This window comes from Lygodium microphyllum, chromosome 30 (genome assembly GCF_053477565.2).
Source record: "Lygodium microphyllum isolate KBCC chromosome 30, Lygodium_microphyllum_v1.1.10, whole genome shotgun sequence".
Taxonomy (NCBI): domain Eukaryota; kingdom Viridiplantae; phylum Streptophyta; class Polypodiopsida; order Schizaeales; family Lygodiaceae; genus Lygodium; species Lygodium microphyllum.
The window spans coordinates 67,648,871-67,793,049 of record NC_141164.1 but is presented as its reverse complement, the minus strand read 5'-3'; the positions used below and the strand labels follow the sequence as shown (position 1 = coordinate 67,793,049).

At 41.6% G+C, this 144,179-nt stretch overlaps 2 protein-coding genes across 4 annotated transcripts; one reads left to right on the top strand and one right to left on the bottom strand.

Annotated features, from left to right (window-relative positions):
• The first annotated feature begins 44,863 nt into the window (after positions 1 to 44,863).
• On the top strand, positions 44,864 to 108,078 carry LOC148009959 (uncharacterized). The gene is made up of 5 exons (XM_087672500.1): positions 44,864 to 46,740; positions 46,928 to 47,766; positions 47,983 to 48,127; positions 82,857 to 83,120; positions 107,107 to 108,078. The coding sequence occupies exons 1-5, from the start codon at positions 46,443 to 46,445 to the stop codon at positions 107,712 to 107,714; spliced, it is 2,154 nt and encodes a 717-aa protein (XP_087528626.1). The 5' UTR covers positions 44,864 to 46,442; the 3' UTR covers positions 107,715 to 108,078.
• An 11,228-nt stretch (positions 108,079 to 119,306) lies between these two features.
• On the bottom strand, positions 119,307 to 127,503 carry LOC148009958 (tubby-like F-box protein 3). Of its 3 annotated transcripts, XM_087673374.1 has the most exons (8): positions 126,959 to 127,503; positions 126,653 to 126,827; positions 126,106 to 126,507; positions 123,158 to 123,245; positions 120,292 to 120,421; positions 120,109 to 120,197; positions 119,520 to 120,018; positions 119,307 to 119,432 (listed from the first exon to the last, which is right to left on the bottom strand). In XM_087673374.1, exons 3-8 carry the CDS (start codon positions 126,472 to 126,474, stop codon positions 119,426 to 119,428), a joined length of 1,182 nt encoding a protein of 393 aa, XP_087529500.1. In that variant the 5' UTR covers positions 126,475 to 126,507; positions 126,653 to 126,827; positions 126,959 to 127,503; the 3' UTR covers positions 119,307 to 119,425. The 3 variants fall into 3 exon arrangements, with proteins under 3 accessions (XP_087529500.1, XP_087529498.1, XP_087529499.1); XM_087673372.1 differs by having other exon boundaries at positions 119,520 to 120,197; positions 126,959 to 127,500; XM_087673373.1 differs by having other exon boundaries at positions 119,307 to 120,197; positions 126,959 to 127,500.
• Between the last annotated feature and the right edge of the window lie 16,676 nt (positions 127,504 to 144,179).

Genomic DNA, 144,179 nt, shown 5'->3' with positions numbered 1-144,179 from the left:
GCACTTTATCTTTCCCCTTATCCTTGCGCTTCTCATTGCGCAACTCATGACACTGTCGTCCAATATGGCCCTTTTTCCCACAATGATGACAAGTGACATTTGCATTGTGCCCACGCGACTTACTACGCGACTGCCACGAGATTTAGACCGACCCTTCTGCGAGTCACGGCCATGATTATTACCACGATCATTCCTGTCATTCCTGCCTCTAACTGTCAAAGCATGACTACCACGAGAGGCATCCAAGTTTTTGTGATTCACCTCTTCCTGAAGAAGAGCACTCTCAACATCTACCAATTTTAGAGTAGCACTAGAGGCACAAAGAGCAATGCGGAATACATCCCATGACTCATTCAGAGTCCCAAGCAGGAAAAGAGGAGTTACTTCCTCTCCAAAGGTGATATCCTGCGAAGTCAGGTTCTTCAGTATAGCATGAAACTGGCTCAAGTGAGCAGACATAGTCGCATTATCCTTCATGCGCAGATCCATAAGCTACTTCAACCAATACATCTGACTCGCCGGACTTTTCTTATCATAAAGATTCTTGATCTTATTCCATAGATCCCATACACTCTGTGCTTCCTCAAATACATTATAATGTACCTGTTCAGTGAGAGACAATACAATCGTGGACTTGCATAGCTCATCAAGTTCAAGCCAATCGTCATTGTCCATAGTTTCAGGCTGCTCCCCACTCAACCGAAGTGGCTTAATCTGAGATTTTTGCACCAAGACCTGCCAAATTTGACTCTTCCAATAAGAGTAGTTGGTACCATCCAACTTTGTAATGTTAAAGATGGCACTATCATGCGAAGATGACGCCATTATGCAGGCTGGAAATGCCCAAACAGTCCAAAATTGCTTGTTGTTTTACTGCAAAAACTACCCAAAAATGACCAAAACGGGGTCCAAAGGGCGAGCAAGTGTGCCAAAAGTTGCTGCCCACTTAGTACTAGGTGCGGTACACCAAATCAGGATATTTCAGCATGAAAAGTACACCTCAATCCACCAATAACTGCTTGCTGTAATAAATTGCAGGTATGCAGTCTAGAGAGCAAACTGTCCCAAAATAGGATCCAATGTCAAGCAAACAATGCTAGGTCCAAAGCCGGCATGAAACGGACATAAGCAAGGCCAATGATAGTGAAAAGAACATGAGCTCAACACCGAAGCATGTCAAAATAACATCTACCAGTGAAAGGCACACCCCTAAACACTCTATGCAAACTGTTCCTGTAACTGCCAAAACCTGACACAAATAGGTGTGTGCTCAAAGAGAAAGATCCAAATATGAGACTTAGCTCAAAAGCATCCTGTGAACCAAGAGTACATCAATGCATATCCATAAAGATCGGAGTATGATCCCAAAGTCTCAATGTGTATGTAGCTGCTCAAGACATAAACTGCTCCAAATACATGTAAGTGCTCCAATAGCATGCAACTGTCAAAGGTCAAGCAAGCATGTAAAATGCTCCCACTGGCACAAAAGGTATACAAAGCGAGCTCAGAAGCTCAAACAACCCAAGAGAAAGCACCAGTGATAAGTGACCCAGTTAATGCATCAAGCGCATCCAAGAGAGCATGACATACATGAAGCACCGGTCGTATTAACCATGAAGCAATACATAAGCCCAAATAAGCTCTCGGTCAACTCAATGACATCCAAATAGCAACCAAGATCAGTGATCAAGTAAGCCGGGAATGCTCAAATACATCCAAATCCAAGCTCCAAATGTCGGTATGGCATACACGAACCAAATAGCATATGTCACGAACCAAAGCATGTAATGCAAAAGCCTAACTATCAAGCAGAGACATGAGGCATAGGCGGTCCACGAGCATGCCAAATTGGTCCAAATGCCAGTGAAGACGGAGCTAATGCGAAGCTCAAAAGCATCCCATAATCTCATACATATGCTCCAACTCGTCCCCAAATGTCAGAGACATCATGCCAAAGCTCAAAGCATACATCCGGTATCGGTAGGTAAGTGCCAAAGCATGTAAAGTACCTTCAGCCCACTGTTATTCCAGCATGTATTTACTATTCTAAATAGTAGATTTCAGCCCTGAATTCAAGCCAAAATCATGGTCAAACCAAATGCATACATCCCCAATACATGCGGGTAGAAAGTAGACCGCATACGGGCATCAAATAGCTCCAATGGAATGAGGCATAAGCAACAAATGTCAGTGTAAGGGGTGCTGCCCTGTTTCCAGTAGTGTTATGCAGTGAATGACAGTTTCAAAACTGAGAATGATCAGCTCCCAACCTCAATATCAAGCCAAAGCATCAAAATGACATCCAAAAATGGCTCAAATGCCCTCCAAATAGGCCAATGATGAGTGCTCCATGAGCAACAAGGCATTCAGCTGTAAAACGTGGAGGTCAAAATCTGAAAATGGGCGCCATATTCAGCGTGTTGAGGCCTGGAGTGCTGCTGCCAATCACGTGGAGTTATGATGGTTGGGGGGGCTCAATGATGGCCCAAGGTAGGCACATACCAAGCCATGAAGGCCCAATGCAAAGGGGAGGGAAGATATGAGCTATGGAGCTCAAGAAGAGTGACTGCCCTTTGTTCTTGCCCTATTTCAAACTGAGAATACACTCAAATGCCTGCAAATGCTGAAGCAATACCTCAAGGGCAAGGCCCTGATGAAGCTCAAGAAGGCCGGGATGGAGCTCGGGAAGCCGAGGAGAGTCGGGAGCTCGAGAGGTCGGCTATGGCTGCCGGGATGGAGACCCAATGCGTGAAGCGAGTCAATGAGAAGGTCGGAAAGCACCGAGTCGAGCTCGAGCAAGAGAATGCCAAGCTCTAATACCAGTTGAAAGGTGAGAAGGATCGAAGCTTGCACGCGAGCTATGGCGGGAGAGCAAGAGCAAGAAAGAGAGAGACAAGAAATGGAAACTCCAACAGTCACAATGTGTGACCGGGCCTTCCTTTATTCAAACTGTCACTAAAAGAATAAAGAATAAAGTGACGTGACAGGCGCCTGCCACCTGCAATGTGCAGAGGCGGGTACTGTCAGTGTAGTAATACACGGGGCAGCATGGCGGAGGCGCCTTTACCCCCAACAGACACTAGAGATGATGTGGTGGACTGCATCAAACAGCTCGATGCCACCTTTCGTGTCACTAGCCCTCAGCTACGATCGCTTGGACTTGGGTCCATTAGAGGAACCCTTTGCAACGGAAGTGCGCAATATGCCTTACTCTTGGGAGACTTTTGAATTCGCCTTTGCACAGGCTTCTCGCTCTCTACTGAGTTGCTCAGTAGCGAGGTCTCCAAAGAGCAAGCCATTAAGCAACGTCTCATTACGTCATACGATCCACGGACCACTTCTGCTATCACTGACCAAGAGATCGCAAGGTTATCCCACCTTGCTGATACTGGATCACCCTTCTTGAGGCAGTGGTACGCTCTTAGGTTGCAATGGGAGGTTGACGGATGTCGCATAATGACCAACGCCGAGCCATCAAAACAGCCGAGTATGATCCCATTTACGTCGCGCCTACCTCGTATAGAGTGTTAACCACTCTCTGTGGGCAACCCATGGACGAGCACATCAAGGGGCACCCCTATCTTGACCGCCTCCTAACAGAGGAAGAGCTCCACATTGTAAATAGGGTCAATTCTGGCAATCTCCTAACTGATGTTCTGACATACATCACGCATGTCGGTATCCACCCATTCGAATTAGACAGGGAAGCTCAACTAGAGTATAACCCCAACTTCTACGCTTGGCTCCTGCACAAATAGACCAATGCCCTTTATGCTGAATGCCCTTGGCCTCTCAACCTTCAATCCTGGGACGGATTCTTCTCATTCCAAAGGGGGAAGGGGGTAATAAGGTGGAACGTAAAAAATAAACAAGGGAAATCTAAAAAGTAAACCAAGTATGAAATGTCAGTTCAATTTGAAATGCAAGGGTAAGATGTGATGATAAAAGTCTGAAAAGCAAAGTTAAGGCTATGCTCAATAAAATCTGACACGCTTTTATTTCTCCAGCAAATTAGTTGTCAAAAAGCACTAAAAGTGGAAATGGCTAAACTTGCATGTAGCGATCATGGCAAGCCAGGACAAAGAGAGCAAGCTCTCCTTCTTGGAGGAGGAGCAAGCGAAGTATGGCCTTATGGTGGAGACGAGAGCCTTCAACCAGTTGAAGTTCCGTCACATCTTCAACCTTGAAGACATGGCCATCGAAGAGCCGGCAATACGCCAAATCATAGATCAGTGCCACCTGCAGAAGTACCTGGACGCAGTGGGCCGGAGGGTGGACTACACCCAGTGCGCTGACTTCTTGCGCACCTTCAATAGGAACAGAGGCACCATCACGGTGCACGACAATGAAGCCACCAGACAGGCGCAGATCGAGCTGACCCCGAGTTGGTGGAAAGGGCACTAGGGCTGCCGAATAAGGTGGAAAGGAAGCCAAAAAGAGACATCTACGCATGTTGGGAATGGACAAGGTGAAGGTCCGTACCAATGATGGGATTAGCCTGGCGAACATCCCCAATCCAGAAATCCAGCTGCAGGCAAAGATGGTGCACGCCTTGTTCTAAAGCCAGAGGTACAACAGCATAATGAGCCGAATCAATGTACCTCTGCTCGACAGCATTGCGGTGCAATCGCTGGACGAGGTGAACCTTAATGGGTTTGTGAGGAAAACAATAGAGGCTTCGGCTAAGGCCCTGGCAACAGGAGGAAGAGCCATTGGAGGGGAGTCCCCGTCGTCCCGATCAACCCGCAAGGCATCATCCTCCAAAGCCACAACCATAGGGTTTGGAGGTGTCCTTACAGCCATCATCCAAGAAGCACTAGGGCAAGGACGAGAAGGAGGAAACAAGAAGGGAGGCGACGAAGGAAGTGACAAATCACCGTCACAATCCCCACCTCACATAGAAGAGCAGTGAAGGTCATCAGATGAAATGGAGACGGACGTAGACGAAGAGGGAGAATCCCAGAGCACCCCACAGAGGCACACGAAACAACGAACCAAAGCCCTGCATGGAAAAAGGGAAGAGGAGCGAAAGAAGAAAGAAAAGGAAGATTTGGAGAGGGCTCGAAGGGAGTCAGTCAAGGATGAGGAGGAGAGAAAAAAGAAAACCGAAGAGGAGCTGAGAAGGAAGGAAGAGGAAGAAATAGAGCTGGCCACCCGTCACTCCATCGAGGAGCAGCACAAAAGAGACAAGGAAGGCGCAGAGAGCCCGCACCGAACGGAGGCACCTGGTTCCAGTACCAGTGTGCCGGAAATCGCACCCCTGCCCCCAGCAGAAGGAAAAGGAAAAGATTCGATGATGCCAACTCTCCCCCTCTTCATACCTTCCATGCCAGCCACTCCTATCATGACGACACCCACTGCCACTGCCACCCAAGGTTCCACCCCAAAAGTCGATGAGAGCAACGTGGTCACTTGGCTACAATTCCTGGTGGAACGAGAGCTGGTGGCCACTAGATAAATAAACTCAGCTTCAAGGAGCTTCAATAACTCAGCTTTCACCAGGGTGGAGTAATTTGAATTCATTTGTCTCTATCTTTGCCTCACACGTTTGGCATCAGTCGATGTGATGTTGACACACCGTGGGATTAATCCCCTTTAGATCTTTATACGACCATTTAAATATGTCTAAGTTCTTCTTTAGAAGGTCATGCAAGATCGATAGCTCCTCTTTTGGAAGATTGGTACCCACCTTCAGGTGACATTTAGTACCATCTATATCCATGAAAGTTCATTGCTTTTCACCTTCCACTTTGTGGATGAAGGTCCTATGGACTGCTTTTGGGTATAGATCTGACTCCTTCAAGGGAGTGGCCTCCTCTTCTAATGCTCCTAGAACCGATTTCCTCCTTCAATGAGGACTGGGCTTGCCCCTTGGGATGCTGAAATGGTATCATGGATGTTTCGGGTTTGGCTTGGGAATTAGTTATCTCTTGGCTCGAGGGCTTATCTTTTGAGGACGCATCTAAGAATAGTCACATAATAGAAACCATCCGAGTTCTATTTGGACTGCAAGATTGGTGTTTGTTGGCAAGCTGCATCGTCATCGTCCTTTCTTGAGAAGGGTAGACTAGGGTGACAAGAGCCACTATTGAAGGAGGGCTTATTTTGCTTAAATCCATTTCTTATAAAGGTTTTGCATATGATAAGATCCATTTGCCAATCTAAAGGATACCATTGTCATTCTGTCCAAGAGCAGAGCATGGGATCTTTAGCTTTTGTAGCCTCTGGAACTTCCTCCTCATTTGTATCCTCTTCAGGCTGGATAGATTCTTCCAATTTACTTTCATAATCTTCATTTGCACTATCATCATTGTCCTCTTCAGGCTCTGTTTAGGGGCTCTGTAAGAGAAGAACACATTCTCTATTGTATACTTTGCTTCTGCTTCTATGTTTGGCTTTGCTCTTGTGTCTGTCTCTCTCTCTACTTTTATCTCTGGCTCTGCTATGGCCATGTAACAGGGAGAACAATACTTTCAGGTCTCTATCTTAGTGTCAGAGGTGATTTCAGAAGTCATTCCCGGTTTAGGCAGGAGGTATTCACCCATCAACAATGACTTTGCTTCTTTCAAAAGTTAGCTTAGAATGCCCAGTGTCAAGGATTGCACCTTTTTTTAATTGGGAAAGATCTGTTTGACGACTTCTTAATATGTTGATGTACCATCTGTACCTTTATTGGGGGAGTCGGTTAAGACTTTAATGGGGGTGGATCCATTACCTTCTTGCGAGCCATACAAATTCGGTACCACTTTGTTGGGTTCTCTACCTAGGGTTAGGGTTCCTTTGAACGAATACATCTGTGCTCTTACTTTAAAAGCCATGGTCTTCCCAATCTCTTACTTTAAAAGCCATGGTCTTCCCAATAACAAAGGATATGAGGTCTTGTAGGAATTTGGTTTTACCATCGAATAGGTCAGCCAATAATCTCTTCTTGCAAGTTGTCTTCACATATGGGAGAATGCCCAAATGCTTAATTCTACTTCAGTTTGCAAGTCTTATAAGCCAATGTGTAGGTTGCATATCTTGCAGGTCCAGATCCTTCATTGTCACACATTTGTCATTATGTTCATTGATGAGCCTTCATCAATCAATGCGTCTGCAATAAAGCAACCTTCAATCCACACACCAATCTCTAGGGTACCAAGATCTAGGAAGGTGCTAGCCACATCCACTTCTTTCATAGGCTCTTGGGTTTTATTGGACTTGGGGACAGTTGTAGGAGAAATACTTAGGCCTCTTTTCTTGTCAATATGGTTTTAAATTTCTTTCGACAACTACTGGACAACATCAATTGTCAGAATGTTAGGTTTGGTTTGAAGGTGTCTAGATCTTTGACCAAGTCATACTCTTTGATAGGATCCACAGGCTTCTCCAATCGGCTAGGGGATGGGGCAACACCCACTTTTATCTTTCCTCTTTCCTCTACCAGTGGTAACATTTGCACTTCTTCTATCCTTGGAGGTACTTCTGTGTCCTCTATATCTTAGACCTCTCGTCCTATCTCTGTAAATGTCTTTGTATCCTTCCATGGTACTGGACTACTTTGTACTCTATTGTTATGTCCTATATTGTTCAGTTTCTCTTTGGAAGATTAAACTTTATCGTTTTGATAGAAGGAACGTTCTCTTTTGGAACTGTGGGTTCTCTTTTCTTGGCACCCATTATTGTGGCAACTTCCAATTCCACCAAGTTGGAGGTAGATTCTTGGATCTTCTATTGGTTGGTTGTGGTGTTGGCTTTCGTAGGAGATGGCATGAGACAGTCTTTTGCAGTGTGGCCTTCTCCTTTGCATCAACTGCATAAGGGTTTGTGGTCCATGGACCTTCTAGGGTTTGGATAATTTGATGAGATATGTCTCTTTTCTCTGCATTTGTAACGCTCAACTTTTGATCTATGTCCACCATCAAATTGTCATCCTATGTAACTTGAGAGGAAAACCTCCTTCGTTGAAATTAGGACCAAACTCTCTAGGCTTTTGTCCGATATCTTGGGTGGTCATCTTGGATTTTAACAAGTTAAATATTGCTTCTTCATGTTTCTTTTTTCTTTCATACATCTATTTCAGAGAGCAGATATCCTTTGTATGGTTCTTCCTTAAACAATATGAATAGAAGGCTCCACGGATGGTTGGTTTTCGGATACATTCAGTGGCTAAATGTCCTATCTGATGGCACTTCTTGCACCATGTATTAGATCACATCACATCTCTTCCACCTTCTGCAGAATTGGATATGTTGGCAGTATTCACCTTTAGTGTTTGCAGCTATTCTATAATATTCACATCCATCAACTCTTTCTTGATGCTTGCAACTGAATTGGACAAATAGTCCTTCAAATTTGCTCCTCCTAGAGTACTCACAATAGGGTTTTGGGAAGCCTCTGTAATCACTGCATAGACTGGTTGGGTTGATCCAGAGGGTCCTTTATTCTGATTATGATTCAGAGCTCCTATTGAGACTAGTGGTTGTTGGCTCCAATTGGTAAGGTTCCACTATTGTTGTTGAGTTGCCATTGGGGGAATTGTTTAAGATCACTATTGTTGTGGTTGACCAATCATTTGAGGTACTATTGTTTGCAGCCACTGTGGATTCAGTGCAGAAACTGTTTGCATTTGAGGGTAGGGGTAGGGAACAATCCCTAGGACTACATTTGGTGGGTATACCATTTCTGGTATAGAAGGAGGTAAGACTCCTCTTCTTGAGGTCATCAACAGCCTTGCTTCAACTTCATCATACAATCTTGCACCTTCCAATGCAGCTTGCAGGTTGACTAGTCTTCTCAATTCCGCAAACTTGTGAACTTCTAGTTGTAGCGCTCTAAGAAAAACTCCCTTCTGGATGCCTTCATCCAAGTGATGGTTGGTCTATCTCTTCAAAATGGATTCCATTCTAGAGACATATGCTTCCACCCATTCACCAGAGAACTAACTTAAGTTCATGAACTCCTCTCGCATCCACTCTTCAAAACCTTCACACTTGAATTTAGCAAGGAAGGCCAACTTCAGGTCATCCCATGTACCAAAAGTTACTACTGCTTGTCTCTCATACCACTAAAACACTGTGTCTTTGAAGGTGGTGGGGAATATCTCCAACCAATGCTCGGGGGTTCTAACATTGTTGGCTATACATTCTATAGAGAACTTAGCTACATGAAGATTAGGGTCTTCATTGTACTCTCCCTTAAAGATGGGCAATGGGACTACATTCGCTAGCCTATCATCATCAATATATCCAAGATGGATCTAGCTAGGAAGGGGACCTTGAGTTGCCATGGAGGCTTCTGTAAAGAGTGCCGCAAGGGTGTCAAAGGAGGCTTCTGTTGCTAGGCTTTGATTTTTGCCTTCTCTCTTCTCACATATCTTTTGACTCGTTTTAGCGCTTGTCTCTTGATCACGTTATTTATCAGGGAGTTAGCTCCACCCAGTTTATATGTACTTAACATAATAGAATCAGAAGGGCTTCAGTCTGTGGAGGGCTCTCTTGCCAACATTTCTTTTATTACATTCTTTTCAACGTCTCTGAATTTAACTTTCATTCCACTATAGGGGGAAAGATATTTAGATCTGAAGGTATCAAAATTAATTCTTTTGAGGATTGCCATAGTGCCATTGTCTTGATAATACCAACTTCGGAGGGTTTCAATAGGATTGTGAAGAATACTTTGTCTGCTAGCTTCCAATGGGTTGCCAATTGGACAAACAGAAGGTTGTCAATGCACCAAGCATCCCACATATCTTGCTGTTGAGCATCTATCAACAAATTCCAACTCTTTTCATTCTTATTCTTGTGAACTTCAACTGACTATGACTCTTGAAGATTCTTCACAATCTCTCACTTAATGATATTTGAAAATTCTTCAATGAAGGCCAAATCTCCCATGGATTGTCATTCTCTCTATTTTCTTTGCTCTTCAGTTTTGTGGGAAGCAATTGGCTATTGTGATACAACTTTCTATAGCTTTAAAAGACATTGGGATCAGTATGTCACATTGAGCCCGAATCAAGATAGTGGCATGCTTTCACCATTGAGGGATGCACTTCTTGTAGAAAGTGGCTTTGACAATGAAGATATCCAATTCTTCAAAAATAGCAGGAATTTTACAATATTCCATTGCTTTTCTTCCTCTTCAACAGTGCCACTTTTTCCATTTTCAGCCTCTGTTGGTACTTGTTAATGGTAGTCTTCCCCAGCTACGCAAGAAAAACAACCCTAGGAGGAACACCAAGGAAATGGAGAAACTAGTGCAAGAAAATCTATCTTGTATCATCAACAATTATGGTCTTCATAGCTTAATCAACCACAAGAAGAAAAACAACACCAATCTTCTCAAATCTTCACTCAGTATCATATAACAATTCTCCCATGGATTTATCACAAAAGAATTTCAACACATTATTTATATTCTTTATAAAGAACAATAATAACATAAAAAATATCAAATTCAAATAAAAATCATCACATAGTATTTATCTTTCACCATTTTTCATAGCCTTCATAGTCTCTCTCATGTAGATACAACGTTTCTCATAGAAAATTGGCTATCTCTCACTCACTCACGCACTCTCTCTCACATATTCTCTCTCTCAATAGTACATTGGATTAATGAAGAATAATACTCCATAATATCTCTTTAGTCGTGGATACCTCTCCCAAGAGGTATGTTTGATATGAAGGGTCACCAATGTCCTTTCATAGCTCAACAGTATCACTGTCACTTCAGTCTTTACTTGAGTCTTTAGTAACTTTTTTTTTTGCTTCCTTGAGCTATTTTGAACTTGTATTAATCTTATCCCAAAACTAGAAAAATTTTCCAAGCTATATATTCATCTCACAGAACACTTATAACGGCATACAGAACATAAACAGAATAGAGATAGAGGCTCTACAGAAGGTCAACAGAAGGTCTACTGTATCATACAGAAGGTCATCAAAAAGCATTTAGCTCAACTAAAACCATTCAAAACCATCAAGAATCATTCAATAAGCTTCCAAACACCCTTAAGCTCCATCAATCATCATTCCAACCTCTCATATAGAAAGAAATCAAAATAAAATAGAAGCTAAATAGAACCAATCAGAACCTATCAGGCACTCATCAACAGAACCTTCTAGCACATCATATCTCTACTGAAAAGCATCATGAGCTTCTCGAACCTTTTCAACCTTATCCAAAACTCTCTCAAACACCAAACAACAATAATTCAAAGCATACCAAAAATCACCCAAAAATCCAACAAAAAAAAAGCAAAAAACACAGTCATATCAACCCTCAACATTGGGCTAAATGCACAACAGTCGGGACATTAGATGAACTTCTATTATTCAAAAGTTGCAACTCCCTTTGATGACAATATCTCACCTTGTTTATCACTTGACACTCCATTCTAAATAACCATGCATCCTTCTCTCTATTCCAAGAAAACAAGAACATAAGACTAGCTTTGGGTGTAGTAAACTCACCAACTTAGCTTTTTGAGCAATAGTTTGAAAGCTTGAAGGCTCAAAGTTGGTTCTATGAACCAAACAACAATATCCAATGTTGTCACTCCTTTGCATCCACCACCAAGCACACCAACAAGTCGAGTAGTTAGTAGAGAAGAAGAGGACAGCAAGAAGCCACAAAGAGCTTCACCTTCCCTCAATCCCTTGCTCTATACACTTCTCGCTCACTCTTAGCAATGGAGGAAAAATGATAGAATAGAAGAAGAGAATAAAAAGCTTCAATAGCTGCATTGATAGAGCTTCCATGGCATTGACACACCAAAGCAAAGCTTCCACAGCATGGATGTGCCAAAATGATAAATACAACTAAGACCTCCCACCCTTATATAGACAAGGATTGGGGTTAGAGTTAGGTCACTTCTTTAGGGTGGTGCCCTATTTGCATTTTAGGGTTTGCACCCTTGTTACATTTTAGAGTTTCGACAATTGTGAATTAGGGTTTGCACCCTCTCTTTGGCATCCTACCCACTTTGTAGGCTCTAGGTCGATCATTCCTTAAAACATGCTTTGTCCTTAACCTAAATAGACCTAGCCCATGCTATTCTAGTCACAAATCCATGTGCACAACCCACACAATAGTTGTGGGTGTGATAAATACAACTATGAGTGATGATACAATGTGCATGGGAGTAATCCCAACTCTCACAAAATAATATGACCATGATAATAATGTATCCATGAAGTGCAACAATAATATAAGTGCCTAGAAATACTTATTAAAGTGATCCAAAAATAATAATCCACCATCAAATAAATCAAGCACTTTAGCTTTCACTTTGCTTTGGGCTTCTTTGACTTTAGCCTTTGCAAAATATTGCTAACAAATTATATGATCAAATTGCCACAAGGATTATGAGGATGTGGGCTTAAAACTTGGGCATGTACAAGGAGGAGATGAATATTAGTAATTTTGGGTAGCAAGTAAGATGCCATGATTGATACTCAAAGTTCTAAGTTAGCCATACATTGGGTAAACTCAAAATAAAATGCAAGATAGTTGGTGAGAAGAGGAATCAAGGTGGGAAATTGAGTGACTTATGATAAAGCCATTGTAAAGGTATTTGTTAATGGCTATGGATCTAAGTTGAAGAAGGAGTATCAAAGCAATTTTTGGAGTGTAAGATGAGATCCATGCTAGGGAACTCAGAGGTATGAGAAATCCAAGTGGAGAATTGAATGGTGTATCGTAAGGCTATCCTTAAGTGCTCAACTGGACATGGTAAGAAGGTGAAGAAGGATTACCAAATCTTACTAAGATCCACAATTTATATACTTGAAAGCTCAGGAGAGAGCTTCTCATTGGGTACAACCTGTGTGTTTCATTTTTTGTTGGGATTGGTACTTGCCTTCTTTGGACTGCCTAGTAGAGTTGGTTATTTATGCAAGTTGTTCTTGATAATTGATGGAGAGAGAGAGAGAGAGAGAGAGAGAGAGAAGTCTACAAGTACCATATGATTTCATGTTTTCTTATATTATTACTAGGGTTTTGTTTAATGATATAAAACAAGGTATAAAGATATAAGGTTAAGTCTTTAATCAATTGTCATGCAAAAATTATTATTGCATTTTTGAAGTTATAAAGCACTAGTTTTGGTCTTGAATTCACCACTCATTGTATGTATAAGAAGGAAGTAAGTTTGTAAAGCAAATCATTCACACCTCCTATTATTACTTGGCAAAAACAAATGCCATAAAAAGGTTACCACATGACTGTAATAAGACTCTTAATGCTTAACGTATGGATTTAACAAGAGAATGTAATGAAAATCCTTATGGTAAAATAATCAAACATATGGATTAATATCAATTTTCTTGCTAGTTGAGACTAATAATCATATTAGATATTACTCATACTATGTAAAGTAAAGAGGGGGATCGTTGTTAAGTGTGTCAGTAGGTCTTAAGAGGGAAAGTTTATGTATGTGTGTGTGCACACACAAAGAGTATGTGTGTGCAAAGGGGAAGGAGGGGGAAGGTTAATGATACTTGATAGTTCTTATAAGCCTTGAGTGGATGGGATATAGAGTACGGTATATTTAGATTATGAAAAACTTTGGTACATCTATAAGTTTGGGTATTAATACTCATGGAAAGTAAGGTAGTTTTATGTGTGTGTAATATGCCTATCTAAAGCACCCTTGAGGTCATGATTTCAGTTTAGCCAATCAAGACAAACCTAGGCGATGCCATCCAAAATTCCCTTCCAATATCACCAACTTTGCTACCTAGGATTGGTTGGGTCTACCTTGCAGGGCTTTGAAGGTTTGGTCCATTTCCATGAGGATATTCCCTTACAATATCACCAACTTTGCTACCTAGGATTGGTTGGGTCTACCTTGCAGGGCTTTGAAGGTTTGGTCCATTTCCATGAGGATTCATGTGAAAAACAAGGTTCCTAGTTAATATTAAGGTCACCTAATAGTTTATCTAACATTGATCATAGGTAGTTGCTCGTGCAAATAAATTCAAAATAAGGAAAATATATGTCGCACTTGGTTCAAAGAGGGTGAAAAACGAGGGGAAGCTAACATGTAAACCCTCTTCCTATAAGGCAAAGTATTAGCTCGGCCTCCTAAAATGACATGAGGTCAACATCTACATTAATCTTGCCTATGAGGTCAACTTTCAACCCTTCCAAATTGCTCCTGATCTATCATTTAGAGGGAAACCTCTTAGCTCACCAAGACCACCCTACCATAGGATGGATCTATTAGGGATTTGGCCTTCCACTTCCTTTTTTGTAATAGGGCTGCTTAATTGTCTAACTACCTACATTTAATTCAACACATAAAAATAGGTTCATTAATTAACTCATTAGGTATAAGATTCATTCACCTAATTTTGTCACACAACATGAAAATAATTTGAAGCAATACTTTCAGAAAAGCAAATATTTGTTTCAATTGGATAGTTACATTAGTTCAACCATCCGCATAGAACTCCACCCAAAGGCGATACCACCAATTTGTCCTTAGCTAGCATTAGGGCCTTTTGGAAGAACCATCCTAGCTCACATGGGGTTAGGCTACTCCTAGAAACCCAAGGGATTTACGACCAGGGTCCCCTTGGCACCATCATCATCTATTAGCTAATATATAATTCCCTAGAAAGAGGTCTCTCACATTTGGAGCCAATCCTAGTATTTGAAGGGGACTGTAATACTTCCACGCAATAAAAAGTCATTTGGTTAGTTTCAAAGTTAGTTAGTCAATTAATAAGTTAGTAAGGATACTAACTAAATTAAAAACTAACTAATAACTAAAAATTTTTATTTAATTCAAAATATTTAAAAAATGAGAGTCATAACCTGACTTTTTTTTTTGGATTGACAGGGACCATAGCCACCCATCACGGAAGTTACCACATGAACGAGAGTTATGAGCCATATTAGTCACTACTGTTAATGTGTATAGTATGGATGGTTCAAAAATATTAGATTTTTGGGCAAAAATAGCATTTTTTAGATATTATTTATTGTAAATATCCTAAAAAGATATGGAAGATTTCTAGAATAGGATTTCATGTTTTTAAAAAAAGCAAGTGATTTTTTTTTCAACCAGTTTTGGAAATTTAATAACAAAGAAAGGATTGACGAAATCGCACGCATCGCGATCACAGTTTACATGCAGTAAACAACAATTCAAATAGGGAGAAGAAAAAAGAGTGATAAGGAAGATTTCTAAGTAAGTGTCTTGGAGGCTTACCCCCCTTTTGGAGCCAACAAAACTATCAGATTTGTGATTTGAGCATCAGACTGCACCTTAGAAGTTTCAGAATGCTAATTTTTCTAAGATCCCCTCCACAAAAAGCTCTTCTTCTCAGCCACAATCCTTCTTCTCTTGTTTAGCTATAAATATGAGGCATGGGGAGTAGTTAGAGAAGCATAATGAGACCCCGAGAGGCTGCGAGAGAGAGATAGAGAGAGAGAGGTAGAAGGATACCCCTCCAAGAGGCTATGAGAAGGAGCTTGAGAGAGAGAGAGAGAGAGAGAGAGATGTTGGGGTAAAAGGTCTCTGGGCCTGCCCGTGTACATAATATGATAATGCAATAAGGCTGACAGTTCAGTTGGACATCACCTACATTGTGTGTGGTCTTCTCTCCCCCATCTTCCTCTTCTCCTTCTCCACTGCCATTGCATCCCCTTCAACTGGTATCAGAGCCTTGGATTAGAGCTTGATCGTGGATCTTGGCTTTTCATTACTTCAGCCCGAATTGAAGACCTAGAGCTTGGAGCTTCAATGCCATCCATGGCTTCTTCCCCCCGAGGTAAGATTTCATCTCCCACCTCTCCCCGGCCCTCATAGGCTCTTTGCAGGTGTTCCTTGGCTTCATTGGGTACCTTGTATGCCCCCATTTGTCCCCTTATCCTCAGCATAACCAGCAGGCCCCACAGTACCAACTCACGTTTTTTTGCGCCTGTTTCAAAATCTGGTTAAAAAAGTTTCCATTTTTTCTCATATCTCGGGCATCCGAAACTCGATTTAGGCAAGGTAAGAGTCTAAATTGGGGTTTTGGCACGCTCTGAACGCAATGGTGATGTAAGATCTACCAAATTATGATCACAAAATTTTCTATAATAGATTTGAGTTGATTTATAGCAAGAAAATGTCATGCTCTTAGCTTATGTGATACTCCCGAGGCTTGGTATTTGATGCCCAAATGCTTTGGTGATGTTTGCCCAATGTTTTGAGATGCTTTGGGACTTGGTTTGAGCTTCCATAGCTCGAATTATGTAGGGATTTACTGCTATACATTGTTTAGGCAGCAAGGTTTTATCAGGGACAGCTTATGCATAATGCTCTTTATTGGCATTCAGGTGTCCTGTTGGATGTATTGATGCTTGGTCATCATGGTTTATGTTCGGATATGCTATTTGAGAGCTATTGAGCCTTGATTTGGATGTGGACACTTCATTATTGGTTGGGATTTATGCTGCCTTGGTTGACATGTTATTTTATCTCCAGTTTGGTTATGCCTATGGTCTACAGGTGCTCCCGAGTACTTGGGATGATATGCTGATGTATTTGGATGATGCCACTTTGATGCTTATGCTCTCGGATGCTTCTTGAGCAAAGAGTAGAGCTCAATTCTTGGTTCATTGTCATTTTCTTTGCAGCTGGCATTTCACTTGACAAGGTTTATGCCTCGTGCTACCCATTATGGGACATATGTCTGATGTGGATGCTTTTGGGTTTGGCTGCATTATGGCAGATGTTTGGGCTTGAATCGACTAGCATTTGAGAATTTTGTGGAGCAGTTTGCATTTGGTTGGCTTATCACTTATGCAGCTTGGATGCTATTTGGCCCTTAATGCCCCGATTATGAATCTTGGATTTACTTGGATGTAGATACATGTTTTGAGCAATGCTTGCTCCATTGTCTTGGCAGTTGCTTATTGAGATTTCATTGCTCATTAATGCTTGGTTCTTTGTGGGTTACTCCTTGATCACTAGACTTCTTGACAGTGCTTGGGTTTAGCAGTTATGGCTCATCAACTATAGTGCCATTACAATAAACTATTTATGCTAAACATAAGGCACTGATTGGTCTAGACGACATAGCTATGCATAGTAGTCAGGGTCAGGATGTTGGTGGTCAGTTGCTAAACCCCTTGCAGGTTCATGAGAGCCATTTTCTTGTAGTTTTACAGGCTGGAAAGCTAGCCATATGTCAGTATTCCACTTTGCTGAGGCCACATGTAATCTTGAGACCCCGTTGGATGAGTGTCTGGGATGTTGGCTCTCTTTCAGTGATGATTGACTCTGGAGAGTTTGACTGCTCTTCACTGTCTTGTATGCGCTACGGTGATGCTATGCGCGACTTTGATGCTTTACAACCATGCATTGATGAGTTGTGCTTGCTTCATGATAAGCATTCTTGGATTGCTCCATTGTATGGAGCTGCGAGATTGCTTATCTCCTAAATGTCATGGACTCGGGGATGCTTGACTCTTCTTTTGCAAAGGTTTGTAACACTTCTTACACAACTTGCTTTTCGATTGGGCATTGGGTGAGATGTCATGATTTCTCACCTTGTCTTTTTTTTTCTTTTCTTTGTTTTCACTTCCCAGCCACATTGGCCTTTTAGTGGGAGGTTGTTGGGGTAAAAGGCCTTTGGGCCTGCCCGTGTACATTGTGATCGTCCATTCTTTATTCATATATAATATGATAGTGCAATAAGGCTGTCAGTTCAGTTGGACAACACCTACATTGTGTGTGCTCTTCTCTCCTGCATCTTCCTCTTCTCCTTCTCCACTGCCATTGCATCCCCTGAGAGAGAGAGAGAGAGAGAGAGAGAGAGAGAGAGAGAAGAGTTACCCCGAGAGGCTGCAGAGGGAGAGAGTTAGCTCAATTTCCCCTATCTCAGTCTTCGACTAAGCCATCTTCTCTTACGCTCTCCCATCTCAAATTCATTCCTCCTTTATCTCTCAAATCCTTATGAACGATGGCTCTAGAAAGCGACGAGGTGGAATGACCATGGGAACCACCACAATTGGTGAAGGAATAGGTATTGCCAAAGATACGGGAGTGCCCGAGGTTGTCGAAGTTGCCACTACCAACTAAACATCGAGTATGGCAAATGTGAGTGTGGGCAAAGACGAAATTTCCAATGTCATCGTACCAAACTAGGTTATTCATTACTAGGTTATTATTTCGCTACATAAAATAATTACATAAAATATTAGCTTTATATTTTGCACTTACACATGAATTGACAGTTTCATCTAGAAAGCATACTAGTACATGCATAAACAATTAATCGTTATGATTTATAGTTAGACTAATTGAGACTCTAAATCATGGAATCATGATGGAAAGAGTTACAAGAGGTTATTGCATACATGACTTTATGCGCACTCGAGTTTAGTAAAATAACTCGATATGATTATTGTCAAATGCGATAACGTTAAGTGTCACTTAAAATGTGAAACTCTATTCAAAGGATCTGTAAGTCATCTTGTTAAGTTATTGGCATAATATATTTCTTTAAGGAATTTTGCTTATGTTGGGTAAGATAGCCCAAACGGGAAATTCATGCCTTGCTTAACATGTGGTAAGAGATGTACTCAACACCTCTTTATGGGGATCAGAATCCTCATTAGAATGTAAGGTTACCTTAGGATAAGGTCTACCTTGGCTATGGAAGCTGTGAATTGCATGATGGTGTGATTGTCATTGCATCATTTGATATGCATTTGAAAGGATTGTTTGTGTTTGCTAGAATCTAGATCTCTGATTGAAAATATTAACAAATAGGATAAAAGGAAGGATCGTGCTAGGCTATCCCCAAGCTAGCTGCGAGACCCTACTCCAAGGGGGTCATGGTTATCACTTCGTGAGGCTTGGACCGGCTATGTTAGCGAAAGATCTGTCTCAGTAGGGATAGTCTTGGGAAATAGGAAATGTGGGTGTCGGGGGGGGGGGGGGGGGGCTCTGGTCGTAAATCCTACATTGTTCCTAGAATCTAACGAGCCCCTTTGTGACTAGGATGGAATCTTGGAACCCTACATACTAGTTACAGGGGGTGGAATCTTGGTGGGCAGAATACCCTCGTGGAATTCTATATATCTTTCGCAGGGTTAGAAAGATGGAAATTGTAATAACTTCCAATATAATAAAGAAGTTTGTTTCATTCAGGGACTATTTGAATTGTATGTGTGTCCATGAGATAAATTACCTAAAGAAACATGTGATTTAACGGACTAATTAAGGAAGCTGGTTGTATATGTTTTAATAAATGTATTGTAGGTTGTAACTGCAGAGCAAAGAACGCGAAAAAAGAGGCATCAAGAGGAGGAGCACAAAGCAAAAAAAGGAAAAAGGTGCCTCACAAGAGAATGGGCCCAAAAAAAATCTAAAAGCATGGGAAAAACCACCAGGAGTCCAAGGCGCAACCATGGAAGCTGCAAAAAATCCAAAATCAAGAAGGCGCACTGTGGGAGCTTTCGCTCAACCGCCAACACCCTCGGACTGCTTATTGTTTCAAGCGTTCCAAGCCGAGTACTAATGGCTACCTCTCACATAGCCGATGCGCCATCCATATCTATGGGTGTAGTGAGCTTACCTCCATGCCGATCGAGTTACCTCCTCTCCCGCGCACTCCGGTAGCTCCACGATCCAAGTGCAAGCTTCAAGCACGCTCCATCCTCAAGCTCCATTTCTGCGAGTAAGACAAGAGAAGAGAAGAGAAGAGAAGAGAAGAGAAGAAGAGAGAAGAAGATGGAGAGCTTCTCCTCCCCGGTCCCTCACCCTCACACACTCACTCCCTCACACTCTCACACTCCCTCTCTCAAGCACAAGCTCAAGCAAGCAAGAACAAGAAGAAGAAGAAGAAGAAGAGGAGAGCCACTTTTGGCTACACACAAGAATGAGCTTCTCATTCACTTTTCAACTTTATATACAAAACCCTAAATCCCTTTTGGGCGGCCATCCCCTTATCCCCTTTTTTACATGGCCGACCGTGGCCTAGGCCCTTTTTCCCATTGTCCTTCTATCTTCCTAGCTTCCTTTCCACCGCCCGTCTACATTTACAAATTACACGGGTGAGAGCCGGCGGGTGAGAGTTCGACGCTCCTTGAATTAAACCATGATGCGCTTGCGCTCTTTTACTAAAGTATTGACTTGCGCTTTTCCTTGTGCGCCTTTCTCCCTTATTTAGCGATTCTCTCCTTGTGCGTCTTTGTCTTCCATTTCTCTTTGCCTTGGCCTTTGTCTTCTGCTTTAGCTTTTCCAGATTTTTCACCTTCGTTTGTTTGAGGGTTAACATTACCCCCTCCTAGACGAGTGCCAGTCCCATGGCACTCACCATCGTAAGTAGCAGGCTTTAGCATGCACCGAAGACATGGGTGGCAAGGACGTCGATGGTTGCCATGGAGGAGTGTGGGGGTACGTTGGTGGTTTAGGTGGCTGGTGGTAGGGATGTTCTTTGTGGGGATTGCACGGATGGAGTATAAGTAGCAGTTTGTTTGGAGATTTTGCACATGACGATGCTTGGCGGGCTTGCAGGATGATAAAGAATAGGAATTCAAAGCTAAGTGTCGATAAAGAGCGAATGACACTTTCGTTGGAGTCTTCAATACTTGCAATTGAAAACCTGTCCTAAGTGATCTCTCCCTAGGGGTAGTGCTAGTCTTCTCTATCGTGCACAAGACATGTTTAATTAGTTTGGGAGATAGGTCGAACTCTATGTATGCGACATCCTTTGCATTGTGAGTGCACAACGTAACATAATTGAACACAGGGACACTGCACTATCGATAGTAGCTGGTAGCTATTGGACCTATGTGATGAGGACAGTGTACTTTTCATGGCCATTCGTGCAGTGCTTACCACAATTAATTGCAATGGTATTAATGCAGAGTGCAAGAGGGAATCGTGTGAATGGGTCAGGGTGACAGGTCTAAACATAGGCAAGACAAGCTCCCTAGGTATGTCCTGCCATTTGTGTGCCCTGAACAATTGTGGGTGATGCTAAGGGGCTAGGGGACTAGGGACGGAGCCAGCCGACCAAGGTCACTAGACGCACCTAATTTGAGGACCCCTAGGTGCTGTGGTGTGATCGTGGGTGCTTGTTATCTTTTCGTTCTTTTCTTTTCTTTTTTTTTGTTTTCTTTTTTGTTTCTTTTTCTTATGCTTTTTTTTCTTTCTTTCTTTCTTTTTTTTGGCTTGCCTGAGTACAACCATTGCAATATATTGAGGCTATCAGCCTTTCAATGGGTTGGAAAATGTCAAGCTTCGAAGGCTCAGGAAATGGATATTACACTGATGATTGTGCCCTAGCCTCGTTGTTAGAGAAGCAGTTGTTGAGATGGGGAGATACACTTGAGATACTGCAAACCTCTTTGCGACACGCGATGTTGATACGATTGAGGTAACAACCGTCATGAGCCCACTGTAGAGCTTGACCCAAGAAGAGAGTGTAGCCCATGACTATGCTTTGGTTCGTGCAATGTGGGCACTCGCAAGGGTGATTTTTTGCGTTCAGCAGCGTGGCTTTGTTGCGGTTCTTTGTGAGGTTGGTGGTCTTGCGGTGACTTGGACATTGAACACGTTTGCACGAAGACCTGTGTCATCCTGCATCCACTTGTCACTTTATGAGAGTATATGCAAGTCGCATGCATCAAGTACAATGAACAAATGCAATCATGTCAAGATATAACTTTTCAAAATCCTATGATGTTGATTGCAATGCATATTCCAGTGCTTGTTAAAGACGTGGCATATATTAGTGATAGGTAAGGGGAGTGTGTACAAGTGGGGACCCTGCCCCTTTAATCATCAAAAGACAAAAAGTTATGGCAGGATGGCTTGTTAAGTTGCTTGTATATCATAGGGGCTACTCAATTTGCACGAGGCGGGGTGAATCCGAGTGGTGAGGCGATTGAGGCTCTGTTGGTGAGGGGCTCCTGTGAGGTTAGACAGGGAAGATGTCGGCCGGGATCTGAATGATGTAGTCTTTGGCCACAATCGTTTCCAAAATACTTTTGAACAATGCATCGAACTCTTCCTTGTCTCGAGCGGCCCTTTCCGCTTTCGAGCGCTTGGTGCCCGAGCATCTATTTTGGAGGCTTGCACAACCGGTGTTGCCGCACCTTGCGCGCTTCTTTGAGCTTCTACTCCCCTAGCCTAGGGATTCTTCGGCCTACGTCTAGGGTGGTGTTGCTTGGGACCTCGTTTCTTTGCATACCTTTTGAGGGTAGGCACATAGCGCATCGGTGGAGGAGCTTGTGCTGCATGTTCCCTTCGACAGCGGAGAGCGTCTTTGCAAGCCAGCTGCCTTGGGTGCTCCATGTCTTCCACGTAGGGGGGCCTGCAAAATGCAAACCAAGGATTAGGCCTTGATATAGGATAAAACCGTTCACATAAAAGGGATTATAGTGTGGGTTATCAAGCGCATATGATGAGAAGGGGAGGGGTGAGGCATGCAGGGTTTATTGTAGAGAGATGGCCCCCATAATGATGTTCAATTGGCCTCCAACCATTAGCAGATCTTGGCTCATGCCAAGTTACGCGGACTGGTGGTCATGGAGTGGGGCAGGGCTCATCCTCGGAAGGATAGACCGGAAAGAGGGAAAGGTGTATAGAAAGGGACGGTACCCTATCTACACCATCAGAGATGTTGGTCAGGGCTTCCTATGGTGGTAATGAGGGTTGCATGCCCTCTGCCTAGAGGTGGGAATGGTCACACAACTTCTAAATGTGTGGTGAGAGGAGGAGCTGAGGAGCTTAGCCTGTTGAACCCAACTCTTCTCCCTGTGCTTGACTATTATTGCTTGTGTGTGTTGATAGCATCTATATAGGGTCACAAAAATCATTGTTTATTTATATACATGTCTATGAATCCATGTCACTTCACGAGGATAAAAGCCAATTGTAGAACTCCGGATTGTACTGGAGTGTGGCACACGTATCTAGTACTCGTAGCAGCTTACTCAATACAGATAGATATTTTGCAACATCGAGTAGCATGGAACCTTGTCCGAGTCTACTAGCAACATGTAACTCCTCCTTAGTGAGAATCTTATCAGACAGAGAGTTCTCTTGGCCAGTTTCAGCCAACTCCTTACCCCGAATGGCAGTCCGCACTCGAAAGGAGGTTGGTGCCACATAGGTTGGGTCTCTTTGAGACCACCATTTGGCCAATCGCTCCTCTGAGACTGTCATGATTTGGACTCCTAGTTCGGCCACTGCAATGTAGTTTTCACACCAACATTGTTCAAATTAACTTCGACCCTCTGTTAGTCGCTTTAGTTGCTCTATCTCTAAGAGATTTGGTTGGCAGAGTACATCATTGAATGTTATAGTTAAGCGTAGTTCGTCGGCTTTCTCGTCAGAGATGAGTCGCATGCGTTCATACAGGAGCCTGTTATAGTGCTTGTTAAGATATTCTTGCTCTTCTCAGGATAAGGGAAATGGCAGGTATTCTTCAAGCTGCTCTTTAGGGAATGCGCCCATGTCTGCCAGGACGTAGACCCGTGCGAACACTTTGAGCTTAGCATCCAACTCGGTTAAGCATTATGTGACACTTCTATGCTCAACGAGGGCTTGCTCGGTTGCTATCTCATGCAAGGTTCTAGGAGTTTGCCTGGGCTTTAGCATAGCTGGGGGCTCAGGCCTAGACGAGTAGGTTTGGCTAATGCTAGGACTTCTTATTCTCTCAGGGTTTCCATGTTTCTCCTGAGGCTTCGTTGTTGTGTCATGGTCCTCCTTGGATGTGACTGGTACAGATTTGTCACCCTATTGTGACAGCGTTGTATCCACTCTTGATTGGTCAATGTGAATTTTGTTGTCGGTGGATTGAGTGTTGCAAGCAACCGTTGATGGTAACGACTGCTTTGATTTTTCAAAGCACACGGTTTCACCGCTATTAGGAGAGGCATCAATTGGTTCAGTGGTGGATGGACTCAATGCTTTATTCCTCAGCTCTCCAGTGCTCTTCGTCTCAATGTCCTTTGGGTCCACGACCACCTGCAACTGCTGCTGTTTTCGTTGTTTTCTCCTCTTTTTCTTGGTCAGTGAAGGTGTATCTCTCAACGACTCAGGACCCTGAACCAGGTCAATCGTTGATGTGCTTGGTTGGGCCTCAGCATTCTCTTTCTCTAGTGTGTCCTTATGGGACGTAGCCGTGGCCTGCTGAATAACCTCGCTAGGTTGTGAGGGTACAACTGTCTCCCTTTTGGGAGAGTCTATCCCTTCAGCCAATTCCCTTGTGTTTAACTCCTCTAACCTAGGCTTTAGGCACTTTGGAAGTGCTGGAGTTGTCAAGGAAGTTGGTTGCGACACCTCCTTTACATGTAAACTGGTAAGGATACGTTCCGCAAGGGGCATTGTCACAGCCAAGGGCTGTGATTGCTGTGTTCCCTGATTGGAAGTAGTAGCGGCTGATCCAGTGGACTGGCTACCCTTAGTGGATTACGGTGTCACATCCCTAGGGTGATCGGAAGTGGTCGTGTCTTTTGTTGCCCCTTGAGCATTCATCTGTGTAGATCGAGCATGAGTTAATCTAGTCGCATTAGGTTGCACAGGCATATCCTTGGGCCGAGAGCTACGGCTAGTGTCATGTCCCATCTCTTGGAGATTTGGAAGCTTTGATGAAGATAGAAATTGGAAGTGAGTAGCCACCATTGACGACCGCTGTTGTGCTTCCTATGTCCATTTGGAAAAAGAGAGTGTAGGGGGGTCTAGGACTCTTAGATGGACTTGGCACTGGCTAAATGATTTGCTCGAGGCTGTTAGATGATTGCGCCGTTTGCTTTGTTGAGCGATCAGCCTTGCCATGAGCAATGTTGTACCTATGATGCCTGTTATCCTCTTGGGAAATCAAAGGCTCTTTGGGTACTAATGGCTTTTGTGCACGCTCAATGGTTACATATGACATCTGCTTATTAAGCATACTAGGCTGAGGCTCTTTCTTTTGAACACTTATGTTTGGTTTCTTGCCTCGAGACCTGGAGTTTCTCTTAGGTTTCCTCCTGTGCCTCATTGCTTTTGGTGCAATCTGGCCTTCAGCTGATAGAGGTGGTTTAGCAGGGGTTTTGGTATCCAAAGCCATTTAAAAAAAGTAAATCTTTACCCCCTCCCCCAACTGCTCCCTTTGCCTACACCCATCTCCTTCTCTCTCTTCCCTCCCTCTTTCTCTCTCCCCGATCCCCATCTTCTCCTCTCCCTCTTTCTCTCTGCTACTATCTCCCCTCCCTATAGGTTCTCCTCCCTCTTCCCCCCACCTCTCCCTCTCCCCACTATCTCCTCCTCTCTCCTCCTATTCCCTCTCCCTCTCTCTTTCCTCCTTCTTATTTCTTATTCCTTCTCTTTCTCTTCCTCCTCTCCCTCCTTCCTCACCTCCTTCCTTCGGGCTTTCCTCGCCAACTTTGCCTTCTCCTCCTCACCTCTCCCACCACACCACCCAATATCCCTCTCCCCCCACTTCCACGCCCGCACTTCCCTCTTCACCCTCAATGCTCGCCACTCCCCCCTTCGCCTTCGCCGCCTTCGCCACCTTGGTCGCCCCCAAGCCGCTGCCCTACCCCAACGTGTAGCCTACCACCCCGTCCCCACAACCCCTTGCCACCCCTTTGGTCCCTACCACCCACCCATCCCACCATTGTCCACCCCCTTCCCCATCCATGTTTTCCCCCTAGCCCGCCCATATTACCTCCCTCCACCCATTTCCATCCTATCACCATTTGTCTTCCCAAACCCCTTTTTTCTACCCCCCTTTGTCCCCCAAACCCATTTTCCTACCTCCCTTACTGTCCCCCTCCCAATCCCCATTGTTCCCCCCTTAGTGCCCATCCCCCCCTCCCCCGGAACTCATTTTCACCCCCCCCCCAACCTTCACAGGCAAAAAAAATTCCCCTTCCACCACCTTCAAAACCCCAAAAATCGAAAAAGGACAAAGAAAACAAAATTTTTGCCTTCCTTCCCCTGTATAAAGATTTCCTCCCACCTGTTAACGCGTGGTGCATTCGTGATTGTTGTGTTCGCGTGCAATGCAGTGCGTGTGTGCTCGTTTAAGCAGTTGTTCATGTGTGATGCCATGTGTGTGGTCTTGTCCATGCAACAATGGGATTGTTGTTGTTCACACGTAGTTAACATGCAACCCAACCCTAGTACATGCATTTTCATAATTCAAAATTATGAAAAATATTTAAAAATTAAATAAAATTTATTTAAAATTAAAATTAAATGAGAAAATTTATAGAAAAATAGCAAACAAAATTTGAAGTTCTCTAAAAATTTTGATCATATATATCAGATGAAAAATACAAATTAAAAAAATAGAAAAAAATATCCCAAACCCCCCCCGGCCAACTACAACATCCCCACCCCAACCATAGTTTTCCCATAGCCCCCTTTCCTCCCAAAAAACATGATGATATTGCTCTACCTTGCAACACAAGTGTTAACCACCATTGCAATGTATTCTGCTCGAAGAAAGTGGATGCCTTTATGCAAAAATTCTTAATGCTGTCAAGAAAAGCTATTACTGGCGAAGACTCAAGGGTGATGTACTTATGTTATAGAATGTCTAAACTGCCAAAGGGTAAAATCTAAACATGTCAAGTTACTAGGGAAACTCCAGCCACTTGACATTCCTAAGATGAAATGGGAGTTTATTAGCATGGACTTTGTAGTTGGGTTACCTTCTGTGCAAGGAGGATATAACTCAATCATGGTGATAGTAGACATGCTAACAAAGGTCGCTCATCTTATTCCAACAAAAATCAATTAATCCAAAAATTCCAATAAAATTTGATAAAATATCAAGAAATAACTGAAAATTTACCTAAAATTTTAAAAAAATCTAGCAATTTTCCATGATCAATTTTCAACCTTTGTCTTATTGATTGAATAACATATATATATACCCACCTCCAAATGAAATTTAGAAAAAAATCTAAAAAACCAAAATAAATTGAACAAAATACACGTGGTATTGTGATATTTTCCCTTATGCTATAAATTTTTCAGCTAGTTGGAGTGTATTTTGGATTCAATCGTGGTTGTGATCCTCTCACGTCATATCCGTTGATTTTTTTTTTTGGATGCGCATTCAGATATACTTGCATTCACACCCCCTCTAGGTATCCCACTTCTTTTCCTTTTTTTCGTTCTTGCTACACCAAGCATCACAACTAATTACTAAAAGGAATCAATTGACTACATTTTTCATGCACATCCACGCTACATGCACATATAATTTAATTAAAATGAACCAACCGTTTACGTAACATGCGCTTTGTGTACTGTACACATATGTTTAATTTGTAATAAAATGAAACCGCTATCACAAATGGACGTGCTTAAAAGATAGCACTCCACACACATTAAGTTTTTAAAAATGAACCTACATTTAGAGACCTTGAGTCGGAAACGATGTTTGAAAAATGTTACAGCACCGTGACACTTAATAATTTTTAATTAATGGATAAAATGAATCATCGTTTTCTCGCCAAGATTGATCACTTAAAAAAACTCATCCATTGTTAATTAATTATTAAAATTTACACTCAATTAAATTTTTCCTTCCCCTCATGTTGCACAATTCTCCCTCTACATGAAGTGCTACATGGGTGGGTGACGTGATTCTCAGTCTCAATCCTTGTTGACCGTCTTAATGTCAGGTGTGGTTTAGTTATCAATGTGTTGTGGTTTGGTTTAGGCCAATTTTATTTGGTCATGTTGATTTGAGTCAAGGTATGATGTGTATTATTATTATTTGCTTGACTATATGTCTCACTTCATAAAGCTTTCAATCGCATAAGTGGAGAGGTCATGCTAAAGTTTTTTAGGATGTGGATTGCCTAGGGTGGTCAGTCAGTCATGTCCATGTGAGTCTTTTTTTCTCGATGTCTTATCCATTGCTATTATGCTATTTTGCAGGCATTCCTTATGATTGTCTGTATGTGTGTGATGTGTGTAATCCATCTGAATTAGTGCCTCGTACTCCTCCCATGGTCCAATATGTTCCATTGGTTTTTCATGATTATTTGCAGTTAATGGAATCGGACCTTATTTTTAAGGTCGGGTTATCCAAATTTGTGGGTCTTCCACTGCCACTTGTTCCTGATGATCATGACATGTGTGATTAGTTCTTAACTTCTTACAACGAGAGGTCTGGCTCTATTCCTGACACTGTTATCCTCACGACACCTAAGAGCCTGGGAAAAGCTCTTTCTTTACCCTACCATGGGGAACCTTTAACTACTGCCTGTCAACTTTTCTCAAATGAGGACATTTTAAAGCTTTTGCAGAAGCAAACCATGAATGTCTTGGATCCTAAGCGGGTCATTACTACTTCGGAAGTTAGTGTGTCTAAGATTTCTAACCCTTTCTGGAAACAATTATGCTAGTTCCTTCAGAACATGTTCATGCATGTCAAAACCCCTTCTAATTATCTTTCAAAGGAATTGTTTACAACTTCCCACATGGTGTTGAAGGGTATCACTATTGATTGGAGTTCATATCTCCTTGTAAAATGGATCAACATTTTATCCAAGTCATGAGGGGTAATGTGACTAATGTTACATTTGGTTTCTATCTTTATGTTTTTTATGGGACCTAAAATGGGCCAGCATTGGCTATAGGACTAGCCAGACCTCTAACATGCACAAGACAACCCCACGGCCTCGCAGTCAAGAGCGTCTACAAGACACATTGCCCTGCCATCGTAGGTACATTTTGCATTTGTATCGTGTTTATAGTCCAACCCTTAACCTTCTCAAACTCCTCAGAGGGAGACCCTACACATTTTGGTGTAATTCACTACGTAGAACAACATAGGAGGCACCCCTTGATTGATTGTTGTGGCCCCACTGCGACCCTCCTACACCTTGGGGATTGGCCCCTCAATGCGTCGCTAATACATATGAAACATACTCCACTCTTGGTACAATATTATATCATTCTAGGGATGTATCAGTCCTCACTTACTTGTCCCCTTGGACCCACCATCTAGACCTACAGCTTGGGTGCCTTACTCTCTCCAGCGTGGGTCATTTATACTTCAACCAATTGCTATGCATGCTAAGAATAGATACCATGTGTATATGATTCATGCAATGGTATATGCCTTATTTTGCACAACCAATTATGGTTTAAAATCATCCTACGTGTCATGCAAAAACAACCCTTTTCATGAATTTACGCTAATATGCAATGCTTCATTGTAGGAACCTAACACCAAGGCTAACCTTGTGTTGCTAGATCCATTATTTCTAGATAAACCGCATCTTAAATGTTATGCATAAAGAGAACAATCAGACTTTGTATTATTTCGGCGTTTAAACTAATGTATAACATCATCCTCCCCCTCACCGTTTAAATTTTGTTGCGGTGCATAGGTGTAGAGGTTCTTTTATGTCATTTTTTGTATGTAAAAGAAATAAATACGCACTTTAACACAAAGGAAAAGGGACAAACTTAGGCTCAACCTCATGCTTCAACCCCGTCAGACATTCACATACATAGATCTTATTTTTCCAATTTTTTCAAACGCAAAAAACCTTTTTTTTTTCTATTTTCTCTAATTTTTTCCTATTTATTTTTAATAGAAAATATATATTTTTGGGTTTTTTCCGATGATTGATCATTTGAACTGAAACTTAGCATTTTTCATCATTTTATCCCATGTCCACTCATTTTTTCCCATTCAAAATCAAAGAAACTATCAATTTTCATCAAAAATAGTGTTTTTTCGGGTTTTGAAAATTTATTATTGATGTAAATCAATACGCGTTCTGCATAACAATGATTGTATCCCTCAAACATAATGCAAGGAACATTTAAATAAAATTTCAGCCCATATGCACACCATTTAGATCATGAACGATAAAAAACAAGCAAATTTCTTTCATAAAATAGAGCATACCGCCTTTTTGCATGTTTTGGGTTTCTTGAATATTTAATTGGGACTGTGTTTCGACCCACCAGCCATGAATTTCAGCATAGATCTTTAGCCTTTAGTCTTCTCAGCCTCTTGGAACAATCCAGTGCCTCCCGGACAAGCATCCATCACCCAATTCTCTTCTTGATTCTTGCCACATGAAGTGCCTCTATGTAGGAGAGAGAAAGAGGAGAGAGAAATACTGAATTCTTATCTCCACAACTAGGCAATCATTTGACCCATGGTCTGGAGCGATAGGGAGCGAAGATAGAATGTAGGCAAGGCATCCGGTCAGTTGGGGGGGTTGTTTGTAGGTGCCATAGCCCCCCTCCTCCACAAATAGAATAATGGCGCCCTCTTTTTTCTCTGCGCATGAAAAATGATGCCCCCCCCCCCCCCCCAATTTGATTTTTTGGTTGGGGCTCCCAAAGGTCATGACCTTTGGCCCCCTAAATCCATTGACAACAGGTAGAGCCTCATGATTCACATAAAATTTGAAATCCATTGACAACAGGTTGTGTTGGAATTTCTCCAAGGCAAACACCATTGCAAGGCATTCTAATTTCATCACTGTATAGTTTCTTTCTCTATTAGTTACTTTTTGGCTTACATAGTAGATAGGTTGATCTAACTTTGAGGAGCCTTTTTGGCATAAGACTGCACGTAACCCTTTGACAAATGCATCAATATACACATGGAACTCCTTTGTCCAATCAAAAGGTTGTAGGATGGGTGCTTCAATCAAACATTGTTTCAACGTATTGAAGGCTTCTTCACAATCAGTGGTCCAAGTAAACTCTACATCTTTCCTCAGGAGCTTATGTAAGGGGGCTACCTTTGTTGCAAAATGTGCAATGAACCTCCTATAATAGCCCACATGGCGGAGGAATCCCCTCAACTGTTTGAGGTTGGTTGGTGCTATTACCGCTACAATCTTCTCAATCTTTGTAGCGTTTGTTACTATCCCTTGTGCAAAGACAATGTGGCACAGAAGAACTCCTAAAGAGACTCTGAAGACGCATTTGTTAGGGTTGAGAGAAATCCCATACTCTCAATATCTGTCAAAGCATTGCTCCATGTGTCCCCAATGCTCATGGGTGAGGCTATAGACACAAAAGTCATTTAGGTATACCTCAATAAAATCATACAGATGGTTTTATAATGCTACCATTATCACTCTTTGAAAAGTAGCAAGAGCGTTATAGAGCCTAAATGGTATCACTCTATGAGCATAGGTTCCCCATTCTGTGTGAAGGTTATTTTGGATTGATCTTCTTTTGCGATTTGGACTTAGTTGTATCAATTGAATCCATCCAAGAGGAAATAGAGCTCATGTCCAGCCATTGTGTCGAATAGTTGGTCTATGAAAGGAATACGAAAATGAACATTCTTTGTCTTGGAGTTTAGCTTTCAGAAGTCCACACATATTCATAACTTTCCATTCTTCTTGGGTACTACCATGATGGGCAAAACCAATTCACTATTGGCCACTAGATAGATAAACTCAGCTTCAAGGAGCTTCAACAATTTGGCTTTTACCAAGGCTGAGTAATTTGAATTTATGTGCCTCTGTCTTTGCCTCACATGTTTGGGATCAGGCTCGAGGTTAATAGGATGCTGACACACCATGGGATCAATCCCCTTTAGATCTTTATACGACCATACAAACACATCCAAATTCTCCTTCGATAGATCATGCAAGATTGACAACTCGCCTTCCTGGAAGACTGGTACCCAGCTTCAAGTGACATTCAGTACCATCTATATCCACAAAAATTAATTGCTTTTCACCTTCCATTTGGTAGATGTAGACCCCATGGACTACTTCTAGGCATAGATTCAACTCCTTCAAGGAAGTGACCTCCTCTTTTGATGCTCCCCTGGAATCGACTTTCTCTTTCAATGAGGATTAGGCTTGCTCCTTGGGATGCTAAAATGGTATCGAGGTTGTTTCGGGTTTAGTTTTGGGAATTAGTTACCTCTTGGTTCGAGGACTCATCTTTTGAGGTTGGATCCAAGAATGTCACATAATAGACACCCTCTAAGTTTTGCTTGGGCTACCGAATTGGTGGTTGTTGCTAAGGTGCATCGTCATTATCCTTTCTTAAGAATGATAAATTAATGCAATAAGAGCCACTAGTGAATGAAGGTTTATTTTGATTAATCCATTTCTTATAAAGGTTTTGTATATTCTAAGATCCATTTACCAGTCCAAAGGATACCATTGTCATTTCGTCTAACAGCATGGGGTCTTTAGCTCCTGTAGCCCCTGAAACTTTCTCCTCATTTATATCCTCTTCAAGGTGAATAAATTCTTTCAATTTACCTTCATAGTCTTCATAATTGTCTTCTTCACACACTATCTTTGCCTCAGGTGGGCCTTCGTAAGAGAAAAATAGATTCTTTGTTGTATCCTCTACTTCTGCTTATGCATCTAGCCCTACTCTCGTGTCTGTCTTTGTCTCTGCTTCTATCTCTGGCTCTACTATGGCCATGTAACAAGGAGAATAGTATATCCATGCGTCTATCTTACTGTCAGAGGTGATTTCAAAAGTCGTTCATAGTTCACGTAGCAAGTGTTTACCCATCGGCGGACCTTTCTTCCTTTGGGAGTTGGCTTACAATGCCTAATTGTCAGGGATTGTGCCTCTGTTTTCTTGGGAAATATCTATTCGATCGCTTCTTCATCTGCTAATGTACCATCTATAACTTCATTAGGGGAGTCGATTAAGACTTCAATGGAGGTGGATCCATTACATTCTTGCAAGCCATACAACTTCGACACCACTTGGTTAGGTCATGTGCCTAGGGTTAGGGTTTCTTTGAATGAATCCGTATGTGCTCTTGCTTCAAAAAGCCATTGTCTTCCCAATAACAAGGGGTATGAGATCCTGAAGAATTTGGTTTCACTAGCAAATAGGTTAGTCAATAATCTCGTCCTCCTATGAGAGTTGTTTTCACATATGGGAGAATGCCCAAAGGCTTAATTCTGCTTTGGTCTGCAAGTCTAATAAGTCATTGTATAGGCTGCATACCTTGCAGGCCTAAATCTTTCATTGTCACATCCATTATTATATTCACCAATGAACCTCCATCAATTAATATGTTTGCAATAAAGAAACCTTCAATCCAAACATCAATCTCTAGGGTACCAGGATCTAAGAAGGCCTTAGCCACACATCCACTTCTTTCACAGGCTCTGGGGCTTTTTTGGACTTGGGGGTGTTTGTGGGAGCAATTCTTAGGCCACATCTTCTTGTCAATATACTTTTAAATTTCTTTTGACAACTAAGAGATAGCATCAACAACTATTGGAATGTGAGGTTTGGTTTGAAGGTGTCTAGATCTTTGATCAAGTCATACTCTTTGATAGGATCCATAGCTTCTTCAATAGGCTAGGGAATGGGATAACACCCACTTTTGTCTTTCCTTTTTCCTTTTTCCTCTAGTCGTGGCAATGTCTACACTTCTTCTAGCACTACGGGTGCTTCTGCGTCCTCTATCTCTTAGACTTTTGGTCTTATCTCTATAAATGTCTATGTATCCTTCTGTAGTACTATACCATTCTGTTTCTCTTTTTGTAGATTCAACTTGACCATTTTGACAAAGGGCACGTTCTCTCTCTTTTTTTTGTACGTATTATTGGGGCAACTTCCAATTCCACCAAGTTGGAGGCAAGCTCTTGGATCTTCAGTTGGGTATTAGTGGTGTTGGCTTTCACAGGAATTGAACTGGGATAGTCTTTTGCAGTGTGGCCTTCTCCTTTGCTACACAAGGATTTGTAGTCCATGGATCTTTTAGGATTTGGGCAATTTGGTGAGATATGTCCCTTTTCTCCACATCTGTAACACTCGACTTCTAATCTTTGGCCACTGCCAGACTATCATCCTTTGTAACTTTGAGAGAGAAACCTCCTTGGGCTAAAATTAGGATCGAACTCTCTAGGCTTGGGTTCGATATCTTGGGTTATCATCTTAGATTCCAATAAAGTTGAATCTTAATTTTTTATCTTTCTTTCTTCTTTCATGCATCTCTTTTAAAGAGTAGATATATTCTGTATGATTCTTTCTTAAACAATACAAACAGAAGGGTTCGGGAATAGTTGGTTTTTAGGTACATTCAGTGGCTAAATATCCTACCAGATTGCACTTTTCGCACCATGTATTAGATCACATCATATCTCTTCCACTTTTTGTAGAACTAGATACATTGGCGGTATTCACCTTCAGTGTCTGCAGCCATTCTATAATCACATCCATCAACTCAATGCAAGCGACTGAATTGGATAAATAGTCTTTCAATTTTCTCTTTGATTCTGATTCAAAGCTCTTGTTGAGACTGGTGGTTGTTGGTTCCAATTGGTGGGGTTCCACTGTTGGTGAGTCGCCATTGGGGGGATTGTTTGAGGCCACTGTTGTTGTGATTGAACCATCATTTGAGGTATTGTTATCTGTGGTCACTGTAGATTTGGTGCACTGTACTGCGGCATTGTTTGCATCTGAGGGTAAGGACAGGAAACAGTCCTTGGGACTGCATTTGTTGGGTATACCTTTCTTGGCATGGGAGGTAAGACTCCTCTTCCTGAGGTCATTGACAGCCTTGCTTCAACTTCGTCATACAGTCTTGCACCTTCCATTGCAACTTGCAAGTTGACTAGTCTTCTCAATTTCGCAAACTTATAAACTTCTAGTTGTAGGCCTCTAAGAAAAACTCCCTTCTGGATGCCTTCATCGAAGTGATGGTTGGTCCATCTCTTCAGTATGGATTCCATTCTAAAGACATATGCTTCCATCCATTCACCAAAGGACTAACTTAAGTTCATGAACTCCTCTCGCATCTGCTCTTTAAAACCTTCATGCCTAAATTTAGTGAGAAAGGCCAACTTCAGGTCGTCCCATGTGCCAAAAGTTTCTGTTGCTTGTCTCTCATACCACTGAAATACCGTGCCTTTGAAGGTGGCAAGGAATATCATCAACCAATGCTCAAGGGTTCTGGCATTGTTGGCTACACACGCTTCCATGAACTCGGCTACATGAAGATCAAGGTCTTCATTGTACTCTCCCTTAAAGATGGGCAATGGGACTACATTCGCTGGCCTACCCATCAATATTTCTAGGACGGATTTGACTAGGAAGAGGACGTTAATTCGCCATAAGGACTTCTGTTAAGAGTGCCGCAAGGGTGTCAAAGGAGGCTTCTACTGCTAGCTTGTTCTTAGCTTTGATTTTTGCTTTCTCTCTTCTTGCATACCTCTAGACTCGCTCTAGTGCTTGCCTCTTGATTGCGTCACTCATCAAGGAGTTAGCTCCACCCAATTTATCTGTACTCAACAAAACAGAATCAGAAGGGCTTCAATCTCTGGAGGACTCTCTTATCGACATTTCTTCTACTTTCTTATTTTCATCATCTTTGAATTCAGCTTTCATTCCACTACAGAGGGAAAGATATTCAGTTCTGAAGGTATCAAAATTCATTCTTCTGAGGATTGCCATAGTGCCATTGTCTTGATATAATGCCAACTTCGGAGGGTTTCAATAGCATAGGTTGTGAAGAACACTTTGTCTACTAGCTTCTAGTGGGTTGCCAATTGGACAAACAAAAGGTTGTCAATGCACCAAGCATCCCACATATCTTGCTATTGAGCATCCATGAACAAATTCCAACTCTTTTCCTTCTTGTTCTTGTGAGCTTCAACTAACCATAACTCTTAAAGCTTCTTCATAATCTCCCACTTGATGAAGTCTAAAAATTCTTTAATGAAGGTCGAATCTCCCATGGATGGTCATTCTCTCTACTTTTACTTCTCTTTCCAGTCTTGTGAGAAACAATGGGCTATTGTGATACAGCTTTTTGTAGCTTCAGAAGAGACAGTGGTATCAATCTATCACATAGAGCCTGCATTAAGATAATGACATGCTTCCACCATTGAGGGATGCACATTCTTGTAGAAAGTGGCTTTATCAATGAAGATCTCCAATTCTTGAATAGTAGCATGTATTCTCCAATCTTCCATTGCTTTTCTTCCTCTTCAACAGTGCCACTTCTTCCATTTTTAGCCTCTGTTGGTGCTTATTGATGGTAGTTTTCATCGGATGTACACAAAAACATGTAGCCCTCAAGAGAAAACCAAGAAAATAGGGAAACTACTACAATAAAATATATATTGTATTATCAATAAGCATGTTCCTCATAGTTTAATCAACCGCAAGAAGAAAAACAACACCAATCTTCTCAAATCTTCACAGAACATCATATAGTAATTCTCCCACGGATTTATCGCAACAAAACTTCAACAAATTCTTCATAAAAACCATCGAAAGAATCAAAATTACACAAAAAATATATATATAATTTGAATGGAAATCATCACATAGTATTCATCTTTCATCATCTTCATAGTCTTCATAGTCTCTCTCGTATAGATACAATGTTTCTCATAGAAAATTGGTTATCTCTCACTCACTCGCTCACTCACTCTCTCACATATGCTCTCTCGTAATGATACATTGAAATAATGAAGAATAACACTCCATAATCCCTCTTTGGTCATGGATACCCCTCCCAAGAGGTATATGTCTGATATGAAGAGTCACCATAGCCACTATAATGTCCTTTCGTAGCTAAAAAATGTCATTGTCACTTTAGTTTTTACTTGAGTCTTCAGCAGCTACTTCTTCCGCTTCTTTGAGCTACTTTGAACTTGTATTCATCTCTTTTCAAGACTAGAAAACTTTACCAAGCTATACATTCACCCCACAGAACACTTACAAAGGTATACAAAATAGAAACAAAGCAAGGACGAAGCTTTATGGAAGGTCAACAGAAGGTCTACACTACCATGCGTAAGGTCATCAAAAAGCATTTAACTCAACTAAAACCATTCAAAACCATCAAGAATCATTCAATAAACTTGTAAACATCATTAAAATTCATCAAAGATCATTCCAACCTCTTATACATAAAGAAATAAGAATAAAATAGAACTAATCAGAACCTTTTAGGCACTCAACAAAATCTTTCAGCACATCATATCTCTATTGAAAAACATCATGAGCTTCTCATTCCAACCTCTTATACATAAAGAAATAAGAATAAAATAGAACTAATCAGAACCTTTTAGGCACTCAACAAAATCTTTCAGCACATCATATCTCTATTGAAAAACATCATGAGCTTCTCAAACCTATTTAACCTTAATCAAAACTCTCTCAAACAAAACCAATCAATCATCATTCCAATCATACAAAAATCTAACAAAAGATAGCCAAAACTACTGTCATATCAATGCTCAGCATATCCCCACACTTAATCTGGGAGCATCCTTGTAACCTTAGAAAAAGGGAGTAAAAGTTCAAAATAATAGCTCATCACTTTTTCAAATATCCAATTAGCAACCAAGAAGGGCTTCTAGTTTCATCTTTAGAAAAGAAAACCGGTGTCTAATTCATTATTCAATAAAAAATCCCAAAACAAGAGATCATGAATAATACTTAATCAAACCAACTAAATTTAAACAAACTCTTAAAGGATATGAGAGTTTCTTGATCAGCATCCATCCATCTATCATCACCACGAATCTCCAAAAAGGTGTCTTCTCGAATAGTTTGAATATCCAATCACGACCCCATCATACAAATATACACACAATACAAACACTAAACACAAAACAACCATTTGAATAGCACCTCCAAAAGAGAGATATAACATTATAAATCATCAAAATATATCCAAGGATATCAATGAAGGTGATCCCTCTTAAAAGCTTGGTGGTTTTGGAAATGAACTATGAACAGAGATTCATCTACAAAAGTCTTGGGAGGATTTTGGAAAAATTACAAGCAACACATCCTCTTCACCAATACAAGATTCCAGCTAGGCAAGCAAAGGGCATGAAAGTACAAAATGTCCAATTGTTGGGAATCAATATCCTCATTCACATTCATACACAACTTCGGGATTGACTTTTGATCTTATGCGAATATTGGTGCATGTAAGCAAGATACCAAGTAAAATGAGCAATCAATCTCACTGAAGGATCTGAAGAATCAGAATACTTTTGAACAAAGTGTAGATAATTTTGAAAAGCTTGGCTCGTAGTTATCCATTCCCTTGGAATCAATGGCCAATTTATTTGAGGTCATATTAGAGAATCTACTGAACTCCATTCTCGATGTCTAAGGATCTTGAGATCAAAGCCTGTGTAACCACTAACTAACTAAGGGAGACGAGGGTTAAAGTGGTAGAAGATGGAAGAGAAACAAGCAAGAGCGATGAAGGGATAGATAAGCAAAATCATAAAAGAAAGAATGGATTAAAGAAGGATAATATGATAATTTAGGGGAATCAACTAAAAAGGATGTTAACAAATATGCTGGAAAAGTGAAAATAACAATTGTGGATGGGGAAGGACAAGAAGGGGGGGGGGGGGGAAATACACGATCCTCAACAAAAGAACAGTGGGTGAAAATAGGGATCTAAGGGGCATCTTGGGGTTGAAAAAGAAGGGGTATAATAATTTTTAGAGTAGATTGATAAATAGAAAGGTAGGCTTTATATGTATGGGCCATCTGTTGATAATAAGACAAACAAGGCATTGATGGACCTATCACATATCTACGATGATAGGCATCAAAGAAAGAGGAATCAAATGGAGGTTGTTTGGAAAGGTGGATAAAAGATCTACCCTCAGTTGGTTAGTGATTTGCACATGAGCATAGGCTTTGGTTTAACATTGATTCAAAATCATAGAATCAATCATTGAATGCCAATAAGTTTTAGGGTAATCAATCTGGAGCATCTTATCTGTCCGCAACTCCAAATGTCTCACATATAAAACAGCTTGCAATCACATCTCCGACATACCAAGACAAATTTTCATAATCTAGGATCAAGAAATCACCTTGCAAGTACATGTAAGACATAAGCGTGGTATATGGAGTCACAGAATCTTCAAAAACCATTCTTACCACCTCAATCAATAAATCAAAAGACCAAGCTTCACTCTAGCTATTCTCTAGAGGAGATAAATCCATTGTGGAAATCTTAATATAAAATGCAAGCTTATGTTGCAGATAATGCACAAAGAAGGAGTAATCTAGAGGAATACATTCTTAGAATTTCTCAAAATAAGTCCACTCTTGACTGAAGCCTTTCCACCTTGGCTTGGAATAAAGGACATAATGTCGCATTTCTTTGAAGAACAGCTAAATCTATAGGGGATAAGGAAGGAACTGGTTGCACAAAAGGACTTTGTGAAGCAAAACGGGATTGAGCCAATTGTTCCTTAAGCTATTGAATTCGAGTATTATTCTAGTTTATGATAGTGTTGGTTGATTTGAGCTCTTCCATTTGAACAACTATCAAAGCTTTCAACTCTTGGGCTTTCTTCAACAACCTATCCCTCTCATCAGCATAGTAACGACTTTAGATTTGGTATCTGCCAATTGAGGTTGCAAAGTAGACATCTCTTCTTTCTGGGCATTAATGACCTTAGTCTATTGCTCCATCTATGTACAGAGGTCAGAAAAGTTTTCTTTGGCAAAGGCTAGCTCAAAATTAGCATTGTTCAACTCCTCCTTGGATTGTTGTACCTCCTCATAAAAAGAAGAATATAGTTGTTGAATACAAGCAGTAATTGAGAGTTCAATAGAGCTTTGAATGTCTTTACACAGAAATGGAATTGCATCTCTTGTCATTAGATGTTGCACAGAAGGAATTTAAATATCCAGAGTACCATCTCTATGTGCTTTGAAAAGATTAGGTGTTGTAAGGAAAGCAGACAACGTACTACAAGATTGGACATGAGCTAGAACTGAAGGAGTGGAAACTTGTACTGATTCAACCACTCGCTTAAGATGTTTCCTCTGAATGACCAAAGAAAGAGGATCAATATCCTCCTCAACGATGACATCAGGATTTTTAGTAGGAGGAGAAACCACTGAAAAATCAGTCAGTAGTGAGAAAATTTCCTTCGTAGGGGCATCATATGTCAAGAAAACATAAAGATAGGAACCAAATGTGACATTAGTCACATTACCCCTTATGACTTGGATAAAATGTTGATCCATTTTAGCGAGGATATATGAACTCCAATCAATAGTAATACCCTTCAACACCATGCGGGAAGCTGTAAACAATTCCTTTGAAAGATAATTAGAAGGGGGTTTTGCAAGCATGAACTTGTCCTAAAGGAACTGGCACAATTGTTTCCAGAAAGGGTTAGAAATCTTAGATACACTAATTCCTAAAGTAGTAATGACCCGCTTAGGATCCAAGACATCCATGGTATGCTTCTACAAAAGCTTCAAAATGTCCTCATTTGAGAAAAGTTGACAGGCAGTAGGAAAAGGTTCCCCACAGTGGGGTAAAGAAAGAGCTTTTCCCAGGCTCTTAGGTGTCACAAGGATAACAATGTTACGAACAGAGCCAGATCTCTTGCTGTAAAAAGTTAAGAATTGATCACACATGTCATGATCATCAGGAACAAGTGGCTGTGGAAGAGCCACAAATTTGGATAACTTGGCCTTAGAAATAAGATCCGATTCTAGCAACTATGAATAATCATGAAAAACCAATGGAACGTACTGGACCATGGGAGGAGTACGAGGCACCATTCAGATGGATCACACACACCACACACATATAGACAATCACAAGGAATGCTTACAAAATAACATAATAGCAACGGATAAGATATTGACAAAATAAATGACTCACGTGGACACGACTGACTGACCACCCCATGTAATCCACATTCTAAAAAATTTCAACATGATGACCTCTCCACTTATGCGATCGAAAGCTTCGTGAAGTGCAAACATATAGGCACCCAATATCCATGTATCTAATAAACAATAATAATACATAGCATCCCTTGACTCAAATCAACATGACCAAAGAAAAGTGGACTAAACCAAAACCACAACACACTGATAACCAAACCACACCTAACTAAGACGGTCAACAAGGAGGACTGAGACTGATAACCACGTCACCCACCCCACATAACGCTTAATTTAGAAGGCAAATTGTGCAATGTGAGGGGAAGGGTAAATTTAATTGAGCGTAAATTTTAATAATTAATTAACAACGGGTGAGTTTCATTAAGTGATAAATCTTAGCAAAAAAATGACGGTTTATTTTACCCATTAATTAGAAATTATTAAGTTTCATTATGCTTTAATATTTCTCAGATATTATTCTCGAACTCAAGATCTGTAATATTTTATTACAAACTAAAAATGTGTGTTTAATGCATGAAATACGTACTACGTGAATGATTGCCTAATTTTAATTGAATTATATGTGTGTATAGCACGGATGCACATGAAAAATGTGGTCAATTGGTTCCTTTTAGTAATTAGTTGTGATGTTTGGTGCAACAAAAAAAAGATAGGTAAAAAAAACGGGGTACCTGGAGGGCGTGTGAATGCGAGCGTATTTGAATGTGCACACTAAAAAAATCAACTAATATGATGCGAAAGGATCATGACCACGATGCAATTCAAAATACACTCTAGCTTTTGTTTGATTTATTTTGGTTTTTTAAAAGATTTTTTTGAATTTTATTTGAATGTGTTAGATTTGGATTTTACACACACACACACACACACACACACACACACACACACACACACACACACACGCACACGCACACGCACACGCACACGCACACGCACACGCACACGCACACGCACACGCACACGCACACGCACACGCACACGCACACGCACACGCACACGCACACGCACACGCACACACACACACACACAAATTGATCATAGGAATTCATTGGATTTTTTCAAAAATTTAGGTAAAATTTTCTCTATTTTTCTAAATTTTTATGAATTTTAATGGAATATTTAGGTTTTTGTGAGATTTTCATTTTTTGGTTTTTTAATTTGTATTTTTCAGCTAAAATGCATTATCAATTTTTAAAGAGAATGTTTATATTTTGATTATAATTTTTTGGTGAATTTTCTCATTTAAATTAAAATTTAATAATTTAATTTAATTCATTTAATATTTTTAATGCTTTTTGCAATTTAAAATTACAAGAATGCGTGTATCCGGGGGTGAACTACGTGTGAACAACAACAATCCCACTGTCGCATGGACAAGACCACACATGCATCCTCGTGCGTGAATGACCAGTTAAATGACCACACATGCATCGTGGCGTGCACAAACACAACAATCATGAACATTTGTTTTTTCTTTTTTCTTTTGTTTGGTTTATGGGGTTTTGAAGGTGGTGGAAGGGGAAAATTTTTTGACTGTGAAGGTGGAGGGGGGGGGGGTGAAAATGAGTTCGAGGGGGGGGGGGGGGGGGGGAGATGGGCACTAAGGGGAAAACAATGGGGATTGGGAGGGGGACACTAAGGGGGGTAGTAAAAGGGGTTTTGAGGGGACAAAGGGGAGTAGGATGGAAATGGGTGGGGGTAATATGGGGTGAGTTGGGGGGAAAATAGGGATGGGGAGGGGGGTGGACAATGCTGGGATGGGCAGGTGGGTGGGACCAAAGGGGTGGCGAGGGGTTGTGGGGACAAGGTGGCGAGATATAGGGTGGGGTAGGGCGGCTAGGTAGCGACTAGGGCAGCGAAGGCGAAGGGAGGAGTAGTGGTTGTCGTGGGCAAAGAGGGAAGTGTGAGCAAGGGATATTGGGCGGCGCGGCAGGAGAGGTGAGGAGAAGATATGGAGTTGGTGAGGAAAGGCTGAAGGGAGGAGGCGAGGAGGAGGGGGAGGAAGAAGAGAAAGAGAAGGAGGCGGGAGAGGAGGAACGGAAGAGGGAGCAAAAAGAGGAGGAAAGAGAGAGAGGGAGGAGGGAACATGAGGAGAGAGAAGGAGGAGATGGTGGGGAGAGGGAGAGGGTGGGGAAGAGGGAGGAGAACCCCGAGCAGGGAGGGGCAGATGGTAGGAGAGAGAAAGAGGGAGAGGAGAGGATGGGGGTTGGGGAGAGAGAAAGAGGGAGGGAAGAGAAAGAAGGAGATGGGGGGGTAGGCAAAGGGGACGGTTAGGGGAGGGGGTAATGATTTAGTTTTTTTAAATGTTATGTTTAATTAAAAAAATAAGTGTGCCCCCCTCGCCTTGCGCAATCCACTACAAAGCTCCTATGCAAACTCCACCAATGAAGGATGGCTCTTGCCAACCTATTTGTAGTTCAAATTTTTTATTTACATTTTCTACTTATCATGTGGTCTAAAAATCAACAATCTATTTACTTTTATTTATTTAGTGAAGCTTATTGAAAACACACACACATAGATGCACGATGAGAGTTCATGCTTAGAAACATGCACTTGGGGTGACAACTAATGAGGTGGAACACTTAATGAGTTATGGTCCAAAGAGATGAGCACATGTAGTCTTGTATGACATTCTCATCCATGGATTCCAAACTAAGTTACTAGAAGTGTGTGCACACATTTATTCTTCTCCTCTCCTCCTTAGTCTCTTTCTCACACACTGTCTCTCTCTTTAGCAAATGTATTGAGACAATAAAATTTACACTTGTTTCTACCAATTGACATCCCTTCTTACTACTGTAAATAATCGACGAGAGAGAGAGAGAGAGAGAGAGAGAGAGAGAGAGAGAGAGAGAGAGAGAGAGAGAGAGAGAGAGAGAGAGAGAGAGAGAGAGAGAGAGAGAGAGAGAGAGAGAGAGAGAGAGATATATATATATATATATATATATATATATATATATATATATATATATATATATATATATACAAAGAGAGAGAGAGAGGAGGAGGAGGAGGAGGAGGAGGAGGGAGGAAGGGTTTGAAATTCCACAATATTGGTCTACTCAATAAGTAGTTGAAGTCCATATCATCTTAATCCTCAATAAGTGACAGAGTGTGGAATGGAGACATCATATAGTTGTGTCATGGTCAAAGCATAAATGTCCATGTAGTGAGAAAGCTCACATTTTATCTTTCCATTAATTTTTCCAAGTGATGTAACCATTCATCCTTGTTTGCTTGTAGCAAAACCATCCACAACAACATCAATAAAAATATTGACATCACAAGTACTCATTTGTTCTAAGTAAGAGAACAGAGGTCTAAGGAACTAAGCACAATAGCATAGATGCACATGATGACAAAAAATGGTAAGGGTCATGCCACACACAACTAATGACTAGACTCTTCTAATGTCTTGCAAGTAAAGTAATCCCCTTTTATAGTAAGTAGGATGGTTGGAAAAAGGTGCCACATGCACTTTCCTTTACTTATTGTACTTCGAGAAAGTATAGCAAGTTTACATGTGGCATGGCCCTAAGTATGTGAACTTCTACTTGAAGTTGAAGCATATTTATTAGGATGGTGTGCAATTTGAAGTACGAGGGAGGGCATGGCTCCCAATTTTATAAATCTTGGAGAGAATTTTGCCAAGTCTCCATCATACACATCGTATAGCACACAACCATTCAATGTTTTTTTTAGTCCATACCAACATGAATTTCAATGATATCAAGCGAGCAAGAAAGATTGTTATCAAAAGTACTTGGTTCATTCAAGCAACTCCAAATAAGCTCTACTCCCTATCCTTGCAGATTAATCATTGATAGCAACGCCAATTTCAATGATATCGAACAAGAAAAATTGGTATCGAAAGTACTTGTTGGTTCATGCAATCGCAAAAGAGCTCTACTCCCTAATACCTATCCTTGCAAATTAATAATTGATCTTAACAACACAAAGTATCTAGTTTTATGACACCTAGGGCTAATTGTCCAAGATGGGTTAAGATTTAGTATAGATTTGAGACCTTTGAGTAAGCGTTCCCTGTTTAGGGGGGGATAGACAAATATTTCTGCATAAAAACATGACATCTCCATGACGATAGATAACCATCATGGTAACTTTTCCCTTAGATATAGTATAGCGTAGATAGTACCGATTTGTCACTTTGGCAAAGATTCGGTGCTTTCGAAAGGTTTTACAAAGGTTGCAGATACAAACTCGGGCGACCTTTCTACTCACTGCAGAAACTTTGTACATAGAAAATTTGCAGTACAGGAAAAGGCTCCGGGGGGAGAGGAACGAACAAATAAGAATCCTCAGAAGTCTTTCGTTCTGCGAGCAAGAAAGCACGTCGTCACCATCATCATCATCATCATCTTCTTCTTCTTTACTCCCTTCGAAGAAAAAACCAGCCACTGGCACCTAAGCCTCTGTTGGTGCCTTAAATTCTGTGTAGCCAAATGAACAGAAGCAGACAAAAACACCATGCTCGTTGCTCTCTACTATCTACAGTCTAGAGTCTAGACTCTCCCTCTCTCTCTCTCTCTCTCTTTCTCTCTCTCTCCGCCCCTAATGATTGCACTGCACAGACCATCATTGCCTCTCAGTTCCCTCTCTGTATCTGTGTCCTCTTATAACACGTCCATTGCACGTGGAACAAGAAGCGTACATACAGTCATAGGCCCTGAGGCTTGCAGGCTGAAGCTTCATCTTCCAAGAAGCGCACATACAGTCATAGACCTTGAGGCTTGCAGGCTGAAGCTTCATCTTCCATCTCAAGGCGAGCTTGCTCGCTTCAAGGTTAGCGCTTTGAACAGTTAAGTCAGTTTGAGGCGCTTCAGGAGGAGTTTTTACCAATAGATTACAGGCAGCAGATTACATTTTGCAGACGTTCAGTCAAAATTTTTGCAGCGACAAATATGGCCTTTTGAGAGGTTTGCAGACGAGAAACCAATTTTCGAGGCGGCGTTTGAAGTGAAGCCAGCTTGGAGCGCGCTAGGAGAAGAAATTTATTACATGCAGCAGATTGCAAAATGCTTGACGGGTCTCAGGAGGAGAAGTAGATTACACGCAGCAGATGACGTTTTGCAGACGTGCAGGCGAAAGATTTGCGGGGACATACAGGGCCTTTTAAGAGGTTTGTTGATGAGCAGCCATTTTTTTGAGGCGGTGTTTGAAGCTTTGGACCGTGTGAGGTGATAGCAATGGCTGCGGCCGAAAGGTCTCAAGGCCCCAGTAGTTGGAGGAGGGAGGCTTTTCGGATGCAATGGTGAAGCCTGTAGTGGTGGCGAGGGATTAAAGCAGGAACCAAGGTTGAAGAAGGGGACAAGACAGACAGGGAACGCCGTCTTAAAAAAGATTTATTAGCGAAATTTTTAGCATGCAATGGCGAAGCGAGGGAGAAAAATAAGAATTAGGATAGTAGAAGGGGGGAATTTGGCGAGGGGTCGCCGTCCTTTTGAAGCTTTGGTAGCTAAATTTGGTTGCTGCCGACAGTAATTGCAACGTTCGGCCGACAAATCAATAGATGCAGCAGTGGTCCCTATCTGAAGTCGACCTAATCTAGGGTTTAGACAAGAATTAAACTGCACTGAACTTGGCTTCCGAGCTACGGCTTTGGACAGGAAAGCCTGTCCATACATGATAGGTGCTTTCATGCTCCTCAAACTTATCGCTGGTAGTTTGCTTTCGCCTTTTATTCCCTCTTCACTTCTCCCGATCGTTTGCCTTGACCTTTAAGCCTTCGCAATCTGTCGCCTGCTTGCGTGAACCACTACTGTTGATCACATAGAGGTTTTATCTGTTCTCCTGGATGGAAAATTCCTCTTCAGCTTCTGAATCCGCTCAGACGCATGAAGCTAATGTAGCAGATAAGTTGAACGATTTGCCTCCAACATTTGAAGAACTGACAAGACATGAAGTGGACCCTGCACATTCAGTTGGCCCAGATTATCAAGACCCTCCGACAGAAGAATTGGCCAGAAGAACCAGCAAGGACGACATGTCTGGGAATCAAGTCAATGCCCTCGTGTCAAACCAAATGCAAGAATCTGTTTCAAATACAAATGATGAAAAATTATTGGTGTTACACGAGCTTGGAAACACTTCAGGTTCGACATTGCCAGTGTTCTCTTTTGTTTTTTGAGCAAGAGGGAGGAAGAGATCTCTAGGTTTTCTTATTAATATGGGTAGAGCAAGAAATCTGTCTAGACAGAATGGCAATTATCAGGCTTGAGGAATTTGTTGCTGAATCACAAGGCTGTTTGCTGACTTCAGAAACTTGTCTTGATGTTACAGCATTACAAGATTCAGCACCAGTTGGTTTAGTTCATCTTAGTATCTGCAAGGCAGATGAAATCAGTAATGCTGGAGCCACTTCTGGATTTGGCACAGATCCTTCTTCCAGTCCTGTAAGTCCAGGAAGTCTCATTAGTCCAGGAGGTGCAAACCTGATGAACAAGGCAGATGAAGTCAGTACTGCTGGAGCCGTTTCTGGAGTTGACACAGATCCTTCTTCCAGTCCTGTAAGTCCAAGAAGCGCAAACCTTTATGATCAAGCGCTTGAGGATATCAGGTTGTTAAGGTCAGAATTGCTCGTCAATGGGCCCACAAGTTTCGATGTCATGGTGTTACAAGAGTCAACACCAGTTAGCTCAGTTCATCTTAGTGCCGACAAGGCTAATGAAAATGGTAATGGTGGAGCCACTTCTGGATTTGATACAGACCCTTCTACCAGCCTTGCTAGTCCAGGAGATGCAAACCTTTATGATCAAGCAACTGATGATATTGGGTCAGTGAAGTCAGAATTGCAAGCCAATGGGGTCACAAGGATTGAGGAAGGTAATCAAGAAACTGACTTGTGTCCTAACTCTTCTGACAGAAGCTCAGCCTTGGAGAATGTTAAGGTTCCTGAGCCTCCAGGTGATGGTGATAAGTCAGGTGAACTTTCATGTGGGGTAACAGATGGGGTTGAGACAAAATTTTCAGGGGGATTAGCAGCTGGCAGTTCATATTATGTCACAGTGGTAGCAAAGGGTGATAATGATACTATGAGTCCTTCAAACATGGTTGGGAGCTGTGTTCTAGATTGTGACATTGGTCTGGATAGCAAAGACAAGGAGCTGTTTGCATCACCTGTAAGAGAACCAGACTTTCTGTTCTGCCTAAATTCTCTTTAGCTCATGCTTTGGACTTGGAGTTTGTTTGGAAAGTGAATTATATGTCAATTTCTTAGTTGGAATGCATAACACCATTTTGGAAGAAGAAGTGGGATATGCCATTGTTCTTTGATGGGCTCAAGTTTTTAACAAATATGCTTATTGTGAACCTTAACACTGCTTGTTAGCTTGCAGGAACACAATCAAGTCTTTGAGAGCAGTGTTGCAGAATGGACCAGTGAAGTCACTGTGGCTAGAAATAGCACATTGCTTATCAACAATCTGGAGGGTTGGCATCGTTTTGATCTGGAAGAAGGGAGTCAGGATGCTTATCATACAGGTTGAGTATATGGTCCAGTTTTAACCTTTCACTACTTTCTTTACACAGAATGTCACATTTCTATTGAGTTTGCTGCATGATGAACACACTCATTAATTCTTATTGTTTTTCTATCCATGCATGTGATTTGCATGGGTGTATTTTAATCCACAAGTTTGACCAAAGCTTCCCATACTATTAGTCAATTTTGATCAGAGTGGTTGTAAGTGGATGACTTTTCCCTTAAAGTAGGGTAGCCTCCTGTATCGTGCAAATATTGGCAAGGTTAGGCCAAGATGAAATTGCAAAGCTACCTACGACAACTGGGCGTATTAAAGCGAGCAAACTTACACTGGGATGGCATCATTGAAGCATCAAGTCAGCTGAAAATAGCTAGACTAGATACCAAAAGCAAATAAACACCCATGTGTTTTGCATCATTGCAAACTCTGTTCTCTACTAGCAGAAAGCAACAACATTACTGCACAAAGTCTTGCCGATTGCAATTTTCTGCATTAAAATTGTACTTATCTAGATACACAGTCATGTTAATATAACAATAAGCCACCGGGTGTGCATTAAAGGTGAAGGACAAAGTATGTGCTGGAGTGTTGAACAGGATGGAGCTAGAGAGGTCAAGGATGTGGTGGATGACAATGACATGCAGGGTCAGACTGTTCATGGGTCAGGGAGAGGTTAACAGTAGTTTGATAGGGACATGCAGGCAGACAGACAGTGAAATTTGGCTATGTTGACTGTGATTGGCAACTTTGCATATCATATTCATATGATTACAGGCCGCATATGATGCATGCCGATCATACTTTGGCAATGCTCTGATTTTTCTTGAGAAGTCAAAGAAAATTCAGGCTTGGGATTCGAATTATTCTCCAATCATCTTCTCATATTCATATGTGTATGCCACATGGAAGTCTGAAAAATTTCTGGTGACACTGCGTTTCAGAAATGGGAGAAATGGAAACAGCAAAAAATAGAGTTTCAGCCAATGTTGGAAACGAGGACAGAATTTTCGATTTTGGCATTGAATCCATGCATAGACACTTTAATGTATGAATGCACACAACACCGTTTACTCAAATTTCACATAAAACTTCAAACCTTCTTGTCACGTGAACATGTTACACCATACATGATTATTACAAGATTGTAGAACATCAAATATTGAGTTACAAACAATGAGCATTCAGGGAGTAACAGGGCTGCAATTTACATAGATATTTGAAAACTCAAAAGACATATGAGCACTAGGCATACATGATACACCATGGACAATGAGGAGGGGGAGGAGCAAGAAGAAGAAGAAGAGGAAGAAAAAGAAAATAGAGGAAAAGAAAGAAGCAGAAGAAGGAAGGAAAGAAGGAAGGAAAAGAAGGGGGTGAAGGTATCACGAGGACGTTAAATTTTGAGATACTCTAATCTTGGTGATAACATTTGATTAAGATATTAATCGATGTTTAGCACATGTGATGCGCATGGCAGTTATTTCATGGTAGTAGGTCAAGGACCCTGAGGGCGCAGTGGGTTTCAAAGGCAAAAGCTGTGATAAATTTTACTAAATGGGTTTTGGTGGTCAATTGGTGTTAGTTGACTGTAGGACAGTTGTTTGGTCAATAAGTGTTAGTGGTGACACTAGGGACTAGCATTAACTAATTAATTAATGCCAGTCTAAGGGTCAACAGAGGTTGGGGATCACTCCAGGTTGCAAATAGCCTAGGCAATTTAATTATCTATGGTTGCATTTAATTCTGGGTAGGGTCGAAAGGACTGAAATTATTTTTCAAGATTATTTAATTTTGAAAATTAATTAGATGGTTGGATAATGTTGAAAAATGGGTTTACAAGGTTGCCACTTGGCAAAGATGCCCATACAAATTGAGAAAACATTTTTGGAGGTTGGGTCTCAGCCGTTCAGTCAGTTTACAGCTTGAGAGAGAGAGAGAGAGAGAGAGAGAGAGAGAGAGAGAGAGAGAGGAGTTGGTGGTCTATTTTCTGATCAGAGAATAACAATTTACTGTAGAAGACAACCACCTAGGGGCCTTAGCAGGCAGGAGATAGCAAGGAGACCTTCTAGGGGTTGACAACAACATTATTGATTAGGTGACAGCATTTTGGAGGTGCTTGGCAATAGGTGAGTGCATTAAATGCAGTTTGGAGCAAGTAGTAGGCAAATTTTAGGGATTGAAGAAAAAGTTGATTTACAATGGGATTTTCCCAATCCCTTTCGGTATTTCAACTTCCCTTACTGTCCAAAGTGACCAGCAAGTCTTCAATCTATTTTGCCCCTTGATTCGGGCACTCAATTGGCCTTCACCCACTTCATAGACGATGAAAATGCCCCAAATTCAATGCATGGCTAGTCCTCCATCTGAATTCAGCTGAAATTCACCTTCAGTCTTATTGAATCCAAGTCTTGGAGCTTTCAATTTCTGGCACACTTCCCAAGGCTGTTGCTAAACCCTAATTTTTGTTGGTAATTAGGGTTTACAGCAGAGAAATTTGCAATTTCTCAATCTCCAAGGGTCCAAATGCTGAGATCTTTGGAGCAAGGCTGTGAAATGGCTAGGAGATGAGAGGGAAAGCTATAGAGAGAGAAAATTCAGAGTTTTGTCGCGAAGAATAGCTGAAAATCAGTCAAATGCAGCTGATGCCCTTACACAACAGTTTGCAGATGCAAAGAACTGAAGAAAATCAGTCATTTAGGTAGCAAGCTGAAAAATCAGAAAATCAGGGAGATATATTTCATTTGTGAATGGGAGGGTCACATTGCAAGGACTGTGCCAATAGGTAGCAAGCTGAAAAATTAGAAAATCAGGGAGATCTTGTCATGAGGACATGTATTTTTGAAACCTCACTTAATATGTGGATTAATTTTTAATCACACGGTTAAGTAAATGTTGCACATGTGAGTTGTAATTGGGGTTAGAGTAAATTTTACAAGCTTGGGACCCAAGGAAATTATGAGATGTCAAACGCAAAAGTTGCTCTAAGCTATGCTGCACAAGTACTTGGTGGTATCTGGTGCCAGTTGTTGGCCTAGGTCATTCATTTGGCCATAAGTGTTAGTTGGTGACACTAGAGAAGTGGCGTTTAATGGTGCCTAATGCCAATCTGATGGTCATAGATGGTGTTGAGACACTCGGGAATGGAAGTTGCCTAGCCAATTTAATTATTGGCCAGCCAGATTATTTTTCAAGGTACTGAAATAATTATTAAATTAAATTTCAGTATTTAAAGACTGAAAATTAATATTTAATTATGGATAATGCGGGAAAAACCATTTGGGAAGGCTGCCACTTGTCAAAAATGCCTATGCAAGACTGAAAAACATCTTTAGAGGTTGGAGAGAGGCATTTTTAGGGTATTCAGCTTGCAAGAGAGAGCAAGGAGATGCTGTTGGTTTGATTTGCAGCCATTGGAGGAACTTTTGCGGCAACCAAGGGTAGGAGAAGACCAATCAACTGCAAATGACAGCATCTATAGGCTGTTGAGACATGGCAACAACAGTAAATGACTGATTTTTTGTAGTTCTTCACAAAGAAACTCTAAATTCATGTAACCAACTGACCTTTCGTGGATGGGTGGTAAATCCCAGATTACAACTTAATTACAGCAGCAAACAATTAATGCAAATCTGAAAACACAAATTTACCTATTGATCTTGGACAATGTACACCCGATTGGCCCTAAAAATGGCGCCCTTTTCGGTATTTCTTTAGCTTTATTGAAGAAAAAGTTGATTTACAATGGGATTCTCTAAATCCCCTTCGTAATTCAAACTCCCCTTGCTGTCCAAAGTGACCAGCAAGTCTTCAATTTGATTTGCCCCTTGATTCGGGCACTTAATTGGCCTTCACCCACTTCATAGACGATGTAAATGCCCCAAATTCAATGGATGGCTAGTTCTCCACCTGAATTTAGCTGAATTCACCTTCAGCCTTGAAAAATCCAAGTCTTGGAGCTTCCAATTTTTGGCCTCGGTTTTTGGCACGCTTCCTGAGGCTGTTGCTAAACCCTAATTTTTGCTGTAAATTAGGGTTTACAATAGAGAAATCTGCAATTTCTTAGCCTCCAAGGGTCCAAATGTTGAGATCTTCGGAGCAAGGCTGTGAAATGGTTGGGAGATCAGAGAGAAAGCTGTAGTAGCATACATAGGGTTTTGCATATTTCCAGCCATACGCAAATACATTGGGCCTTACACACCATGCATTTGGCTGCTGTATACCATAGGGATTTGTGCCATACATTCCCGTATGCGGTCCTTGTCCAACCATAGCATGAAAAATCGTGCTTCCACCAAAATATCTTGGCTGGCCCATCATAGCATGCATGTTCGGCTGTCCAAAATCCATTGGATTGGCACTTCCGTGATGGCCTTGCATTTGCATTTCTTGCCTCGTAGGTACCAATTGTGTTATTTTATTAGCATCTTTGGGAGCTTCAAATGAAGGGTTTGGCATTATCTTCGGTGTATCTTGCTGTCCCGAAGGCATAGAAGTCGTCTTCTTCTTCTTGTCTTTGCTATTCTTCTTTGGAGCATTCAAAAATTGGGAAAATTGAGGATCCTTTGCCAATTCAGCAAAGAGATTTGCTGTTGTCCTCATCGGATTCTTAAATTGGTCATCAAATTCCTCTTCACTTTGCTAGTCATCAGCATCCTTATGCCTTGAAGGCCGTGCATCTTGCCCAACAGCAACATTTTCAGCTTGCTGTCCATGGTCTGAGCCTTGTCCAAGGTCAGACATTGCATTTCCTTCATTCCCATCCGAACGTTCATACTCAGAGGCGTCATCATTGCTTGAGTCCATCTCATTGTATGAAGACATACTGCTGTAATTTCTTAGCTGAGAGTAAAAATCAGCACTAGCACAAAGCTTTGGCTTTTAGTCGGTGCCTTGGGCTCACCAAATCAAGAGATTGAGTGGTATCCTGGTAATCGAAGAATGTAACTAGCCGTCCTTCCGTGGATGGGTGGTAAATCCCAGATTACAACTTAATTACAGTAGCAAACAATTAATGCAAATCTGAAAATAGAAATTTACCTACTGATCTTAGACAATGCACACCCGAGTGGCCACAAAATTGACGCTCCTTTCGTTATTTCTTTAGCTTTATTAAATAAAAAGTTGATTAACAATGGGGTTCTTATAAATAAATTCCCTAACACAGAAACATAAACAGAAACCGTACGACAGCACAGACTGATAAAAGAACATAGTTAGGGTTAGTGTAACTTAGAGACAATGAAGTTTGAACACAGTGAATAAATGAAGTGATATGACTATTGAATATACGATGCTCATGCAACAAACACACTATGCAGTGAATGAATACTGTACCTCGAACTCCTGTATCTCAAGGATTAAGGCAGAGGTAATGAGTTGGAGAGTGTATCGTACTCTGAACGGATCCCGAATCGCAGAAAGGCAGCCTCTAGATGTCGAACACCGGCAAACACAGTAGTGAGAAGTTGGATCGGATGCAGATAGCAGTGAGGAGAGAGAAAGACTAAAAATGCAGGCAAGACAGCCTGTAGGAGAGAGAAAGACTAAACACGCAGGCAATAGGTGAGAGAAAGACTAAAAAAGTAGGCAAGACAGACTGTAGAGAGAGAAAGACTAAAAACGCAGGCAGAAGGATTGTGATGATATGTAGGCTATACGGCAGCAGGTCTACATAGGAACAACAGTTACCTGGCTGGAATTAGCTCCAAACTGTGTGAAGAGGGCTGGAAATCAGGCGCCAATTGATGGAGACAGCAATGGACAGCTTCGGCTGAGATCTCCTTCGCGAACGGGGTGTGGGCAGCAAGCTGAAACACCTGAAATCTACAAAAACGGGATTAAGGGCTGAATGGAGGGCAGCATATGTATTTATAAAAAGTTTGGGCCCTCCCAAATGGGCTTGTGCTTATGGGACACAGAAACTCTCTAGGATCACTTTTCTTTTAAATGAACAAGGTTTCTTCATTAATTAAGCATGTTTTGGGGTTGTTTAAGTAAAGCTAATGCATTTTTAGCTCAACACCCCCTCTTAGGCCCAACTACGGTGCCACGAGAATAGAGGCCAGCCAAGCCCTTTCTTGGATTATCTTTTACCCCAAGGCGTCCCACCCCAAAGCTGCCAGAGTATCAGACAAAGGGTGCGCGTCAGCTGCCCAGTGGCCTACTAAGACTACAGAGGCGATGGTTATCTTACCAAGGGAGCCCAAGTGATCACCCCAGAGAGGATAAGGCATCGGACAAAGGGTGTACGTTGGCTGCCAAGTGGCCTACCAAGCCCTACAAAGGCGGATGGAATTAGCTATGGATTTTTTTAAAATGTTTTTTTAAAAGGGCTTTTTATTTGATAGATTAAGCATTAAGTGAGGGTTTCAAATGAGGTTTCGTCCTATTGAGTATCTGTGCCTCAAACGGAGAGTGATAAGGGATGGTCAGATCCAAGACCTTTACAAAACAAGCATACTATCCCTACCATTATTGGGTGTCCATGACGAAGAAAATGGCTAAGGGGTGTGTATAGTAAATATGTCAAGCAAGCAAGACAAGCAAAGCAAGCTGGGAAAGATTGCCTTGGAGACTGCCATGTGCAATGCCACGAATATGATGGATCCTAGAGTCAATCACTCCAAACGATTGAAAAGGGATAAATGCGCATAGATGCATGTTTACGTGAACAGAATGCCAATGCATGGGGTAATGCAAAGCGAGATGCAAGATATCATGCTCATGCAATATACTATGCAACGGTGCCACTAGGACAGTCCAAGTGCCCTTTTACAATCATGTCATCCTGACAGTGTGGATGAAGTTACAAATGTGCATAATATAATACAAAAGAATAAATGAATGTAATGTTTAAAAAAAAATGTAAGCATCATCACTATCACTATCAAGAGTAGAAGCCGCTCCCTCTCAAATTGGAAGGGAAAGCAAGAGGGAAGCATCCTCTCCTTGTCAAGCTGAAGAAGTAAAGGAGGGTGTACTCAAGCTGATCCTGGGTAGCAGGTACTAAAGAACCGGTCGGTTGACCGCTTTGGTCAAGATACCTGCAAAATTATGTGATGATGGCACAAACTCTAGGTGAATAGTGCCTAGCTCAACCTGCTCTCTGGAAAAGTGGAAGTGGACTCCCACATACCGTGTCTGTGGTGTGATGATCGGATTGCACGCTAGGGCAATGACACTCTGGATGTCGCAGTAGACAATTGCGAGAGAGTCACATGGAAAGTGAAGCTCTGTCAGTAAACTTCTAAGATAGATGGTCTCGGTGGTGCTATCAAAGAGAGTCCGATACTCAGCCTCGGATGTGGAAGCCGCCATTGTCCCCTGCTTACGGCTGGACCGAGAAATGGGATCTATGCCCAAGGTAAAGAGGTAGCCGCCATGGGAACACCATGTATTAGGATCTCCTATCTAATCAAAATCAGAGTATCCTTGCAAACATAAACCAGAACCATATGTCAGGCCATAAGAATAAGTACACTGCAAATAACGCAACACACGAAGACATGTAATTCAATGTGATATCCTAGGTGCTGTGAAATATTGATTGAGTATTCTAACTGAGTAAGCTAAATCTGGCCTAGTGTGAATTGACCAAAAAAGTTTTCCTATAACACAACGATAGGTATGTTCATCGAAGGGTTGCCCTAGGGTATCCTTCAACAAGTGGACAGTAGGATCTAGAGACGTGGCCACTAGCCGTGTCTGATCCGGAGTGTACTGTTCCACGAGCTGAAGTGCGGACTTCTGTTGTGACACAAAAATACAGCCCCTAGAACGAACTATCTCCATCCCCAAGAAATAGGACAACAAACCAAGGTTTGTCATCTCAAATGTAGCTTTAAGCGTAGCCTTGATTTCCGCTATGACTGCAGAATCTGAGCCTGTGATGAGTAAATCATCAACGTATAGCAAGATATAGCTAACCCCCTTGCAGTAGATCAAATATATAAGTTCGGGTCATAAGTGGTAGAATGGTATTTGTGAGTTTGCAAAAACTCATCCATCCTATGGAACCAAGACCACGCCGCTTGCTTTAGCCCATAAAGAGCTTTATTCAAGCGGAATACCGTATCCCTAGGGTTTCCTGAAGAAAAGCCCGGTGGTTGCTCCATATAGATTTTCTTCTCCAAGAAATCGTTCAAGAAGGCACTCTTGACATCCATTTGATGTATCGCCAACCGTGGTGAGCGGCTAGCGCGAGTAGCAACTGAAAGAAAGTCAACTGCACAGTAGGGACGAAGGTCTCTTCATAATCAATGCCATGCTTTTGTCAAAACCCTTGCATGACAAGGTGAGCCTTGTACTTGTCTAAAGTACCATAAGCTTTTAGCTTGGTCCTTAAAATCCACTTTGTCACGATGACTTACTTGTGGCTTGGACAATCCACCAATGTCCAAGTCTCATTTCGGTCAATACTCTCTAGCTCCTTCTCCATGGCCTCTTGCCATTGAGGGTGTTGAAGAGCCTCCTGCCATGTATCCGGTTCAGAATGCGCTATATAATTAGTTGTAAACGATGACGCAAATGATGTCTGAGGCGCAATCCGGGTAGATCTTCTAGGTCCCTCCAGATTGGAATCCAGTGATAGGATTCCCAAATCCCGTATGGTTTGTTGATACCAGCGAGGCAACGGGCCTCGAGGAGGGGGCATGGGAGCAGAAGAATCTGCAGAAATGCTAGGAGCGGGAAGTAGACCATGCTTAGTAGGTATGATCTCTGATGATGTGGAAGAAGGAATTGGATTGGAATCCGGTGCAGAGGACTGCACGATATCCCTCTTGTCAAAGACGACATCTCGCCTAACGATCACCTTGTTTATTCGAGGATCAAACAAACGATAGCTTTGACTTCAGAGGAATATCCCACAAAAATAAGGAGATCAGCTTAGGGAGTGAGCTTTTCTATCTTGGTATCAGGCGTGCGTGTGTACGCATGACATCCGAAGACTCTGAAGTGGAAAATAATAGGCTGAGAGCCAAAAAATGCCTCATACGGGGTCTTCTGAGGAAGAGCAGTAGTCGGGCACTGGTTGAGGATGTACACCGAAGTGTTATCAGCCTCAACCCAAAGGCGCTTAGGAAGCTCTGTTGCGAATAGCATAGAGCGTGCCATTTCCATGATTGTCCGGTTCCTACGCTCTACGATTCCATTTCGAGAAGGGGAGTTGGTAGAGGTGAGTTGGCGGGAGATGCCATGCTTCTGTAGAAACTCGAAAAACTCATGGGAGATGAACTCACCACCGCTATCACTCCTCATGCAACCGATACGACTACCAGTCTGGTTATGAACCAACAACACCCAAGCATAAAAATATGTGAAAGCATTTAACTTATGCTTGAGAAAATACACCCATATGTATTTGGAATGATAATCCACTATAAAAAAGAAGTACAACACGCTGTTCAAGGCAGCAGTGGATGTCGGGCCACAAAGATCAACATGAATCAATCTAAGAGGTGCCTCTGCATGATGTGAGGTTTGCTAAGGGAATGGGGTATGATGCTGCTTCCCGAGCTGACATGCTTTACAGACATCTCGAGCTAGCTTTAGGCGTGGAAGGCCCTTAACTAGCTCACGGTGTGACAACTCATAAAGAGAGTCATAACCAAGATGCCCTTAGCGAAAATGCCAAAGGCGCTCATTGTTTGTAGGCTCTTGAGATGTGGCTAAGGCTTGGAAGTTATGGAACACGGAGTCCGCAGTGGTTGACTCGGTTAGAAAATGTGTCATGTGGTATAGGCCATTAAGTTGTGCCTCACCGCGAGCAATTACTAAATCAGTCTGGGAGTCGAGGACCTCGATTGCGGTCGCTGTAAAGAAGACTGCTCGTCCCAACCGGCAAAGTTGCTGAACAAATAACAAGTTCACCCCAAGCTGAGGAAGATGATATACATTATCTAGCGAAGCCAGATCCGGACTCTCATTAGTGGCAAAACTGATGCAACCTTGAGCTTGAATCTTGATCGAGGAGTTGTTTCCTAGGCGGACCTGTTCAGCTGCAAGGGTTGGCGAACGGAAAATGTTCGCTATAGGAGTCATATGATGTATAGCTCCACTGTCCACAATGCAAACAGGAGTTGAAGTGCTACGGTAACCTCCTTAGGAGGCAACTCATAGATATGGACAAGACTCGCATTGGATGTCTCTATGGTGACGATGTGGGCCTTTGTAGACTAGTCAAACAAGCCCTCTAGAGTTGAGAACGTTGTCGACTGAGATGGCTAAGCGGTGGCAGTATAAGTCTGACCTTTAAATTGCCCCTTGCCATCACCTTGCCTCCCTTGCTAGGGGTTGCTCGATTGAGGGGCGGGGGTCTGTGACTTAGATTTTGGTGATGTGTCTCTTGCCTTTGATCGACACTCATCGTCAAAATGGCTAGCCTTTTGACAATGTTGACAATATCTATTCTTTTTAGGTACATTCTGCCACCCAAGTTTGAGAGATTGGGATGTGCCTTGTGATTCCCGGGATTGATTTTGATTTTGAGTGGAGGTTTGGTTTTGTTTTCCCTTGCCTTGTTGCCCTTTCTGAGAATGAGCAACAAGAGCCTTCTCGGAAGAGGAATTCATATGAAATTGATCGAACAACTGTGCGTAACGTAACAGTCGACACTCAAATTCACAGAATGTAGGCATGGTAGGCTTTGAAAACTATACCTTCCACAAAATTGAAATATTTCATGGGGAGTTTATTTAGAAACAATGTGACCTGATCGTCAGAGGACTTCGGAGTCCCCATAGTGGAGAATTCGGCGAGAAGACGCCGATACTCAGCCAATTTGACTTTCAAGTCATCCCAGTCAGTGATTTTGAAAAGCTGGAGCTCATGGTCAAGATTGATACGACGGGTCCTATCCCGAGCCGCATAACGGTCAGTCAAGTGTGACCATCGCTTATACGCTAAGTCAAAATGCTGAAGCTGAGAATGAAACTCAGGCAATAAGCCCTGCATCAACTCGACAATAGCGGAGGCATTCCTAGCCTTCCATGAGTGGACAACTCGTATGGGATAAGTGCGGGATTTGGTTGGGGTTCCAATCCTTGCACAAGATCCCATAGGTTCTGGGAGTCAAGGACATGTTTCATAAAGTTTGACCAAGTGGTAAAGTTTGACCCGTTAAAACGAGTCTTGTCATTAAATGCATGCTTGGTAGAAGAGGAGCTAGAACCATGAGGTGTCGGGTAGGTGGGGTAAGATGGATGTGGGGGATAAGATGGTGGGGGGGTAAGATGTAGGCTGGGAGTGTCCAATGAGTGTCAATTGAGGTGGAGGCACTGAAACATGAATGTTTCCATAAGGTGCAGTGTAGGTGGAGGCACTGAGACACGGAAGCCTTGTCCAAAGTGAGGCTGGGGCACAGCAGTATGACCAGAAGGTCCACTAGGTAAGCCCATGGAGGCAAACTGCAGAGTGAATTGATCCATACTCAGGAGAGATTGGGGGGGATACCCAGGCTGCAATGATCCCGAAAATGTATGTGAAGTAGGTGGAAAACCACCCGACTGAGGGAAGGATGAGGTCCTAAAGGATGTGCCTATATTTCCATAACCCCTTGGTGTGATGTGTGGTGCGATATGAGGTGTCTGAAATGGAAATGTAAATGGTGTGAATGGAAGGGGAGTAGTAGCGAAAGAATGTGGTGGGATGGGTGGATTTTGAAAATGTGGCGTATGAGGTGCAGATGCATTTTGTTCATTTTTAACATTTAATGATTGGAAATGAAAGTGTGAAGATGATGCACCGTGCAATGAAGAAAAAAAAAACTCCAAATTCATTCTGATTTTGTGAAGTAGACTGAAAAGAAGGAAGGTTAGAAGAAGAGGTACGTGGCTTTTTCTTATAATCCCCACGACATATGTTAACATACAAGAATTGACCCTCAAGAGGATCTTTTCCGTAGTCAACAGACTAGACTCTTTCTTCCACATGATCTCTACCAGAATATTGCAAAGCAGAAGAGGTAAAAGAAGAAGGAACAAAAGATAAATTTAAAATATCTTCCACCGAAGTGGACGGAAGAGGATGAAAGAAAAGAACATACTCTGGGTCTTGTTCTCCAAGAGGGAGGCCCATCCTTGGTGGAGGTCTCAACGGCCCTGCAACATCATTAGATTTATGTGCAACATCTGAAGAGAGAAATTCATGCATACCTTCATTTAGAAGCTTGTCTTGAAGAGCAATCCTTCGATCGAGCTCCTCAATCTTCTTTCGTCTATAAGCTATGATCAGTTTGTATTCTTCAAAGGTCAGCTTGCCTAGCTTTTCTTCCATGTAATCAGAAGTGTCTTTCACCATGTCGAAATTTTGTGGAGCAAGTTGATCGGCCCCTCTCGCTTGGTTCTCGGCATAGTTGGTTTTGGAGACTGAATCAGTGTTGTTGTGTTCGAAGTCATTTGAACCTAATATTGTTCTTGCTTCTTGTGTAAAGCTTTCAGATCAAAGGCCTAGGTTTCTCAGAGAGTACTAGGCTCTGATATCATGTAAAGAAATACCCTAACACAGAACATAAACAGAAAGCATACGACAAAGCACAGATTGATAAAAGAATATAGTTACGGTTAGGGTAACTTAGAGACAATGAACACAGTGAATGAATGAAGTGATATGACTACTGAATATACGATGCTCATGTAGCAAACACACTATGCAGTGAATGAATACTGTACCTCGAACTCCTGTATCTCAAGGATCAGGACAAGGGTAATGAGTTGGAGAGTGTGTCGTACTCTGAACGGATCCCGAATCGCAGCAAGGCAGCCTTCAGATGTTGAACATCAAAAAACGCAATAGTGAGAAGTTGGATCTGATGCAGACATGAGTGAGGAGAGAGAAAGACTAAAAACGCAGACAGCAAGAGAGAGAAATACTAAAAACGTAGGCAGCAGGACTGTGATGACGTGACAGGCTGTATGGCACTAGGTTTGCACAGGAACAGCAGTTGTCTGACTGGAATAAGCTCCAAACTGCGTGAAGAGGGCTGGAAATCAGGTGCCAACTGATGGAGACAGCAATGGACAGCTTCGGTTGAGATGTCCTCTGCGAACGGGGTGTGGGCAGCAAGTTGAAGCACGTGAAATCTGCAAAAACGAGATTAAGGGCTGAATGGAGGGCAACATACATATTTATAGAAAGTTTGGGCCCTCCCAAGTGGGTTTGTACTGATGGAACACAAAAGTTCTCTAGGATCACGTTTCTTTTAAATAAACAAGGTTTTTTCATTAATTAAGCATGTTTTGGGGCTGTTTAAGTATAGCTAATGTATTTTTAGCTCAACAAGTCTCCCGATTCCCTTTGCAATCCAAACTCTCCTTGCTGTCCAAAGTAACTAGCAAGTTTTCAATCTGATTTGCCCCTTGATTCGGGCACTTAATTGACCTTCACCCACTTCACTGATGATGGAAATGTCCCAAATTCAATTGTTGGCTAATCCTCCATTTGAATTTAGCTGAAATTCACCTTCAGCCCTGAAAAATCCAAGTCTTGGAGCTTTCAATTTTTGGCACGCTTCCCAAGGCTGTGCTAAACCCTAATTTTTGCTGTAAATTAGGATTTACAGCAGAGAAATTTGCAATTTCTTAGCTTTCAAGGGTCCAAATGCTAAGATCTTTGGAGCAAGGCTGTGAAATAGTTGGGAGATGAGAGAGAAAATTCAGAGTTTTGTTGTGAAGAATGATTGAGAATCAGTCAGCTGCTGCCCTGCCATAATAGCTTGCAGATGTAAAGAACTGAAGAAAATTAGTCATTTACTGCTGCTGCCTTGTCTCAACAGCATGTAGATGCTGTCACTTGTTGATTGGTCTTCTCCTGCCCTTGGCTGCCTTAGAAGGTTCTTCAATGGTTATAAATCAAACCAATAGTATCTCCTCCCTCTCTCTTGTAGGCTAAACCTAAAAATGCCTCTTTTCAACCTCTAAAGACGTTTTTCAATCTTGTATGGGCATTTTTGACAAGTGACAACCTTTCCAAATGGTTTTTCCAGCATTATTCATAATTAAATATTAATTTTCAGTCTTTAAATATTAAAAATTAATCTAATAATTATTTTGGTGCCTTGAAAAATAATACACTAATCATAATTAAATTGGCTAGGCAACTTCCATTCCTGAGTGTCTTTGCGCAATCTTTGACCATTAGATTGGTGTTAGGTACCATTAAATGCTACTTCTCTAGTGTCACCAACTGACACTTATGACCAAATGAATGACCTAGACCAACAACTGGCACCAGATACCACCAAGTACTTGTGCGGCATAACTTATAGGAACTTTTGGCTTTGACATTCCGTAATTTCCTCGAGTCCCGAGCTCGTAAAAATTACTCTAACTCCAATTACAACTCACATGTGCAACGTTTACTTAACCATGTGATTAAAAATTAATCCACGTGTAAAGTGAGGTTTCAAAAATACATATCCTCATGATAGATCCTAAGGGAAATTAGCCCAAAACATCAGTGAAATTGGTGCCAAATGTTGTTAGTGATTAACCCAATAATGATGCTATTGAGTTGTACAGAGCATGGGACAAAATTAGGGATCAACATGCATTTATGTTATTTGATAATGGTACATGAGCCAACTTCGTCTCTGTTGATATGGTAGCTCGTCTAGGTATTAGAGAGGATGAGATGGGACACATGGGGGAAGTTGAAATAGCTCATTGGAAAGCTTCGGTTGCATATACAAGGATATGTGGCTAGCAAAGAGTTCTTCATTGCTCTACTTGAGAATTGTGATGTGTTGCTTGGTATGCCATGATGTCACCATATACATGCAGTGATTGATTCACGTGCAAAAGAGATCGCTATTTAGCATAAGGGAAAGGCATTCACACTTGATGTAAAGATGAAAGGTGAATCTATCCCTGTTGTATCTAGAGTTGCCATTTCTAAAGTAATGAAAAATCATCTTTCAGAATTCTTGGTTTTTACTAAGGATAAAGATGATAGTGAGAATGTTGGTAAGTTAGAGAAGGATTGCATGTTATTTCTGAAAATGTATGTTGATTGCTTCTCTCAGTCACTTTCAGGGTAACTACCGCTTGAACAACTTGAAGATCATGGCATAGATCTTATCCTTGAAAGTAGCCCACCTAATAGGTTACTCTATAGAGTTAGGGTAGCCTAGCAAGAGGAGATTATGAGTCAAGTGGATGAGGTGTTAGAAAGAGCCAATTCAACCCAGTTGATTTTCTTTTTGTACTTCAGTGCTTTTGTTGCAGAACAAGGATGGTTCATGGCATATGTGCATCGATTATCGTTCTCTGAAAAAGATCGCGATAAAGAATTGGGTTCCGATTCCTTGGATTGATGATGTTATGGATAGATTGCAAGGAGTAGCCATATTCAGCTGCCGTAAAGATCTGAAAAGTGGCTATTGTTATATACAAATTATATCGGAGAACATCATTTGGGCTATATAAGTTTCTTGTTATGCCTTTTGGGCTTACAAATGCTCTTGCCACTTTTAATTTGATGATGGTTCGCATTTTCAGGCCACATAGAGGGTTTGTGGGTACTTTCGTTGATGACATGATTGTCTATTTAAAGAATGAGGGAGAGCATAAAAGATGTGAAAGCCATAAAGCCTCTTTGCATGCCTCTGTGGCAGCCACATTGGGACAAATTGAATGTTTATATTTGTTTTTTCCTCTTTCTTCCTTGTACTCTAGTTGTCGGTCACATTGAGCACTTGACTGTGGCTCGAGAGATATGGCTGGAGCTAGATCAAATGTACAATTGGATGACCATGTTGAAGTGTTGGTGCTGTTGGATCGAGACTGAGTGAGCTGGGATTGAGAGTGTCAGATTTAGTGTAGGAAGCAGCAGAAAAAAAGTCTTAGGAGTGTAAGCACGACACAATGGGTATTCGGTATAATGATGAATGTACCACTTTTTAGGTTTAGATAATATATAAAGCACAAGAGTGTAAGGGTGTGTTCACACCCGAATACTGTAAAAGACACAATAAGCCTTTATTCCCAACAACCTCCCACCTAAAGGCAACGTGCCTGAAAGAAGAGAAAAGAATTAGCTAAGTCTATGTATGTACAAAGTTAAAATACACATATACTATCCAACCCCCATCATTTGGCAGCAATGAGCAAACCGCTCTGTTGGAAGACCCTTCGTGAGAAGGTCTGTAGGGTTATCATCTTTATGTACCTTGATAAGCTCAATGCTCTTGTTGTCAAGTACATCCTTGATAAAGTGATACTTCACCTGTATGTGCTTTATCTTTGTGTGAAAAATAGGATTCTGTGCTAGCATGATAGCACTTTGACTGTCACAGTGGAGGATAGGAACCTCTGTAATACCAAGCTCTCTCACCAGATGTGAAAGCCATAAAGCCTCTTTGCATGCCTCTGTGGCAGCCACATAGTCTGCCTATGTAGTAGACAATGCAACACACTTTTGTAGCTTGGATATCTAAGTGACTGCTCTACCTGTGAACATGAACACATATCCTGAAGTAGACTTTCTATAGTTAGGATGGCCAGCATAGTTTGCATCCATGAACCCAACAATAGATGACTCCTACTTACACAAATCCTTTGTGCCCTTAAGGATTAAGGTATCTCATGATACCCCTTCACTGCTTTTACAATGCTTTTTGCCAGGATATGCCATGTATCTGCTAACCACTCACACCGCAAATGCAATGCCAGGACATGTAGCAACTATAGCATACATCAAGCTACCAACAGCTGAGGCATAATGTATCTTGGCCATTTTGGCCTTTCCATCATCAAATGCAAGACTGTCGTATGCACTAAGTTTCACATATGGAGGCAATGGTACACTAATGGCTTTCTCCCTCTCCATATTGAAACGTTGTAAAACCTTAGTGACATACTCCTCCTGTGACAGATAAAGAAGATCCTTCGATTTTTCTCTGAGTATACACAAGCCAAGAATGTGATTGGTCTCACCAAGATTCTTTATATCAAAGCAATTGTGTAAACTATGCTTCAAGGAGTCCAAGGCATGAACATCCTTGCCTGCAATCAGCATGCCATCCACATACAAAACCAAGAGAATAAGGCTGTTATCTATTGCCTTCTTGGTGTATAAAGAGTGATCAACTTGAGAATGATGAAATCCTTGAGATTACATAAATGTATCAAATTTATGATACCATTCTCGTGGTGCTTGCTTCAGCCCGTACAAACTCTTGTTGAGTTTACATACCATGTGCTATTTCCCCTTTGCAGAAAAACCTTCAGGCTGTGGCATATAGATCTCCTCATGTAGATCACCATGTAAGAAAGTGGTTTTTACATCCATTTGTATGAGTTCCATGTCTTCAGATGCCAAGCCCAAGATGGTCCGGAAAGTAGTCATTTTGACTACAGGAGAAAAGATTTCATCAAAATCAATCCCATGTTCTTGCTTGTACCCTTTAGCAACTAGGCGCGCCTTGTACTTTGGCAGAGCAACTAGGCGCGCCTTGTACTTTGGCAGAGAACCAGAAGTGACTTTCATTTTGTAAACCCATTTGCATGGTCGCACTTTTTGTCCTTTTGGCAAATGCATCAAATCCCAAGTGCCATTTGTCATTTTGGCAAATGCATCAAATCCCAAGTGCCATTTTTCATGAGAGATTCCATCTCTGACAACATTGCTTTATGTCATTTCTTACTATCTTTTCTGTCCATTGCTTCTTGAAAGTATGACGGCTCACCACAATTTGCCAACATGACATAATTAGCCACATAGTTCACTCCAAGAACGAACCTATTTGGTTGTCTTTGCACTCTGGTCGACCTATGGATCCAATGGTCAAGATTTGCTGGCTGTTTAGCCTGCAAATCTGCATTAACAGCTTGTTGTTCTGCAGGTTTAGCGTGCTGTACAGCTGGTTCTGGTTGTTCCAAAGGCACATGTTCTCACTGAATTTGTGGTACATCATGGGCAAGATCTTGTTGATCATTTTCAGCATAATTTTTTGCATTTTCAAAAACATTTACAGCAGGTATTTGTTGTTGCCTAATGGGCATTCTTTGCTGTCCTATTGGTACATCCTCCCGGAATACAACCCTTCTGACCTCCTCTGTTTTTTCATGCTGTTTGTGTAGGCGATCTTCCCAGAAGATAACATCATTGCTGCGTACTGCATTTCTTTTCTTGGGATTCCATAATTGATACTCCATCTCACCTTCATCACCATATCCTAGGAAAATACATTTACAAATGTGGCTTGCTTGACCACGCTTCTTGAGGGATCCCCCCCAAAGACCTATCTAGTGATTGATTAATCAAGTTTACAGCTGTCATAACAGCCTCTGTCCAAAATCCATGTGGTAAAGCGGCATGTGACAACATTGTACCGACCTTGTCTTGAATGATCCTGTTCATATGCTCTGTAACATCATTTTGGGGTGGATTATGAGGAGTGAGTTTCCTTTGAATCCCTTTGCTGTCACAAAAGTCCTGAAAGGTTTTGGACACATATTCCCCACCATCGTCAGAGCGAAGACTCTTTAATGTCTTATTGGTTTGATTTTCAGCAAGTGCCATGAATTTTTTAAATTTATCCAAGGCTTCGTCTTTGCGACGGATTGGATAAACCCATTCTTTGCGCGTAGCATCTTCAACTAAGGTAATGAAATACTTCTTCCCCCATAGAGATAATCGTGGCATTTGACATACATCTGAATATACCAACTCTAAGGGTAAAGAATTTAGAGAAAGAGATTTTTTATGTGACGTTTGAGCATGTTTACCATAATTACAATGATCACACTGCTCAAAATCAGCATACCTCAAAGACGGCAAATAACCCAAGCGAGAAAGCACTTTCATTCCAGTTTGACTCATGTGTCCCAACCGGCTATGTTACAAAGAAACACTCAGCTGCTTGGTAATGGCGACTACATGGTCACGCACACTAGATACATGTAGAGGATACAAGGTATCACTTTTGGAGCCCTTGGCAACAATGCAAGAGCCCCTACAAATTTTCCATTTGCTATCCCTAAAGGTGGTGTGATAGCCTTCATCATCTAGCTGCCTTGTGCTTATCAAGCTCTTCTTGAGCTGAGGTACGTCTCACATTATGCAAAACAAACACAGAGTCATGTTGAAATTCTAGTTTTACACTCCCAATGCCTGCAATTTTACATGCATAGTTATCCCCCAAGTGGACAACACCACGTACACCATCTTTGTAGTTAGAAAACCACTCATGATGTGGTGTGACATGAAAAGACACACCTAAATCAAGTATCCAAGTGTGCATATCATTCTTAGTATTTGGAATCAATGCATGTGCACTCAAAGAAGAAGCAAGAATTACATCACCATCACCGTCATTCTCATGAGTGACTACATCAACTTCTATTTTCACATTGCTCTTCTTTGCAGGCTAGTTGTCCTTTTTCTCAGCCTTGTGGTCTTCAGTGTTTTTGTTTTTTCCTTTCTCTTTCTTCAATTGAAAACGATCCCGTTTGTAGTGCCCTTTTTTGCGACAATGATAGCACTCCACATTTTTTCCACAAGACTTGCTTGCGTGCTCTATTTTCAGAACTGCCCTTTTGCTGAAATCTGCCTCTAGTGTGCAATGCATTAGAAGACTTGTTTGCTGAGTTATTTTGCCTATTGAGTTCTTCCATCAGCAAATAACTCTCCACATCAGAATATAACAGTTAAGCATTCGAGTTACTCAAAGCTGTCCTGAAAGTATCCCAACTTTCAAGCAAAGTGCATAGCAAAAAAGTAGCCTTGAACTCATCATCAATATGGAAATTCAAAGCAATCAGCTAACTGAAAATTGATTTGAATCTAGACATGGATGTACCTTCTTTCATGCGAAAGTCCATTAATTTTTCAGCCAATAAACCTTGCTGGCTGCACTTTTCTGAGCATACAATTCTTCAAGTCTGTCCCACATTGCATATACTAAATTCAGCTTCTCAATGTTAAAGAGCAAGTTGTCTGACACTGAGAGCTCAATGATAGAGTGGGCAAGCTCATCCAAGTCATCCCACTCCTCTTGTTCCATGTGTGCTGGCTTTATTCCCTCTGTTTTGATGGGCTTCATTTGTTTCTTTTGCACCAAGGCATTGTAGCACTTCTTTTGCCATATTGCAAAATTAAGTGCATCCTCAAGCTTCTTGATGTGCAAAAGATTGCTGCTGTCATTGTTTCCAGCCATAATTTGTAGTACCAAATTAACTAAGCAGTCACCAAAGGCACGCCGAAATGTTACACAAGTAACCATGGTACACTGCAAGTACCAACCAGCAATGAAAATCCCAAGATTACAGAGATTTCAGATCTGCAAATAGATTTTCAGAATTTAAAAAAAATGTATGTTGTTGTACTTCTCAAGTAATTACTGTTGTACTTCAAAAGCATTCCCGGGCACAAATTTTGACAATTTTGATCAAAAGCCCCAAATTTTTTAGAGGGTATTCGTCTAGATTGTATCAATACATGTACCCAAGTGCATATACCAAACATTTGTTGCATAAATTGAAGGGATTTTGCAAAAGCCCCAATTTTCTTGGGTTCAAAGTGCACAAATTTCAGTGGAATTGAAGAAATTTCACTAAAATGTGAAAAGCCCCAAAATTTCTCGGGCGAATCTGCACCAAATGTGCAATTTCTGAGTCGGATTGTCTTGTCCTATGCGTTGAAGTCCCCAAATCGGAGAAAAGCCCCAATTTTCTTGGGCAAAATTGCACGTTGTGCTTGCGCTTGTGAATAACCGGCAAAGGGGAGACAAATGAATGGTAGAAGTTAAGGAAGATTTAAAAAAAGACACAGGATGGGCCTGTCTTGGCATTGACCATGGCCCATTGGATCTACTACCTAGAGTCGCTCGGTCTGCGACCTGTCGTGCGCCAACGTGGAGCGTGCGGAGCTTGTTACCTGCAATGTGGAGCTGACTGCCTGGTTGGCGCTTGTCGAGCCTGCTCTCTGCCTAAGTCGCCTTGACTGCCGCATGTTTGTGACAACTTGGAGCTTGTCTCGATACATCCATTTTTTCACGCCAGTTGCCTGTCGTCCATCTTCTCATGCCAATGCAGGAAACATCAGAAAAAGAGTAAGTCACAGGAGTGTAAGCACGACACAATGGGTATTCGGTACAATGATGAATGTACCACTTTTAAGGTTTAGATAATATATAAAGTACAAGAGTGTAAGGGTGCGTTCACAACTGAACACTGTAAAAGGCACATTAAGCCTTTATTCCCAACATTGAAGTTGGTATCTTTGGAGGTTCAGATGAGGATTTTGAGTCCTAATAAGTCTTCTTCTATGCGGGACCATATTGATAAGCTTTGGCAATTGCAGATACAGGTCCAAAACACAGGGAATGTGATTACCTCAGAGGATATGGCGATAACTCTTTTCTCTCAGTTATCACCCTAATTTAGTGCATTCTTTCTGCCTTGATTGCTTCAAGGTGGAGAGAGTCCCTTAAGTGGGAGGAGTTGGTTCCTATGGTCTTAGACTAAGAGGAACAATGCAAAGGTCAGAACGCTCTTAAGTGTTAGGGTAGGGTTCAACAACACGCACACACTCATACACACTCACAATGAACAAGTGAATAGCAAGAGAAAAGAGAGGGTTGAAAGGTCACATCCACTATGTGAGAATAAATGAAAGTACAACCTCTAAGATACTAAGTACCACACCCACTGACAGGTGTTCACACGGTGAAAAAAACCATTTTTTAGCGAGAAGGTAAAAAGTGCCCATGAGATAAGGGAGTATTCGCACTAGAACGTAGGAGAAACACAAAAATTGTGACAAACCCTCCTCGAGTGAATGATGTGAATGTTTATAAAAAATAGGTAAATTAATCCCCAAATGGTATCAAGCCTAGAGCCTTGCGAAAGGCTTCAAATTTCTCTCTAAAGAGAGCGTTCGTAAACACATTTGCCAAGTTGTCCTGTGTAGGGACATAAACTAAGTCGATCTCCCCTGCATGGAGTCTTTCTTTGATATAATAATAATGCATCTCAATGTGCTTAGTGCGAGCATGAAAATTTGGATATCTCACAGCTGCCATGGTACTTTGACTGCCAATATAGATAGGGGTAAATGGAGTAGGCAGTAGGCAGAATTTAGGGTTTTATTGTGAAGAAAATCAGATTTCTCTCTCATCTTGACTTTCTCTCACCTTCTCCAACCCATTCTCAAGAGATCTCAGCATTTCTCAACCATTTTGAGCAAATCTCAACCAAATTTGATGGAGATCAGAGAGATCGCTGCTGTAAACCCTAAATTTCTATAGAAATTAGGGTTTAGCAGCCACCTTAGGACTTGTGCCAACATGAGAAGGCATTGTGTACTGAAATCAGCACCTGGAATTCGTGGAATTGGTAGGGATTTCAAATGCCAGGCTATCCATTGTGAATTGGGCAACATTTGGCTAATTGGTGGTTCCATTTGTGCAATTCTTGGGTGAAAATCAAGGGGCAATTGGCGAAAATGGCTTGTTGATTGTATGTACAGTAAGGGGCTTTTGGATCATCAAAGGAGATTGTGGATCTTAACTTGTATTCAATCCATTAGCAATCAAAGTTAAAGAAATACCATAATGGTGCGAGGTTTTGGGGCCAACAAGGTGTCCAATGTCTGAGACTACTAAGGTAATTTGTGCATTTTAAGTTATATTCATTTGCTGATTGCTATAGTTAAGTGCTTCATCAGGGAATTATTGCCCTTTCTAAGAAGGTTGGTTGATTTCACCTGTAATAACGGGAGTAGAGATAGACTTGCAGTTTTGCATCTAAAAGCGCTCAAGAAGCTGCCCAATGTATTTAGATTGTTGCAAAATAATGCCTCTCTTAGTTGTAGTAAACTGTATGCCAAGATAGTAGTACAAGTGGCAAAGATTTATCACATTAAAAACATGTTGCAATTCAGCTTTTAAAGCTGAAAAATGTGGTTTATGAGGTCCAATCAACAACATGTCATCCACATAAAGAATGAGAATCAAGAGGCTATCCCCATCTTTGTGGACATAAAGTGCGCTCTTAGTGTGCAAATTACTAAAGCCAAGAGCAATCAAGTATGTATGTATCTTCTCATACTATGTTGCAGTTGCCTGCAAACGACACACTTTATTTTCATGAACCTTTTCGAACAAAGCCAAGAGATTGAGTGCCTCAAACCTCCTCATGAAGATCACCATTGAAAAAGGTAGTCTTCACATCCAACTGATGCACATGCCAATCATAATGAACAACCAAAGCAATGGCATTGCAAATGGTGGTCATACTTGAAGTGGGTGCAGACGTCTCATCATAGTCAATCCCATGCTGTTAGACATATCCTTTGGCAACAAGATGTGCCTTGTAGCAATCAATGCTACTGTCAAATCTACATCACAATTTGTAAACCCACTTATTGCCTTTAGAACTCTTGCCAACAAGCAAGTCACATAACTTCCATGTGCCATTTTTAGCAATAGAGTTTATCTCTAATTGCATATCTACCATCAAATGTTCATTTTGTAAAGCATCATGTAAAGAAATGGGTTTTTCATTGCATGTGGTAACTACAAGTGTCTATGCAACCAAGTTATCCTATGCATGGCGAGTGGCTGCTCTAGTTGTATCGGGAAGTGGAATGGCCTTTCAATTTGTAAACCCACTTAGTGCCTATAGCGCGCTTGCCAATAGGCAAATCATATTCCCCATTTTTAGCAATAGAGTTTATCTCTGATTGCATAGTTGCCATCCAATGTTCATCTTGTAAAGCTTCGTGCAAAGAAACAAGTTCTTGATTGCATACAATAACTACAAGTTCCTATGCAACCAAGTTACCTTGTGCATGGTGAGTGGCTGCTCTAGTTCTATCAGAAGGAACGTGCTATTTGTTGTCATGTAATGTATCTAATAGCCATTTGGATTGTTTTAGATTCCCGAATAGCAACCCTCTTATCAGCTACTTCATAATCAGCAATGCCTTGATCAACGGGTTGAAAATTAGGTCAATGTTCAGTATGTGTTTGTTGCTAATATTGTTGCTGCAAATCCTCAATAGGTTGCTGAAATTGACCAAAATCAAGTGCACTTTGTTTGTAATAAACTGTCAAACATGTCCATAGGTCCCACATTGGGCTGACTTTTGTAGTCTATGAAGGGCTAACTAGCATGTTCAACGAATATCATATCTACACTAACAAAAATCTTGTTGGTGGAGGGTTGGTACAAGTAGTACCCTTTACTTTTTGCACTATAACCAATAAAGATGCATTTTATAGACTTGTTTTCCTATTTATGTCTTCGTGGCTGTGGTATTAAAGCATATGCCAGACAACTGAAGACACAAATATGTGGCACCAGCAGTTTCCGGCCATTCCAAGCCTCTTAAGGTGTATATTCAACCAATGCTTTAGTTGGGTTGTGATTCAACACATACACTGCACACATGATAGCATCAAGCCAAAACTTTCGGGGCAACTTATTATGTGATAGCATACAACGTGCCATTTCCGTCAAAGTGCGATTTTCTCTTTCAGCCACACCCATTTATTGATGTGTGTAAGGCACAGTACACTAATGGATAATGCCCCTTTTAGCTGAGGAGTTCAAATCCTATGGCATATATTCCTCCCCTCAATCGGTACATAGTGTGATCAACTTGCATCAATTGCCATTTTCAGCAAAGTCCAAGAATGTTTTAAAGCATACAAATACTTCGGATTTGTGCTTGCTCACATATGCCCAACAATGACAATTCATGTCATCAATGAAGATAGCAAAGTACGAGTATCCTTTGATGGATTTGACACACATGGGCCCACAAACATCACTATTCACAAATTGTAAGTTTGATCAGCATGCATTGACTCGCCCTTGGAAAACGAAGCACGATGCATTTTGCCTAGTACACAACTTTCACATACATTGTGAGTAGCTGCGTTCAACGAAGGGAGATCGAGCACCATATTTTTGCTTTTTAGGCGAAGTAAATTGGCATAATTATGATGATCAAATTAAGCATGCCATAACTCAATGCCATCCCCAATGGTGGCATCAACATGTAATGCATCCTTTGATACTCTCCTCTCATATAAATCAAGCTAATAGAGTCCATTATACAAAGTACCAATGACAATGAGGGCATCCCCATCACTATAGTCATAGACATTGCATCGATCCATATGGAATTTAACCACAAGACCAGCACATACAATGGCTGAAATTGAAAGTAAGTTTTTCTTTATGCTTGGTATATACAAGAATACCTTTTCAAGCATGATAGTTTTCCCATCCACTATAATAATGGGAATCTGACCAATGCCTTGAATTGCACGTGAATCATTGCTTGCATATACAATGGATTCCTCCTTTTGTACATTTGCTTATGATACAAACAAGTCACAAAAGACATTATATACTTAGAAGCTCCACCGTTAAAATACCATGTACTACAATTCCCAGCAACCTCAAAGACCACGCTTTTGTGAGGAATGATCATATGAACAACGCACAACAAAGGCATAAGACCCAAGCTTGCCAAATGTGCAGTTGCATCCTTTGCATTTGCTGAATTTTCAACAACAGTCATGCCCTATTGTTTCTTCTTTTCACTTGCCATTCTTTTTTTGCATTCTTCAGTAACACGCCCCTTTCTTCTCGTAATAATTGCACCTTCTTTTCTTAGCACCATCATCCTTGGTGCTTGAAGAGTCCATAGAAGAAGCTACTTTGCCTTTTCCCATTGAGTACGAGGGCTGCCACAACTTTCCCTTGTTTTGATGGCTGGCTGTAAATGCTTGATTATCCATACTTATATTAGAGCGATATAGCCTCAATTGTTCCTCTTGCAAAAATAGTGATACCAACGCATTAAATGTGTAAGCATTAGCATCTCCTTGTGCAGGTAAATGGAATGTAGTGGAAAAACTCTGGTAAGTATCAGATAGATCAGCCAAGACTATAGATACAAGAAAGTTGCTCTGTGATGTCCTTAATACGTGCCATGTATGCATCCACAGAATCACCCTCTGTTATGTGTTCCATCTCAAGTTGCTTACACAAATAGGCTACACAAGCTTCATTATGCATTTGATACAAGAAAGCAAGTTTATCCCAAGCGTCCTTGGCCATTGTGCATGACCGAATATGTGGAATAACTTGCCTGTTGCATGAAAGTGCAATCAAAGCATGAGCTTGGCCATCATGCCCATTCCATCTCAACTAATTTGCTATGGGAGTTGTAGGAGGAGGTGGAGCTAAAGATCCATTGGTGATTGTGGATGAGCTAGAAGAACCTATGACATTTTGTGTAGCAAGGCCTACAAGCCTAACTTTTGAACCACGTACATAACCCCAAAACAGCTTGATAACAAGTACATGCTTCATCATGTATGCCCACATGGGATAATTAGTGCCATCAAATTTGTAAGCCCCCAAACATGTTGCGCAAATCATTTTGCTCGGCCATTGCTTGCTGAAATTTCTGTTTTTTTTTGTAATCAGCTGTTGTCCAAGGTACAAATGCACTTGTAGCACAAAAATAAAGCAAAGGAAAGATAAAAAAATTGATGGTATCAATGAAAAATTTGCGGTTGAAAAGGCTCCAATGTGTGCAAATGTCCATGTGGAAGGTGTAACTGCCCTCAATGTTGGTGAATTTGGAAAATTTTCACAAAAGATTTAAATATAATCGATGAAATTTAGTGAAATTGAAGCTCGAACGTGAAAACCTCTAAATTTTGGCACAAAATTGAGCAATTTCTAAGCATGTAGTTGAAAATTTGCAAAAATTTGTAGAGATTTGGGATTTTTAGGTAAAAGCCTCAAAATTCTTAAAGAAAGTTGGGAGAGATTTGTGTTTGCTACAAAAAAACCCCAAACTTTGTGCTCAATAGGGGTAGTTTGCGCAAATAGAAGCAGTTTAAGTGGCTTAACATTGATTAATGATTGGGAGTTGATTATTTTAATGTAAAATAATGTTGAGCAGCACGTGTGAAGGTTGTCGGGCAGAGATGTGAGGTTCGCAGACTGTTGGGAATATAGTTGACATGGCATACATTGTGAGCTATTAGATGTTGGATTTAACGTGGCAGGGCAGCGGATTTGCAAGCAATAAGTTTGATGGGAGAGCTATTGGAGGTGAAGGGAGAAGCCCAAGTGAAAGCATGAGCAAGCAGAAGCAAGAGAGGTGTGAACTATGGTGGATGGATGGAGAGAGAGAGAGAGAGAGAGAGAGAGAGAGAGAGAGAGAGAGAGAGAGAGACTCAAGACGTGGAAACTCCAAAAGTCACAATGTGTGACCGACCGTCCCTTTATTTGAATGTCACTGAAAGAATAAAGAATGAAGTGACAGTGATGGGCACCCATCGCCTACAATGCGCAGGTACGGCTATTGTCAGTGTAGTAATATACGGGTGGCTAGGCAGAGGCACCTTTACCCCCAACAACCGCCCACTTAAAGACGAATGTGACTGCAATGAAGAGGAAATAAGAAACAAAAGTGACAAAGTACAATGTATACATAGAGTACAACAGGATGAGAAGTAGAGATCATCTCATCCAACACCCATTAACTTCGTGAGGAAGGAAAAACGCTCTGCTGAGAGACTTTTCGTGAGCAGATCTGCAAGATTTTGGTCAGTTGAGATCTTGACAAGATCAACAAATTTGTTCTCAACGACCTCTCTGATAAAGTGGTACCGCACCTCAATGTGCTTCGTCTTTGTAGCATGGAAGACTGGATTCTTGGCTAATTGAATAGCACTCATAGAATTCGAATGCAATGTAGGAACCACGTCAGTCATACCAAGGTCTGCCACCGAACAGCCTAACCAGAGAGCCTCCTTGCAAGCCTCAGTAGTTGCAATATATTCGGCCTTTGTAGTAGAGAGTGCCATGCATTTTTGCACCTTGGACATTTAAGAAAAGACACCCTAGTAAAGAAAAAGACATAGCCAGAGGTGGATTTTCTATTGTCTGCATGTCCTGCATAATCAAAGTTAGTGTACCCCACTACTCCTTTGTCTTGGCCACCATAACATATGCACATATCTGTTGTGTCCTTGAGGTACCTCATGATACCCTTGACGGCATCCCAATGCCGCCTGCTTGGTGTAGCCATATAGCGTGTCACAACTCCCATTGCAAAAGCTATGTTAGGATGAGTGGCTATCATGGTAGACATCAAACTGCCTACTACAATGCATAAGGGATCTTGGCCATCTCGGTCTTTTGCTCATTGAACTGCGGACAATCGGCTTGGCTCACCCTCACATGAGAAGGCAAAGGGCAGCCAACAGGCTTAATATCTCCTATTAAAACCCTTAGCAACCAATCTAGCCTTACAGGTAGACTTGGGCATCCAGGGGTGCTCTTCAACTTGTACACCCACTTGCATGGCAATGCACACTTTCCACCACGCAAAGGAACCGATTCCCACACATGATTTGTTTATAAAGTGTCAAACTCTAACTGCATGAGTGACTATCACCATGGTGCATGGCCTCATCATAAGTGAGAGGCTCACCTGTATCTGCCACCATTACATAATCAATGGAGGGCTCAAATCGCTCAGGAGGATGTCTAGCTCTAGCAGAGCATCTCAAGGTAGACTGAGGAGCCTGCACATTCCGTCTAACATCATGGTCATGGGCTACTGGAGCATTAGCTGTTATTGCATGCTGTCTAGCTGGCTGTACGGGAGCAAGAGGATCCTCCTGAAAGATAATCCTACGTATCTCGACTATCCACTCGGGCTGCTTATGCATCTTTTCCTCATGGAAAACTACATCATGGTTGCGGATGACTTTCCAAGCCTGTGGATCCCATATGCGATAGCCCATCTCATCTGCATCCCCATAACGAAGAAAGATTCATTTCATGGACTTGGAATCTAGCTTTGTGTGCTCATTCTAGGGTTATGATTAAGGGTCAAGCTATGGGCAAATGGATGTGCTTTGATACCAGTCGAAGGAAAGAGCCCAAGTGGAAGCATGAGCAAGTAGAAGCAAGAGAGGTGTGAGCTATGGTGGATGGAGCAAGAGAACAAGAGAGAGAGACTCAGGATGTGGGAACTCCAACAATGTGTGACTGACCTTTCCTTTATTCAAGTGTCATTGAAGGAATAAAGAATGAAGTGACAATGATGGGCGCCCGTCGCCTGCAGTATGTAGGTACGGGTATTGTCAGTGTAGTAATACACGAGCGGCTAGGCATAGGCGTCTTTACCCCCAACAAGAGGGTAGCGTGCAATTGTTGCTTGACTTGGCATGCTTGTAGTTGTCGGGTGAGAAGTGTGACCACAGGAAGTAGCTATCGACTGAGAAGCATGATGGGATAGGGCGTGTTTGTTTGATAGGGTAGTGCAGGCTGCAATACAGACAGTTGTGAAAGCAAATGAGTTGTTGGCACTAGGACGAGCTGCACCTATTGTTTTGCGGATTATGGAGACCATGTTGGTAGGCAAGAGGCAAACAGTGTGTAGGCTATTAGTGAAGACGCATAGCATGCAGCCAACTAAATGTGGCACACAAACTGAGAGAAAAGAGAGCAGCCGAGCTCGAGGTCAATGGCAGCTATGGCGATGCACAAGCAAGGTGGTGGCTGAGAGGTATGGCTCTAATACCACTATTAGATTAGGGTTCAAGAGTGTGCGCCCACACGCATACACACACGTTCACAATGAAGGAGTGAACAACAAAAGAAAAGAGAGTGTTGGAAGGTCACATCCACTATATAAGAATGAATGAAAGAACAATCCTTAAGGTACTAAGTACCACACCCACTGACAGGTGTTCACGCGAGGAAAAAACCCTTCTCTTGCTAGAAGGTAAACAATGTTCGTGGCATAAAGGAGCATTCACACTAGAACATAGGAGGAACATGAAACGTGTAGCATCAAATCAGAGGCTTTGATCAACTAGTCGTCCCAACAGAAGGGAAATAACAACGTCCCAACAGAAGGGAAATAACAACAACAATGAGAAGTCAAAACAAGACAAAGCCAAAGAGTCTACTTGCCACATCTGTAGCAAGACATGTCATTGGAAGAAAGATTGCCCCGACAAGGACAAGAAGGACATCAAGAAGGAGAAGATGACAAAGAACTCTAAAGCAGTGGTTGCTCCTTCATCGGCTGCCTTCCTCCATTTGGAGTTAATAGAGGATGTTTCTTTGATAGCCATTGATGCAATGATAATGGTCCCATGGTCTTATGAGTAGATTGTGGACAATGGTGCTTCTTGCTACACGACAACTCCTTCAGATGGGATTTTGCTGTATGCATCTAATGCATGGGCAAATTCTCATAGATGACAGTTCTTCGGTTCCCATTAAAGGCAAGGGTGATATGCAGTTGATTTCGGATGGGCAAGGCGGTGCCCACACATCAAAGGTGCTTTATGTGCCGGTAAGGTATCATCTCCTTTCAATAAGCAAGCTAGACAAGCTAATCAAGCAAGACTGCCTTAGAGATTGCCATGTTCAATGCCATGAATATGGTGGATTGAGAGTTGACTACTCCTAAGACTAAAAAGGGATAAATGTGAAAAGATTTATGTTTACAAAACAAAATGCCAATGCATTGGAGGTATGCAAGAGGCAATGCAAGCATAGTCATGCTTATGCAAAATGCTATGCAATGGTGCCACTTGGACAATGCCAGCTTGCAGGGGAAGTGTTCACTTGCCCAAGTGCCCTTTTTCAATCATAGTCATTCTAATGATGTGGACGAAGATACAAAGTATAAACACATAATATTTGAATTAAAAGAAATTGTAAACGACATTTTGTCACCACTAAGAGAAGAAAACCACCTTCTCTTAGACTAGAAGGGAAAATGGGAGGGAAGCACTCTCTCATTGTCAATTTGAAAAAGTAAGGGAGAAAGTATCCAAGCTGATCCTGGGTAGTAAATACTATAGTATCAACCGATTGACTATCTTGGTCAATATGTTTGCAAAATTGTCTAATGAAGGCATAAACTCTAGGTGTATGGTACCTAGCTCACCTTGCTCTCTAGTAAAATGGAAATGAGCTCCAACATGCCGTGTCCAAGGTGTGGTGTGTTAGCAATTGTGTGTGTCTTGTGTGGTCATCTCTTACCCGTGAGCCCCCATCTAAGACAGACAAAGACATTAGGGGCTTTGACATTGTATTTGTCTATCATTTTATGTGCTTCAAGCTCTTAAGATGGAGGGCACATTAGTGTATTTCTTTTTGGGCACTTTTGGTTGTCTTGGGCAACCACATTTTGGGCCTAGCCACTTTATTACTAGTTGTGGCCCCAGTTTGCCTATATATAGGTGGCCTGCCCTCCCACTCTCATTATCCATCATTTGATCCTTCATGATCAGCCAGCCCTCCTCATTCTCTCATCCCCTTGCTACCGTTTGGTGCCCACACTGACGCATAGTGCTGCGTGTTGGCGCAAACCCTTGCAGCCTTATACCTTACAGCCATTGTAGTCACATTGTTCCTTCTCACTTGCATTCTCTCTTTGTCTCCTCCTCTTTGTGTTCACTTTCCTTTCCATTGTGTACTCCCACGTACTATCAAAGCCACGTGTGGGAGCTGGAGATCTATGAAGAGGAGCATGCTGTCCCTGATAAATCCAGCTGGGCACCTTCCAACTTGTGCAGCACACTTATGTTTACCCTAGAACCTTGCTTTGTGGATCAAGGTGGCCTCTACCAATGCCTGGCTGCCTATTTACTGCCTAGAGCAGGCTGGATTTGGGCAGGAGACACCATTTCCAGGCTGCATTCTGCATCCAAGTAGCTCATCAGTGCTGGGCAGCCTGATTTTTGCCCTCTCCAACTTGCATTTTGCAAGGTGGACTGTGTTTTGTGCAGATTCTACCTCTGTTTTTTCTGTGTTTTCATTGGGGCAGCTGCTGTAGCAGCCAGGTGGCATCACACTCAGCTGACGGGTCTTCTCTAGGTGCAGGCAGGCCTTTTTCAGGTGGCCACACACTTCCTCTCCCTGTGTTCTACTGCTGGGAGTCTCCGCCTATCCTACATGGTACCTCAGTACTCTGGGACGATCTCTCTTTACGCTAGGCAGCCCCTTTATCAACTGGGTGACAGGTTTTCTGATCCATTTGACCGCATTTATTGCAGCCATATCCTTTATATCTGCGTTTTGCAGATGTATCCCTCTTGCGTGGTATTGAGTCACATCTTCCACCTTGGATGCTCCTCGTCTTTATCACTATCCATTTGATTAGCACACCCACAGGCCACGGACCTCGTATAGGTGAAGGAGAACCCAGTTGCAGCATCTTCTTTGTTTTCATGTAGGTACTTTATTGAAGGACATCTATGGCCGACATGTATGCTTTGGGGGATCGTGTGGTTTGGGACAATTTAGACTCCACCATCCTATCCTTCTTTCCCACTATGTTCTTCCAGGGCTTCGAGTCCCCGATTGGCATTTTTGGCATCTCTTGAGTAGGTGCCAATCCTACCCTCTCTACCCACATGCGACAAGCTGGATGGGATGAATTACCGTCTATGGTCGTGCTGCATGGAGTGCCTCCTCGACAATTGTGGCCTTTGGGATTTTGTTATTGTCTCTATACCACGACCTACCGTGGATTCTCATGATGGTGTGTTTGTGGATTTGGTAGCTTTATGGGAACGATTGAATGCTATAGCCTACTCTTTTCTCATTTGGAGTTGTGCATATTTAGTGCTTGTGCATGCTAGACATTTGCATGGTAGCAGAGGTTTGGAGGAGATTGGCATCTCTCTTCCAAGTCCAAACATTTGGGCATGGATTATCTCTTTAGTTGAAGCTATGACAACTTTTTATCGTACACAGATTCCCCTAGGATTAGGGATCACATCCACAAGATGGAGGAGATTCAAGATGAGCTTGCATCCTTGGTATGGACATTTCTTTGGAGGACCTAGCTATGAGACTTCTCTCACATCTTCCTTCACCGACGTATGATTTGTTCTACACCAGTCTTCTCACTTTTTATAGTCGGGACATGCTCACTTGTGAGGAGCTCTATAGGTACAAGACAAGCCAAGCAGAAGAAAGGGAAGATGAAGAAGTTGGAGTCATTGTCCCACTTTGATACAGATCTTGTGGGAAAGTGTAGAGGATATCCCACCTGTCCTCATTGTGGGAAGACCTTGCACCCTGAGAAGAAGTGCTAGAGAAAATACCCTCACCTTTGTCCGAGAGCGAATAGTGGATCTACGTTGAAGCCTTTGTCTACCTCTTCGTCACACTATTACCACCAAGTCACTGTTTCTACACATTTATCAGGTGTAGAAGCCTTCACTGCATATCTCGTCTTTTGAGCAACCTTGGCTCATTGGCAGTGGTAAATCGAGTCATATGACTCCCCGAGGTGATTTGCTGCAAGATCTCTATCCGTTTGAGGATATCATCACTACTAGTGACATCCCTTCGGTGAGTCTTAGCGGTGTTGAAACCTTGCCTCTATTGTCTAACCATCCATTGCACTCCACTTCGGAGGCCCTACATGCTCTGGAATTGGGCTTCCATCTTCTCTCAGTTTACGGCCTTTTTCGACTCAAGATCCGCATTGTCTTCACTAAGCCGGTCATCTCTCTTGAGGATTTTTCTACAAAAGCCATTTGTGATAGGTTGGCAAGAGAGGGGGCTATCCATGCTCCATTCCCCTTCCATTGTGTAGGGCCCTTAGAGGCAGCTTTCTATTGCCGCATTTATTCCCAATTGTGCACCCTTTATCCCACAGGTTTCATCCCATCCCCCACCATCTCCTCTAGTGGTTCCCTCGTACCTCCCATTCCTTTTAGAGGGGGATGATATCAGTGATGCAGCTGTGGATTTCTTGGAGGCTGGCCCTTTGTGTTTCAAAGGGGGCCTCCCAGTTGTGTGAGGAGTTTCTTTTAGGGTTTCTAGTCTACTTCGGGCCTTTCTTTTATTCAGCGACCTTAGTGTCATGTAAGAGGAGCAATTTATCGCTAGATGGTGTTGTATTGCATAGATCAAGATGGCCATATAACAGATCTAGAGAGTTATAATACATTAACCATTTGCTAAAATGTGGTTTACTGCCTTTGGGTTCACGAAGGCTAATTTCACTAAGTATTTCTTAGAGCTGTATAATTGTGTCGGATTTTGAAACATTAGAAGAATATTCATCACCCAAAGATTAGAGAACTAGTTTTGACTGGATGTTATTATAGACATTCCTGATATAGTTGTACTATGAAGCTTTTTAGATGGAGGCATTCTTATGTTCATTTATGTGAAATCTTGACTGTTTGATCTTAATAGACATTATTGTCTCTGAATGGTTGCTTTCACAGGGCAATGGGATGCATTTTATCCTTGTGCGCATTTAATAGTAATGATTTCTTAAACACTTGGGTAACATTATTAAGGAGCTTTGCGATTTTTGATTCTGTCTTAGCTGTTTTGCATCATCTGAACAAAAGTATAAGAACATTAGCTGTTTTCAATTATCTCAATTATTTTTTGGATAGTTGAACATTGCATTGTGAGGAGCATTAGAAATTTATTATTTTATATAATCTTTTTCTCATTATAGAAGAAAATGCATGAGAATAAGAGCACAAAGTTTCTACTTTTTCTCTGTTTTGCCCTAACAGCATAGGCAAAGAGTTTGATCATCCTTTGTCCCATTGACCTACTGTAATATTGAAGGTGTATTCTGCTGTAAGGCTAAGGGAGCCATATGTGAACAAGAATGTTGTGAATCTTTTGCAAATTGAGGGTTTATTCTTGTTATTCTAATGTGATGTGTGTACTTTTGTTCAGATAACTGGGTAGCTTCTCAAAGTTCCTATCATTTGGCACCTTGGGAGCAGTTGTTGGAAGAAGATGGAGCAGCAACCAGAGGACATAGTATGAATTTACCTCCTCAGGTTGAAAGGATTGATTCTTCATTTCAAGTACACCAGCTTGGCATCGCATCACCAGGGAATCCTTTTATAGAAGATCTTGACAGAGTTAGCAATTTTTCAGAAGCGGAGAGTAGCCATCCCTTGTTGAGAACTCAATTTGCAGAGAATAATCATGCAGGTAATCCTCCCGTTTGATTGTTCTAAATAAGTTACGACTAATTGAGTCCCTATGGGCATTGGAGCTTATGCATGTTTTGGGCAGTAAACAGCACAGATGAGCTCCAAAGAATTTGATTTTATGATTATCAGCATAGAGCATTTTCAAGATTTTTCACATGCAGAAGATGAAATCTCTAGTCCTAGTGGTACAAACATTAGGTTATCTAATTTGAGTAGGAGTTATGGATCTTCAAGAGAAAATTGTAATCTGTGAGGAGCACAACTTCCTGTTGAAGAGCCATAACTCATTTGTTAACGCAGCATCATCTGCCTTGTCTCTGGAAGCCATAACCACATGTCAACCTGGCATCAGCTGCCTCCCATCTGGAGAGTTGTAGCCCATGGTAGACATTTTTGTTTTTGCTGCTACATCCCTTGAAAGTCATCTCCTCATCATCTATACCTAAGGAGGACTGTGATTCACTCCCTCCCCAGCTGTCCACCTTCATCTAATGTCTTCTCCAACATCCCCTGCCTGAAGGATTGTGTTTTGTTCCCTCCACAAAGCATTCTTCTTCATAGAGGCCATTGCACGATCAGTCAGGACATTTAGCTGTGCATGTACAATAGCTTGTGGGAGTGTGGCCATTCTTTGGATCATACGAGAGGTCGTCATCACTAAAGGCCATTGTCATGGTTCCCATCCATCATTATACTCCTCAATCGCTTGTGTAGGCTCTACCCTTGTAGTAGAGCCTCTGCTGCACCATCCTCATCCTCCTTCTGTACAACATATGGTGTGTTATACTCCTGTCATGCTCCATCTTCTCATTGCCTCTTATTGTGGATCAAGCTAGGCCCCATATAAGAGCATTGTAAATAGGTGTGCTGGTGACCAAGGTATCAAATATCCACAACTTCATCCTCTGCTTTTGGATTTGAATATGAGCTCATCTAGACTTCCAGGTACTCAAGGCTGCATACTTTAGTGTCAACTGGTCCATAGCTGTCCTCCTCATGCAAAGCTGTGGCCTAGCAAAAGTAATCCCTGGGTATATAAGAGGTCACTATCTCCAATGCCTCCCCCATATACTGGAATTGTAATCTAAGTCCAGTGGTCCAAGCTGCGGATGTATTGAAGACCATTACCTTGGTCTTTCCCAGATTCATGTCAGGTCCTGGTCCACACAGAACTTCTGCAATCCATCAAATGATGCTATAGGAAATCTGATACGAGCATAATATCATTTGCATATAGGAGGATTGAGACCGAGGTACCATGTGTACTTCTCACTTACATACACACACCCGGATTTGTATTAATGTCTACCAAAGGCCAAATTGGTCTATGGGACAAAAATATCTGAAGTTCCAAGGAACTTTCATGTTTCCCATGAGAGAGAGAATCACAGCAGACAAAGGTGGCTGCACTCACGACAATCCCATGACCTATATTGAGATGAACAATTATGTTGACAATCCCACAAACTATATTGAGGCGAACATTTATATTGACAACCAATGTGATGCAGGACAGGCGTGGAGCGGTCAGACACAAACCCTTAACAATCCCAGGCACTCAGACAGATATGCAAATTGCGACTCTGGAGTTCGGCGCTTTGAAAATCAACATCTTGAAGACCAGCGACCTATAGACCAGTGAATTACAAACCTAAAAATGCAGCATCCTGCAGGCCTGTCCTAGGCATGAACTCCTTCAGATAGACGCATAGACTTGAGCATTCAGACGTGTGCAGACAGGTGTACAATGCCATTTCTGTGCAGCAGTTGTTGCAAGCAGAAGTGTCTAGACCTGCAGGGCCACACAGGCAGTAGACAGGTCACACCTAAAAACTTTCTTCTCAGGTCCACGGTAGACCTCGTTGATCTGTGTGACTTGCAACAGATCTACAAAGTGATCACAGATCAGTTAGTGCGTATTTAGCAAAGTGGGTGGAAGGAAAAGATGGTGTGGATTCTGATGGAGTCTTGAGCAGAGGACATCCACAACAATACGGGAAGGAGATAAAGTAGACAAGCACTGCAAGATAGTGGTTGATCTGATGCGCATGAGCACTTTGGAGTTCACACAGTAGGGTGTATATCTTCCTCCACAAGCGAGGGGAGACATGTACCAGGTGGAACCTATTATGCATCCCAATGATTGGGGTTTTTGGTAGGCCTAAATTTTCAGATCCTGTGCAGCTGCACATGAAGATTCTGTCTCATTTGTTGCGCTTTTGGGGCTATTGGCATACTTGGACCACTCAAAATGCCTTTATCCCATTCTGGTGGGAAAATTCGTATTGCTCTATTAAAAGATCTCCTTCACTGGTAGCTTGATATTGTGTAGCATGCAAGCATTCTCTCTCGGGATGATTTAGTCTCATGGCGCACATCAGTTTCTTACGTTCCTCTCCTGTCTTTTTGTGTCTATTTTGGACTCTTGTGCTTCTTTAGTAAGTGATAGAATTATCCTTTTTAGGACGAGAGAGAGAGAGAGAGAGAGAGAGAGAGAGAGAGAGAGAGAGAGAAGCGCGATGGATGATCAAGCGATGGTGACCTGACCCTTTCCGTTGACCCCGTCGACGCCACAGAGAGAGAGAGAGAGAGAGAGAGTCTTGTTTACGAAAAAAAAAAAAAAAAAAGAGAGAGTCTTGTGACGCTGTGTTCCTGCCCCGTGGGCCACGTGTTTCCCTGCCTCTAACTAGCGCAGGGTCCCATTTTGCCCTGCCCGACGCTTCGTCTCCTGCCCTTGCCTTCTAGAGGCCTGTCTTTTGCCCTGCTCGAGCTACGTCTGTCTTCTGCCCTGCTCGCGCTCTGTCCCAGCACGACTGTCTATCATCGTCGACCTAGTCTGAGATTCTTGTGGCGCCCTGCCCTGCATCTACTGCTGACAGCGAGGGTCTGACGACCTGCTCTAATCTCGGGCAGATTGTGGCAGCAGGTCTGTCATTGTGAAAGTGACTGCAGACTGAAGACACCTGTGACACAGGATGATAGCAGACTATTGATCTGTACCTATTTGTAAATACGCACAGAGAGAATGAGAGCGCCGTGCAAATAGCTTTAGATCTCTTGTTAAAGTGGTGATACAACATGGCTGGTCTGGACATGGCCTTTATTGACCAAACGGTGGCAGCCCTTGGTCCGGATTCTGAAACCTTGCACAGAGGAGGTGCCACCTGGTCCTGACTTCTAGTCTGTGGGCAAACGCACCAAGCATACTTCGGAAGATACAATGGATCATCAGGAACGTTCTTATGGTCAGGTTGCTTCTGATTCTGTGGATTCTCAGGATGTTGACTGGGAGCATTTGTTGGAGTTTGCCAACACTCTGCTTGGTGATTATGTTCAACATAATCATGAAGCGTCTTTTAACTCTGAAACTGAAGATGTTCTAGAAGCCACTGTGGATTCTAAAAATGTTTTGCGCTCATTCTCAGTGTTTTATGAACATGCTGTTATACTCTTCTTCACTGATAGGATCCTAGTGCTTTCCTATATTCGCCAGTGGCTGCAAAGTCTACTACAAGGGGAGTGTGGTGAAGAGATTTTTGTTGGGCCCTGAGGCCTTTATGAGGTGCTGTTAAAATCCGAGAAGCATCGTGCCGATTTGCTGACTAAATTGCCATTGTTCTTTGATCGCTGTTTGGTCCATGTTGTGTCATGGTGCCCAATGGCAGATTTTCAGCGCTTGCTTCAACACGAATGCCTGCTGTGGGTTGAAGTGGAAAACTGTCCGGCTGTCTATTGGCCACTGTTAAAGGATGCCATGGCCGTTGGTTCCCTCGAGCCTAAGGGCCACGAATCGTAACCGTTTGTGTATGTTATGGGACACTGCTCGGAAAAGGCCTGCTTGGTTACGTCTTAATTGCTCTGGCATGCGTCCTTTGCACTTTCGTTTGAAATGGGATAACTTTGCAAGGCATTGTTTTTCATGTAGAAAATTGGGGCATTTTATGGCCGAGTGTCCAGCGAAGCAACTGACTTCAGATGCTGAGCATGTTTTGCCTCCCATGGAAGATATGGTGCTTAATGCTCCGTCGCAGGATGCGACCCAGCCACCTAAAGTTTTGAATAAAGGCAAACAACATGTTTCGGATTTGGATTCCCATGATAATGACTGGGTAGATGTACGTGCCAAAAAAAGTAAAAGGTTTTATGTTGGCATGGCGGATACTGTGCCTAATGCTTCACAAGATTCCTTGCGTACTTATATGCGCAGGAAAGATATGTTGTCTTCAGAGCGCACTACTCATGCTATGGTTTCTTCTGCTCCTCGCAATCAGCCCACTAGGAAAGTATATACAGATGGTCCGAAGGGCCCACCTGCTAAGTTGGCTTTTGATGCTAGAGGTAACGTGATATCCCCAAGACAGTGAATACACCACACCGTCTACCTCTAAATCTGGCCGTCAGAACTCTTTTGCCGTGTTAGCTGATTTTTTGGATAAGGGAGTCCTTTACATTCTAGCAGAAAAGGTTAAATCGAGGCAAGCTTTGCCTCGTTCCTGATTTTCTTTTTTGAATACGCATGAAGATAGCCACGTGGAATGTGCGAGGCATTTGTTCTCGCAATAAGCAACATCCCATCCGGAGTTTATTGCATGAGAATCAGTGGGATGTCTTGTGTGCTGTTGAGCACAAGAGTTACGGTGAAGCAGGAAAAGTTGTGGATTGCCATGGGTTTCGCTTGTTTTATGCAGGGACACATGCCATGCATTATTCTGATGTGCTTATGATTGTACATGAGAAATATCAGCCTGTTTTTATTAAAAATGATGTACATGGCCGTTTTGTGGTGATTGAAGTTTTATTTGAAGAAGAGATCTTATGGTTACTTGGGCTTTATGCTACGAATGATTCTTTATCCCACCGGGATCTTTGGAATACTTTGCAGACCTCCTTGTCACTTGGCAGACGGGGTTTTTTGATGGGGGATTTTAGTATGTGTGTTGATTCTTCACAGTCCACATCAGAGCATTCGGTGATGGATGCTCCGGAAAGTCGTGTGTGGAATGCGTTTGCTCTTGCCATACTTAAGCAAGATCTTTGGTCTTGGCTACATCCTTTTTCTATAGGGTTTACTTTCCATTCTGCGCAGTATCCAACTACATGGTCGCAGTTGGACCGCATGTACATCATGGAGAATGATGATTTTATTCCTGAGATGCTGGAAATGAAAGTGTTGCAGCAATATGCCTTGTCAGACCATTTTCCTCTACAGCTTGAGATGCTTGTTTAACCCATTGCACCTTTTAAGCAATTTCTGGATAGACTCCCTTTGCGTTTCAACTCGTCTTATTTGAAGCATTCAATCTTTCAGGGTTATATACAGCAATTGATTGCTAGATTTTTATTGAACTTCTCCTCAGAGGGCAATTCTTCTTTTGGACGATTGCTCTCTAATGTGCAGCGGGTTGTTCGGCAATATGGGATCCATCATGCCTCTCTTTGTCGGCGGCGTCAACAAGCAGCGGAGGAATTACTGGCTTTGGTTCGTTCTCTACTTGTAGAGACTCCAGATGATGTATTTTTGCTGCCATTGGCTATGCGTTTGGCTGATCTTATTAAAGAGTTTCAGTTGAAATCTTATCAGCAGGCCAAATTGCAAAATTTGACTGAGAATTTGCAAGATAGTGCTTGTGAGACTCATAAGTTCTTTCAAGCTCTACATGCATCTCTTGCTCGAGAGAATATGACTAGACTCCAGGATGCAGAAGGTCTAATGGTCATTGATCCTCAGACTATTGTGAATGTGTAGGAATTATTTTCTAGACCTTCTTGGTTCTACTCCTTCACCTTCTGACCAAATTACTCATGCCCGCTCAGTTTTCTATGATTTGGTCCGCAATCAGGTTCCACATGACATGCAAACTACTTTGGAGACAGATATTCGTGAGGCAGAGGTTATGGATATTTTGTTACACTTGCCCAAGGATAAAAGTCGCAGTTGGGATGGTCTCACAAATGAATTCTTTGAGGTTTTTGCTACCCGACTGGTGAAACCATTGACGGCTATATTTCAGCAGGTTTGGGAAACGGGGTTCATGCCTTCCTCATGGAAAGGAGGAGTTATCAAACTACTTCCAAAAGTTCCTTCACCGTCTATGTTGAAACATTGGCGACGAATTTCTTTGATGGGTTCTATGTATAAAATCTTTTCCCCATTCTGCATAATGTCTTAAATGTGCAAATGGCTATTGACTATGCAAGGCACTCTAATCAGGAGGTGGTATTGATTCAATTGGACCTAGAAAAGGCTTTTGATTATTTAGACCGGTCTTTCATTGCAGAACTTATGTCTACTATGGGCTTTGGTACTCGGATGTCTCGTTTGATCTACACTATTAATGCCACGGCTTCTTCGCAAGTTATGCTGAATGGTGGTGTTACCGAGCCATTTGTCCTTGCGCGCTCTATGAGACAGGGTTGCCCTTTGAGTCCTCTCTTTTTTGCCCTTGCAACTTATCTGGTTCTTTCAATGTTATCTCATATGGCAGCTTCTACTCAGTTGGCTGGATTGTCTCTTCCTTTTGGATAAACTTCATTAGTCAATCCTTGGCTGATGACAGCTTTATGATTTTGCGTGCGGACAAGGATAATCTTCGCAAAGCATTAGATGTTTGGACTCTCTTTGGTCATGCTTCTGGTCTTCATATCAATGCTTTGAAATCAGCCATTCTCAGTTGCACGGAGTTAGATTTGCAGTCATTGGACTGGCAGGGAATGGTTGTTCCCCATGGTTCCATTGTCAGGCATCTTGGGTACCCTTTGGGTGTTGATGTTCGGCCGAAGCAACTACTAGAGTTGATTTCACAGAAACTGGCAGCTAAGTTTCTGTATTGGAAGTCACAGGCTTGGCCCTTCCATGTTTGCCTCAAAGTGGCTCAGATAATTATGTTGCCAATGCTCACATATTTCTTGCCATTGCTGCCTTGGACTACTACTACATTGAATGCTCTTACTCAGTACATTCGTTTCATGTTATGGAAGAAGGGCTCCTTGTATGCAGGCATTTCAGTGATTTCTTGGTCGCATGCATGTACCCCCAAACGCATGGGTGGTGGGGCTATTTTGGATTCTGAAACTCATATGTTGACGCTCCGTTGGTCTATTTTTCGTGCCATGTGCTTGGATCATCACACGTGGGTCTTTATAGCCCGTTATTTTCTTGACAATCACAGGCTTGTGCATGGTAATACCCAAATTTGGAGCTCCTAGTGGCATGTTCTTAATGCAAACTCTCGGTTTTCTAGTCCTTCATCATCCCTGCTTGCTCATTTGGTATCTTCTTGGAAATTGGTTCTCCAGAAGGCTCGATGGCATCCAGCGGAGGACCGCTTAGCTAATAACTCTTTTTAACTGGAATTGTTGGCAGCCTCGCGATTACTTTCTTAGGAAGGCAAACATGAGCTCAGACCAAAATTTAACCGCATGGCACGTTTGGGCTTGACTTCAGTTGCAGATGCCACCCTTGCCAGTCGCAATGTGTTGATATCGTTTCGTATAGCCAGGAGGCTTTTCAGGATCCCTCGTGGATACCGTGATTTATGGGGATAGCTTTTGCTAGTACTCCAAAGCAGACAACCGTTTCTTGCCCTTGCTTTGGATCATCCTTGGCAGGACTGGGACCTTGCAGGTCCGTTGAATTTGGAAAAGGCCTCAGCTAACCAGATGTATCATCTTCTGACTAAAGATCATCAATGGTTGGTTACTAAAGCTAATACTGTATGGGGATTGCGTAAATCTCAGTCATGGTGGAAGGTAACTGTGATGGAGGGCTGGTTGAACAAGACACCTTTCAAATGCAAGGTCTTTCTTTGGAGGGTGATGATTGGTGGTCTTCGTCTTGCTTCCGCCCTTTCCAAGCGTCGAATCTCTAACGGCAATTGTTTCTTTTGCACCACCAGTGTGGAATCTGCCCATCATCGATTTATTTCTTGCCCTCTCGCTAAGTATATCTGGTCACTCTTGTCAGCGGTTTGGCGAGTAGTGGTTGGTTTCTCGCTAAGCCGTTTTGATTGGGTTTTTGTGCGGCCCAAATACCCCACACCGGCACAGTCGCATATGAAGATCTTGTTTCACTTTCTTAGATACTAGGGCTGTTGACACAATTGGACCATTCGGAATGCTTTTCTTTTTGATTCAGCCTCTAATGTTCAGGGACATATTGCTAGGCTTAAAGGTCTCTTGCATTGGCAGATAGATCTCATTCAGCACTCTGACTTACTCCCTCGGGAGGACTTGCTTCCTTGGCATATGGCAATTTCCTCTGCGTCTTTGCCATGACTTTTGTAACTCTTTTGTTGTTTAGTACTTTATAAATATAACATCCATTACGAGAAAAAAAAAGATTAACATCTTCTGAGGCCAAAATTGGCCTATGAGACAAAACCATGTATAATGCTAATCGTCACTAGACATAGAAGTATGATGTGCTAAAAAATTTTCAGTGATATACTGTGAAAAGAACCTAAAGTGATGTACAAGACAAAGTAGTGTCCATGTAGGGATACAACAAGAGGATGAAGTAGTACATGTCTAGCTATGAGGCTAAGTGATGTCCATATATCTAGTTCCATCCACTCAGGATTCGTGGATAGAGTATGTCATACATCCCTAATGAAATAGTACAAGGGTAGTATCTAGATTAATCTCTCAGCTTTGTAAACTATCATGTGTTGCTCATGTCCCTTGCGGATCTCCCTCCTCTCTCTCTATTGTAGCATTTTTGTTTGGTACTCCGGTATCTACAGTCGACGTGCTACTGATCTTCCTCTCTATGTAGGTGCTGTGTGTGTGACCATTGTCTAGAAGAAATCGGTGAGCTATGAGACTAACGTTCCTCTCTCTATATAGTGCCAACCTGTAGTAATGATGTGTGGAGCCTCTGAATACTGACTAGGAATTGGCCCAAGCAGCGCTGGTCCAAGGACTCCATGACTGCTCCGAGGGAGGTGTCTCCTCAAAATAGCATGGGGTATCTAGCTTGGACTGTACTATAGGCTCTACATCTGTAGATGTAATGCTCCTCGCTCTCCACCACCTCTTGGTATAATTTGTAAATCTGCTCAGCTTTAGGAATATGGGTTGCCCTCGTGGTCTTGATCTCAAGTTGATGAGAGTATACCTTGAGCTGGCCAATGGCTACCGGCATATCATGTGGCATGCATACATCTAGGTATACAAGTCTCTCAATGAAGCCATCCACTGTAGTCTTCATAAAGTGGTCCTTGTAGTACAACATCTTCAAGGGAAGCAATTGCCGAGGTAAAATCCATGTATGTTGTATGTACAACTCTCGGTAAAGGTCTTGCCACATGACCAAGTTCTTCTTAGTCTAGAAGAGTTGTAGGAAAAGGGTGAGTTAGGGTCACATTTAAAGGGGGGTAGGGGGTCCATGTTGATCCCATATTCTGTGAGCAATTGTTTGACGTGTGCATACCATGAAGTCTCATGTCTTGCTTGATCTAGCAGCCTAGAGGCCTCAAAGGCTTTCCTACATAGTCTATTTGGATGCACACCAAGTACTCTTTGTATAAAGTTGATGGTTTGAAAAAGGGCCTCCATTGTCATGGGGGGTGTAGCAAACTCAGTGTCACGATCTCATGTGGTATTGATGGTTTGCTATACTTCATCCATGAGAACATGATGATCTATGGTCTCTCAATTTATGTCTATAGGTCTAGAGCCAAATCAGGGTTTCAAACAAGTGCACCATAGATTATGGCCGATGTGACCAATGTGTCAAATACACACCTATATGTGTGAGGCTCTTGGAAGTGTGCGTGGTGGCGCTCTCCTTCCATCATGGCTAGTGTTGTATGTCCTCGTGTGAATCAATCTCTAGCTACCTATGCCTTGGTGAATCTCCTAGCCGATGCAATGAATGTGACCCCTAAGTAGACATATGAATGCACAACCTCCACATGTCATCCTCCTAGGGTGAAGACCTATCTTCTCCTCACTAGAGCTGATGTGTGGAAGATAGAATCTTGGTTTTCCCAAGATTAACTGCCAATCCACATTGTGTGCAAAAGTCATGAAATGCATGAAGATGTTGCTGTAGACCCTCTTGTGGCTCAAAGACTAGAACAATATCATCAACATAAAGCATAATGGAGACCAATATACCTACTATCTCCACCCCATCACCTCCTCCTCATGTAATGTGATCTTCTACCTCATCGATGTAGAGTCCAAAGAGTGTAGGGGAGAGAGAACATCCCTTCTTCATTTTGATGGTACTAGAGATCATGTCTGAAAGTTCTCCTAAGCATCTCACTTGGCCTATCACCCTCTCATATAGTGCGTAAATTTCCCAAATCATGTCGGATGGGATCCCTAGTGTCTACAGTCTTTGCAGTAGTCTATCCCGTGAAATTGTATCAAAGGCTTTGCGGAAATCCACAAAGCAACAACTCAAGGTGGAGATGTGGTCAACTGTAGAGAATCCCTGTTTTAAATGTGCCTATCTTGCTACTCTCAATCTCCCTCTCTCTACTCTACCTCCATCATTGCTCCATACATCTTTGCCAACATGTGGCCCACCATGGTGATTCTATAGTTGCTCGGATCTAGGGGATCTGCTAACTTATGGATAGGATGATGGTATGCATGGTCCTCTCATCTGTTAAGCCTTTTGCTAGAACCCTATTAAACATAAAAGATAGGACTGGAACCAAAATGTCCACTAGATGAATGAAGTGCTCACCCGGTATACCTATGTGATCCATCGATCATCCATACTATATCATATAGTCCCTTCGCATAGGAGTGTCGTGTCTCTGGGTCACTGATGGGTGTGGTTGGTGTGGCTCTCACAATCTGTGCCATGTTGTGGCTACATCTTTGCTTGTGAATAAATGGTACAGATCCCAATATTATGACTCCTCATAAGCCCACCATTTATGGTAAGTCAAAGTCCTCATTTGATTGTGGCTCTCTCTCTCTCTCTCTCTCTCTCTCTCATAGATACATGTCCTCTCTGGATCCTCCCTACACTTATCATTGTACCACCTATTTCGGGGAATGGTCCTAGGTCGTGTAAGTCCGCTAGTGCATGTAGAGTGCAAGAAGCTCTAGAGAGTGGTTGAGTGTATGATGGAGGTAAGCTAGGAGGTGAGTGTCCATAGGGGAGCAATATGCTCAAACTATGTAAGCTCATGATAGACATGATGACTGTATGTGTCAACTAATTCATGGGTGTGGGTGGTCACTAGTGTCTGTGGACAATATACTCAAACTATATAAACCCGTCATAGACATGATGATTGTATATAAACCTAGTGTATAATCCACCATACTGGAGCAAGTGGGCTAGAAGCAAGTCGGTGCTTTGGATCCATGCCATCTATTCATCTCATTTTAAATAACGAGATGGTGTCCTAACCCTAGCTCTAGTAGGTAGTGGCCGTAAGGTGTACTATCTCATCTAGTAGTAGTTGATACTTTGCCTGTGCCTATCTCCTCTACATCCATCACTTGTAGCCTCCTTGGATCCTCAAAATCATAGTGTCACTTTGTCTACTCTACGTCCATCTCCTACCAAGAAGATCTCTCCCAGTCTTGAGTATTGTACAATCTCATCTAATAGGCCTATGAAAGGGGGCTCTCCTCCATCTCCCTCTCTTTTCTACTACTGGGGTTGGTAGCATATCACGATCCCCTCCAGAAAAAATAGCATAGGACAATATATAGCATTTGACCTCGAGAGATATCCACTTTGATCCACATGTATCGTGCATCAAGGTCTTGTGCCATGATGGAGACTCTTATCCTATAGCTCCTATCTAATCAACACCGCAACTCCTAATTCTCAAGTGGTGCTGTAATGTTTCATACAACTCTTGTATGTGGACTCCTATACATATCCATGTACTTTGGGCAGTCCCCTCTTAGGACTCTAGTGTATCTCTATGATCAAAATCATCTCATGGTTCTCCATCACCTTCCTCATTCCCCCCAAGTGTGTCCATAATGAGCGTTACAGTTCTATACTATCATTTGTATCTCTGAGGTGTTTGTATCATATATCACACATCCCTATTCAATTGCCTTGCCATCAACGATGATTGCGTCGTCTCAATACGATGCTTTCTTGCCCTTCTTTTTGGCCTTGATTATTTTGGGTATACTTGCATACCTATGTTCCACTTGCATCCTAGTAAAATCATCATCCAAATAGATGGGATCCCTTGGGAATCCACGTAGTATGGCCTTTTTCTTCATGAAGGCCATCCTCTCCATCTCATTTGAGAATTTCAAGAGGAGTATGCTCTTTTGCGGTTTTTTACCAACTCCCTAGGGTTTGATAAAGGGAAGTGCATCTTCCTCTTTGCATCCAAGGTGTATGCACAAATTCTTACCATCCTCCTCGGGCAATGAGCCCTCCTTGTTGGGTATTCCATTTACCCTTATATTCAATCACCTCACTTGTCTCATCCTCTCTTCGTCAAGCATGGCGTTGACCATGTGCAATTCCTTCTTTTGATTGTCTTTTCCATCACTTTGATGTTCTTTTGCACGACCCCTACCCATCCTTTTTGTGTAGCCTCAAGCTTAACATCCACCGCCTTGGTGATTTCCTCCTTTATAGCAGCAATCATGTCTTCTTGGATCTCCCCTTCCTCTCGTCCACTACTTCTTAGCGTCACAATCTCCTCTTTTAATTGTTGGATTTCTGTTAATAGGGCTATTTTCTCATTCCTCCATTATTCAGCTTCATTTTCAAGTTTTGTTGTTTTGTCTAGCTTGCCACATTGCACTTGATCAATGTTGTTGTCTAGGGTTTTTTTTGGTATTGCTGATCAGCATTTTCAACGCTTTCTCCTGTGTGTCTAGGTTTGCATCCACGCCCGCCATCTATTTGTGATTATTTTAATCTTTACTTTTATTTTCTCTATTTTCTTCCCCTCCCTCCAATTTGCAGATCCATGGTTTTAGCAGTGATAAATCTGGAGGCAAGGCAAGCCAAATGAGAGCAAGTCAAAGTCTGAGTCAGGGGACCAAGTCAAGGTAGGGGAAAGGCGGGTCCAAGTCAGGGCAAGGGTGGGGCAAGACGGGAGTTGAAAGCAGGTCCAAGTCTCCAAGTCAGGGCAGGGGCAAGGCAAGTGAGGGGGAGCTAAAGGCGAGGGTAGGAGGGTAGAGTTGGGGGTGGGGTGTTGTAGAGTGGTCGGTGTGTGTGTGTGTGTGTGTGTGTGTGTGTGTGTGTGTGTGTTAAAGCGCACATTAAAGCACAACCCGCTGCACATTAAAGCGCAATCGTTCAAACGAAGCATTGCCCTCAGAGGAGAAGTCCAATAAGAATCTATCAATCAATTGTTGCATATAGCCTTGAAAGATTGAATGCTTCAAATAAGACGAGTTGAAACGCAAAGGGAGTCTATCCAGAAATTGCTTAAAAGGTGCAATGGGTTGTGCAAGCATCTCAAGCTGTAGAGGGAAATGGTCCGACAAGGCATATTGCTGCAACACTTTCATTTCTAGCATCTCAGGAATAAAATCATCATTCTACGTGATGTACATGCGGTCCAACCACGACCATGTAGTTGGATACTGCGCAGAATGGAAAGTAAACCTTGTAGAAGAAGGGTGTAGCCAAGACCATAGATCTTGCTTAAGTACGGCAAAAACAAACGCATTCCACACATGACTTTCCGGAGCATCCATCACCGAATGCTCTGATGTGGACTGTGAAGAATCAACACACATATTAAAATCCCCCATCAAAAAACCCTGTCTGCCAAGTGATAAGGAGGTCTGCAAAGTATTCCAAAGATCCCGGCAGGATAAAGAATCATTTGGAGCATAGAGCCCAAGTAACCATAAGATCTCTCCTTCAAATAAAACTTCAATCACCACAAAACGGCCATGTACATCATTTTTAATAAGAACAGGCTGATATTTCTCATGTACAATCATAAGCACACCAGAATAATGCATGGCATGTGTCCCTGCATAAAACAAGCGAAACCCATGGCAATCCACAACTTTTCCTACTTCACCGTGACTCTTGTGCTCAACAGCACATAAGACATCCCACTGATTCTCATGCAATAAACTCCGGATGGCATGTTGCTTATTGCGAGAACAAATGCCTCGCACATTCCATGTGGCTATCTTCATGTGTATTCAAAAAAGAATATCAGGAACGAGGCAAAGCTTGCCTCAATTTAACATTTTTTGCTAGAATGTCAAGGACTCCCTCATCCAAAAAATCAGCTAACACGGCAAAAGAGTTCTGACGGCCAGATTTAGAGGTAGACGGTGTGGTGTATCCACTGTCTTGGGGATGGAACGGGGATAATGACGATCCCATGGAGTAATCACGTTACCTCTAGCATCAAAAGCCAACTTAGCAGGTGGGCCCTTCGGACCATCCGTATATACTTTCCTAGTGGGCTGATTGCGAGAAGCTGAAGAAACCATAGCATGAGTAGTGCGCTCTGAAGACAACATTTCTTTCTTGCGCATATAAGTACGCATGGAATCTTGTGAAGCAGTAGGCACAGTATCCATCATGCCAGCATCAAACCTTTTACCTTTTTTTGCACGTTCATCTCCCAGTCATTGCCACGGGAATCCAAACCCGAAACATGTTGTTTACCTTTATCCAAAACTTTAGGTGGTTGGGTTGCATCTTGCAACGGAGCATCAAGCACCATATCTTCCATGGGCAGCACAACATGCTCAGCATCTGAAGTCGGTTGCTTCTCTGGGCATTCGGCCATAAAATGCCCCAATTTTCCACAGGAAAAGCAATGCCCTGCAAAGTTACCCCATTTCAAACGAAAGTGCAAAGGATGCATGCCAGAGCAATTAAGACGTAACCAAGCAGGCCTTTTCCTAGCAGTGTCCCGTAACATACACAAATGGTTACGATTCATGGCCCTGAGGCTCGGGGGGTCCAGAACAGTGCCCACTACGGCCATGGCATCCTTTAACAATGGCCAATAGACAGCCCGGACAATTTTCCACTTCAACCCACACCGGGCATTCACATTGAAGCAGGCGCTGAAAATCTGCCATTGGGCGCCATTGCACAACATGGACCAAACGGTGATTAAAGAACAATGGCAGTTTAAACAAGAGATCAGCACGATACTTCTCAGATTTCAACAGCACCTCATAAAAGCCTCGGGGCCCAACAAAAATCTCTTCAACACACTCCCCTTGTAGCAGATTGTGCAGCCACTTGCGAATACGAGAAAGCATTGGGATCCTACCAGTGAAGAAGAGTATAACAGCACGTTCATAAAACACTTAAAATGAGCGTAAGACATTCGCCAAGCAGAGTGTTGGCAAACTCCAACAAATGCTCCCAGTCAACATCTTGAGAATCCACAGAATCAGAGGCAACCTGAGCATAAGAACGTTCCTGATGATCCATTGTCTCTTCCGAAGTATGCTTGGTGCGTTTGTCCGCAGGCTGGAAGTCAGGACTAGGGGGCATCTCCTCTGTGCAAGGAACCATATCCTCCAGTTCCTCTGTATCAGAATCCGGACCAAGAGCTGCCACCCTTTGGTCTATAAAAGCCATATCCAAACCAGCCATGTTGTATCACTACTTGTGCCGGTCAGATGCTGAGCTAAGAGCTCACGGGAGGCAGAAACGGCACAGGCCTCTCTCTCTCTCTCGGGCAGAACGGACCCTGCAGTGGACTGACGAAAGGGCTCAGGCAGCGCGCGAGCAGGAACAGACTCGTGTTGGGCAGGGAAGGCATGTCCACAGGCAAGGAACACGATACCTCTTTCCCTTACTCGCTCACGTTCTCTCTCTCGCTGTGTGGCAACCTAGGTGTGACAGGCCGCTTCAGAATCCCTCATGGATACCGTGATTTATGGGAACAGCTTTTGCTAGTACTCCAAAGCAGACAACCGTTTCTTGCCCTTGCTTTGGATCATCCTTGGCAGGACTGGGACCTTGCAAGTCAGTTGAATTTGGAAAAGGCCTCAGCTAACCAGATGTATCATCTTCTGACTAAAGATCATCAATGGTTGGTTACTAAAGCTAATACTGTATGGGGATTGCGTAAATCTCAGTCATGGTGGAAGGTAACTGTGATGGAGGGCTGGTTGAACAAGACACCTTTCAAATGCAAGGTCTTTCTTTGGAGGGTGATGATTGGTGGTCTTCCTCTTGCTTCCGCCCTTTCCAAGCGTCGAATCTCTAACGGCAATTGTTTCTTTTGCACCACCAGTGTGGAATCTGCCCATCATCGATTTATTTCTTGCCCTCTCGCTAAGTATATCTGGTCACTCTTGTCAGCGGTTTGGTGAGTAGTGGTTGGTTTCTCGCTAAGCCCTTTTGATTGGGTTTTTGTACGGCCCAAATACCCCACACCGGCACAGTTGCATATGAAGATCTTGTTTCACTTTCTTAGATACTGGGGTTGCTGGCACAATTGGACCACTCGGAATGCCTTTCTTTTTGATTCGGCCTCTAATGTTCCGGGACACATTGCGAGGCTTAGAGGTCTCCTGCATTGGCAGTTAGATCTCATTCGGCACTCTGACTTACTTCCTCGAGAGGACTTACTTTCTTGGCATATGGCAATTTCCTCTGCGTCTTTGCCATGACTTTTGTAACTCGATGGCTTAGAGCCATCGTGTATCTTGTAATCATGTAAACTTGTACCTTTTTTTCGTAATTAATACAATTACCTTTTACGAAAAAAGAGAGAGAGAGAGAGGGCCCTTTGTTCCTTGCTTTGGCCACACATTCTATTTTGACAATGTTATCACATTTGGCTGCAAATGGTGATGTTAGGGGCTTGTTTGTTTCCTTCAAGGAAAGATTTGATTGATGAAGCCTTGGCTAATGATACATTATATTGCAAAGCAATGGAGATATGGGACTTGTTTGCACTTGCTTTAGGGCTACATATTAATGCCACCAAGTCTGCTCTTATTAGTTGTATACAGAGTGGGAGTTACAAGCTTTGGGTTGGCAAGGAGAGGTGGTGACTAATGGCAGTATCATGAGACATTTGGGCTATCCCTTGGGGGTGAATGTTTTATCCAAGAAGTTGCTTGGATGGGTATTTCGAACAAGTTGGTCTATTGGAAATCACAAGAATGGCCTTTTCATGTGCGCCTTAAAGTGGCTTAGACAATCATGGTGCCAATGATTTCATATTATTTGATGTTCCTCCCTTGGTTGAAGTCTAGTTTGCATGAAATCACCAAGTCTGTTTGCTTTATGCTTTGGAAAAAGAATTCTACACAATTTTGCATTTCTTGGATCTCTTAGTCATATCTGTCCACAAAAAGAATGGGTGGTGGAGGTATTTTAGATGTGGAGACTCACGTGATTGCACTCCAATGGGCTTTGTTTAAAGCTATGTGTATTGGTCAGCAGCCTTCAGTTTCTATCGCGAGATTCTTTCTTGAAGACTAGAGCATCATGCATTGGAATATCAGATCCAAGCATCATGGTAGCATGTTATTAGTTCTTATTGGCTTGTTCATTTAAACTCTTCCATGCTTCTGACTCACTAGTCCATTCTTCGAAAATGGTGCTTACAAAGTCTTCTTGGCATCTAGATGATAATCACTTGCGGGGCTAATTCTTTACAAGATGAATTGTTGGTTGTTTCAAGACTTTCTTCATGGGAAGACTAGGATCATGGTGAAAAGAATGGCAAGGCTTGGACTGATTACTATTGCTAATTTGCTTTTGACTGCATGACCCATTTTAATGTCCTTTCAGTCAGCTCGAAGGTTTTTTCCTTTTCCCAGAGGCTATCATCACTTATGGGAAACCATTTCAGCTTCCTTGCATGTTTTGCAGCCCTTTCCCCCCTTAAATCAGGATAGCCCTTGGTATGATTAGAAAATCAAAGGGTGACTGTAGTTAGACCATGCATCTGCAAATTAGATATATCATTTGCTTATCAAAGATGAGGATTGGTTGGCATTAAAGGGTAATCACACTTAGGGAATTTGCAAGGGAAAAGCTTGGTGGAAATCTATGGTGAAGGTGGGCTAGCTTTACAAAACGCCTTTTGAATACAAAGTGTTTATTTGGAGAATGTTGTTGAGTAGTCTTCTTCTCACTTCTCACTGTCAAAGCACAAATGTCCAATGGCTCTTGCTTCCTTTGCACAACTAGTGAAATGGCCTCCTATCATTGCTTTCTTTGTTGCCTAGTGGCGAGAAAACTATGGTCCCTTTTGGACCCACCATGTGTTCAAAAGACTGCATTTTTGGAATGTTAAACTTGCCTGATTTTGTGCAGCCACATGTGAAGGTTTCTTTCCACTTTTTGCATTTCTGGGGCTGCTGGCATGTTTGGACTTTTCGGAATGTGTTCATTTTTTATTTTGCTTCTGGAGTGTGCAATCACATTGCCCGTTTGAGGGGGATTCTTCATTGGCAGTTTAGCATCATTGAGCTTGCAGACAATTCTTACTAGTGATGACTTGCTCTCTTGGCATGCTGCAGTTTCTTCAACTCATGTTAGTCATATATGTCAAAAGACGTGGATCTAGAGCATGGCATGAGCTATGGAGGATGAAAAATGTAGACAAGACTCATGAGGGTATAGATATAGACAAGACCAATTGTCACACAAGTGAATTAGGTTCCAAGATTGAGACTTGGACTCATAAACACATTCTTGTGTGTATGGACAATGACACTAACACTTGATTGAAAGGACAATGGCATTGCATTGAAATAAGAGTCAAGTACAACCTTATATAGCTTTCCAACTTGTTCCACTCTCCTCACTGTGCTTATGGAATACAAAGCACCTCTTCTTGTAGCATACATCATTTGCCTATTTCTCAACACCCCCCTCAAATGATGAGTTTCTACACTTGCTGGCTTTTGCTCCCCCTACATATAGACATGGCCCAAGAGACTTGCTCTTAGTCAACCTTGTCAGGTTAAGCTTGAAACTTTACATTCTTGGTAGGTTTTTACACAATAACATCCACTATGGGAAAAAAAAATCCACTATGGGAAGATACAATGGAAAATTCTTTAGAATAATCTGTTAGAGTTGTTGATGGTAGCGGAAATATCTTCTTCTTCTTCATTTGTGAACTAGTTTTGGTGGTGATCATTTTGCATCTGTTGTGCTCTTTTCTTGTGGAAACATTCACTGGCTGTATGGCCAGTCTTGCCACAGTAATGACATATAATCTGATCCTTGTTGTTGTTAGTGCTGAGTCCTCGACCACGGCCTCTTGCTCCATTAGTGCCCTTGGTTGTACAATAAACTGTTATTGGTAGTGTGTTCCTTTGCATCCTTGCTTTTAACTTTGCTTTCTCCATCAAATAGTGAGTGCTCAATATCTTTAAGTGAGAGACTTGGAACGTTACTTAGAGTGGATTCAAGATTCTCATATGGATCCTTATTTACACTTGCAAGTTGTACAGGTTTTACTTCACCTTCATCAATATTCTTCTTAAGAGTTGCAAGCTGGGTTTTTAGACTCTTGAACTTGTTAATATGTATGGTCATGGAAGTGTCAAAAGATGACGTACTAGCGAGACAGTAGGGTTTGCGGGGAGGAACATGAAGTAAACTCGGCAAACATGGAGAAGAGTAGAGAAGAGAGAAGAAACTCTGATGAATGGAATGATGAAGTTGTGAATCATGGAGTGAATGTGATACAAGGAAACAAGGGTGCCATAGCACAAGGAAGATGATGAAGACAGCCACGAACCATGAACCGCAATGTCCTCCTGAAGGGGGGTGAGGGTAGTGGAAAGGCTTGAGAGAAGAGGTGACGGAATGGATGAATCAACTGTGAGGAATGAATGAGAGAGAGTAGCCTATAAATAGGCACATTCAGTCTAGGATAGCGCCCCTTTTTGGGGCTACAAACCCTAAACGCAAAATGCAGAAACGTAAAAAACGCAAACTGCAGGTAAAGGGTGAAGGGTTTCTCAACACCCTCTCAGAGGCCCAAAAAGGGGAATAAGAGAAGAGAGGTGGAGATACAATGCTACATGCTGAAGAATGCTCATGCAGCAGGTGCCACTTAGACAGTATCTCTCGTAGGGAAATTGTTCACTTGCCCAAGCACCCTAGTAGAAAGATGATAAAAACATACAATGCATAGGAGGAATGTCGGACTTTATGTGGTACCAAGAACCATAAGAATATGCCCGTACTCGATCTTGGGAGATGGCTTCATGTTGACCAAGTGACCAAACCAAGCCAAGAAGAAGAAAAGGAGGAAGAAGATGTAGAGGATCCCTAAGATCCAAGAGTTCCACCGAAAAGGGAACCTGCAGTAAAGAACAGTAGACAGAGTGAACTGGAAAACTCGAAACACAATCTCGCGAGAGAAGCCACTAGCTCCATGCATCCATGCTAAAAGGAATACAAAGGCCTCGTCACCAAGTTACGGCTTAAACTTCGAGATCCCGATCTAGGTGGTACTTGAAGATACTGGGTATCAGTAGAAGAGATGATTGGTCGAAGATAACCATCCCAAGAAAGTAGAGGATGGGTGAAGAATTTCATGTGGAGTAGGTTCTTCCTCTGAGGTGGGAGGTGGAGGGGCCCTCGCTGAAGTCGAAGAAGAAATAGATGCCCCCTCTGAGAGCAAAGAAATAACATCCCCCTTTGAAGTAGATAGAGAATCAAAAAACTCATGGATCACGGACTTCAAAATGTCTGATGACGGAGAAAGTGCCGTCGGTCATGTCGAAGAAGGTATCTGGGGTGCCGAAGAGCTCCCAGAGGTGCTCTCTCAAACCTGAGTAGTCGAGGGTAGGGAAGGGTGGAGCTCAAAATGAGCAAGAGGTGGGCAACAGTCGCTGTCTCTTAATGGAGCAAACTGGGTAGCCGAAGAAGAGAAAGGAGTCGAACAGTCACTGTCTTTCGAAAGAGTGGATTGACGAGGAGACGGTATCAAACAATTGCTGTCTCTCGATGGGGCGGACTACAGAATCATGGACCGGTTGGTAATCACTGTAACCAAAAATAGGTAGGAGAAAACTACTGTTGGCATTGCGACGATCTCCAGAAGGTCATAGCACCAATCGATCCTCCATGTGCTCGAAAGGACTTAGTGCGCATCGGATGCGTCTTATTGCCTTGAGCATAGTACTTTGATAGCCAATGCAGAACAATCTTTATGGCCCAAAAAGAAGAGGTAGCACAAGGAGTGCCTAGTGGAAGACGCATATACTCCGAGGGGGTGGGGAGCAAAGGTCGAAATCAGCAAGCATCGGCAGTGTGTTCGGTGATGCCACAGTAGGAGCATCCAGTAGTCTGGTCATCTGTTGATAAAGAAGCCATGAATAACAGTGTGTCTTGTTGAAGAAGAAAGAGATCAATCACCATGAACCACGAACCGCAATGTCCACCTCAAGGGGTGTGAGGGCAGTGTGAAGCATGAACCACAATGTCGGCCTCAAGGGGTAGAAGGGCTGGAAGTGAGCTGCGAGTGGGAGGAGGATGCGACTAGCAATAAGAGGTTGCAACCCGTAGAAAAACGCAGGTGAGGAGAGAGAAAGACTAAAAACGCAGGCAGTAGGTGAGAGAAAGACTTAAAACGCAGGAAAAAACAGCAGCAACAGTCAATATGCTGAAATCAGCTCCGAACAGTGTGAGATAGACTGGAAACAGACGCCAGCCTGTTGTAGACAGCAATGGCCAACTTGGACCGTGATGTCCTCTGCGTCCAAGGTGTAGGCAGCTAGCTAAAATACCTGAAATCTGCAAAAACGAGATTGTTTTCTGAATGGAGAGTGATCAGCAACAGTCACTTTGCTGTAAACAGCTGCAAACTGCGGGTTGAAGGCTGGAAACAAGTGCCAGACTGTAGATGATAGCAAGGGACAGCTAAGACTGTGATATTCTCCGTGAAAGGGGTGTGGACAGCAAGCTGAAGACACTTGAAACCTGCAAAAACGAGATTTTGATGCAGCGGATGAAGAATAAAAGTGGATGCCGCTATTTGAGCAAATCGAGCTTTGATACCATGTCAAAAGATAACGTACCAGCGAGACAGTAGGGTTTGCGGGAGGAACACGGAGTGAAGTCGACAAACATGGAGAAGAGAAAAGAAACTCTGATGAATGGAATGATGAAGTTCTGAATCATGGAGTGAATGTGATACAAGGAAACAAGGGTGCCGTAGCACAAGGAAGATGATGAAGACAACCACGAACTGCAATGTCCTCTTGAAGGGGTGTGAGGGTAGTGGAGAGGCTGGAGAGAAGAGGTGACGGACTGAATGAATCAGCTATGAGGAATGAATGAGAGAGTGGCCTATAAGTAGGCACAGTTAGTCTAGGACGGCACCCCTTTTTGGGGCTGCAAACCCTAAACGCAAAACGCAAAAACGCAAACTGCGGGTGAAGGGTTTCTCAACAAAAAGTACTATCTTTTATATCTAGTTTATAAAACTCCATGAGTAATTTTACCTTTGAATTCTTTGCTTGGTACCAAAGATCCTGTCAAGTTCCTCCCAAGCAGTTCTAGCATCTCTGATGCCAGAGATATGATGTAGCACATCATCACTTAGTCCCCAGGCAATGATGCCTAGTGTCTTGTCGTTCATCTTCTTCCATTCTTTGGTTTTTGGTGGAGCTATTGCAAGGATCCCGCTTTCTGAATCTTCTTCCCCGCCGTCTGCATCACCTCCATCATCTTCAAAGAGATCCTAAAGGTCTTTCCACATGAGGTGATACATGGTCTTTTCCTTCAAGGCATAAAAGCTTTTTCCATTGAACTTAGCTATTTATTCGAGCTTTGCCATTTTTTATCAGTAGAAAATCAGCCAGCAAAAGAGTTGTACCTCAATGTGTTAAGAGACACAAGTAATAGTAGCGTTAAACAACACTAGCTAGTATCAAGAGATACTATGTAGTGGAAGTTTGATGTTGAACTTTGATAGTTCGTGCTTGAACTTCCAAATCTTCTTCTTGGAGATTGCCCTCGCTGGAAGTTGAGTAAATCTGAGTGGTAGTAGCTTTAGTGTACTGCAAACACTGAGAGAGTGAGATGAGAAATGAGCTTGTAGTTGAAGTGGCTATGGTGGAATTAGGGTTAAATAGGCAAGCGACTGGTTTTCCACTTGGGGCAGCTTGTAGACGCACTCATATGAAGAATCGTCTAATGAGGAAGAAGCTTATGAACCAAGCTTCCAAAGCCCTATGGTTACAAGGCATCCAGCAGCACGCACGGGGAGATTAGACTATACGACAGTCTGCAATCGTGATTCTGGCAGTGAGCTGCAATTTCTGCAATGCTGGGTACTAGGGTATGCAATGTCTTAATGTGACGCGCTAGGAAGGGGCACATGGAGTTGAGGGAGAGAACTCCAAAAGAAAGCGTGAAGAGATAATGCCTTTAGAGAGAGATACAAGTGCTCAAAGTGCTGCAAGTCCTGTTTTTGCTATGGCAGCCATGAAAGCTGGAATGAGGGTAGAGATGAAAATGAGGTTATAAGCTAGCATTGAGCTGGACTGAAGTTTAGAAAGCTTGAGAGAGCAAGGAGGAGAGCTAGATTAAGCTGGGCCATGCTCAGCAGAGCTCTGACACCGTGTCAAAGACGTGGATCTAGAGCATGGCATGAGCTATGGGGGATGGAAAATGTAGACAAGACCAACTGTCACACAAGTGAATTAGGTTCTAAGATTGAGACTTGGACTCATAAACACATTCTGGTGTGTATGGACAATGACACTGACACTTGATTGAAAGGACAATAGCATTGCATTGAAATAAGAGTCAAGTACAACCTTCTATAGCTTTCCAGCTTGTTCCACTCTCCTCACTGTGCTTATGGGATACAGAGCACCTCTTCTTGCAGCATACATCATTTGCGTATTTCTCAATGGTATAGTTCAATGTGACTCTTATATTTGTCATATAGTTCACTTGTATTTGTGTGTCTCTGGTAATTAATTAAATTACCCTTTGTGTGTGTGTGTGTGTGTGTGTGTGTGTGTGTGTGAGAGAGAGAGAGAGAGAGAGAGAGAGAGAGAGAGATTTTCAAATTCTCTAATGGCACTGTTATCATCAGATATGCTGCAAAATGCCACAGAGCTTAGTATACCGGTGGAGGGAGAAGAGGTATTGAATCCATGCTATTCTGCTGATGATACTGTGGGATTTGTAGCAGAGACAAAAGAACTATTTGAAGCTCCATCTTTTATGAGCCTTGTGGATCCTGAATCTAATGCCCTGTTCAAGGCATCGATGCCTGTATATCAATCCAGCAGCACTTCAGTTGACTATGGCACTGGAGAAAAGTGGGAGGCAAATTTTGATTTAGTGTTTCCGTCTTCTCAAGGTATTACAAGAACATCATCCTTGTGTAGAACAGATATAGCTGGTGGACAAAGTTATGATTCATCATTTTCTCAAAGAGGTTTAGATAGTCCAGATGCAGTTCAAAAGAAGGGAACTTGGTCTGCAGCTGCTTCTCCTAAATCCAGACCGTCAGCTCTCCTCTCCCCCAAGCTAAGCCCCATGGTGAAGAAGGTGGCAGATAAAGTTCGCTCAACACCAACTGAGATGCTGAATACTGTTCGCAAAGTAGTGAGTCCGAAGGTTAACAGTGCTAGAAGTGTGAATCTGAGGGCCAAACAGAAGAAGTCAATGTGTGGCTGTTTTAGGTGTTTCATATGAAAGCTGTCTGAGGCGTGATAGCGAATTGTCATGTACAATATCAATTGATTAAAACTGTAAGGTGGGGGTTCTGCAGGTAAGCGTCTCTGGGGATTCTTGGATTGTTGGATACATGCAGGTACAAGCTGCCCATTTTGTTCATTCCTGATGTATCCAATGAGAAGATCCCCTTGTAGTGAGGTGAGCAGATCACTCCCTTGTTCCTCCAAGCAGCAGTTTCTGCATGAATACAGAGTATTATTTCTAATTTGTTACGTCCAAAACTATGTGCACGCTGCTGTAACAATGTTGTGAGATAACACTGCTCCATACACTCCTTGGTTTGGTTTCCAGAAATAGGTTATGCAATGCAAAATGAAGTATTATTACTGCAGCTCTTTTGGGTGTATTTGAATGATTATGGTTTTGAATGACTGGTCCTTTTAAATTCAAAACTCAAGAGGTATCATGTTACTCACAGTGGATCAAGGGGCCCAAGGAAAACATTAAGTGAAAAATTAATGGTGTTCATATATGTGTGTGTCCTAATATAAATGCCTCTGTCAGTCCCAAGTGCTCCACCACCTCATCATTATAAATCCATGATGAACCTTACCATGGATACATCTATGATCTGATCTGACATGCCTATCCCTGGAGAGGGCCAAAATAGAGGTGAAGGCCTAAATAACTACTAAGAAGAAGCTGCGCGCTTCCAAAGGGTTTCTGCTCATTTAATGATGTTGCAGACTTCTGAGCTGATCACAATAATATATTTGATGACCACTCATCCCTATGGTTCCAAGTGCCCATGTCAAGTGGCTGAAACTAGTGGTTCTCATGGATCCAATGATTACTTTCAGCTTTCTCAAGAAGTCAAGGACCTCAAGTATGGGAATTCATCAACAAAGCCAAACCATAGAGGCCAAGTTTGACCAATTGATAGCTACCATTACTACATTAAGTGACAAATTGATCCCTATTTCAGTCCCCATTTGTTCTACTCAAGCCACTCATAGTCCTACCACTATCAAGAAGACTAATTAGCACGTTACCTGAACTTTTGAAGTTAGAGAACCATCAAAAGAGTCAAGGAGATATGTCAAATAGCCCCAACACATGCAAGGTGCAAGGGAAAACTTCAATTTGCCCCAAGGAATTATGATCATCTTCAAGAGTTAATTCCAGTCCCCAGGGAAGAAGATTTTCATGGATGTGAACCATTTTATAAACAGTTTTATACTTAACCGTATCAATCTTCTCATGGGGTAATAAATCATGAAGCATCTTCACACTAAGAGCTTTCTAATCATGGCAAATTTCAAGCTAATAAGTCAAATCAGCAAGAAAAGAATTATGAAGACAAGTTAACTTTTGGATACCATGAGTTTAATCAACATTCTTATGGTCGCCCTTCACTTGGGCAACATTCTTTTGGGAGTGATTCTCAAATATCACATTTTTATGGATAGATTTATAATAGTAGACAGTTCTATTATTATGATAATGAGTATAAAGAGAAGATAAATATCAAATTTCAAAGGTAATAACCCCTCTCATACCAGATTGGAAGAATGGAACAATAAGTTGGAAATGTACTTCTCTCTTTACCTACACATATAAGAGACTAAGATTTGCAATACAACCCTTCACCTTGAGGGTTATATGCATACTTGGTGAAGATACATAAGCAAGATTGGCTTTTGTATATTCACTCTTCTTCTGTCCAAGGTGAACAAAAACAAGCAAGCTTTTTGTCTAAAGGAATGGATCCATGCTTATATAAGCTTTGGAAAAGTACAAGGATTTACTTTTGCCTCATTATTTACCATCAAAGCAAAAAGTGAATCATTTAATAGATCTAGCACCCAATACCAGGCCTATTAACAAGTCACATTGTAGCTTATCCAAGTATGAGAGAGAAAAGGTGGAAAGACAAGTCAAAGAGTTGTTCAAATTGGGTCTCATTCAACAAAGCCAATCACCTTTTGCTTCTCATGTGCTTTTGATTAAGAAGAAGGATAGATCTTTTTAAATGTGCATTAATTATAGAGACCTTAACAAGAGCGCCGTGAAGAATAGGTAACCAATCCCTTACGTTGATGACCTTAGAACAAGTTGAAGGATGCGAAGCTTTTTATAAAGATTGATTTAACATTAGGGTATCATCAAATAAAGATGAAAGAAGGAGATAAGTACAAAATATCATTCCAAACTAAAAGAGGTCTCCACCACTTTTTAGAAATGCCAATTGGGCTATCAAATGCATCCACTGCCTTCCAAGGTTTGATGACTAATATATTGCAACCCTTATTGTTCAAAATTGTCCTAGTCTTCTTCAATGGTATTCTTATCTATAGCATGAATATGAAAGACCATTTGCAACATATAGAAGAAGTTTTTGACACATTGAGGAAACCCAAGCTCTTTACCAAAGAAAGTAAGTGTTCTTTTATGGCATTAAAGTGGAGTACTTGGGCCACATACTAGGTGAAAAGGGCACGATAAGTGCACTTTTATGGCGAATGAAGTTGAGTACTTGAGCCATATAGTGGGTGAGAAGGGTATCGTGGTGGATCTAAAGAAGGTTCAATGTGTTAACTACTGGCCTATTCCAACCAACTTAACTTGAGAGTGTTTCTTGATCTCTTCTCATTCTATAGACACTTCATAAAGAATTATGTTCATGTAGCGACTTCTCTCACCACCTTCTTTTGGGATGTTACAGCCACATAAAGCTTTAATGAGTTAAAATTTTTACTTATTTCAACACCTATTCTTATGTGTTTGGATTTCCCCAAGGAGTTTACCATTTGTACGGATGCTAATAGACATGGCATAGGGGTCATTTTGTACCAAGATCATGGAGTGAACACCTAAGAAAGTAGGAAGCTTGATGATAACGAAAGAGGGCTTCATGTCTATGAGCAAGAGATTATATGCTTGCTATACTTCATGCCATGTTAAGAAATGACATGATTATCTTTATGGAAGCCATTTAAAGGTCAAGTGATCAAAGTCTTGAAGAAATTTCTTTCTCATTCTACCTTATCTCCTAAGCAAAGATTATGGCTAGCCACTCCACAAAAGCTATGATTTTGAGATCTCTTATATGGCTAGAAAAGAAAATGAAGTGGTTGGTGCACTTTCACACATGTGGATATGCTTCATATCTACCATTCATAAGGATTGGATACATAACATCCAATAGTACTTAAGGGACGAACCTACAACCATACTTATGCAAAATTACAACATTCCAACGCCACTTCATAGAATCACAAGTCAAACCTTATTGATAAGGTACTAAAACTACCATACTTGATTTGTAGAATACTTAAGCATTGTTGCTAAACCAATAGATAGTCTTACATGTATAAACTATCTATAAATAATCCATTAGGTATAGTTAAAACTATAATAGATATGAATGAAAAATTGAACAAAAATAATAAGAGTAGAGATGGACGTCAAATGATTGTAATAAGATTTTAGCATAAAAATAGATATCATATTCTACCTATATAAAATTTTTACGATTAAAATTAAAGAATTCTCATCTTTGTCTCTTTTATAATCACTCTTCATATTTTTAATTTAAGAGATGGATAAAGAAGTAATTCAAGAGAACCGTACAACTTAACTGTCGAGATAAAGGCCAATGTGGCTAATGACCCATCTTACTCGCTAACCCTAACTATATATGTACATACTCATTCTTTGTTCTTTGAGTGATAAGGAAATATGTAACACACAAAAGAGCTATTGGAGGTACCACATATACTCTCTCTCTCTCTCTCTCTCTCTCTCTCTCTCTCTCTCTCTCTCTCTCTCTCTCTCTCTCTCTCTCTCTCTCTCTCTCTCTCTCTCTCTCTCTCTCTCTCTCTCTCTCTCTCTCTCCAACTCCATCAATTGGTATCAAACCAGGTGGGAATCTCCAGTTGATGCCGCTAATGGAGATCATTTTCCAAACTTCAAGTGGCACAATGGTCTCCTTGGTTCAAGCGTACAAGCAAAAAATCCTTCAAGAAATACATTCTTCACCTTGGTAGGATATCTCAGACTATTCAAGGCCTTTGATTAAATACATAAGAGCTTCTATTAGAAAGGGCTTTGGAAGGATGTTTAAAAATATCTCTTAATGTCTACCATGTCAATAAAATTAGGATTCTTCTCTTTTTCTTGGTGGTTTATTGCAACCTTCGCCAATTTTGTAATGAAGCAATTTTAGCCCTTTAGCCCTAAGTCTTTGTATTAAATCTAGAACCTAGGATTAATTATAAAATGCAAGAAAATGCCATTGTACCTATCTTTTGACAATCATTTGCAATTCTCCATTGTGGGGTTCTTGAGGATTCCCCTCCCGCCTTTCATGGAGATGTGTTTCCATGGCCACCATGCATGATGTCTTTCATTCATCCCTCCTCTATAATTCTTCTTCTTGATTTGGGCTATGGATTCCTTATGTCATGAGCAGCATAATAATGTGAGATGTGGCTATGATTATTTGAATATTTCTTATATTTTCTTGGTATGGGCAATAATTTTCTTTTAATTAAGAAATCTTCAATTTCGTAAGTATTCTAGGTGTACTAACTATATTCATTGTCCTAAGTGGCAATTGGTATACCTAGGAAGCCCAAACCATAATGATCCCCCCTAAATGATGGCAAATACATGCATTGATACAAAAGTTTATAGTAGGCAGTTTGCTTGACATTCCCACATGATTGGGGTTAATTCCATATATAATATATTTTCAATGAGAAATCAACAAATGATGACATTTGGTAAGGATATCAAACATGTCATTGGCTATAAATTTGTGATTCAACTTAGGCTCAAATTTTATGTTGTTTGATAGACATTAACCACCCATTAGTAGCTTTGTTGTTATTTGTTGTCCTAGAATATAGGAATGAGTTTAGAATTGTCAATAATTTGGCCATTGATTGGATTTGATTATTACTTCCATGTGAATAAGAGAGTCAAAAGTGGATGGTGGGGTCTATGTGGTGGTAGACACAAGCCTTTACTCAATTCCAAATACAATATTCCACAAGTTCTTTGTGATAAGAACATGTCACCCTGGAGTGCACAGGTGGCAAACCATGAACACACTAGCTCATTGCATGCCTTAAATGTCAAGTTAAAAGAACATAAAATGTCTTTCTCCTCCTGAGAGAGAGAGAGAGAGAGAGAGAGAGAGAGAGAGAGAGAGAGAGAGAGAGAGAGAGAGAGAGAGTGTGTGTGTGTGTGTGTGTGTGTGTGGGCGCATATGCATGCACACTTGTGCACTAAAATAAGAAATGCAAATTGATATACTTCACCTAGTGATGTGGCCAAATTTCGGAGTGTTCATGAAGGGTCTCAAGGTTGTAAATCTGTTAAATCAAATGGAAAGTTGCAATAGCAAACACTCAACTCAAATGTCAAATATAGCATCCCTAATCACACAATCTCACTCCAATGTATGCCTAAATTTTCTCAACTGGACCAGAAAAGGCGTCCTCAATGCAATAAAGCCAATGCAACCCAAGAGGAAAAGCCCCAAACTTTGATCGACTAAGTGTGAGATTTCACCAAAGAAGGTAACCCAAGAGGAAACTTTGATCGACTAAGTGTGAGATTTCACCAAAGAAGGTAATCCGAGATTTGATGATCAATGAAAAAATTTAACTAAAATGCATGAACATAATTATTGTAAGCAACAATATTACTTGATGCTATGCTAAATCGCAACAAAATTCCATTACATAGAAAACCCTAGGAATAACTATACTAAGTGTCTAACAAAAACATAATTCTAACTATACTAATCATACTAAGTGTCCTAATTGACATAAGTGACAATTACAATAGCTACCAAGCTCAAATCAAGGTACAAAGTGCATGAATGGGTAGCCCATGAGATGGCCAACAATTTAGCATCCAAAGGAATACAATGAATCATGCCACCTCAACCCTAAGATCAACAATCTCTTTAGGAAATATGGCTTCTTATGTGTCCCAAAGTCATGGGAGATGCACGAATGAGGGAAGCATCAAGTTACCTTTGTTTTTAAGGGCTCAATGGTAAAATAATTTTGTGGGATAAGGTAACAAACTCAAGGACACCATGCTATGGGTTGTAGAAGAGCTTACACCAAACGAGCACAAGGAGAAGCGAATTGCCAAGATGAAGGCAACACAAAAGAAAGGCAATTGATTGCCATATCATGCAAAATTGATTGCCATATCATGCAAGAAATACTCTTATCCAAGAGTTTCATAGATCCTCTAAGAAGGTCACTTTTATTGGAGTTTGATTATTTTGATTGTACTATAGTTTTTAAGCTATTTCTATGTTGTTAGCATCCTTAAGTGGATAGTATTTGGAGATCTAATGATGTATGGTGTTGTTCCTATACGCATATGAGGCATCTTAAAGGACATTAATAAAGCTCTCTCTCTCTCTCTCTCTCTCTCTCTCTCTCTCTCTCTCTCTCTCTCTCTCTCTCTCTCTCTCTCTCTCTCTCTCTCTCTCTCTCTCTCTCTCTCTCTCTCTCTCTCTCTCTCTCTCTCTCTCTCTCTCTCTCTTTGGAGGTTATCTCTGTGTAACCATACTTTACCACTGATTTTGTATACTAGATGTTGGAGATGATATTGGTCGGCATAGTGCTTGTATTGATTTTGAGCCTTTTGGATTTGTTTCTTGAGTTCTTGGTGTATATCTGCTAGGTGTTAAGCTTTATCTCATGCAGCAGGGTTCTTTACTTGATTGGAGAGATGTACATTTATCCTTGGATGCTGGTCATAGTTTGCAAAGAAAGGAGTTTGCTTGGTAGATGCATGGATACTATTATTATAAACAAACTGTGCAAAAAGCAAGAGCCCAAACCAATAATTATGATGGTAGTTGATGGTGTAGTGGAGATATTGTTCTTGTGGATAACTTAACTTGGACTCCAAGTAGATTGCGAAGGCTCTTCCAAAAATTAGATATGAATTGGGGAACCCTATCATTGATAATATTGTCTAGGAGTCCATGTAATATAAAAATGTATCTGAAAAAGAGTCTAGCAGGAATCTTTACGATTCATTCAAGATCTACAACCTGTTAATTGTGTCACAATCCGAAATGTTGGTTCGGGTCCAATTGTTGATGAGTTTGTTGAGGCTTTTGCAGGGAGAGCAATTTATTCTATGGGCGACCTATATTCTAGATATGACCAATTTCAGCCTTCATTAGAGAGCCGAGACATTACCACAATGAAGACACCTCTTGGATTGGTCTGCATGTGTACTCTACCACAAGGAGCAACAAACCCCATGGTGCATATGATCTCTCTCTCTCTCTCTCTCTCTCTCTCTCTCTCTCTCTCTCTCTCTCTCTCTCTCTCTCTCTCTCTCTCTCTCTCTCTCTCTCTCTCTCTCTCTCTCTCTCTCCCCTAGCAATGCATGGGTAATACCTAGGGGAGAGATTATATCCAAAGACTTTTTTATGGTTGTAGCAACATCATTCAAGCAAGCAAGAGCCAAACCCATGGGAGGAAGGACTTGCCTCCATGAGTTCCCAACTTGAAAGCAAAGAATATGGCTCTAAAGGATTCACTATCCAAAGTGCACCACACTTGGCTAAGCTAGAGAAAACATTGATGATGGAGATGGCTACATCCAATATGAAGACTAAAGTTTAAAAAATGACAAGAATGCAAGAGTAGGTACAAAAGGGAATTGAAATAAGAAGGTACATAGATAATCTTTGAAGTAGTCAATGAAACTATGTCTCAAAAGAAGATAAAATACATGCACATTTAGGAGGCTTCTCTTACAAGTGGGGTGAACTAGATGATGAAGACTATCAAGCATGTTCAAAATCATTCATGCTAGAGACCAAAATAAGACCATTATTGAAAAGGCAAGGATTCAATTGAGCGGTACCATGGAGTATCATCAAGCAAGTAAATTACCAAGCTACTTTGGTGTTTGCAGACATATTACATAAAGTTGAAGCATTAAAGCAACCAAATTACTTCAAAGGAGCCAAAATGTGGATTATAAATGACTTACACCAACACAACTCCAAGCACAATCAAATGAAACTACCAAGATGAAAGCAACTAAAGAGAGAAAATGGGCATTTTATCAATGCGGTAAAGCCACGATAGAGGAATCTAGAAAACCTAAGCACCAATCTGCTCTAGGGTCTTTGTGCTTTTAATGATTAGGCTTTCTTTTCTTCATGCCATTAGCACCTCAACTAGATTGTAACTAAAATAACGATGTGTCATTTTGTCCTAGGTGCCTTGAGGGTCTTAAAGAACATTCTCTCTCTCTCTCTCTCTCTCTCTCTCTCTCTCTCTCTCTCTCTCTCTCTCTCTCTCTCTCTCTCTCTCTCTCTCTCTCTCTCTCTCTCGTGTCCATGATATACAGGATGATCAAATGTAAGGCCTCAGTGCCACATGAGATCATCAGAGCCGAGCTAGCAGTTACACCGATTGTGGTAGAGGCCCTCACCCGATCATTCGCATACATACATAGCCTATGGGATGGGCGAGATACATGGACACCCACCTTTCCCATGGGATCAGATTACTATTGGCCAGTTGCGCACCTCCTCACATCAGCTAGAGCTAGATCCATCCCACCAGAGGAGCGCATATGCCAGATATGCCAATTAGAGCCAGAGACATAGCATTATATATGTCGTTGCCCAACGTATTATGAGGTTCGTGGTCATTTCCATTCTCTCTTTAGAGACGGATTTGGACCGCTATCCAAAGTCATGGATTTTACCGATCAGCGATGCCTTGGCCTCTTTCTTCTTGAGATACGACGGCTTCCTGACATGCGCCTCAAGAGTACAACTGCTTCAAGACACCGAGGCCCTTCACAGAGGCAACTCACAGACTTCTTTGCAAAGGAGACTCAGAAGACTTCGATATAGTTACAACCACAGTCCAAAAGAGAGCCTCTCTCACCACCACAGTCCACACACAGACAAGGAGTACTGATTGATCAAGCCGTTCAACTTAGCCGATCCAGACATCCTAGGCCTCCACAGAGACACCGATGACACCTTCATAGGTGGATACATGGGATTATTGCTCAGGCTAGAGCTAGGCTCTCCATATCCACATGAGATTGTACCATTTGGAGCTCGTTGTTACTAGATAGAGCTCTATGTTTTACGCGTAGCCATAGTTAGTTTCCTTTGTTATTTTACTCTGTGCTAAATATTTTGCCCAGACATTTGTACCATCATACACATGATTGTAACTCATGGTCTCATAGGTCATTTTGGCCTTTTGTAGACATTAATATATCATTTCATTTCTCTCTCTCCACACACACACGTGTGCAACCTAATATTCAAAGGTTGGCCCTCACTACCACAAGATAATTAGGAAAGAGTGCTTTTCACTATTAGATTTCTAAGTGTTGTTTTAGTATTCTACTACAAGTTGAGGACATAAGCTTCAAGTTCATTTATATAAGGTCATACTAATGTGCTCCAATTGCCATGGAAGCATTCTCTCTTCTTGCATAGGCAAGATGGATTACTTTGTGGTCTATAACATATACAAGTGAGTGTTGCTTGCTTTGATTGAAAGCTCTATGATTTATTATAATGGCTATAGCTATTTATGTGGCATCATGCTGAATAGTAATGTTTGGAACTCCCTTAGGTGTCCAATTTGGATAAATTACAAGATTCTAAGGTAGGCTGGCTTGCCAAATTATGCGGCACAGGTTGGTAGATGTTATAGGGTCATTCAACTAGAGTATTAGAATCAAGGCTTCTATGGCAAACTTATGGACAAAAGGCTCACTCTATGCAAGTAAATATGGAAGCTCCTTATAAAATTTGATGACCTTCAAACTTATCAAGGTTGACTTCCTTTGTCTTCTATATTGATGAAATTGCTCCAAATGAACTTTGCCCCCCAACTTTACAAATTGCATCAATACTAAATTTTTTAGGTTCCTTGGCTTTCATTTTGCAAGTTTCACTTAAAGAACATTGAGAAATTTGCCAAGCATACATCTCCTTAGTATCCTGGATGATTTTATGTTATTCATTACTACTAAAAAGGCAAGAGATGCTTGTTTGGGGTGAAAAAATGGGTTATAATTAATGACAATTTAAAATCTTAATGGCATCAATAATGTGACACGAGTGGTTGAACTAGTTATTTATGAGGTTGAAATAAAGCACTCCTACTAGAGAACACAAGTTCCAAACTCTTCATTTGACTAGATCACATTTGTGTTTCTTTTTAAGAGTTCCCTACTATCACCCTAAAAGACTCAAATCTTTTTGTGTGGCTATGGATTTTGTTGTCACCTTCGCATGAGGAAGTCTTGTGGCACAATCTCTCGCCAAAGATGCAAGACATCAACGTCACAAATGAGCTGAAAAAATCAACCAATTGCTGTTGATTGATCACAATTAAGGTGTTACTTTACTAGCTCATGTACCCTAGTCACCCTCTACATATATATTATGCTGGGAGATAGGCATCCAAGTCTACATGGTGCCCACAAGCTCGTGGTCCTATGCCTGAGAAGATAGCTGGATGCTATGAAATACACATGGTGAAACACAGATAGCCATGCTACTAGGTGGACTTGCATATTGTGCCTTAATTCGTAGGGAAGATAGTGGAATGAACTTTGAAGCCTGGTAAGTTTTGCTGCTATATGAATTTATGTTCTTTGGAAAATTGGCCTTATGGCAAAGGCTCAAGATTCGTTCAACAGCACAATCAGCAATATGGTTTTAACTTTTGAAGAATGCTATGAACCTTGTTCAAAAAAAGGTAAGAGCCTGAGAGGAGATGGTATATTGCAATCTAACAGTATAGCTCCATTAACCCTGCACGGAAACTTTATTCTTGAGGTTCATACTCAAAGCCTGAAACTATTCTAATGGCTGTCCACCTAGGGTCAATCCTCAAAGCTCACATGCCATTCTTAAAGGCTACATAGACTACATGTTTTTCGAAAACTCAGGAATGATATTCATGGTAGTATCTTGCCTGTTCTCCGTCTTTTATGATTTTATCTCAAATTTAATTTTGCCTCAAGGAATTCAGAGCTTGAAAATAAGCTTCAGATGTTACAGTGTGAATTGTTCCGGTCCATGTCATATACTTCAAAGTGTGTTGTTTGTTAGCTGGAATTACCAAAGATATTGGTTGCCTCATTGAAGTGTATATGTCCCTCTTGCCTTTCCTAAGAGTATCACCATCCACATTCTGGGGCTGTGCCAGCAAACGCCCAAATTCGTCAGGATGAAATTGATTGAAAAGGTGAAATAGGTGCCCTTGATTTTTAGAATGAAATAAATGCCCTGGATTCTTACAGATCGTAAATTCACTTAAGCAGAAAATATAAAAGCAATCTGCAACTTGTACGAATGTAGAAATACACAGGCAATTATGCTCCACAAAACATGAACAATCAATCAACAAGGGCCTTGCACTGGAAGGTAAATTCTTTTTATCAGATCTTACCCTTCATAGACAAATCCTGTGGAAGGTTTTGAGTCATTCATGTGGTTTACAGACCAATCAGACTCAACATTGAGTAACTGCCGGTCGGTAAACTTCAAAATCATAGCCGAAATGAAACAAGTGACACATTATCACAGTAGTCAGTTCATCAATAACTGTGAGGTCTACAATGCGGCTTTTCGCTTGCCTGGCTCCTACATCCATCTCATCTATGTACATAGAAGCCTAAGTTCAAGACCTGTCAAGGAAAAGGCATAATGAAAGGAGACTCCAAGACGACACAAAACTAGTTCAGCCTGGAAATCTCAAAGGAGTTGATACTCACTCACAAGCCAATTTCGTATCAAAGCTGCTCAAGCATATAGCAAATGCCTGAAAAGCAGACAACGGATAGCGATAATCCATAGTAAATGTATCTTTCCCAACCTTCCCAAATTGCAGTAAAACCTTCTCCTGGTCGGCTTGGGAACTTGAACCAGCATCAGATTGCTCAACAGCTGCCACCAGCTGGAAGTTTTTGACTGAAGCCACGGTAACACGCCCTTTAAAATTAAGGCACCAGCACTGCAGCTGTTCATGCCATCTTGGTGACTTGTTTTTCAACATCAATGGTGCATCCTTCCCACTAGTCTCATTTACTGGCTCAGAATCTACAGCAGTGGTCTCTGTAACAGGAGCCCTGGATCTGAGGAGAGAGATTGAAGCAAATGATTGCTCAACCGGGGTAGAGAAATCAGTAGGGGTGGGAGCACTCCCCCCCTCCTCTACAGCAGAGACTGGAATTGAGTAAAGAGTACACTGCATTCGCCTGGGTCCTCTTGTACCTAAAACATTAACCTCATAAGAAATGTGAGCAACATCAAAGGTCCCAGCTGCAAGTCGAGGAGCACTAGGCTTCGAACCAGCCCGCTTGCCTGATCGGTTGATTGATGCAATGCCACTGCTACTATGAGGAGAAGGCTGGCTGTCATAAACAGTAAATTTTGTCCCCAAAAAATTTGACCTGTCATACAGATTTCAAGAAATCTTGTGACGAGAAGCATCTTGATACATTACAGATTTCAAAGGGCAAAACAATCAATCAGTTTTTGAATTACCTTAGCTTACCAACGTATGTTTCACCTCCCCTAGACATGTCATCTGCATCAAGTGAGATAATATAATCTGAACTAGTAGCACGCCTAAACTTCCGGGCAGCTAAAAGGAACTTTCCACTCTCGGTCAAAGCTGAACAAAAGCACACTTGTGAGCCAAATATGAACACCACCACATACAACATAAGTAGTAGTATCAGAAAAAGTTTACAGATAGCTACAGGTAAAAGGGACCCCACAAAATGGTAAAAAGAGCATGCCTAAACTTCTGGACAGCTAAAAGAACTTTCCACTCAGTCAATGCTGAACAAAAGCACGTGTGAGCCAAATATGAACACCAGCACATACAACATAAGCAGTAGTATCAGAAAAGGTTTACAGATAGCTGCAGGTAAAAGGGACCCCAAAAAATGGTAAAAAGATGGATATCAACTAGACACAATGGAATACACATGTTGAAACATCAAGAAACACAAACAGATGTACATTTCATAGCATGAAAATGCACTAGCAAGAACATGTCAAATCATTAGCAACAAATACAAATGTAAGCATTGCACAATATTGTTGCACATAAGTCAAGTAAACTGCATCCTACAAACGGTGACAATTCTGGGCTTGGTGAATTCAAAGAGTGCCAAGGACATAAGGACATCTGTAAACAGAACCTGCTGTTAGCAATCCTTGAAGATTAGCAGAAATTGTATGTCATGGAAATGCGTGTGTATGGCCATTGGCCAGTATGTTCCTGTGCACTGAGCACAGGTTACCTATGATAACTACTATAAAGTACAGATGGATGCATTGCATAGTCACAAGTGAGATCATTTTTGGACTTGAGGATTGCAGGGACAATAGCTTGTTCCTGTCCCGTCCAATTCCATGTGACTATATTGTCACAAGTGATGGCAATTCCTCCCCTTGCCCGTTCCCGTATTATTTTGCATGACTTTGTGACTATGAGACATTATAATGGCATGAGGAGAAAGTATATGACCTCATTCAATAAAAGAAAGAGCTATCTCTATTCAGTGACTGATTGTGAACTGCGGTTTCCTAAATGCCTCAAGGTAGAAACAGCCACAAAAGAGATCAAACACTCGTAACTTATAGTCCATAATTTCCTGTAAGTTATAATTGTAGACTATTAGGCCTTCCCCATAATGGGGCCATTGGTTGTCCTTGCTTTGGGCATGAGGTGAATGGCAGTTTGGTTGCTTTGGGAACTTGCTGGTGCATTGGATGATTTGAGGGCAATAATTTTATGCCTCCATGGAACGTCAAATTAAAGGATGGGGCTCCTGTCTTGCCATTTGACGCATCATGAAAGGGTATATTTTGCTTTCTCCCTAGTTGGGTCAATCAACCCTAGAGCACAGTGTTAAGGCCATGCTTGGCACTTCAAGGTTCTGTGAGCTATGATTTAAGGCCATACTCCAACAAGGTATGGTGAGGCCATTCTCCAAGGTAGATGATGCCATGCTAGAAAGTATCATTCAAGTTCATGCAACTGAGGCCAATTCAGGCTTAGACCACAATATTCAGGCCATGCAATGCTACCCACAACAATAGTATCAACAACATGCTTGGCACTCCAAGGGCATTCTTAACAGTGTGGTTCAAGACCATAGGATGCAAGGTATGGTAGGCCATGCTGCTACAAGATAGATGCTTCGAGATGTGATTCAAGCTTATGCAACACAAGACAATTCTATTCTAGATACATATTAAAGCCATGCTCCACGTTATGTTTTAAGGCCATTTTATAATATAATGCCATTCTCCAAGGTATGATTCAAGGTCACGGTATGATCCAAGCCAAGGTAATTTGAGGCTGGTATGTTCCAATGTGGTAGATGAGACCATGTTTGATTCATGGACAATAATTCAAGACTCTCAAGTCCATGCTCCAAGGGGACCTTGCTACAAGGCACGCACTCAAAGGAATAAGTCAAGGTCAGTACTAAGGGTTGTTTTCAGCTTGCTATTTGGCACACTCTGCAGGAGTCAATTATTTTTATCCCTCTAGTTGGCCAATTCGATAAGCCTTCACATGAATCCCCCCTAAGAAGCTTCACAACAAATTAACTTGTTTAGGCAAAGTATATGAAGTATCAGCTAGTGGTTACATACCATGATTGCCTGCAAATTTGAAAGTTCGGATAGCCCTTGCATATTAATAAAGACAGCTTTCACAAGCAGAAAACCGGTAACTTTGACCTTGTGACAATACTGATAAGCCCTCAAGTCATTGTCCATAGTATGCAATAAATACAGAGCACCTCCTATCCACCCTATAAACAACTACTATTTCCCTTCCCCCCCACCCGCCCCAAAAAAAAGTAATAATAATAAAACACTAAAAAAAAGATAGCTCAATCAAAACAACATGCATTGTGTGCATACATGCACGTTAATCCCATCCACCCTGTTGCTCCTTTTCAACAGAGTATAGACTCCCAACATCAAAAGCAGTATGTGATACCTAACCATGAAGTAAGCAAGTACATAGCACATGCTATGCTTATGTGAAACAATTACATTTTCTAACCACTACAAAGATCAATGCACACACACATACAACCGTGCAATGTTATCCCCCAAAAGAAAAATTTGTCCTACTTGAGCAAAGGAATAAAAAGTCAAGGGGCATTGAGCTGTAATTCCTCATTTTATTCAAAAATAGCAACTTAATTTACTGAGCTTCTTGCATTGGTACAAATGAAATGATAAAATAACCCATCATTAAGGTCAATACAAAGGAAAGAACTTACTTGGGGTAAACTTAATTTACTGAGCTTCTTGCATTGGTACAAATGAAATGATAAAATCACCCATCACGAAGCTTAATACAAAGGAAAGAACTTACTTGGGGTCAAGCCAAGATACAAGTAATATGTTGAAGATATTCTATCCCTTTTGATAAAGCATTGAACAGTTGAATCTCGCGGTCCAGGCTGTTGAAGTAAACATTAAATAGAAGAAACATTATGCTCAAGAAATAACACAAGAGATGCACACTAGTAATAGCTTCAAGTGTTGACATACTAAACAACAATTTGATGAAAATAGCCAAATATCAGAGCACTGATTAAATACACTGGTTTTACTAGAATAATTCACTGTTCACAGGGTGCTATTACAGCTTTATGAACATGCTTGGCCAAACACTCTATATGTAGCTCAAAACCATTACAATGCAGACACAGTCAAAGGCAAACTGGGTAACACATTCAACTGGTTGTATACCAAAAATGAAAACAAGAAGGGGGGTGCTTTTGTCATGTCAGTGGACAACTATGGACTTTTTTGTTACCCTGATAAATGACTCACGATTCATCTGGAGTATAGGGTGATGCCACAAGCTTGGAGAAAATATCCACGTGTGCATAATAATTACTTTGACTATTGTTGTCTCCACTAATACTGAGAAAGCCTAAAATCACATATTCAATAACCTTTTGTTATGCATAACTAGAATAAACTTCCTGACTACTTGGGTGATACACTTTGTTTCCAAATGATTACCAGACTAGACTCTGCAATATGAATAATGACTTTAGTGAGCGTGAAAAGAATTACTTGAAGTTGAAAGCCAGAAAATTGGGTTGTGCAACCTCTTAATGTAAAGTTGGGAGTTTTCTATTGGGAAAAGCTACCACAGTTGAATGATTCTAAGAGGGGATACTAGTATTTGACCATAGGATCAATGGTATCTTGATAACAGCATGGATGTTACATCACATGGGATCAGGCAAATATGGAAGGACAGTCATTTCACGATCTAGAAGCTCACTTTCTGAATATGTTTCTGGATGGACCTGAGTTTTGGCCACACATCACTATTTCCCGCAAACATAATATTGCCTAACCAACCCAGAACCTGTGTGGTTATTCTGGTTCTTGTTCTGTATCTGCATGTGCTTGAAAAATGATGATGTCTTTCACCAGTACAAATCTGCATCACAGCCTTTCCTGAGGAACTTTTCATTTTCACTAGAGGGTCTCTGTTTGGCATTTGCACAGAAACCATATGCCAAACCCTACCACTGGGTTAAGGGTCCACCTAGCGTAAGACCTTGTGCTAGACATTGTTGCCTTGTGTTGCGGTTGCATGCAAATGTGGAACAGTATGTAATTTCTTTTTCCATGGACTAAGTATAGCTAGGGTAGCTGATGTACTCAAGTATAGGCTGCTGTGAGACTCAGCTTAGGGCTTCTACAACATGCATTGATCGGATGACTGTTACCAAGTTTGTTTGTTTGCTTTGTGAGATGAGAAGTCAACCTGTGGTGCAGCATAAAGATCTGCACTTGTTCATAATAAGAAAATAAGGGCAAAAAGGGGTTTTGGCTTTATCCCCACCTTCCTGCCAGTATTTTCAGTCTCTGAGAGATTTAAATAATCTCACTGCAGCTTTCAGATCCTTGTAATTGGTGAAGCTCAACAAGAAGCCCTACACAATGATTGAAGATTAAACACATTCATACTTTGGCAATGAAACCCAAGGTGAAAACAGATTCAATGCAAGTGAGCTGTCTCTGTGTTCATAGTATGAACTGACCATATATTCAAATCTACTACAGAACTTATAAAGGGAAAAAGCAGTCAGATGATTTGAAGAGGATTGCGGAGGGTTTCACAGCTTTGTTGAAGTTGAATCACAAGACTACAAGACTACAATAAAGATTTCAGCCACTGAATATGTACAGGCTAACCTCAATGTACAGCACTTGGCTACAAGAAGATCTGATAGCAAGCAATGTCTCATCAACAGATGCACTGATGCATTGTCATGGGACTTACATACAGATTGGCATTATTGCTGCTATACACCTCTTTGATGTACTGGAAGGTAGTGTTAGAGTGGGAATTTCCAATGTGGTGGAACTTTGCCACTTCTTTTACAAACACCGCAAAAAAGAGAGGTAGAGATTTGATGATAATAATTCAGCCATTGAACTAAAGATCTGACCATGATGCCAAAGTCTAGTAAGAAGACAAAATGAGCTCCGCTGAACACTAAATATAGGGGTGCCAACATGGCACCCCACAAGGCCAGTAACCAAGTAATGAAACTAGCCACTGGCTGCTGCCTGAGGGGGTTTGACCCTACAACCTCACACTTCACAAGGAGCATGCTTCCCACTCAGCTCAAAGGCACATATTTGGGGGCCCGGGGGTAAGGGTTTGCACATCCCTTATTGGTTAATAGTGTTTTTTACCCACCATTCACCAGCTACCAGGTTGACCTCCACCAGCAACTGGCTAGGGGTCGATTGATGCCTACTTGAACCACACATTGAGTCATGCTACAAAAAGAGCCAGGTAACTACTTGAGTCGATTGATCAAAGTTTAGAGATGTTTTATGACCTTTCTCACCCTCTCAGAAGAAGTCAGACAGGAGCAAGCTTACAGCATTATAGTTGTTCAAGCAAATTGAGAACTCTAACCTTAATCTAAGTATCATTTGAACAGGCAAAAGCCATCTAACCAAGTAGAACTAATCAGCCACACAAAACAGTCTAACTGACCACTTACAGCAAATGGTTTCAGAATACAATCATTGAGTCACACAAATTGGATTGCATCATTGATCCATTTAAACGGAAAGATTTCGCAATCATCAAAGTGTAGCAATACATGCATATTCTTAAACCATGTGATCAAAACGTGTAAGATTCAGAGGACAGAGTGACCTGAAATTAAATATCATACTATAAAAACATGCAAGAGTCAATCAGTGCAGTATATTTTAAAACCTAGTGGCTTTGTAAGCAACAAATGAGAGAATGAACAACTACATCCACATCACCTGTTTCACAGAGATCGGGAAAGTTAGTTTCCCTGACTGCTCTGGGGTCTTAACAAGATCTTTGGTGATTATTCTCCATGAACGACAGACAGAAGCACAAGTTATAACATCTTTCCTTGATGGCCAACTACTTTCACTCTCTTCAACCCTTTGAATTATATCCCTCAGTAGCTCCGGTGGCATATTTGCCCAGCAACTTTGCTGAACTACATGGACACTGTCCTGCTTGTACAATCTATCATCATACACAGCACTTTGTGAGCGTGCCCGTTGGAAATGTGACACTTTTACATCAAAGTTCCGCCTGGAGATGCTGCCAAGTCCACCTTTCATGTCTTGGAACTCTTTGATCAAGCCCTTAATAGGCATTTCTTGTTACTCAATGCTTTGTTTGTGCCAGATCTGTCACAAAGCATCCAATCAGAATTGTCAATTCCACTCATAGATAGCCATCCTGATGTTTCAAGTGTGCTTACATTTAAGTATCACAATGGCATTAAAAATAGGATACAAGATACAGATATCACACAGGGATCTGCAATCTCACCAATTAGAGTGATTCTCATATCCTGCCACTGACTTCCTGAAAACCGAAAAGACCATGGTAGAAGCCTTCGACAAGAGGACACCCATCAACACGTAGTGATGCTCCTGCAAAGATGATAGCTTTGAAGCATGTTTGACTGGAGGGAGCCCGATGCAAATCCAAGCATGAGTACATACTGCAAACGTCGGACAGTCACACAGGTGTCAAAACATGTGTTCTTCCCTCTATATCTCTAGAGTAAACAGCAACCTGACTCTGTTAAAATGCACTCTTAGAAAAGCTCTGTTCCTCTTGTGATCTATGCACCTGCGGGGATCTGCTCGCAAGTCTATGCAGGCTCGGTCCGGAATGTTCCAATCCCGTCGATTATATTCTCCTTTAGCTGTTGATCTTCTGTTTGGTCCTCAGTGCATTACACTTTGCCACTCTTCTATCTACGTGATCCTTTACTTAGAAATGTTTCCTCTGCAATGCCGTGCTCTGCCTTAATCCAGAATGTACAGAAAAATGGCACACATTATCGGCCCAATCCCTGTTTGTCTCTGTGAGCTCTGCAAAACTTGCACCTAGCCTTTACATTTTACAATTGACCCCAATCTGGAAGACTCTTCCTGATACTAATACAGTCTCATGGGGCGGGGGCGGGGGCGGGGGGGAGGACCCAGACCAGATCTACTGGGGATTATGAGAACCCAACTCATAGGATAGCCCCATGGGGTCGTGCAGATCTCCCCATTTGTGTCAGTAAATATGGACTCCTCATATGAGAGAGAGAGACACACACACACACAGACAGAGACAGACGCGGGGTCGAGAGAGGGAGAGACACACACACACACACACACACGAGCCTCGAGGGGAGAGGAGAAAGTAAGTGTCAAACAATAAAGCCGCGGATTTCAAACTCGCTATCCATTCTACTCTATCTTCCCCATGAGTCCGAGAGTGAAAGGTCTTCTTTCATTATCTTCTCACACCTAGAGAGGAACTCTCTAGCCTAGGCATGTTCATAAGGCTTGAGAAGACACTTGGGAGCTGTTCCCACCTGGGTTTTTGAGGGCCGGTTTTTGGAAAATTTTCCACAAAAACCAGGAACACTTACGGTCACATGGAGGGTTCCCGATTTTCTCCAAACCCAATCGGTTTTTTGGGAAACGCCATCCCCCTGTATTTTCACCAAACACCTTCATCTATCCTTGGATGGGCACACATGGCTATTCAAAGTTTTGATCGTTATAGTTATATCTCTCTCTCTCTCTCCCCCCCCCCCCCCCAGATTCCATTCCACTCACGAGACCCACCTTGCCTTTTTGGCTTGCAAACATGCATGGGTATGGAAATAAACACGGTTTTTCGTTATTTATTTTTTCATGGGAGATTTGAAAAACCCCTCATATGATTCAAAAGGATTTTTAGAAACTATTTTCATGATGTTGTTCCCCCACGAAACCAAGGCAGGAACAGCTCCTTGACATCCTTATGCAAAAAAAACAACTAACATAAAAAGCACAAGCTAATGTTCATGAAAAACAATTTTAGTAGCATATACAAAAAAAAAAAACTCAAAATTTTGAAAGGATTTTGTTACATCAAATTACGAATATTTACCATTTTTATAGCTAAAATTTGCAATTCTTTTGTAAAATTTGAAGGTCTTTTTTATGTTCTTGTGATCCATTTTACATTACACTTGAATTTTTCATTAGCATTGAGCAAGCTTAGCTGGCATTTCATTTAACAATTCTTGAAATGATAGAAAAGTTATGGCCTCTCTCAAATCGAGGACTAGAAACTATGGTGCTTGTATTGTATTGTGACAAATATTTTGTACATGAGTGAAAAAGCACTCCTTATTTTGGTTAAGATTCCCATCTGTTTTGATTTTTGTTTGGATCAAACCTACAACAACTCAAGTTTCAATGTTACTAAAAGTTTGAGATTTGAACTCCTTTGGATGGTTCTCCAACTAGCATGTTGGTTTTATGGGCATGGTTTTACTTATCTATATCAAATTGCACCACATCACGAGACATTGCTTTTTGTGTAACCTTAAGATTTGATAGTATATTTAAAGCCTTTATCATTTTGTGCAACCTTAGGATTTAATAGTGTACCCAAAGCCTTGTATCATTGCTTCAAATGAGAATATATGAACATCAAGCCATTTTACACTTCAATGTTAAACCTTACATGCTTGCAGTGCCATGATTACAAGTATTGGAATTTAGGTTTTGCATAGTTACTAACATTTACTGAAACTTGAAAGGTTAAACCTTAGGAGATTAGAACATGTTTTTCATCATCAACCCATCCTCAATAGTGAAAGAGGGTGGAAAGTTGATACAAATTATGAGTTTGTTTCTGCATAAAGTGCTACAAGAGCTTTAAACCTCCTCAAGACACTTTTGCATAAAGCTCTCAATGAGCGTTGGATGACTTAGGCAATAGATAAAGGAGAAGTTCCTACTTTTCAAAACTATTAATGCAATTGATGCTTTCCCATCTGTTCAATCAAACAAGAAGTGAACTTGAACATCAAAAGTGTTTGATTGTGCAAAATTCAAGGTATTTGGTTGTGCCAATTTTGATTCTAATATTTCCCTTTCACACATAGATACAAATCTCAACATGTGATGTTTATGATGAATAAGAAAGCTCGTTTACTTAGACAAGCACCCATACACCTGACCCTTTAACATAAAGATGTGCTTACAATGAACTTCATGATGGTCACGAAAGCTATCGTTAAATTTGACATTTTTCATGCATGGGTTGCACACAAGCATTGTGTTTTGTACATGTAAGCCACCATTTCATCAAGGAATGCGTTGCATCATGGTAAAAACCCAGAGGGCTAGTTGAGAGGATGTTTCACCAAGGAAATCATCCTCTATTAGTTAGCCACACAATGTGGTGCTCGAGGCACTCACCCAATTATCCATCAATCAAACCTAAAGGACACTCTCTAGCCTAGAAGACTCTTCATCACATTTGAGCTCCCCTTGGTTGAAGACGAGGTAATCTTATAAGTAGTACCTCACAAACTAACTCTACTAGGGTCAACCTTGAGCTTTGATGTGTTTATCTGTTATAGCTTGTTCATACAAAGTATATACATAGACAATATTTAAGATGTAATTTGGTGCACCATTAACTATATCAAGGTTACAAGAAGGTATCTAAACAAATCAAGTTTTACGATTAGATATTCAAAAGGCATCTTCCCTTGGCACTATAAGATGGTGTGAATATTTGTGCTTAGTAAAACTAAGGTTGTTCACATGATGGATTCACTTTTTGTACCAAAAAGTTATTACAACATATCTTGGAGTGGTTAGATATTATTTTAGGACTTGCAAAGCAAAGCTCCCTACTATAGATGATGTAAGTGTAGAAGTGTGCTTTCAAAAGCTCATTCACCACTCAAAAGATCATGTGTATGGTTAAACAAATATCGACTACAAAGTAGACATGTTTATTGAATGCTTTAATTAAATATTACAAGCCTATTATTTATGCATTTGGAGTTATTTAAAGTGTGTTAAGTGTATGAATGACAAAGTTATGGAATCCTATTGCTCATGAACAAAAGTTGCAAACTCCGCACCATAAAGTATGAAAAAGGAGGGGAAAGCATTTGCTAACTTCAATAGTGCAATCTTGATGCTTTGACATGAATATTGGTTTCCTCTTATTTTCTAACTTTAAGATGCATGTTATAGGGACTATTCATGTGATTGTTAGGAAGACATGTTATCTTGCTTTTTTGGTTTCGGTCCATCTCTTGTGATCTTCTAGTTTAGTAATTTCACATATGTGTCGGTAGAAAGCCTCCCTCTTTTAATGAGAGAAAGAGAAATATGTCACTCATTAAAAAAGAGTATTTTATGCATCTCTCATAGTATTTTTCTTTCATTAAAAAAGAGTATTTTATGCATCTCTCATAGTGGACTAACTTAGACCATCGCTTGAACTAAAAGCCCCTTAATAATTTAAGGCTTTAGAAATAGGGTTATAAGCAACCTTATAAGCATCATGAGAAGAATTCTTAAGCTACTTCAAAACACCATTGAATTCCTATGCAATGCTATCAAAGATTTATTGAACAACTCCAAATCCAAACCTTCATTCACCATGTATCAATAGGTTTCTAGTGAACCATATATGTTGCAGTGGAACAACTCTCAAATCACTCCTAATGTTAATAAAATCTTCATTAAAAGCCCATTGATAAACCAAATAAAACCTATTTGATTTTAATGTTTGAGACAAAGGCTACTTGTTGCATTAAGGTGGAGATCTTCTACCGAAAGTACCAAAATTCAAGGCACTCCTAGAAGACATGAAGCATTTCTTCTCTTTTTATTTTGCAAGAGAAATAAGTTGTGACTTAATGGACTTATCTATTGTAGAAGGTTTTTCGGCTATAATTTTTCTCTAAAACACGTTAGGTCACTGAGAAGGTGTGGTCATCCACACTCTTTTCACTTAGTGTGGGTGGACCTTCTTGCCCTCAAACTCTTACCTCCAATAGAATGGTTGCTTCTAAAGTGAATAAAGAATCTTATGATTGTCCTTTGGCAAAGTCAGAATGCCAAACTTTAACTACATGTGTGCCTTTCAATCATTTCAATTTCAAAATGTTATTTTGTGTTGCTTTTGTTAGTGTTCATATAAGTAAATTCATTTCCTTTTGTTGTCTTCTTATTCCTTATATTCGTAATATTTATTTTGTCCTCTCAACTTCTTCATATATAAAAAGCCCTCTACACATTAGGCTTTAAAATTCTAGGTGCACTTATTCATTCACAAGGTCCCATTTCTCCACTTTCAAGTATCCTTCATGAGTTCTTGGATTCACGTGGATAAACTCATAGCGATGGCAATGCTCTTCAAGTAGCATACATGATAAAGAAGGCTCGATGTATTCTAACCTATGGATTTCTCACAAGGCCATGCACTTTTGACAACCATACATTTTAGAAGGTTGTAGAGCAGCTAGGGCCTCCCATCTCTAAAACATCCACCTTATCATGGTTCATGTGCAACCTCAATTTTATCTCTCAAGTTCCTTTTCATATAGCATATGTATTCCTTTCTAAACATGAGGTCCTCCTTTTCAAATTTCCATGCTTAGGAGGGAAATAAAATATAGCTTGGTTGATTTGGAGCTATTTTAGAAACATCTAGGCCACTACATATATTTATAAACCAATTTGCCTAGCCTAGTGTTGCCAATTATACTTAGTATTCTCACTCTATGTGGTTTGCTGGCTAACAAAGCTTGTGAGGCTTCGTTTCATGGCTTTTGTAAGCAAAGGGAAGCAACTATGCTATCTCGTTGCCCTTTTTGCCAACAGGCAAAAAAGAAAAGCTAAGCTATGCTCATCACAAAGTCACATCTTAGTCTTGACACTACTAATGTGCAATCAATACCACAATATCATTGTCTATGCAAATTTCATATCATTTTTCATTACATAGTTTTATACAAATAGGATACATTTGACATAAAATTGAATCAAAACATAATCAAGAAACAAGCACATCACAAAAACTACACATGTAATGTTCCTATGTAATTGCTTTAATATATTCCATTGCTTATGCAATTTCTTTTAAAGAAAGGGAAGCATCCATTGTAAAATGTTATGACTCATAAATACATTGTAGAAATGATTATTTTAATCCCTTTGGCTTCACAAAAGTATTGATCTTAAGAAAATTTCCCTAGATTTAATGATTGAAAACGTTTTGTAATCAATCATCTTCTTTCTTTCACTTGCACTAGACCTTAATGTCAACTAGAAGGGGAGAAGGAGGGAAAGAAAAATAAATTTTCTTATTTAAAAAGCCAAAAATGGTAGCTTAAAAACATTTTTACTCTTTTTAGCAAGGAGAGAGGGTGTACAAGCACATGAAGGAGAGAGGGAGTCTAGGGAAGGGGAGTTGCAACTCTCCTTTTCCTATACTCTTCTCCTTGCAAACCCCCCCCCCCCTTCCCCCCCTTTTAAATGTCTTCCCCCACATGTCATGATACTCTTAACTTCTTTGTGGGGGGTGTGTGTGTGTGTGTGTGTGTGTGTGTGTGAGAGAGAGAGAGAGAGAGAGAGAGAGAGAGAGAGAGAGAGAGAGAGAGAGAGAGAGAGAGAGAGAGAGAGAGAGAGAGAGAGAGAGAGAGAGAGAGAGAGAGAGAGAGAGAGAGAGAGAGAGAGAGAGAGAGAGAGAGAGAGAGAGAGAGAGAGATCCTCATTTTGAGATCTTGCTTCATCTAGCTCTGACCTATAGCCTCACAATCAACTATAGCTTCCTCTCCCTCATCCTGTGATTCATTTGAATCAGCCCTTTTGATTCTCTACTAGTTGTAAGATCTATTCATTTCTATAATCAATTATCAATTAGTATTGATCCTCTTCTTCAATCATCATTAATGTTGGTTTTTCCTTATCTATTGCATGCCAAAATTAACATGTTCTTAGCCACAAAAGCTAGCAATGATTAGCCTGCCTTTCACCTTGCAATTATCATTATCAAATGTTCTAGATCTTTTAAAATAGACCACGGAGCTTGAGGGTTCATATACTTGAACTAGAAGATCAACCTAGAATCTTGAATTACCTCAACGAGGTCCATCCAATGGACTTCAACTTCACCCAATTGCATGGAATAGGTTTCTCCTTAATAAGTTAATTGTCTAGCATACATGAGATCTTATATTAAATCGCATACATGAAATGGTTAAGGATTTAGATGAAATGATTATTCATAGATTGATAAAGAAAGATCCAATCATGCATGGACTCGTACGAGAGAGGATTGTGAATAGGCTAATATGCCACATGTAAAGGGAAACACATTTGCCCACAAAGGAAATTGTGTAATTGTACTAAGACATGACATGTATATGTCACACTACACGAGCTTGACATTGGGAGCATTGGACATGGTCTTATTAATTCAAGAGTTCAACATACGCAACCCGTGACTAGCTCTCGCCTAGCCTACTCACCTAACGGATCCACGCAAGATATGGGAGAACACACTTACCTACACTTACCTTCTTTATTGTAGTCCAAGCATTAATTTTCCTTGTTCTCAATCCATGCATGCATGCCTTTACCCTCAATGTTGCTCCCTTATCATTGCAATGGAGAGGAGATGCCCTCAATGAGCTCAAGATAAGAAGAGAGGAAGATGGTTTCTTGCTCCACGTCCCTCACACTCTCAACTCATGCACTCTTGCTTGCCAAGACACTCACTATGATGGGATGGAGAAGAGAAGGTAGCGTGCATATAGTTTCACACTCTATGTTCCTTATTCTCTCATAAGCTCTCAACTCACTCTCTCAAGGTAACATTTGCAAGGAATCAAGAAGATAGTTTGCACACACATGAATAGCCTTTTCCATTAGTCCTCATCCTTTTTATACAAGAAATTAAGGGTTAGGATTTTCGCCATGTCTTTGGGGCATCTTGTCCCTTTTGTGGCCTTTCTGACCGATCATGGCTTCTATTCACGCTTCTAGAATTGATCTTTAACAAAAAATTGACTAATAGAAACAATAACTGCAAAGTATCACTGATTGTTACAACTTGTACAAGTAGGAGCTCAACTCTCAACAAAATAATAGCATAAAATATTACAAAATTGTTTCTTTAAAAAAAACTTATAGGCCTATATTCCTCCTTGTAGTTAACATATATCTCCTATCTTAGATGAGTGCTAGGCCCATGGCGGTTACGCTAAAGGCGTATGCTACTACTAGGAAGAGGTTCTAGGACATTTGATGAGGGATCCTAGTAAGAAAGCTTGGTGTGTTGTAGTAGAAGAATTGGGGGAGTAGGCTTAGAGTAATGGTGCTAAGAAACTCAATATTGGATAGGTTGTCTTTAAGAGAGAAGGAGTAGTGATGGTCAGTGCAAGAGGGATCATGATGGTTATAGGCCATCAATGTTGATGGGTCTTGGGGAGCTCCATTCTACATGTTAAGTCACTTGTGCTATTCATAGGGTATGTGTACCTTACTTGTTCTGTGGTTTGTAAACCTATAAGTGCAACTCAGAATTGGGTCTGACCCATTTGTTTTTTATGTCTTGTGTCGTGGGAAAGTGGGTTAGAGTGTTACTCTAGGTGTAATGAGGGTGCATCATGCTTTTCTGTTTTTCTCTTTGTTTTTCTTTTCTTGTTTTTCTTTTTCTCTCTTTTCTTTTCTCTTGTTTTTTTTCTTTTTTTAGAATATCATAAATAAACAAAGTATGAGTGACTAAATAAGGAGAACAAAACACTCAAGGAGTGGCTTGAGTGTACGATAAAGATATCTCTTATAGAGAAGATATTCTTTGATGGATTCACATAGCTATAGTGATGATGGGATGTGTGCACATGGCAAACCTACTATCCACCATATCCTCTAGTAAATAACTGAGCACACAATGTTAGTAGTAGTAGGGCTCGAAGGTGAAGGCAAACCATCACTAATTGATTAATTCCTATGTTGACATAAAAAAAGTAGTGGTGGTATCCTGTCTTCATAAGGTGTTATCGGTTGTTGTTGAAGCCTGATGAGGAGTCTAAGGTAATTATAGGTGGCGATAAAGAAAAGAGTAGGGCATTTAGTACATTCTTTTACAAAGCAACCAAAAGAAGGGACTATGTTAGCGGACTAGAATAAGTAGGTTTTGTTGACATGTGTCATCTTGATGTTAGGGATCTTTGAAAAATTATGCCTATCATGTTATTTCTCTTGGTACTCATGGGCATGCCTCCATGGGTAGGGGCAATAGAGGGGATCTACTAATATTCATTGCAATATTTTCAACTATCTGTACGAGCAGTTGTATTGTGCACAAACGAAACAACCTTCTCAATAATTTGCTCTCTTCATTAACCTTGAATTCAAACATGACGAAAGGGTTGGTCTCATAAATTTCATGGTATCTCTATATAGATTCTTCTAGGATGTCTTCCTTTGCTAGTGGTAGAAGCTTAGAGGGAATGGGGTGTTCAATAACCTTCAGGGAGATTGAGCTCTCAATGTTTGCATCATGGTTGAGTAGGCCTTATTTAGCTCCAAATCTTATTCTTCTTCTTCAATAGAGTGCTCTTCTAACTCCCATGTATCAAAAGTTGGTAGCCTAGGCATGTCCATAGGGGGTGTCATGACAGTGGGTGGCTCTATGTTGTTGAGGGGAGAGATTGGCATAGGCATGTCTACCTGTATGAGACCTATGGCTTTTAGATTATGCTCCTCATACCCTTTCTTTTTGAGATGGTGAAGTAAGTCTTCCTTGATATGTTATTTGTTCACTAGGGTGATCTCCTTGATTCTCTCCATGCTTTCCAAGGTGTTTGAGATCAATCCTAACTAAGCCTCGAATTCCTCTAAGTCATTAGTGTACAGGGTATGGGCCATTAATGTTATTTCTATAAAGAGTTCTTGTTACTTAGACATGGCAAACTTATAACCCTTCAACTGCATTTTGTACTAGCTTTCATTGTATAACACTACACCTAGGTCATTATAGAACTTCATCAAAGCTATTTTGTATCGCCTTCGTATTTATCTCTACTTGCTGCATAGCTCATGTTAGGCTATTAGAGATTGTTTCCTCTAACCTTTCATATGCATCCTTCCATTGGCCTGGTGCTTGTTGATGCTCTAATGTTTGTGTTTCATGCAATATGGTTTTAGCTTTCTCCTAGTTCACTCAAGAGAAGTCTTTGTCCATTTCTAGTTTATGTCCATGATTTTCTTATAGTCTTTCTATGTCTTTCTCCTTGACTCTAAGTGCCTCATTTGTCTATCAATTCTCAAAGTCCTTCTCTTGCAACATTGTGTCTTTTCATTGAGTTGAGACTAAAGGTTTGTCACTTATTCTTCTAATGCAACAAGAAACTTCTTATAAGCCTCTTGACTTTCATCCAATCTTTTTTGCAGGTCCTATCTTGCTAATATGAGTTCAGGTTATCTTTTTTTAGCTCCTCATATAATCCTTCCAAAGCTTGCACCTTGCTTATTGCACTTTGTCCTCCTATAGGTTCTCCACGAGTGCTTTTGGGATGATTCTTTTGGGCATGGTCTGTTATCCAAACTTGTTATTGTGGTTTCCTTTGCCTTAGTGAGCTCATCAACATGTGCTTTTACACTTCCCAACTAAGTCATTAACTCACAAATAGTTGTTGACTCAGATGACGAGGACTCATCTGAGACCTTCTCTTTCCCTTTGTGTGACTCTCCTTTCCTTGCCAAGATCTGCACTACTTGTTGAGAGATTGATTGGTCATTTTTGCACAAGATCTACTCAAGGGAAGCCTTAATTGCCTTCTCATGTTCCTTTTAGCTCTACTTCATTCTCACTTCCGGTTTTTTCCACTTCTTCCTTGATCTCCTTTTTGCAGCTCTATTGATCATTTGTTGGTCTTCTATTTCTCCTACGTTTGATTCTCCTAAAGATGATGAACTAAGCTTAATCTCTTCTCATTGTTTCTTCTTTCTTTTCTTTGGCTCATCAATATGGTTTGGGTTCTTTGCTTCCTCCCTTGGTCTCTTCTTCTTTTCTTAGTTGATATGCACTCCTGTAGTCTCCTATGGTGGTTGCTATTGGATGGCATAATATTGTACAATGGCATACCCATACTGATTGAAATCATTCACATCATTGTACTATCATAGTTGACAATACTATTGTGCGCCTCTATGTAATTGAGTTTCTAATTTTGATTAAGAGAACTTTATTTTCCTTGGTTAAGTATCAGTTACACATTCTAGCAAGAGGGAATTTAAATCTTGATTGTCAATATTCTTTGTTATGATATCTTCCAACAACCACTTGGGAACTCTAGCTGGGATGGTGATGGCTCTATTATAGGCGAAAAGGTGATGGAACAACCTCTTCTACAATGGCTTTAAACAAGATCCCTTTATTGTTATATGATGGTGTCATCCCACCTTTGTGTAGTCTTTGGTGTTTTGTGTGACCTAATATATTTACTTGATGTAGCTTTTATGCCTAGAGTTTCTTCTATCAATTGCAAGTTGAGCTTGAAGTTTATTGTCCTCTACACATACCTACCACCTTGTTTTATAGCATAAGAGATTCTATTGGATTTAGTAGGTGGATGATAGTTTTATATGAGAGTCAAGCATGCCATGAGGTGAACATTGGTATCCATGGCCCAAACATACTCGGCTAGACCACACTTGGTTATCAACTCCCTCATAGTTTGATATGTGTTGATCAACCTAACTACATTTATCGGGAGTTGAAATTGCATTAGTCCCATTCCCCACATGCTTACTCCTACACTACAAGATATAGACCTTATAGCGACGTTTAAAGCGACGAAAATACAAACAACAAAATTTGCCCCCGTCGTCGCAAAAAGCGTCGTTATTGACGACGCCGTAGAATCGTCGCTATATGCGTCGCTATATACGTTGCAAATGCGACGCATATAGCGACGCATATAGCGACGGTTACAGGGAATTTGCGACGCTGATAACGATGACAATAGTGACGCGTGCAATAAATTTGCGACGCAAATAGCGACGGTAACAGAGAAAAAAAAAATTTGTGGCAGGGCAGCAAGCTGCCCTGCCACATATAGCACTGTGTGCTGTATGAGAGCCATACAAAATAGTTTCTGCACTGCTGCATACAAAGCGTTTGCAAACAAAAAGAATGTATACTGAAATCATAAAACTGATAGATGAAATAAATACATGATATCGCATAAAATGCGATTGGTACAATCATAAAACAATATCACTAATACATAGAAAATGTCTACATAGATCGGGCGACTAAAAACTAAAGGTATGTGAGCTCTAAGGATCCAAGGGCGAGCTACAAATCGTTGTCCCCCGAAAGCTCTTCCCGCTGTAAAGGAGCATCAAACGGATTCTGCAGAAAAAGAAACAACATATCAATCCACCATACAATAATGCATTCAAATATCTCATGGTAACTACGGACAAGAAAGATGAGTGACTTACTGGGCCGCCGCGTCTATACAATCGGTCGATCAATGATCTGAGACCGTGCCTCTCTGCATATCGAGTCTCAAGGCCTTGCGGATCGCGATTTGTAATGGAGTGCTGCAAAGAAAACAAAATGCTAACTGTTAGAAACATGATTGTCAGTACAAAGAATATCTCAAAAAAACAAATAAGCAAAACAAAAGAGAAACTTACAAAGTCCTCTAAATATGTCCTGTGGCCGCCACTCCCAAGATGATGTACCGATCCGGCCTCGATTCGTGCCCTCGCCGCCTCCCGCTGCTAACTCCAACGTCCTGGTGAATTTGTAGCCTCCTCCCTCAGTCGGCGCTAGTCGTCTGCATCTAACCACTCGGGCTTTGGAGCCCCACTCTTGATTGCCTTGCGTGCGTCGGATCGTCTATGTGACATGTATGCATGCATGCAATCCATCATCCAGCCCGTAGAGAATCTATCCACTACGGCTGGCACCGGGAACTCCTCGTGCAAGGATGCTACTATGTACTCCTTGCTCCCCTCCGGTATGTTCCTCCAATGATCCAGGACGTTGTGCTGAAAAACTTGTTGGCACAACTCCCTCATGCGAGCTATCACCCTCCTCCCCTCATCATTCATGATGATGGCTCCTGACCTGCCATCCACTAGGTATCCATAATCCCTAGGAGTGTGCCTTGTATGGGCCCTCTCCCATCTCCGTCCACACTCCTGGGCATATCCAGGAGACCCCTGAACATCCGGTGTACCGACGGGGGTACCCTCTCCCGGAGTGCCACTCAAAGGGGTGCCACCAGAGGGGGTGCCACCAAAAGGAGTGCCACCAAAAGGAGTGCCACCAAAAGGCGTGACATCTGCCGACGGCTGCGCAAAAGCCAGAGTAACTGGAGTGGACGTCCCCACAGGTGTGACAAATCCTGGAGGTGACCGAGCTCCAGCTGAACGATGAGACGGAGACACCACGTCCGTGTCTCCACAGCAGCACCCCTTGATCCTCCTGCAGTCGCAGTCCCTCCCTCTGGCCCAAGTCGCGAGCGTCGAGATCGTCTGCTCGAAGCTGAAGCATCTGATCGCGCTGAAGCTGATCTAGTAGAGCGCCCTGACGAAGAACGAGACAGCTCCTGATCTGCAATCTCTCTGAATCTCGCGAGCTGATCTGGAGACATACGTGCCATCATCTCCTGAAACTCCTCATCGCTCATCCCTTGACTCATCCTGAAAATGTCGATACATGCACAGATAAAAAATAATGTTAGAATAATCAATTTAAACTATACAAAGCACATTAATATAAATCATTTTTGAAAAATCCCTCTTAAAATGCATATCTTATCTACCTTTATGGAAGATCTAAACAACGAATTGAGTAATACAATTCTCCAAGAATGAAGTATTCTATGGTCCCATGTTAATCTCCTGACACAACTCTGCATACACTGGAAGGTCGATAGACATGTCACCACAAAAGAACGAGTCTGCCTCGTTCTCAAAAAATTCTACGACTTCTGTATTTCCATCATTGTTAGCCGATGCGTGCTCCAAGCTTGCGGTGGCCTCCATCCCTTGTAATTTCGATCCCTCTATTTGCATATTTTCTTCATCTATGCTTGGAACATCGCTTTGATCGTATACTCTCGCACCTCGAGGAGTTGAAGGTATAACATACCACCATCGAGGTTGTCGGGGATTTGGATAGAAGATTACCTGTTCACAAACACTGACAAACCGTCTTCAAACCATTGTGACATAAACCATGTCGTATTACAATTAGCAAGCAAATGACTAGTTGTACCTGTTCACAATGGGCCGGCAACACAAAGGTGTCGCGCAAATCCATCCATTTTTTTTCGGAATCTATTTCGAGAAATCCAGATGGACCTCGTCGAACTGTTGCACCAGCTCCTCCAAGTACCACATTGAACCACTGCACATCGAATATTATCATGGAGAAGCTACGGTAATCCACCGTAATAATACTTTGCAAATTCCCAAAATACTCCATCTCATCCACAACTGTGTTCGGATCCGTTGCTCGTTGCCGGCTCTCTTGCTCAAACCTTGCCATGACACCACAGTCCATTGTGGAGCGCATTTTGTCAATACGCTCCACCCGAAAATGCCGTCCGTGCGACCACACTGCACTATATATTTTGTACTGCACATTGAAACACTCAAATTAGATGTAGCAAGCAAATTTAGATACGACACATTCTAAACCCCTCATTACCTTTGGACTACATCCCCTCGAGAACTCCCACTCCTCCATTGAGACCTCTGTCCCTTCGCTGGATGTTGCGGTCAAGGCTCCATGCAACCATCGTGTTGACATAAACCGCGGCATCTCCTCCATGCCTTCAGGATATCGAATCGGTCAGTGACGCGTACTGCGTCGGAATTCAGCTCGCGCTTCCTCTCGATCTTGCCTTGCAATCTGGTACTTGGCGAGCCACGTCTCCATGGAGGCATGGTGCAACATACAAAAGCGATTCACCTTCTCTTCCATTGAGGCATCCATTCTTTTTTCTACCCCATTTCCAACCACCACATCTCCAGTCAGCCTGTCATCGTCCTTCAACGTCCATAGCATTTCATTGTCTGGTTCCACCGTTGGTAGCCATTGTGAGATATGCACTAACGCCTCTGACACCAACCAACCTTCCGCCATGCTACCTTCCGGACGAGCTCGTTGTCGCACAAAGCCTTTCAGGGTTTTCATGAAGCGCTCCAGGAAGAACATCCATCGCGCATGGACAGGTCCAGCAATCTCCACTTCCTCCACAAGATGCACAAGAAGATGAACTTGTATCGTGAGCATGCTAGTGGGCAGGTATTTCTCAAAGAGACAGACCGTCTCAACTGCTCCCCGCCTTGCGGATTCAATAGAGGACGTCTTAATCTCTTTCTGTGAGATCCATTGCACCAAAGTCGACAGCTTGTAAATGGCCCCGCGAATTTCTGGAGTTAGGCATCCCGCGATCGCGATCGGTAGGACAAACTGCCACAAATGAGAAAGCATTAAGAATAATGGTCACTTTTCAAATTTCAAAATGTCCACGCTAATTAAAATCCATTCTGTTCACAAACCTGACATATCTTATGCCAATCATGGGATTTTAGCCCAGACATTTGGTCATCTTTAGAAAATGCGGACCTGAGAGAACGCATCATACCCGTCGGAGTGCGGATAGACTTGATTACTTGCTTCACAATGCGCTCTTCTTTGGTAGACAAAACCCAGGGAGCGCGAGGAAGCTGCACTCCCCCTTCAGCTCTCGACTGCGGCCAAAGCGCCTCCATCTTACCTACCTCCTTTAAATCCATTCATGACCCTATATTGTCTCTCTTTCCTGTGATGTGGTCCCATAGCAAGCTGCCCACATTTTTAAAAATATGCATGGGATCCAACAAGTGGTTGACCTGTAAGTGGGTCCAATATGGCAACTCGTAGAAAATTGAGAGCCATCGCATTCCATTTGGATGTGATTCCGGGTTTACCATTTTCAGATCGTACCAGCTTGCAGCGTTCATACGTGCTGGAGGCCGTCCAAGAAAACCTTCCCTGAGTTCATGATCCTTCGGCAAGAAAGCGACGTGTCCTTGATATACCATCTTCTTCATGGTTCGTGACCTTCGGGAGTCTAACTGTGGCCCACACAATGGACATGCATGATAACCTGAGGTAACGAGACCTGCAAGGCGATCCACGACCTAGTGAATACTTGATTGAATGAAATAAAACATAGATATTACCGGCGAGAACAAAGGTCTGCTCACCTGAGCACTCTCCCAATCCCGGAAAGTCATGCATCGTCCACATGAGAATGGCTCGAATGTTGGCTGACCGCCAACCATCGCGCCTGCTCATATCTTGCACTGTGACCCCCTCCTCCCACAAAATCTTAAGCTCATCGACTAATGGACGAAGATACACGTCCATATTTTTTACTTTGTAGCGGCCCGGGACGAGCAAGCTAAGGATGAGATGTCCTTTCTTCGTAGAAAGCCATGGAGGAATGTTGTAGTTGACAAGCACTATAGGCCACACACTGTAAGAAGTCGAGCGCAGACCGAATGGGTTCACACCATCCATGGCGAGACCGAGCCGAAGATTCCTTGGCTCTCGCGCAAAGCCTGGGAAGGTAGAGTCAATGTGGCTCCATGCGCGTGAATCTGCTGATATTCGTTGCACTCCATCCGTGGACCTATTCTGCACATGCCACGTTGTCAAGCTTGCCATGGTAGACGTGCGAAACATGTGGTTTATGCGGGGGATGAGCGAAAAGTGTCTGAGGACTTTTTGAGGGATGGTCTGCCCTTGCAAGTCCTGTCGATACCTGTGAGCACCACACTTTGGACATGTCTCCATAGTCTCGTATTCATCTCGAAACAATATGCAGTTGTTGATACATGCATGGATGTTATTGTAGTCCATGCCAAGCTTCCGTAAAACATGTCGCGCATCATCACAAGACTCAGGCATGGTGTTTGCAGGTGGCAATATATGATATTTCAATAACCTGAAAAAATCATAAAACACCATGAAAAATCCATCCATGTTTGCAATAATACTATTAAAAAAAAAACAATGAAGTCTGTGTGCAAGGTACCTGAATAACTCAGTCACACTCGTATCGCTCCAACCGTATTTTGCTTGCACACTTAAGAGTGCAAGCAATGTCTTCAACCGAGATACTTGGCACCCATCATATAATGGTATGGATGCTTCCTCTCTAAGCGGGTCAGATGTCTCAACATCCATGGGAATCAATGCATCGATCATTGCCTCCATCTCAGGCTCCAAGATTGTAGGCAAGTCGGGAAGGTTGTCTGTCTCCTCTGGCATTAACGGTATAGATGGGCCTTGCGAGTGGTCGATTGGCTCCTGCAATCCATCCATCGCACGTCCATGAACTCTTCTAATTGGCCGCAAAGGGTGCACTCCCCCTTGGGTCGAGACATCACCCCCCTGGATACAAAATTTGCCAACAAGACCCAATCTTATTGTGTATGGTTTTCAATTAGCTTGAGAGTACAATGCATGAAAAATGCTAACTTCAAATTACCGTTTGCTGAAAATCTGCAATCGCCTGATCAATGATCTCAGATTGAAACTCGCCAAATCGTCGTACGTGTTCTATAGACAATCGGCGTTTTCGTCTAATTGCCAACTTACATTGAGAGCAAGGACATGGGACATGCTGATTAAGATACGACTCGTGGTCTTGAACAATAGGACCTTCTTCGTTTGCCATCTTATCTACATTACAACAAACGAGGCTTAAATGGATAGCTTTATGGAGATGTACGTCAAGTTGCAAGTTGACCATAAACCTTGCATTGTATATAGTAGTTGAGAGATTTTCCGATGTTATATCTCGGCCTTGTATCATGCTCAACGATTTGTTTGTCCCGGTAGATAATTTTTTGTTATATCTCGGCTTTGAGTATAAGTAATCCATTTTAAAATTAATGCGCGCCATCTATGAAATTTTATAACTATAGTAATAAAATTTATTTCAATCAATTCTACTCAT

What these genes read in the sequence shown, in the direction of transcription:
- LOC148009959 (XM_087672500.1), top strand. Translation starts at nt 46,443, where the DNA reads ATGGAAAATTCCTCTTCAGCTTCTGAATCCGCTCAGACGCATGAAGCT. An exon ending in AGGAGCTGTTTGCATCACCT is followed by an intron (nt 47,767 to 47,982) that starts GTAAGAGAACCA and finishes GTTAGCTTGCAG; the next exon opens with GAACACAATCAAGTCTTTGA. An exon ending in TCAGGATGCTTATCATACAG is followed by an intron (nt 48,128 to 82,856) that starts GTTGAGTATATG and finishes ACTTTTGTTCAG; the next exon opens with ATAACTGGGTAGCTTCTCAA.
- LOC148009958 (XM_087673372.1), bottom strand. Translation starts at nt 126,474, where the DNA reads ATGCCTATTAAGGGCTTGATCAAAGAGTTCCAAGACATGAAAGGTGGA. An exon ending in TCCCGATCTCTGTGAAACAG is followed by an intron (nt 123,246 to 126,105) that starts GTGATGTGGATG and finishes TTACTTCAACAG; the next exon opens with CCTGGACCGCGAGATTCAAC. An exon ending in ACATACGTTGGTAAGCTAAG is followed by an intron (nt 120,198 to 120,291) that starts GTAATTCAAAAA and finishes TCTGTATGACAG; the next exon opens with GTCAAATTTTTTGGGGACAA.